Source organism: Hydra vulgaris, chromosome 13 (genome assembly GCF_038396675.1).
Source record: "Hydra vulgaris chromosome 13, alternate assembly HydraT2T_AEP".
NCBI lineage: Eukaryota > Metazoa > Cnidaria > Hydrozoa > Anthoathecata > Hydridae > Hydra > Hydra vulgaris.
This window is the reverse complement of record NC_088932.1, coordinates 17,688,828-17,833,006: the sequence shown is the minus strand read 5'-3', so window position 1 is coordinate 17,833,006 and position 144,179 is coordinate 17,688,828. Positions and strand designations below refer to the sequence as shown.

Here is a 144,179-nt window from a genome sequence, read left to right as displayed (position 1 = left end):
TTTTCATGGTCTCTGTTAAAAAAGAAAGTTAGATTATTAGTTGAGGCAATAATAAGAAATAATTTATGAATTTACAGATCCTTTTTTATGAATAATAAAGTTATATCTAAAAAATGAAACACTGCAAGTATACACTTTTTCAAGAATTGAGAACAGAAAAGTTGTAATTAAGAAACAAAAGATGTGATTAAGAACACAATTGTTGTAGTTAAGAAAAGTTTATAATATAGATACTCAGAACAACATTTTTTGTATTTCTGATTTTTTAGCTTTAATTTACTTTGTAATTTTAGCCTTAGCTGGATCCGTCTCTGGCAAAGTTGGCCAAATGGGTTGGTTTTCAATAAATAATTAAATATCAATAAAATTAAAAAATTCATAAAAAAACATTTTACAATGTGGCAGTAACTGGAAAAATCCCATCATTCAGGTTAATAATAAATAAATATAAATAATTTATTTACAAAAAAATATTAAATTTAAACAGTATTATTAAAAATCACTGCAATGTTCCTTTAAGCATTAACTTGGATGTCTTTCATATTTAGAACTGTTGCATAATATGTGGTCGTGTGTTGTACAGCACGTGCACAAGCAACTCCCAATATTGTTTTTTTTTGCCGTAGTTTTTCTAAATATTACAATTCTTTCTAAGTATTATATTTGTTGTTCTACAATTTCAGCATCTAATACAAGTGGAATATGAATCAATTTTTTAATATTATTTTTAATTTTGGGCCAGATTGTTTCCACTGGGTTTAACCATAGTCATAAAAAATTAGTCTGGAAACACAGACTGTTTTTAACAATTTTCATTGTTCAAGTTGAAAATTGAGTGGGAATATGGTGCAAAACAAACTTTATGATGGCTGAAAGTTGCTGAAATACAACATGCTTCAAATATACTACAAATAACAATTCCCTGTCAATTTTGTAACAAAAAATGTTTGAGCTCTAGGTGTCTCACTCATCATATTAATAGTAATAATTGCAATGATTTATCAAATCATTCTAACATTTTAAAAGATATTAGTAAAACTACCAGAAGAAATTTTTGATCTTAAAGACTATAAATATATTTAGAAAGAACGGTTGCAAAGCTTTCATCAGATGATTGTTTTAAGTCCATACAAAATCATTTTGAAGCTTACGTGATTAATTTCGATATAGGTAACACAGTATACCAGATTATAAAACTAGTTATATTTTTATTTCAAGGAAATGCCCATAAATTTTATCCAGATTTTTACAAATGTATCTTTGACAATATTTATTAAATTTCTATAGGATTAAATACACAGTGTTTAATGTTACATATTACTTGGATTTGAAGTATGTAACCATCTTTCTGTCACATCTTTCTGGTCAATCAGTTCTGAGCAATGCAATTTTATCTGGGAAGGCTCGTGTACTTTTAAATAGGGATCAATCTGTTACTGTCTATTTATGTGAGTATGTTTTTAGCACATATCGTCACATCAGGTTTTTAGATATTTTTAAGGAAGAATACTATCAACAATATATATCAATTTTACTTGCTGATCAATATCAAGAAAGCGATGATTTGCCTGACCACAAACTTTTTAACACGCGTAACAGATCAGGTTTGCAGAAAATCAAAATTGAGGCAATATGTATTTTTATTTCTGCTGAAACAACCTTTAAAAATATGGTTAGTAAGTTTATCAATAAAATTGACAGCAAAGATGTTCTACCCTCACTTTTTAGAGAGTTTTTTAGTGTTTTATCCAATTTTTTGAAGATTAGAAGTGAAACTGATACTTTTGTTAATAAAGCGGTTTATTTAAATGTTTTTGAACAAAAAACATTTAAACAAACCTCTTTATTAACTAAAGTATCAGTTTCACTTCTAATCTTTGAAAAATTTGATAAAGCATTTGTATAATAAAATGTTACACATAAAATAAATTCAAGATGTCTTCAAAGACATCTTAAATTTGTATGTGTAAGCAAGAGCATTTTTCTATGTCAAAGATAATCTACAGACTTACAAAGTTAAAGTTCAACAACTTAAGTTTAAGTCACTGCGAACTTCACTAAAGGAGAAGAGTACTTATTAATAAGTATAAGTTATATATAAGATCAACAATATCTTAATTTCACATTTGACAATTGGAAACATTTATCTGATATCAGAGTGTTAACTAGCCTGATGGCACCGCGTATAACGCGGAATTCCCAATTTTTTTAAATTTCCCAAAGTTCAAAAAATTATTAAAAAAACAACCTTTAATCCTGTTATTAACAGTCTTAGATTTTAAGTGTTACGCAAGAAATGTTGAAATACTTAGTAAATGAAGAAAATAATTTAGTTGAACGAAAACAATTACTTTCTTCACTAAAGAAAAAGCGAAGGAAGTCATTCAATTCAAAGTCATTCAAAAAACGCGGCAATTTCTTCAAAAATAAAATAAAAACTGTATTTTTTAATTGACGACGTCAGTTGTTCTTTGGATTTTTTATTTCGCTTGTTACTTTGTTTTTTTATTCGTGTTTTTATTTTAGACTTTATTTACAATACAAAAATTTTAAACTAACGAATGCTGTTTATCTTTAGTTAAGAGTATAACAAAGATTTTAGCACAGTAATTATTCAAAAAATGAATTTGGTGGATGTAAATGTCATTTCAAAATTTCATTAAATAAAAGAATAAAAAGCTTTTATTAAGGTAATTAAAAATTCTGTTAGTAAATTAAATTTGCTGGTAAAGCATTTTAGTGTAAGCATTTTATTATTAATTAAGTTAAATCATTTGTGTTTGTAAATGTTATAAATTATTTGGGTAAAACAAAAAAAAATACTACATTTACATAAGTTTTTACAATTTTTTTTTAAATTTACAAATCAAAAATTTCAATAAACATAAAGTTTAATTTACTAAAACAAAATTAACAAATACAAAAATCAATTTTTTTTTAAATTTACACATTTTACTCAAAAATACAACTTAGAGAAATTTGTCGCTATGATTTACTTGCGAATCTCTCCCGGCCGTAGTTGTTTATTGAATTTAATTGTAAAATACAGTGAAAGTTTTTCTTACAAACATTTTATTTGACCAAAAAATTTACTCATAAAATATAGACGTTTTATTTGACTAAAGTAACAAAACCTTTTTTAACAACGCAAATTTTTTTAACTTTTTATCCATTCTATTCGAACAAATTTCCATTCTATTGAAAAACGTTTCGCTTCAAAGACCTTGATATTCTTGAAATCTTTGACGTTCTATTAGTAATTTCGATTCAAGTCAATAAAATAAAAGCGACAACAAAAATGCCTTCAAATAATGGAAAATACTATTTTAAAAAAAAATACAACAAAATTCAATCAAAAAATATTGTAACGTTATTTGAGAAACATAAAGAAACAACAAGTGTGCAAAACTATAGTCAACAATGGAAATCAGTAGTAAGCAAAAGTCCTCATCAGCCTGCATCTATTGTTAGCGAACGTCCTCATCAGTCTACATCATCAGTAAGTGAAAGTCCTCATCAGTCTAAATCAGTAGTAAATGAAAGTCCTCTTCAGCCTACATCAGCAGTAAGTGAAAGTCCTCATCAGTCTACGTCATCAGTAAGTGAAAGTCCTCATCAGTCTAAATCAGTAGTAAATGAAAGTCCTCTTCAGCCTACATCAGCAGTAAGTGAAAGTCCTCATCAGTCTACGTCATCAGTAAGTGAAAGTCCTCATCAGTCTAAATCAGTAGTAAATGAAAGTCCTCTTCAGCCTACATCAGCAGTAAGTGAAAGTCCTCATCAGTCTATGTCATCAGTATGTGAAAGTCCTCATCAGTCTAAATCAGTAGTAAATGAAAGTCCTCTTCAGCCTACATCAGCAGTAAGTGAAAGTCCTCATCAGTCTACATCATCAGTAAGTGAAAGTCCTCATCAGTCTAAATCAGTAGTAAATGAAAGTCCTCTTCAGCCTACATCAGCAGTAAGTGAAAGTCCTCATCAGTCTACATCATCAGTAAGCGAAAGTCCACACCCGTCTAAATCAGTAGTAAATGAAAGTCCTCTTCAGCCTACATCAGCAATAAGTAAAAGTCCTCATCAGTCTACATTAGCTGAAAGCAAAAACGATGTATATGCAGTTCCTTTAACTTCAGTTCTTGGAAAAAGAAAAAAAAACAAAGTCACACCAGCACAAATACCAATCAAAAATGTAGATGACCTACGAAATAAAACAACAGAAAAGTATGAGATGTTTTTTCCTGATTTTTTTTATTCGTCATCAAAACAAGGTTGGTTTTATAAAGTTTGCATATCGTTTGCCCCTGGAAAAAAAAGTAATCGTGCATTTATTGAAAACCCTGGCAAATTTGCAGATCACCCCTCTCAGCGTGCGAAAGATCACTTAAATACACATAGGCATACTATAGCTTTAAAAAATAAACAAGCTTTTGATGAAATATCTAAGCAAGACTCGAGTATCTGGAAAATGCTGTGTGAAAATACTCTTGCAAAAGAAACATTAAAAACAAGTAACTCTTGCTTCGTTATTAAAACCTTCTTTAGAGTCACGCATTTGTTAATCAGGAAAAACTGGGCACATACTCATAATTCTTCAGACATTATTGAACTTATTGCTGCGTGTGGTTGTAAGGAAGTTAAGGTGCACGTTTTGTCTGGCCCAGCAAGCGCTACATATATGTCTCCAAAATATATTGCAAAGTATATAAACATTATCTTTGATTTTGTCAAAAATCCTTTACTCCAGTCACTTAAAAGAGGTGGGAGTTTTTCTTTTTATTCGGATGAAACTTCTGACATTACTTCGATTGAACAGTTAACTATACATGTCACTTTCGAACACAACGGCATCGTTAAAGAACATTTTATAGGGATAGTTGCTTTAAGTAAGCTCACCGGTTCTAGTCTATCAGCTCCAAATGTTTTTGATGTTATTCAAAAATTTTTTAGAGCTAACAATATCTCATTTAAAAATGCTCGCTTTGCTTGTATGGACACAAGAAGCGTCAATTCTGGTGTAAAAGGAGGTTTAAAAACTTACATTGAAGATGCTGTGCCACTGTGTGTTTGGATTGGGTGTACAAGTCACAAACATGCGTTATGTTTTAAACATATTTTGAAAGACTTTCCTACTATTATGGAGGTAGATATTTTTTTTCTTAACCTATGGAAGTTTTTTAAATACCGCACACTAGCCATGCATTTGTTGCAAGAATGCTCCGAAATCTATGGAGAACTAGAATCCATAGTTCTAGTGTGTCCAAGTGTAACTCGTTGGATTGCATACGATCGAGCTTGTTTAGTTGTGTTCAAAGGTTATAAACCAATTTTACAAGCTTTGTCAACATGTTACACCGAACGAAAAGAAGCAGAAGCATTCGGGCTATTTATACAAGCGAGTTCACAATCTAACATTGCAACAATATTAATGCTCTTAGATGTGTTTGAAGCGATGTGCCCACTTGTGCTAGCACTACAAAGTTCGCAAGTAGGAATTAGTCTCAGCGACATTCCAACTTATGTCAATCAAGAAAATCATAGTTTAAATGATTTAGTTTCGGGTACTTGACGAAAGTATTTCACGGAAAAAAATTTTATTGAAATGAAATCAGCGACTGATGAAATAATTTTTTCGTTACCAGCCACAAGCCGATTAAAAAAAAATAAAAACTTTGACCTAAGTGAGTTTGAGTTAAACATTTTTAGATCTTTTCTGAATCGTTTTAAAAGTGAACTAAAAAACACTTTCGCGCAAATGGAACTTTGGCAATCGCTTTCGATTTTTGACCCAAGACGATTGCCTAAAACACTCAGCCAACTTTCTAGTTATGGTGAAGAAAGCTTAGAGCAACTTATAGCTCACTATGGCAAACCAAAAAGCAGTAACAAATTTGGAGCATTACACGTTCAAGTTCCAGATATCTCAGAAACTGAGACAAAAACCGAATTTGAAAGTTTCAAAATTATGTTATTTAATAAACGCCGAGAATGGGAAAACAGTTTCGATATACGTATACCGAAAGAAAAAGATCAAGAGATAGTAAAAAATTTAATTAAGTCAAGAAACAATTTTACGCCTCAAGAGTTATGGAAAGTGATTAATAATGACCCTGTTTTGATAAGTGTTTATGCTAGTTGTATGTTTTTGACTAAGTTACTCCTTATATTTCCTTTGAGTGTAGCTTGCGTTGAAAGATTTTTTTCAAAATTAAAAATAATTAAAAACCGTCTTCGAAATCAGCTAAGCCAAAGCACATTAGAAAGCTTGATGATGATTGCAATAGAAGGTCCGAAGGAGTGTTTTGACGACGATTTGTTAGAGTACTTTGTCGACGAGTTAAAACATAAAAATCCAAATATGAGAATTATGTTGTAAATTGATAGTTTACAATGTAAATTTCATATTTTGATTTTTTTATTTGAGACTACAGACTATTGGTAAATATTTATTGTTTGTAATTTTTTTCACGAAATATTCACGGTGATTTATTTGTATTCCAACTGTGTTTTTACAATTTAAACTAATCCAAAAGTTCTGTTGTACAAATTTAAATTTTATACTTATAATAAAAAAAAGTAAAGGAATAAGAAAGAATTCTGTATTTACAGCCATACAAGGTTATTGTAATTAATCTAAGAAACTTTTGAAATAATGGAGCTTTTTTTTTTTTTTTTTACTCGCCAGCCGAGCCGACATCAGCCTAAATTCCCAATCTGATGGAAACGCGGTATAAATTTTATTCCTGAGTAACACTCTGGATATTATCTCAATTTTAAAAACATTTATCTGATATTATCTCAATTTTAAAAACATTTATCTGATACTATCTCAATTTTAAAAACATTCATCTGATATTATCTCAATTTTTAAAACAGTTGTTTACATAGCTACAAATGGCTAAAAACATTTTTGTGGTATCAGAGTATTAATACTAGTTTTCTATTAATTTGTTTTGTTTTCATTAGAAAAAGTTTTCCACAATCAATCTAATTTATCTTTTTTTATCCAATTTTGCTTTGCAAAAAACTTTAATTATTGAGAGTTGAAATTAAATGATATGGCCATATGAAATATGACCATATTTTTATTTTGCTCCAGACTGTATTTTATTTGAAATCTTTATAAAAAAAATGTTTGTTTCGCACCTTAAAGTAGGCTGGGTACTAACCAGAGTTGCAAAAAAAACCTTCTTTTTTTTGAAAAAAAAAACAACAAAAACCATGGTTTTTTTGGTTTAAACTGCTTTTTTTTTTTGAAAAAAAAGTCATGTTTAGTAAACTTTTTCAATTAAAAAAAAGCATGAATTATCTTACTTGAGTAAATTATATTTTCTATTAACATTACTGCTGTAATTCATCAACCAATACATCATTATTTATTGTTCTGTATTTATTGTTGACAAAAATGATAACATGTTTATCAGCTCTTTAAAAATTTGAACAGTGACACTTTATTTTTGTTTGATCTCTTTGCAACTTATCTAGAGCAACTCCAGTTGGTCTTAATATTTCCAACAAAAAATTATAGTTTGGTTTAAATTGATATTTTTTCGATGGTTTAAACTATAGTTTAAACCATTGGTTTAAACCTATCAACCCTGGTACTAACGCGGACAAAAACCTAACATCAATGCAAAAATTTTTTCCAAGAATTATTTCCAACTAATCATTCTTATGACTATGGTTTAATATTGTACTATAGAGTCCTAAACGTAACATTTTAGCTGGTTAATTTTCAACATGAAAACGCAATAGCGTTTTCATGTTCAAAAAATTTTTTTTTTTTGAGTAACCACTAATTTTACGAATTATAGAAAAATGTCTCTCCGCATCATACGTCACTGAGCGATGAATTTATTTACATTTTAATTAATATTATATTGAAAATCGTTTTTGATCGTTTTTACATGTATAGTATAATGTACTTATTATTACTTAATAGATATGTATTTAATTAAGCTTCAGTTATTGCTAGAAGTGATTTTAGTGTCAAAATTATAAATCAATTTTAGATTTTTATAATAGAATTTTGAGACCATCCTTTAACTAGAAATGCTAATGTTTTTTTCATATTTTTGAGATGGCTACCCGATAGTTTAGACATGCTTATTAAAATAATCAACCTTACTATTTATTCTTTAGTCCGTTCTCGAACATTACTTCACTTGAAAAAACAGAAAGATTATGAGGCATTTGAAAATGATGCTGTCTTACCTCATTCAGATATATACAACAGAACATATTTAACAAGTGATTTTAAAGTGTTCTCCGAAGAGATGCGTAATAAAATAGAACAACTTTTAACCGAAGACAGCGGGAGCAACCTGCTTAAGACGACTCTTGATGTTTACATGAACTCAATTAAACTTTCCCGTGATTGGGAGCTTAAAAAATTAGATCCCATCAACGTCTTAGAGTTTCACCAAGATGACGTGTCATACTAGTTCAAACATGATGATGATGTCAGATGACGTGTCATCATACTAGTTCAAACGTGTTTTGTTTTGTAATAAATAATACTTTTTTTTAAGTTTTTAGTTGATATATTTGATCGATTTGTAATAAAGGCACAAATACTTATATGCATTTACCTGTCAGTAATAATTATTTATTCAACATTTATTTTACTTTTGTTAATTAATTATGTAATATATACTATTTTTTTTTTAATAACAATATAATTAACAATTATCACAATGACGAGCACAATATATAACTTGACATAGCGATTTTTTTTTTTTTTTTTTTGCTTTTCTTTTTCGAAGTTTTTTGTTATGACTAGAGTGCAGTTAAGTTTCCTAGAATAAAATCCTGTTTGATAAAATAGCGATCAGTGTTAAATGTTTTAGTGTAAATTTAAATTATTATTACCTAGTGATGAATATTAGATACTTTGAACGCACTTGTTTTTTGTTTTTTTGTTATGATAAGTTAAGAATTGTGCTTGGAATGCTCATTATCAGAAAAGGTTTTTAAAATAATTTTAAAAAAATTATTAACGAATTACTGAGGAGAAAAAAATACTGCCTTTTCCCGTTCGTCTAAAAGGTATATACTATCTTAAGGAGCTCTTGAAGATCATACTGCTATCTAGATAGCAGTAAGTTGCGCAGAGAGCAAAATATTGTAGATCTCATCTCGCAGTAGAACTTGCTGGATAACAATGAGGAAGTCACAAATCAAAGAAAAAGTCACCAAATATTTTCAAACTTCTTCAGTTGGCTGCGCTGCAGCAATTATGTTCAAGTATGACTCTAAGTGCATTATCAAGGAAAGAACAAGGTAATAACCGTGGACCAGTAGTTTGAGCACTTGCTTTATGAGCAAGAGATCCGGAACTTAATGCGAGCTTTGAACATATTTCTCATTATCGGTAAGACACGAGGCGGTTTAAATGCGCTCCGCGTTGCTCAGCAACAAAACCGATATGAGTCCAATCAAAGACGTTTGTTGTAATTCACTCTACACTTAAAAATCATGATTTTATTAATCTATTTAATCTTACAGTAAAATCTATAGAGCAATACACAGTTATTATGGATCATAATAATACTAACTTAGTTGACTCACTTATAAGGAAAAATACCGTACAAAATGTACCCTGTGATGCAAAGTTTGAAATCGTTTATATTTGTTCGTAAAAAAAAAAATTAATTCCAATGTTCAAATTGATTGAAATTTTGACTTCAAAGTGCGTCAATTAAAATACCTGTAGAATAAGAACCGCTATAAATAATTTGATAAACTTTTGTGCAAATGTAGCCTATGACCATACTAAACTCTGGGTAAAATCTTAAACCGATTGGTTAACTGATAAAGGGTTGCGATTATTTTATTGAATTGTTTAATTAATACTTTATATTTAAATGCTATATTCTTAGATATAAGATAAAAAAAATAACAAGAAAGTTAAAAATTAAAAAGAAAGTATTTTCATAAAAACCAACATAAAAATTCAGAGCAAAAAGGTATTTCCTTTGAAAGTGCATCTAAATCAGACATGTTTAGTACAAGTACTAAAAAGTTACACAAAGAAATCGATTATATTTCAAATTGAAAACAGTTCAAATGAAAACGAAAATACATCTAAGGACTTCAATTTTTTTATATTCATGCAATTTGGCATTATGAAAGATTTAGTTAAGGAGTTCTTGCGTTGTTCTGACTGTAACTCAGCTGTTAAGCTTACACATGTTGGAAATAAACACTATGTGTTTTCACTAAAGTTATGTATAGAATGTAGCTTTTATTCAGCATTCAGGTTTTCTTATACCTCTCCTCAATTTATACCTCCTCAAAATAGTAGGCTATAAAAAAAGTTAGCTCACGAAACTGTTATGATGGTTATTCTGGTTAAATCCCTTAATCAACATGTTGTTAACCTTTGTGCAAAATTTTAGACTCAAATTCTGACTAGTTATTGAGAAATATTTGTTCAAAAATGTAGGTAAAAAGCATTTAGAGTAAATTATATTTAGTCTAAATGATTTTTTAATACAAATAGTTTTTTTATAAATATTGCATTAAAAATAATTATTTGACTGTTTAAATTTTTATGGGCTAGCACCACCTTAAGTAATTTTTGCATATATATCGAAATAAATTCTTGACTATTAAGAAATAAAGCGTGATAGATTTCAGGAAGTATATTTTTGACAAGTTTCTAATCTTTTTAAAAACGAACAATTTGAAAGTTTTACTCAAACTTTCTACACAAAGTTTATTCTAAACATAAAATAAAAATGTTTTGATTTCAATTCAAAGTAGTACCCTGTCACCATCAAGAGCTCCAAAATCAATCACTCAAGCCTTTGTTAATATAAAACTAAATACGGTTATTCAAACACCGGATAAAAGAAATTTGTCAGAACTGTAAACTAAACATTAAAGCAGCAAGATGGTGAAGCCATTTTTTTATATGAATTTTCTCAGAGCAGGTCAAAAGTTGAGTGATTTCTTCACCTTCAGTGACTTAAAAATTACTGACGGAAAAGGAGATTCTGGTACAGTTTTGGTTGTTGCTCACTGCTATGATTTATCAAGTCTTGTGAATTATGTTATTTATTTTTACAAAATTTCTAGTGGCTATTTTTTTAAGCTAAGGATTGATGATTGCAAAGGTTTTCTTAAATTTTGCATAGCATTGTTGATAATGCATTAATGAATGAAACCAGCTCACCACCACAAAAATAATTTCTCACTCAAAGAACTTGCAAAGAAGCTGGAGGCAAGAGACAAATTCTTGTTGCAGTATTGGTAGGCTTGGTCGCTGATTAATTGCAAATAGAGTTGCAAATTTAATTTTTTTTTTTTGGTTGGTGATTTAAAAGTTGCAAATATAATTTGTGGTCTTCAAACCTATCCAAGAATGCACCCTTGCATATGGTGCGACACCAAATTCAAGTGTCTTGCCAAATCTGGGAACTTGTGAACACTGAGCTCAATTAAATCAAGCCTCGAGTCTTTTCAACGACCTGGCGGGGTTGTTGCTAATACAAAGCTATTTGACAATATCATTCAAAAAGCAAAATCAGCGAGCTTGACAATATTCTGATTCTGAAAATTATCGCACTAATAAAATTTTATCACCTCTTAGGGCTTATTAATAATCAAAACTACTTGGATAGAAGGCGTAATGTGGTCAGCTGCCCTCCACAATTAATTGAGCCTATATTATGGTGACCAAATTGAGGGAAATAAATGTAGAAAACTTATTGTAAATTTGGAGAACTGCAACAAATTGCTAATTCCCAACAACGTTCACATAACATAATTGAAGCATTCAAAAGTTGTAACTTAGTTGTAAAGATTTACTTTGGATTCATCCTAAAGCCGGATTTCGCTGAAAAAAAGGGCCAAAAGGTGCTAAGTAATGATATCTGGTCTGGACGTAACACCCATAAGTAATACCCAGTCACACTCGTCGGACGTAATACCCATAAGTAATACCCAGTCACACTCTGGATGTAATACCTAGTCACACTCGTCACTCATCAAGAACTTCTTCATTCACAAAGAATCACACTTGGGTCCCTATAGTGAACAAAGTGTTAAAACTACCCATCAAGACTTTTAGCAACATTGGTCAAGGTATAAGCAAAACAATTGTAATCCAGAGTATAAAGAAAGGTTGTTGCGCTACATAATTGAACTAAACAGTACACATGTTTAAAAGCTGCTAGCATAATTTGATTTATTATAATAAATTTATATTATGAAAATGATAATATTATGAAAATGATTATTGTAAACCATAAGCTATGAATTTCTGCTGCCTAATCTCTATAGAGTTTACAATAATCATTTTCACCATCTTAATCCTTAAATGCTATTAGTTTAGAAACTATGAATTTTGGTATTAAATACCAGAGTTCACGCGTTTAGATATGTAATTCCGGAAATTTCTAGAACATTTAATGACGTTAGAGATTTAATAGCTTTAATAGTTTTTACCAATAATAATTGTAAATATGTTTTTGCGGTGATTTATGACGGTGTTTTGAAGGATATTTTAGGAAAAGCATAGAGTATATATATTGAGGAAAAATTTGTAAATAGCAGAGTTTTAGTTAGGAGAAAAGATTATCGATTATTGATTTGTTGATTGTTTATTTATTGATTTGTTGATTACGAGAAAAAACTACAAGCTAACCGGGCATGGAACCAAGTATGAGATTATTTGATATGTTTGAAACGTATGATGGCACTTCGGATGCTGCTGTTTAGATTCAACGAACGAAAGTGATTCCTGAAATTCAGAACTTAAAGCTTGAACTACTTTTTCTGATTCTTGCAGTTTCTGCTTATGCAGTGTACGATGCTTTAACCGCGGAAGATAAAAAAGATGTTGTGGAAGTCGAGCGTGTGTTATTAGCGGCGTTTTCTGTAGATGCCTATACTGCATATGAACTGTTTACAAAACGAAAATTATGTGACGGAGAAAAAACCGACGTGTTTTTGGCTGATTTAAGACGATTAGCCTATCTTGCTAAATTATCAGAGGAGTCTGTGCGTTTGGCGTTTGTTGTGGGTTTGCCAGAAGTTTTATCATCAAGATTTCGAGCCGTAATGGACCCTATTGATATAATGTTACCCAGAGTGAGAGCTGCTTTGAACTGTGCAAATGTGATTGATAGTGACGCTGTTGGCGCTGTATCTAGACGCCATGCTACAAAAACCGCGTTAGTGTGTTACAACTGCAAAGGTTTGAATCACATTGCAAAGAATTGTTTGCTTGCGAAGAACTTGTCACCGAAGACTGTTAGATGTTTTAAATGTGGTGAGGAAGGAATTGCATCGAAATGCTGGAAGCTGCAGGGAAACGATTGCTGGAGCGAGGAATCTGCGCTACCTCGCTCCTGAACAACGGTGGAATGAGCGCATTATCTGTTATTCGTTTAAAAGTTAACGGTATGGGTGCGACAGCTTTAGTGGACACAGGATGTTCGAAGACGATTTTGAATAAAAAATTCCTGCCCAAAAGTCAATGTAGGTACTCAAACTCTCAAAAGGTAGTAACGTTTGAAGGAAAAGTTCATCAGTGCACTGGGTCAGCGGTCGTGATTCTTGATGTTGATGGCATTAAAGCACGTGGTGAAGTTATTTTAGTGGACTTCCAACCGTTTGGAGTTGATATGATGCTCGGAATAAGTTCCATTAAATTACTAGGAGGAGTATCCATTTCTCCTTTGGGAAAAGCGAAGTTCGGATTGAGTTACTGTGGAGCATCGGCTTTGAACAAGGACAAAGTTAAGAAAATCGAAATAAAAAAGAAAGATCACGAAGCAGTTTTTAATGGTGTTGAATGGAGATTCAAATAGAAATGGAGAGATGAAGAAAGCCCCGACCGATTGCGCAATAAAGTGGCACAGTACGGAATTCCACAACACGCTAGAGCAGACTATGAAAACGAACTACAGGATTGGATTGATCGGAAGTGGCTGTTAGAGTATGACGAAAATGAATTGGGGCCGCCCAAAGGGCAGATTCCTTTAATGGCTGTCATTCAGAGAAACAAAGACCATAAAATCCGACCTGTTCTGGACTGGAGAGAAGCTAACGATTTCATTGAGACACACGAGAGATGCAGATGTGTGTCGAAAAGCTTAGAGAATGGAGAAGAATGGGTAACAAACCAGCAATTATTGATTTACGCAAGACTTATCTTCAACTAAAAACTGATAAATCTCTTTGGCCCTTCCAAACAGTGGTGTTTCGAAATAAAAGGTATTGTTTGACACGACTTGGTTTCGGATTGAACGTTGCGCCAATGATCATGAAATCCGTTGTGAGTGCCATCATTGATCAAGACGAATTAGTGAAAGTGGAACGTCCGCTTACGTTGACGACATTTTCGTAGACGAAAGTGTGGTGAGTCTTGATTATGTCAAGAGGCATTTTTTAAAATATGGTTTAGAAAGTAAAGAAGGTGAGCAGATTGGTAATGATGGAGTTCGTGTGTTAGGATTGTGTGTGCGCAAGGTTGGTAACAAACTGATGTGGTCCAGAGGGAATCGAGTTGATGCTATCTCGCAAAAGTTAACCAGGAGAGTTGTGTTTTCAATCTGTGGACAGTTGGTAGGACATTTACCCGTGTGTGGTTGGCTGCGAGTGATTTGTAGTCTCTTGAAGAGGAAAGCTGTCAGTCTGACAAAGGGTTGGGACGATGAAATTTGTGATGAGAACGTTAAGTGGATGCTTAAAGAAGTGTTTGCTGAGGTGGAACGTTGCGAGTCTGCTTGTGGTGATTGGGCTGTGTGTGGTGATGAGGGAAAGTGTGGGTTGATGCCAGTTCTTTAGCGATGGGTGCTCTTATTCAAATTGGGGAAACTACTGTGGAGGATGCAACATGGCTGCGAAAAGAAACGTCTGATATTCATATAAACATGGCAGAATTAGACGCTGTGATACGTGGAATGAATATGGCTCTGATGTGGAAGCTGAAGAAAGTGACTGTTTTTAACCGATTCCGTGACAGTATTCCACTGGGTTTCTGACGCCCTTACAGGAAAATTAAGGTTGAGATCAAAAGCGACGGGTGAAATGCTGATTCGAAGAAGACTGAGCGTGTTGCAACAGCTAATTGAAGAATACAATGTTAGCGTTGAGGTAAAACTCATTCCTTCTAAAGATAATTTGGCTGACGCATTAACAAGAGTTCGCAGCAGATGGCTCAACAAACTGACTGTGCCAGAGTGTCGGAATAGTTGTATGGGAATCGTAGCTACGAAGGCTGAATCTATTTCCGATATACACCAAAGAACTGGACATTTCGGAGTGAATCGAACGTTAAACTTTGTTCGTAAAGCAATTCCGACTGCTACTGAAAACGATGTTCGAAATGTGATAAAAAGTTGCGAACCATTCAGTCAATAGATCCAGCGCCAATACGGTGGGAAAAAGGGAAATTGGATGTTGAAGGAAACTGGGAGAGATTGGCCATGGACATCACGCATTATGGCACTGACAAGTTTTTGAGTCTAATTGATTGCGGACCTTCAAAATACGCGTTGTGGCGACAATTATCAAGCTCATACGGAAGTCTTGCCATAGTCCGAATACTCCGTCTTATTTTTTGTGAACGTGGAGCACCGTCTGAAATATTGACTGACAATGAGCCGACATTTAAAACTAAAGAGATAAGGAGTTTCCTTGATAGTTGGGGAGTACAAATTAGATTTAGAGCCGCTTATTATCCTGAATGAAATGGAATTGTAGAAAGAAACCACCGTACGATCAAGAGAATAGAGCAGAGCGATCGAAAATGTCGATACCGGAAGCACTATATTGGTACAATGTCTCAGCCGACAAAAATGGTGAAAGTCCGATGGACAAAATATACAGTTATACCATTGGTGTGAAAGGATTGGGAAAAGAGAATCTTCCTGCGCAAAATGTCACGAACAAGAGGTTTCGAATCGGCGATAAAGTCTAGCTGAAACTACCAAATGCGAGGTGCTATAGAAAGTGGCAACCAGCTACGATAACTCGGAATGCGTCGAAACAAATCGTAGAAGTGAACGACATTCGACAAATCGTAGAAGTGAACGACATGTGAAACACGTTAGACCTCGAAATGATACTCAGTCCTGCATTATCCCTGATGTGGAAATAGAGATGAATACTGAAACTGGTCTAGAAAACGCTAAAAATCAAGGAGAGCAAGTTAAAGATGAGACGAACGAGGAAAATGTCGAAGCTGAAGATAGACCCCAAGAAATCGACATGCTTTTGCGACGGAGTGGTCGGGAACGGCGCATGCCTTCGAAATACTTTGATTGCTATTTGGATGATCCGTAAGGATCAAGGAGGAGTGTAATTCCGGAAAGTTCTAGAACATTTAATGACGTTAGAGATTTAATAGCTTTAATAGTTTTTACCAATAATAATTGTAAATATGTTTTTGCGGTGATTTATGACGGTGTTTTGAAGGATATTTTAGGAAAAGCATAGAGTATATATATTGAGGAAAAATTTGTAAATAGCAGAGTTTTAGTTAGGAGAAAAGATTATCGTTTATTGATTTGTTGATTGTTTATTTATTGATTTGTTGATTACGAGAAAAAACTACAAGATATGATAGAGAAATTAATAGTAGTGGAGTTCGACATTCTTAGCAAATAGAGTTGCACCATTATGGAGTTCGTTGTCCGAGGAAACTGTCAACGCAAAATCTTTGAACGAGTTCAAAAACATTTATGATTTTATGTTTAAATTAAAAAATAATTTGCTCCAAAAAATATTCCATAATTACTTCCAACTTATTGATCATAAATACAAAACGAAAAATTCTAAACAGAACTACTATACTCCAAATATGTCTTTGAAACAATCCAAATTTTCAATATCTAGAAGAGGACCACAACGTTGGAACTAATTTCTCACAAATGAGATTAAAACGATAAACTCGATTCAACATTTTAAATGCGTTGTTAAGCAACAGTTAACCTCAACATTGAAGAAACAATCTCTTATTTTCAAAACTTTTACACGTCTCGAAATTTTTGTCTAATTACACAATAGCTGAAAATGTTTATGGTTATATTTATAAAAAAGCATTTAATAGTATTTATATTTATAAAGATACATTTACATGGCTATTTTAATTATACATAAAAATCTGAGCGAATTAAAACGTATTAAAAGAAACTTCAATTAAAACATGAAAAGTCGGTCAAAGTGTGGAATTCACACTTGCTGGTATTTCCATCAGCTATAATATTAAATTTTGATATAATAATAACAATAATAATTATAATAATATTTAAAAACAGTATTTTAGATTATATTGAGTTATTTATTACTATTATTAATAAAATTTTAAATTAAAACTATTTATTAATAAAATTTAATTATTAATAAAATCGCCGAAAATCTTCTAGTATCATTAATGTATTTATTACGTGGAGTAAACTTTTGTGAATGACTTCTAGTAAAATATTTTGAATTTAAAAAAGTAAAAAAATCTGAAAATGGTAAATCAACGAGGTTATGTACAATTTTATAAGTAATATAAAGATCAAGTTTAACTCTGCGATACTCAAGAGATTATAGTGCTAAAAGAATTTATTGAGTTATTTATTACTATTATTAATAAAATTTTAAATTAAAACTATTTATTAATAAAATTTTTGTAAAGATAATCAAAAAACATGTCTTAAACTGTAATCAAATGTCTTAAAATGTAATCAAATGATGTTAATACAATGTAAAAAAACAGGGTTTAAATAGTTATTTTTTCACTTAATTTTAAAACTGAAGTTGAAAGTAAGTTAGTTTTAAAGGTATATAAGAATGTTTCGAGTGTCAATAAAAAATTTGTTAACAGAAACGTTTTTGATCAACAAATTGAAAATTTTTTAACTGAAAATGGTAAATCAACGGGGTTATGTACAATTTTATAAGTCATATAAAGATCGCTCTTGTCACGGAGTACCGCGGAAGTGCATTTAACCAGGGAGTTCACGCCTCCTTCCTTACCGTGACGCGAAAATATGTCTAGAGCTCGTTTCGAACCTGATTTATGTCATTTATGTAGCATAAATAAAAACATTTGTTTTCACTTATGTAGCATAAATGAAAACATTTGTTTTCATTTATGTAGCATAAATGAAAACATTTTTTTCATTTATGTAGCATAAATGAAAACATTTTTTTCATTTATGTAGCATAAATGAAAACATTTGTTTTCATTTATGTAGCATAAATAAAAACATTTTTTTCATTTATGCTACGGAGTTGCCAATCATTGGACCATGCCAAGATTTTTTTTAAAGTGTTTACAAGATCAATGTTGTTGCAATCATTTCTCGATTGATACAATTTAATACCATCTGCAAACAGCTTAATACCACAATCTCCATCAGTACAATAAACTATGTCGTTAATAAATATCAAGAACAATATAGGTCCTAGTACAGTTCCTAGTGGTGTTCCACTCTTAACTGGAGTGTTTTCAGAATATGAGGTACCAACACACACACATTGAAGCCGATTAGTTACAAAATTTTTAATCCAATTAAATAGTTCGTAATTAATTCCGTAGTGTTGCAATTTGAACATTAGTTTAGGATGAGTTACCGAGTCGAAAGCTTTTTCAAAGTCGAAATAGATGATGTCAACTATTTTTTTGTTATTTACGGCAATGGTCCATTTGTTTAAAGTTGGCAGCATTTGTGAACATGTGGATCTGCGATTTATAAAACCGAATTGTTGTTGAGAAAAATAGTTATTTTCTAACAGATAGTTTTTATGGTTTTAGCAATGATTGATTCCATAACTTTGCAAACGATACAGGTCATTAAAATAGGTCTGTAGTTGGTTGGTAGAGAAAGTTGCCTTTCTTAAATATTGGACAAATTATTGCTGATTTCAAAATTTTAGGTATAGTATTAGTGATTATTTTGGCATTGTATAAATGTGAGCAATTCTTGTATTTGATAAAAGTATTTAAATTAAAAATTCTTTTCACTTTTCGGTACAAAATACGTTTTTTAGATGCCATACTTCGAAGTGCACGAGGTTGAATTCTGTATCTTTTTTATGAAGTGCTGGTACGTGCGACAAAATGCTTGAGTTCAAAATGTCACATATAGCGTGCCAGAATGATTCAACATTATGATGTTGCTCAGCTAATTTGTACCAGTTTGCATTAATTAAATCTTTGTTAATATTATTATAGTTGGCCTTATGAAAATTATATGAAATTGGAAATGATGGTTTTTTACTGCTAGTTAAGGTTCCCAAATTGCAATTAAAGAAAATGGTACAATGGTCGCAGGTACTGGTGAAAGGGGCGTTGTATATATTGATTTTTTCATTGATTAATATAAGATTCAAAATGTTGTTTAATCGGGTACTGTTTGATACCAGCTGGGTTAGGGTGTTCACCTTACAATTTTCTATGAACAAGTCGTGACAAGAATCGCCTAGGCTAATAGGTATTGACCAATCAATGAGTGGTAGATTTAATCATACTTTATAGTATCGCCTGATACTATAAAGTATGATTACAAGTTGATGAAATTTTACATAGCATCTTACATAAGGCTTTGGTTTTCAAAAAACATGAGGCTGCACACAGGGGATGGTAAATGCATGAAATGCGTAACTTTTCGAGACTAGAGGAGACACATACATCTACACGTAATTTCGGTATCTACAAGTTCTTCAGAATCATCAAAATTAACTTGTACAGAATGGATGTTACTTTGAACTAATTTGAGTGAGCCACCACCATTGCCATTACGATCACGTCGAAATATTTGGAAATCATTTCCATTTAACAGTAGCGAGTCTGGAGTTTTGTTGTTAAGCCGGGTTTCCGTGATGAGAATAACATTGAGATTGCCGTTTCGGAGAAGATTATGTAAATGATTTAATTTATTGTTAAGTGATCTTGCATTAAAGTATGTACAACTATGATAACTGTTCAACCTAGTTGATCAAAGAACATCACTAGGTTGACATTGTATCATTCTCTTTAATTGCAATTTGGGAACCTTAATTAGGAGTAAAAAACCATCATTTCCAGTTTCATATAACTTTGATAAGGCTCATTATAATAATATCAGCGAAGATTTAATTAATGTAAACTGGTACAAATTAGCTAAGCAACATCATAATGTTGAATCATTCTGGCGCCACTATATGATTTTATTTAGTCGTCTGTTTACATTTTCTTCCGTAGAATTATGTTTCGAAGTTTTAATAACGATTAAAACTTTGAAACATAATTCTACGAAAAGAAATTTCTGCGAGTTTTTTAAAATTATTTAGATTAAAACTTTATCCAGAGTTTGATGTGGTCAAAGGCTACATTTCTACCAGTTTTTTAATATTATGTATAATAATTCTTATTCTACAGGTGTTTTTGTCACCGCACTATAAAGTCGAAATTTCAGTCAACTTAAGTATTCAAAGTAAATTTTTTTACACGGTTAAAATTAAAAGATTTCAATATTTACATCACAGGGTACCTTGTTGTATTTTGTGATTGATATCTTTCTATATAAGTGATGTTCTTTGATCAACTAGGTTGACAATATCAGGATCCACGATAACCGTGTGAACTAACTTCGAGTTATATACATTGGATCAACGTTGCGTTTTGGTTGTAAAAACAAGCAATTATTGCAATGTTTTTACGTGCGTTGACATCGTAACTGCGCAGGCTGTTTTCAGTTGAGTCGGTAATACTCTTTTCATTGATATCATTGCTAAACACATGATATTGAAACTAAGTTGGGTTTGCATCAGAAAAAACAGGCGACGTTTGCGATATTTTTACATATGTGGGCCCAATGCATGTGTGCCAGCTCGGAAGGGATTGATCACCCAAACGGCTTTATAACTGCCTTGTTAACTTTAACAGCAAACATTTATAGAAAATTAAGACTTTTTTTATAATCTGTAAAAATGCCTAGATATTTAACAATGTATGTTGGATACAAACGTCTATTATTAATTTTGATTTTATTTATATGATTACTGTATAAAAGTTTTTGTCTTGGAAATAAAAAAAAATAAGTTCATCTTTTTTTAAGTTCAGAGAAATTAAGTTTGCATTTGGCCAATGAACTAAAACTTTTAGATTTAAGTTTTAAATTTGTACACAAGGAAAGATAAGACTTTTTAACATGCAAGATATGAGTATGATCAGCAAACAAATGGACTAATGAAAAGTGGGCAGAGTTACTTAGAACTTTAACATATACCAAAAACAATAGATGGCCAAGAACAGAGCCCTGGAAAACACCACAAACTATGTGTTTATTATTTGATTTGTAACCATTAATGCTAACAGCTGCTTCCGATTTGAGATTTCCGATAAGTTCGTAGCCAATTACAAGCAACTCCTTGGATTCCATAATGTTTAAGTTAAGAAATTAAAATGGTGCGATTAACGGTATCAAAAGCTTTTTGTAAGTCGATAAAAGCACCACCAACAAACTAACCACTACCCAGTGCTTTTTTAACTTTTTTGGTTATACTTATTAAAGCATGGCAAGTAGAATGTTTTGATCAAAGTCTAAACCGAAATTCATTAAAAAAATTAAAAGAACTCAAAAATAAGTATAATCTAGAATACATAAGTTGTTCAAGGAGCTTGCTTATGTTAGATATAATTGAAATTGGTCTATAGTTAGTAGAGTTTTGAGCCTTTTTATATATTGGAATGGCACAAGATAATTTCAAAATGTCAGGAAAAATTTCATTTAAGAAGGTGATATTAAATACCTCAGAAAAAATACGAAAAAATTCAAAATTAAAATCAATAAGGATGTTTGTGGGAAACAATTTTTAAGTTTGTTAGGACCTTTTGATTTTCTAGGTTTCAATTTAGATATAAGTAATCAGATTTTAGAACGGTTTGTTAGAGATATCAGTAAACTATAAAGATTTGTTAGAGATATCAGTAAACTATAAAGATTTGGATGCTTAAAATACTTTTTATAGCTAATATAAGCTGAGTGAATTTTAGAATTAAGTTTATGAGTAACATTTGTAAAAAAGTTGTTGAATTCTTTGCAGATTCAACTTGGTTTGCAGATAAGAGTTGAATTCTTTGCAGATAAGAGTTGATTCAGTTTTGTAAGTTTTGTTAACTTGTAAGCAATTTTTTAGACTTTTTATGCTTTTCCAAGTTTCACCAAAATTTTTACATTTTCTGAAAAGAATTTTTTTTTAATGTTTTTCTTGCTTAGTTTAATTAGATTAATCATGGTATATTTCAAATATACCATGATTAATCTAATTAAACGCTACAAATTTAATTTGTAGCGTTTAATTAGATTAATCATGGTATCGTTTTGTAGCGTTTAAAGATAGTTATATTTTTGTTGGATTTTTTATTCTTAAGATTTTCTTGAATAAGATTTCGAATTTGAAATGATTTTACTATTCCTTTAGTGATCCATGGCTTGAATTGACGGTTGTAGCTTTTAATACTATATTTTTGAGTGGCTCATGACAATCTAACAACGTTGTTGTTTGAGAAAAGTTTCAAAGCTGGAGTTAATATCGTTTTTATTAGTAACTTCATTCCAGCCAACTCATAATAACTTAGATTTAAATGATTCTTTATTATAGTTTTTAAAGTTCTTGCAGTATAAACGTTGACAGCGTGGTATAAATATTTTGTTGAAATAAGGACAATTAAGAAATTGAGGTAGGCGATCAGAAATAGAAGCTGTTAGATTTCCTGAAATAATTTGATTAATAGTTACATTTAAAAAGATATTGTCAATGATTGTTGCAGAATGGTCAGTAACTCTCATTGCTAGCGTAATGAATGGCAGAGTATTATAAGAAGTTAGTAAGTTTAAAAACTCAAAAGTTGCAAAGTTAGAGTTTGACTGTATAAGTTCCATGTTAAAATCACCAAGAAAGGCGGATTTATTTTCATTATATATTTTTTGGAGAAGGACAAACGATTTATTATTGAAGTCGTTTACATCCATGCCTAGGTGTCTATATATGCAACCAACAATAACGCTTAATTTTTAAAATTTAACTTTCAAAATTAAAAAAAATTATTTAAACAAAAGTAGATTTTAAATAGTTTAGTGCGTATATGAGCAAATCATCTCATCTTTTATAAATCAGTTTTTTTGATAGATGTAACATGGTTCCATCACAAGAATATTTGGTTGATGTGTGAATTAAATGTCTGGAAGGAGATTTTTTTTTAACCTTATTTCTGTAATTCCAATAATGCTAATTTCAAAACTAATTAATGATAATAATATGTTCAGATCCTCAAAGTGGTTTTGTAAAAAGGATATATTTAAATAGAAAAAGGACATAGAGTTTATTATGTCAAAGTTATGAGAACAAAATTTATTGTCATAATATTGGAATAGGGGGTGCATGCACCCCCCCTCCCATACCACCTGGATCCGTCACTGATACAATATTATAAATAGTAATTATAATAGCAAGAATTATAAAGTAAAAATAAAAGTAATGTTTGCCGTAAATTAAACAGTATTAATGAACAAAATAATATAAAATAATAGTTGAAAGTAATAAAACAACTAAATAATATATAATAATATATCGCAAGTAACTAAAACTAAGAATATTTAACTAATAGTTATAACTTAAATAAAAGAATTAAAATTTAAAAAGAAAATTGTATTAAAATTATATCTAATATTATAAATATATTATAAACGAAAACAAAAATAAAAAAAAATAACAATATATAATAATAATAATAATAATAATGTATACTAGTAATAAATTAAAATAGTTAAATAAAATAAGATACTGCAAAATCGAATTAAATAAAAATATAGAGATAATCAAATTCTTCTTATTCTTTTTTAAGTAGATAATTTTTACTTCTCTTTTTCTTTTTTTTCTTAATGATTTTTATTGTTTATTTTGAATGGTTTAAATATTTTTCGAATTCGATTTTCTTTTGTTAACGTTTTTCCAAAACTTTGATTATCTTTATCGAACGTTGTGTTTAATTAAGTAGTTATTTTTCCTCTTTTTTTTTTTGATTTAAAGTCAGAATTTAATTTAAATTCTTTTTTTAATAAAATTCTTCAATTTAATTTAAATTCAGATCACCTTTATTTCAGATCGATCATTTAAAGTCAGATCAATCATTTAATTTAAAGTCAGTTCTCGGTTAGAACTTATCTCAAATATAATACAGATAATAATTAATCGCTTGTTCTAAGAAGTTTTATTGCGTTAATATCCGACGCAAATGGCATAAAAAGCTTTTTTAACGTTTTTGAGTTATAAACAAACTGTGTTAAAATTTAACACAGTTGTCAAAAACTTAATATTGTAAAAATATGAATACTACACAGCGGTTCTTAATGATAAGACCTTCTGGTCTTCTGCGAGTTTCCTACAATTTTTTTGTAATTATAACGCTGTTATTTTATGAAATCTTGCAATATTTAACTTTTTTAAGTTAAATTTATTTTTGCTTACTTGTATTTATAATTTGTTTATTTTTGAATATAGGGCGTTAAAGTTATATATGTTTTTTAAACTAGAAGTATAAAAGACTTATATACAATTTTACAATTCTTTTACCATTCAAGTTCGTAGTAATTAAGAACTTGAATTGTAAAAGAACGAAAATAATTGTAAATAAAAAAAAGGTCATCGTTGGCTAACAATTGCCGACTGCTAAAGTACAAATCCGATTTCGCCAACTTCAATGTCCAAATTTGCCGACTAATTAATTTCTAGGAGTAATAGACATCTCTACGCCTCCCCTTCCTTTTTGGGACGGCCCTTTGCTTAGCATTGTTTTTTCAAATGCCTGATTGCTCAAAAATGCTCTGTGAATAGCCAATAGTGAGTTATGTTTGTTCACAGCAATTATACTATTTTTTGCAAAATATCCTAAATTTACTTAAGCATGAAATTTACAGAATATTGAACTTTTTTCTTCGTTTTAACTATTAATTAATTGATATTTCATCAATATTTTTATCATTAAAATATATTCTGTATAATATTTCTATAAACACAGTATTTAACTAGTTGCTTCGTTAAACTTGTTTAGTTACCATTTTAAGATTCACAATATTTATCTGAATACTTTTCTGTCTTTTTACTCATCGGTGCTTAGGTTTAAATCAATCGTTTTAAAAGTGTCAGAAGTTCAGTTAATTTGTGCATCTACAAAAGTCATACCCGGATACAGAGTTTTTGTTGTTTCACATCAAAAAGAACTTTTTAAGTTGATCGTAAAACGCCTCATGTATCTTAATACAATTCAACATAATTTATATACAAACTAATTTTTTGATATTTACAATTATATCTTTAAATTATATACAAATACGTCTATATACATGTGCAACTATTTACAAGTAACGCAAATCAATCGTTAGCTTTAAAACAATCATTAAATAAAATTACATTTTACAGGTTTTAATATAGGCAACGGATTACCTCCTTTTTTTTTTAACTGAATAATTAAAAGAATAGATTTTTTTTTGAATGAAAAATTAAAAACACGAACATGTTTATGTGTTCTATACAGCTTTATTTTGCATCCTAACATAAAATCTATAGCAAAGCCAACTCATTTAACTTGTTACAGCAAATTAAACAATCCCACAGACCCCCTCCTTCGGGAAGGGAAATACCGTACCAAAAATCTATTCAGTATATCTTCTACGATTACCAAATACCACTGAATCTTGGATACGCACATGACAAAAACTTTTAAAACTTTTTTGTCTTTAAACAATGTTAAAACCTGCTTATTCACGAATAAATATACTTTGAAAATAACTTAAATATCTTTTAATTTGATGGATCTTAACCGTTAAAAAAGATTCCACCTAGAAAACCTTTCTAAAGTCTATTTTTATTATGTTCAGCGTGCAATTTGTTACAGAAAAAAAATCGGATCGCTGAACAAGATCTAAACAAATTAAAACAAGCATTCTAACATAATGGTTAAAATAGAAACTGTAAGAAAATAAGATAGTTATGTCCTTGTTAGGTTTCGCTATAAACGCGGGGCTATTTTAATATTTTGTTGATTTTTTGCCTAATATAAGTCACGTGACTGAAATTTTTATGCCATATAAAGCAAACATAAACCACAATGCTTTGCAATTAAACCGACCACAATTTACAAAAAAATTAAAAAAAAAAAAATCAGGCGGCTGTTTAGGTATACGACACGTTGAATTCGTTTTCAAATTATTTGAGGTTACCCCCTGAAGGGTGTTAAAGGTATTACTTTTTTTTCTGATGGATGGCCTGTTATTTTTTTAAAAATAGTAATATTAAAAAATTTAAAACACTAAATTTGATTAATAGTTCATATTTTATCAAACTGTTAAATTAACACTTTAAACTTGAATACTTATGGTAATATGAAATGTAAATTTACCGGGGGTAAATCAAGAGATATTTAGTTGAAAATTTTATGTTAACAGCCTTTCCGAGATAAAAAGCGCTAGAAGCGGACGGTGCTTAGTCTCTGAGCTTTTCATTTTTTAAGAAGTCGTTGTTTATGACTAATTTTTACAGAAATTATCAAATATTTCTAAATGTATTGTTTTAAACCTTTTGTCTACTTTGTTGGTAGTATTTCTGTGAAGAGAAAAAGGAAACGCTGGGTCCGTTTAAAGACTACCAAGCAGAAATTGTCGAAACATGGTAATTATTTTTATATTGATTTTTATGAAACGTCTTATTTTGATCGGACAAATATGGAACGAAACTTTTTAAATTATGTGCAAATATAGTTCAAATTAAAGTAACTAACAAATAAATGATTGCCTATGAAACAATGTTTAATATTGCCTAAATAAGTTGTGTTCTTTACAACTTTACTAATTAATATTCTATAAGTATATATGTTTAACAATATCAATAAACCTTAAATTTATTTTTTTTGATAAATATTAAATACTATATTTATATATAGCTAATTTAGTAAAGAAATCTACACTATAGTGTAGATTTCTTAAACTACAAATCATTTTGAATACACGCATTCCTAAATGTGTATACATATTTATCCCTAAATATGTATACATATTTATTTATATATGTGTGCATTCAAATTGATTTAAATTTTTACTCTTAGAATATCTATTGTGATTTTGTGTACTTAAAGCTTAACTAACTTACCTTATATTTTATAGTAACTAAGCATAACTGCTCTTGATTTGTAAAGGTCTCTAAGAAATTTTGCTATATCTGTTTAGCAATGTTTAGTGGTTTTTGTTTTATCTTTATTCATTTTGAATCATTTATTTTTGAACCAGAAACAAAGCTGATAATCTAAAGAAATTGCTTAACTTCTGTTTTTATTATAGTTTGCATACAACTCTCTACATACTTAATTATATATACATATATATATATATATATATATATATATATATATATATATATATATATATATATATATATATATATATATACATCAGTGGTCTTATCTTAGATTTTGTCCAGTTGCCCAAATGGTAACTTGCTAATTTATGACTTAATTTTTAAATGATTTCCAAAATTACCTTGGATTTTTTTTTTTAGATTATTTACTTGTTTTTATTTTTGTTGTTGTTGTTTACCTCCCCAAGGGCCACTACAGTCAAGGAAGTTACTTAGTGGTTGCAATAAAATAGCCTCCTCCACTACCTTAAGGAACAAGGTTGCTACACAGTCGCAAGTCAAGCACTAATAGTGGTGTAGTGGGGATCAAATTCTTAACTTCTTATGAAGCGAGTGCTTTACCAGCACAACTACTGCATTATAAAAATAGTGTGTATTTTATTTAACTGTTAAACTAAAACTATTAACTTGACTACTTATAATAATATGAAACTATTATGATAAGTAAAACTTCAAACTATTACTAATATAAACTATTATGATTTACTGAAGGTAAATCATAGTTCTCAAATTAAGTGTTTGTTCTCAAGATTTGAGAGGTTTGTAATGACAGTTTAAGAGAATAATTACCTTCGTATTAAATAACTTAATTGATCAAAACTTTAATTTTGGATTTTGATCCACTTCCCAGAAACATTTTTAGCATTAAAAATATTTGTGCTTTCAATATAAATATTTAAATTAACTTTTTATTTAACAAAAATGATCTTTTATAAAATTTCTTTAAATGAATAAATAGATAGATCCAAAACTCCAGCAGTAGGTCATAATATGCGAGTCCCACCTTCCCTGATAACGCTCTTCCATTGTCCAAGTATCCTGACAATCATTCTTATATAAATCACTAAAATTTTGTGAAAATTGTTCTAAATGTGAGCGCAGGTTGTAGATTTTTATGCTTGTGCTGCATTCTAGCTCATGTAAGTTCAAAAGCATGCTTTAAACTAGCCTAATGTTAAACTTAAGGAAGCTCTTAACCAAAATAAATCAGTTCCAATTTTCGGAATAAAGTCTTTTCAGTCATTGATTAGACAAAATTTTATGAATGTAAAAAAAAATAATTTTTTTATAAATAATAAGTTAAAAAATTAGGTGGTGGTGATGATTTTTTGTTCAATTTTTTAGATTACTTTTTAGAAACTTTTATAATGTTTTGACAGGTAAGAGAATTTGACTTGATCATAAATAGAGAATGGCACCCTAACTGCCCCAGTATTGCAAATAACCAAAAAGCATTATGAAGGGCTCCCTATTCATAAACTTTTCACAAGGTGACTTATCTGGTCCATCTAAAATACTGGCTTTTTTTGTACTCAATCTTGGAACCTATTTTGAAAGAAAACTGTTTCATTGTGTCAAGTTTAATATGAAGTATGATGTGGTCTCGGCTTATTAAAGGCACATTAATTACATTTTTTGCTCCAAATTTAAGCTCTTCCCGCACTGGCCAAACTTTTTGATCAATAGTGTTGCTTGTCACAGCTATCAGCTAGATACAAATGAAACATGGAAACTTTGAATACCCCCATTGTTAACCTTAAAGAAAGTATGCACATTTTTAAAGTATATTTTCAAACCAACACAAATAATCCAGTTAAGGTCTTAATACCTAATTTATTCCATAACTTTAGAAATGTGCGTATTCTTCTTTCATAGTCTGATGTGCAATAGGTTTAGTAGTTGTTACCGTTATGAAGCAAAACATACTTAAAACTTTGGCTGCTATCTATAAAAAAGAGACCAATCAATTACAAAAGTAGTTTTATCCTTCACGTGACAAAAATACTATAACAAATTCTTTTCTTGTGTACTATAATAGTACTCAGGAGAATAATATAAATAGTACCCTTAGTTTCCTAAGTAAGCAATTTTGTTTCTTTTAACCAAGATGCTAAACTTTTTGAAGCTTCTTTTGGTAAGTTCAAATCTTTTAATGAGTCAATTGGTTTTTTCTGATCAAATAGTTGAGGTTCAGAAACTACATCTATTCCGAACTACATTTGTAGTTCTGATCAGATTCTTCACTTAAATTTATTTTCACAACCCACAAGTTGCAGTCATCATGGTCTTGAGGTTCTCATCAAATCATGGGTGTTACAAATCATATTAAATCTTTACTGGATCTGTAGGCATTGAACACATTTCTGGCATGCAATATGAGTCCTGATTAAATTTTTTTCTTTAAAGTACTGATGATAGGCCAATTTTTAAAAATATAGGTTTTGAATATTTTTAAAATATATATTTGCCACATATAGCAAAATCAATCTGGTACACAGCATCTTATTAATAAAAACTAACAAATTATATTTAGTCTCACACAAACCCTAAATATCTAAGTAAAATTTGTCATTGAGGGTAGTTACCTATAATTCAAAAAACAAAAGCTGTTAGAGAAAAATTGTTCCTGTGTTTGAAAAATACTTGTTAAATTTAGATATAAATAAAAAAATATAGGAAAAAAACAGCTTTTTTTACTATATCTACTTTCAAAAGGCTCATCAAAATTTTCATTTGTGTGAAAAATTTGAAGCAATGTGCAGCTCAAGGCAGCATTGTAAAAACAATAAAACAATTGTTTCATAGATTTTGTATTGTTATTTCCAATTCTAGATGAATATATGGAAGGATAAAAATTACAGAAACATAAAATATTATGCCACTCAATCTGCTTAGGTGTGGTGTGCATTAGGGTACATCGAGAATTTTTTTTCCTTCTAAAGCTTAAGAAAAAGTGTATTCTTATGTAAAATCAAATTTTAAGTAGGGTTTCCTTAAAAATATTTTTGATCAGAAAAAGTTTTGATACCCAAATTTGCACTTTTAGAAACTGCAAAATTTAGTAAAATCTTATTTGTCACACTTGTTCGTTATTATGTTTTACATGTCCTTTTTCATTGCGATGAAATATTAAATGCAAATATTTTTAGATAAGTTGCAAGTTTTTTTGATACTTGTTTCAAAGTCATTATTTTGCATGGATCCTACCATCAATGCAGATTCTGGACATTTTAGGGGAGGGGGTCTTCAATTTTCAACGAGGTTTTAATGATTAACAAATTTGCTTATAACAGTTGTTTTTTTATTGTTTCATTAGAAATAAAGGTGGTGCCAGTGATGTAGTTCCCCAAAAAACAGGAGGTTTATCTCATCTTACCCAAATAATATTTTGATAACACTACTATAACACTATTAAAAAAACAATAAATAAAATAAGATATCTTTCAAATCTATTGACATTGAAAATTTATTAAAATTTCTTTCTTTGTTTTAAAAGCAGGTAGCAACTCTCTATGTTGAGCTCTAGCTCTAATATATCCATCTCTTGCATCTGGTCCAGCCGGTGTTTCCACCTTTCCAGCCGGTGTTAATTGAAGTACTATCAGCTCCAAGTACTAAACATGATCAGTAAGATTATGTTGTTGCAGCAAATTCTAAACACCCTCAGCAATCTTTTCAGCTGGCTTATCTGAATGAGTATGTGCATTTAGAGTAAAATGACCAAGATATTGATCACCAGGTTCTATAGTCACAGTAATGTGTTGCTCTTTGATAATAATAGGATGTAGCTGTCAATTTCAATCATCATCGCTCTTGTTGAATCTTTTCTTCCATCAAAGTAAATGCCAATATTATCTGCTTTTGGAAGATTGAAATTGTCATTATTCTTTGCTACTACCATGACTTTTTTTCTCGCTCTCGTTAGAACTTAGAAGGATCACAAGCAAGGTAAGAGTATTCAAGGGTGAGAAATCCTGCTTCAATTAAATTTTGCAGATAACTTGTAGCAGTTGCGGCAGGTGAAAAATTTTTTTAGAAAAAATACAGGTGCAATTTATATGTGCTTTACTCTTACAATTTTGGGGGGAAGAACACCCAGACAGATCATGTTCACACAGAAGTATCTTATGAGGAAATGTTATGAGGTCCATTAGCTTATCTAACTTCAATAGAAGTTCTTCTTTTACTTTTGCCTTAGTTCTTCCCCATGTAACGTTTTCTACTTTCTCCCAAAGGCTTTTAATTCTATAATAAAGCAATTTCTCACTAATAATAACTGTTTGTTAAAACTTAACATTTGCTTTACTCCATTGAGCAAGAACAAACGGAATCAGATCACTAGCAAGATCTTTGTTAGAATATTTATTATGGTGTAGATTCTATGTTATGCTTTTTTTGTTCTTTTAGTAAAATTCCTTTTTGAGTAGCTGTTCTGTTTGTAGGCAGCTCACTAGGAATAAAATCTTTTCTAGATCCAATAAAATTCGAAATTGCAGTGTCGGATGATCTAATCTTAACTTTTGACATTTAAAAATATCTCGATTAAATAACTAATAACAATTAAAATAGTAACACTATCTTGTATAAAGCTTTTATACAGCGGAGAGCCAAGTGTAAATATCTTTTAAAATTAATTCGGTGCTGCGCTTATTAGGAGAGTTTATTACATAAAAACGGGTTTTGTTTATTTTATAATAATTTAAGTTTTTTTCATTTTAATAATGTGTAAATATGAAAATTTAATAATCAAGACATTTTCTGATCAAAAAGTGGTCCATAACAAACCTACCTCAAAATTTAATTTTACATAAGAATACACCTTTTCTTAAGCTTGAATTTTATTTTTTTTGAAAACATTTAAATCTCACTGTACCCTTGTGTGCTCAGTTTGACATTTAGCATGCTCAATTTAGTTTTAGCGCACACATTAGGATAAAGTGTACACAAGGACAATCAAAGTTTCTGACCCTTTCCCATATGTACATAAGTATCATTTATTGCAAAATTGAGACCACCCTGTAAAAATTCGCAAGAAAAACAGTAGAAATCTCAGCTTTTAACTTATGTTTTTTGTGGTAAGAGCAGATGTTATCAGAAAGAAGGAAAATGATTTCTTCAAAGGATTCTTGTTACTCATATTTATCCCTATATTTCCACAAATATTCATGTTACTAAATTGTAAAAGCCATTTCATTTCAGTTTAGCCTTGCGCATTATCTTTATCACTTTCCTCTCTCCATTTAAATTTTTCTTTTTTTAATGCGCTTTCTTTTGTTATTTCAGTTGTGCATTATTGCAATAGGGTAGGGTTTTGCATATCACTATAGGTTATAGCTAGTACCTAGACTATGACGGAGATAAACAAGTCAAATGATATAGCAGTAAAATATGGGATTTTTACCTTATTTCTGATAAATTTATTTCTGGTTCTAAACTGTTTAGAAATCCAAAGGAATGCAGTGTGATGAGCTTGAATGATGGCTGGAATGTCATAATCTAAAAAAAAAGTGTGAAAGAAAAACTTGTTAATAAGAGTTCAGAAGGTTATCAATTTAAATCTGCCTGTTGATTTTTAAAAGGACAGGGTAAAAGGGTAAAATATTAAAACTGCATCTAAATTAAATTAACTCCAGGAATCAAGAAATGCATCTATTTCTTTTACTGTTAAAGATTAGAAACAGTTTCCTTCCAGAAATTTACCTTAAAACTTTAATTATGGACATGTTTATCATTTTGTTCATGTGTCTCTAATATTTATATTTCTCCCTCTTCAGCATGTAATAACTTTATATGCTTAATTATATTTATAAATTTATTTAAAAAAAAAAGTCAAAGATTTTAAGTTCTTTTACCTGGCGATTTTCATTAAACTAAAGCGCTATTTTGATTTTTTATTTAACTCAAAGCTCTGCGAGAGAAAATTTTTTGATCTTTTAATTTTTTTTTTCTAAATTACTTATTTATGAAGTCTCAGTTGTAAATGCAGCTGAAAAGGGAAGTTCTACACACTTTTTCACGCATTTTTACTGCAATGAGTTAGTATTGTATTAAAACAAAATAAAGAGAAAATGATTTACTAACTTTTATTTTTAACAACTTGTCAGATATGCAGATTTTTTTTGAAATCCGATGAGAAATGTTTGTGTTACTTAAAACTGTTGGAAGAAATGGGGGTTTGTTATGTTTTTGATTGTTACAAATAATTCTTTTTAATACATAGTGGCTAAGATTTAGCAAAAAAAAGTTTCGTGGACACGTAATTTTGACATATATTAAAATGTAGGATGGATTCAAAAAAAGGCCACATTTAGCAGGGGCACATTTGATTGGTTACTAATATAAGGTAATAGTTATCTGACCTTTGTCAAAAATGGCTATCAATTTAGTTAATATAGATCGAAAAGTATAATTAATAATTTTTTAAATGTTATTTAGACTGGATTTACATCTGAATCAAGTTATAGTAGCAATGAAGAAAAGCAAGATGATAAAAACTCATGGGAAGAGGATTCAATGTAAGATTCTAATATAACTTGTTGGTAATTGTTTTGTAAATAAATGCACAACTTATGTTTAGAATAGTACCATCTTTTATGTTTAGAATAATACCATTGTTTGTTTTGTCTTAACCTTTCTCTACCTTACGTGATTTTACTTCATATATAATATGTGCTAATTTTTTTTATAGTTCTGTGAAAATCATCATCAGTTTTGTAAATAAATGCACAAAGATCTTTTATATTTAGAATAATACCATCGATTTTGTCTTAATCTCACTCTAGCTAATGTGATACCTTTTACTTCATAAATAATATGCGCAAACTTTTTTTATAATTCTATGAAAATCATCTATATTTTTAAAATAGTTTATAGATCAGTAAATCATTTCAAATATGGTATAGTTATAAGAATTGCTTTTAGGAAAACTATAGAAGAGAGGTATGAATTGACTCAAAAAATTGCAAAAACACAACTTAATAGATTTAATAAAGAATTTTTTTGTTATTAATTTTGTAAATTTTTTAATTTTTCTTTAATGTTTGGTGCTGTTTTTTATTATTTTACTTAATTGAATTCTTTTCAATTGAGTTTTGGTTGATACAACCATCTGAAAAAAGTAAATAATTCGTTGTTAACAACTTAATTACCAATTATCTCAAATTGTTGCTCAGAGCTAATATAACAGAGTGCTGCATTTACAGGTTTATTGCCGAGAGGATTTCCAGCAGCTTGTGCTTCAGCCAAAATATTAATCCATGATGAGAGGATGCAGTTAAGATTAATAATTAGCTGTTGACTTAAAATAATTTTGTAATCGATAGTTAGCTAAGTTGAATGAAATAAACGTCTTCGTCGACAACTTAGAGAATTTTGTACCAAAGGGTAAAGAAGTACAGTAGTTTCAAACGATTTCAACAACTATCAAGGGCTTAGCACTTTATCAAGGACTTGATTTAGCATGTCAGCGGTAAAGTCAAGATCCTCTAATCCCCAATGGTAATGACCGTAAAGTATGCTGCTTCCCTAATTTCCCTTAAAAGAGCGCACTGCGCCAATGATGCACACATGTGTGAACTCATTCTGTGATAACCATAAGAGGTAATGGGTCTGCATCCGAATTCCTTCTGTATGGCGACAAGCTACGTTTTCCAGATGAATTAGTTTTGTTATGATTTGAAATCATTTTCAGAGCTCCAAGAAAATAGTCGTTCACTTGTTCTCCTAAAGCAGATGTTTGACCTGTTGCAATAGTAATACAAGAAACAGTAAAAAAAAAAAAAAAAAAATGCCATTTTGATACTATAAAAAATATTTTCTAAATAAAAAATAAACGCCATTTTTTGTGGTAATAGAAACAATGTTTCTATTATCACAAAAAATGGCGCAATTATTGAACACGGCGCAATATCTCACGCCACCGTGCTACCTCAGGCCCTAAAGCTTGATTGATTGCCAAATCAATCTTACTATCATTGGTAACAGTTGTGAACACAGAGTCTTCCAGGTGATGTAACGGTATTGATAGGGCTGACAGGCTTTTATTCGATTACTAATTTTCCTCCAGTCGTCTTTGATTCCACTATTATAGCGGAGATGGCGACCTCCGGCTAATCCATGACTTTTGTGTCCCAATAATTTTCACTTTCACTTTTCAGTAGAAAATCGATAGTATTCAGTATAGCGTTCGTCAAATTATTTGACAAATAATCGCTTACTGCGCTTCCAACTAAACATTACTTAGGAATTATCTAATATTATATGAATAAACCTTTTTCAAGAAACTGCGGTGTTTAAATCCTGCTCGATTATTTATAGATATCTAATTCACCCACAAGAGATTTATGGTTCTTAAATAAAGTTTCCCTTGTTGCTGAAGCTGCGAAAGTTCTTCATTACTATTTCTCTCATATTTGACAACCCTAATTTTAATTTATTTTAACTAACCCTAATTTTAGTAATACATCATTCAGCATCATTCCAAAAAAGATCGATATATCAAAGAGTGTTTTATCAAACTTTTATCAAATTCAATGGTTAAGAAAACCAATTCATTGCAGTTGTCATTGTGAAGAGTTGCACCTTAATGCTATTGATAAAAACATTTGATCTCAGACATAGCGTATTTAATTATACATTGAATAATATGCCGTCTGTTTTTTTCCTTATAAGTTGTGCTTGCACTTATTTACTCTTTAAATTGGTATAAAACTAAAATCAATATCATTATCATCCCCAAATAATTATATTTATGAGTCTGATGGCAAGTTAAAGGTAAAGTCATGTTTCAGTATATTTTTCAACGTTTTGTTTTCTAAGTAGACAATCAATATAATCAAACCATAATAATATACTTTATAAAATGTTATTTTGAAATTGTACAAATTATAGAAAAATGTAATTTAAAAACTTTTAAACATTAAGAGACACTGTTGCCATATGAAAACATATAAGATATACCATTTTATTTGTTGTGATATGGCAACTTTTTGCTATTTAATAATTTATTTTTAACATTGTAATAAGATAAATGTACCACTTACCTGTCAAATGTTGTATTAAGAATAAATAGAAATAAAAAAAGATGCTGTGACTGTTTTTCAGTTTTATGAGGAAGACCTCATAAAACTGAAAAACAGTCACAGCTTTCTAATTTCATTTATGTAACATTCACTAGTGTAAAAAGCTTCATCATTTTATTGAATTTAGAAGATATTGTTTTCAAGCATTTCAAAATTATAATAAAATATCATGTAAAAGTCGTGGAGTATACCAAGTTTTCAAAATAAATTTTTAGTATACGGTAACGCTACAAATTTTTCTTCGTCTTCTGACGCCCGTGTTCTAATAATTTGTTTCTTCTGGCAACGATGCTTATTAAAAAATTTAATACTAATATAGAGTATAGAAACTAGAAGACACACAAAATATATATTTGTTTAATATATGAGCCGTTGATTTTAAGAGCGGCTTAAGTCATTTTTTCAAAAAATCAAGTTATTGATAGCAATGATAACAATGTAACGGTATCTCTTCATTTGTGAAATAATTTTAACCAATTGTGTTAAAAATTATTGAGATATTTTGGAAAGAAATTTTGCTAGTTAACGGTATAACAAACATGTTAAAAACACAAACCCAGAGTTGTTACGACATAATATGTCTGGCAGATCTGTCGACATATTTTCTGCCGACATAAAATATGTCCCACATATTTTCGATTAACATATTTTGACATAATTTTATGTCTGAATTATTTTCTGCTGACATAAAATGTCAGACATATTTTCTGTCGACATATTTTGACATAATTTTATGTCTGAATTATTTTCTGCTGACATAAAATATGTCAGACATATTTTCTGTCGACATATTTTGACATAATTTTATGTCTGAATTATTTTCTGCTGACATAAAATATGTCAGACATATTTTCTGTCGACATATTTTGACATAATTTTGTGTCTGAATTATTTTCTGCTGACAAAAAAATATGTCAGACATATTTTAAAATCTCTATGAAAATACGCTTTTTTTGAGACTCAGGTTGACATACTTTTGAACAACTTTTTTTTCGACAATATTAGGGACTTTTCCCCAAACTCTAAAGATTTGAACCCAAATATCTTTACAACTTGACGTGATGGTAAAAAATGAGTTGCATATTTGAAATCAAAATAAGAAATCCTACATAAAAAACAAATTGTTTTTTTGGCACCAGGAAAAATTTTTGTTTTTGTTGACCTGTGTTATGCTTCATAAAACTTTTATTTTAAATCCTATGAGCAAATGTCTTTTGTTTCATAATGGTCTTTTTCTGCCCTTTTTAGCGATGTATCATTTGAAAGTATTGAGTCAATACTATCAAATGATACATCGCTAAAAATACTTTGTCAATACTATTGACAAAGTATTTTTAGCGATGTATCATTTGGGAAAATCGACTAGTATTGATGCAGCATTTGATAGTATTTGATAGTATTGATTAGTATGGATTAGTATTGGCGATTTCCCTTATTAGAATGTAAAAACCATCTCAAGCTGAGTTTTTATTACTGAAAATGGTTTTTATTAATATGACTAAACTTAAAATTATTCCCTTGATTAAAATAATATTTAAAAAAAAACATTTTTAGTTATTTTTAACTAATAGTTGATTTATTCAATAAATTATTCTCCATTTTTGACTTTAAATCGTAAGGAAAACGAAAAAAATAATTATTCCAATATATACACTCAAAAATCCAATATATACACTCAAAAAATTTTTATGCAAGTTTATGGCAGTTAATTATGCTGTTATAATGCAATTGTCAATTATTTTATTGTTAAATAAATCATAACTATTATAACTAAAAGTATATTATTCGTAATTAGTTATAAATTAGCTGAATATAACTTTTGTGAAATATTTCAAATTCTTCAGCTTAAATGAATTTAATTTGGCACGAATTTTTTGAAATTCTGTGAACTGTTTTTTCATATAATCTTTTGAATTCAATTTTTCATAATGAGATCTTTTTTAGGATCAACTAGTAATTAAAAATAACTGAAAAAGTTTTTTTTTTTATTATTTTAATCAAAGAAATAATTTTAAGTTTTGTCATACTAATGAAAACCACTTTCAGTATTAAAAACTCAGCTTGAGATGGTTTTTACATTCTAATTAGGGAAAGTGCCAATACTAATCAATACTAATCAATACTATCAAATACTATCAAATGATGCCTCAATACTAGTCAATATTAGTCAATACTATCAAATGTCAATATTAGTCAATACTATCAATGTCAATATTAGCCATAATCAATAAATAAGTCATAATCAATAAATAAGTCAATAAATGCCAATATTAGTCAATACTATCAAATGATACATCGCTAAAAAGGGCAGAAAAAGACTTTTATGAAACAACTGATGTTTGCTTATAGGGTTTAAAGTAAAAGTTTTATGAAGCATAATTGATTGCAAAAACGCAACAAATTTGTTAAACTATTTTCACTTAACTCTGTAAATTAAGTTGAAATGCGCAATAAATTTGTTAGATTGATTTTTTCTTCAAGAATATCAAACAGCAAATAATTCAGATATAAAATTATGTCAAAATATGTCGATAGAAAATATGTCTGACATATTTTATGTCAGCAGAAAATAATTCAGACATAAAATTATGTCAAAATATGTCGACAGAAAATATGTCTGACATATTTTATGTCAGCAGAAAATAATTTAGACATAAAATTATGTCAAAATATGTCGACAGAAAATATGTCTGACATATTTTATGTCAGCAGAAAATAATTCAGACATAAAATTATGTCAAAATATGTCGAGTTAATTTAATGTCGGCAGAAAATATGCCTCAGACATATTTGACAGATAACAACCATGCACAAACCTTTGAAAATCTCTGTTTAAAAACAAAGCCACTTTCAAAATAAACGGCTCTTACGGTAGTGCTTTGAAAAAAATTTTCTCAGTCTTACGGCGCCCCTAACATCTTGGCGCCCGGATCGCGTTTGCTCTATTTGCGCCCTCTCTCGGCGGCCTTGGTTCAATATGAAATTATTTTACACAAGTAAAAAATGAAGTGCGGGGGTCATTGCAAGAAATGTTCAAAAGAAGTTGAAACTTCAGGCAGAAATACAAATGGTATGTTTAAATACTACACAAATACAACCTTTTAATGTAAAATAAAGCAGATGAACCAAATAAAAATACAACTACAACAACATCAATAAATTGGAATAAATTCATCAACAATTTTAAAATACTTCATAAAATCAGTTAATGATTCATTTCGTGCAGTTGTTGTGCGACAAAAAACCTTGGTTTACTATTTGTTACGTTTTGATTATCTTATGATTTAAGAATACTTAAAATAAATTTCCAGTTTTATAATAAAATTCCAAATTTCCAAATTTAAAATACAATTCCAGAGTCTCCAAATACAATTCGAAAAATCGTGAATAAAATACGTCAAAAAATCTTAGCTGAACTAATGGGTATGTAAAATTTTTTAATTGTTTAAACTACATTATTATATATCATCGTAAAGTGCTTAAAATTTGTTATTACAAAAGTGAAAATCTTATAAATTGGAATCTTCTACAAAATGCTATGTGCATTTTAGTAACGAAAGTTGACTTACTAATTTTGAAATATTCGGTAAACGGCATTTTGGCGGTAATCGGCATTTTGGCGGTAATCATTGATTGTACCACATAAAAACCGATACTAGATAATCGGTATCGTGTATCTCGATACCGATTAGGATGATCTCGTATCGTGCAGTATTGCTTATATTTGGGTCGTCCATAAAGTACGTACGCTTTTTTTCGTCACCCCCTCCCCCGCATTTTCCAATACGCTTTTTTGAGTACCCTCCACCTCCCTAAAAGTAATTACGCTTTTAACCTATTTATCTAACATTTTATATTTTTTTAATTTAGTTTCTCCTTTCTTTTGTAATTGACCCACTGTCCTCCCATCTCATATACACCATTTGCAGACCCCCTTCACTTCCGAGCGTACGTACTTTATGGACGATCTCATACTAATGTGGATGAATTATAGACTAAACCAGGCGAGAATTACGATACCACGCGAGATTTAATTAAAACATGGAAGTCCAAAACAGATGGAAGTTCAACCGCATTGAAATGCTTCCGGACTATGCTTGTAACCTTTTGTTTCAAAAATTATAAGAAGACGGCATCAAGACTGTTTGTTATAGTACAGTATAGTAGCGTTATAGCTTAATTTTTATACGATGACGCAAATAGGTACGTTAATAATAATTTAACAATAGAGTGTTTTGACGATTTGCCTATAATATTTAAGTATAAACATTAAAAATGGCACAACGAAACGGCAAACAACTTTTTAAAAACTTCATATTAAATGAATGGTGTATTACAAGAATGAATGGAATTATGATATACAGCTAATGAAACTTTAAGCTTTAGTAATTTAGAAAACGTTTTTTATTTAAAAAAAAATGTTTTGCTCTTTAATTAAATGTCGTGTTATGATTTGAAGCCAGAAAAAAAGCTTAAAATGCTTTTAAAATAGAGCTGTTCTATTTAATTACCGAGTTTTAATTAACCTTTTGTTGAATAATTACAATTACTAATGGTTTAAACATGTAGCATATGCTTAGAATAACTTTTTTTTTTAACGTTTTAATAAAAGTCATTTCAGTGAATTTTGTTGTTTTTTGTCCAGTGAAAGTTGTTTTTTTTTATTGTCGGTTACAAGCATACTCCCAAGACGACTGTATACTGATGTATACATCTGTATACATCAGTATACAGATGTATACTTCTATTCTATTGTACTAAATGATATACATCTCATTATATAAATTTAGTATTTCAAATTACTAATCATTTGTAAAAATAAAATACAATTTTTCGTAAAGACCTGAGCTGCGATACCGATCGCTAACTATTGTTAATAAACGATGCCAACATAACCAATACTTTCGATTTTAAATGATAACAGAAATATGGATAAAAACAAGCCGACGATTTTATACCTATTTTGTGAGGGAAAATGGAATGTCTGTGACAAATACTTTCTAAATTTCAAATGAAAGTTGGAAAGTATTTAGAAAATACATATAAAATAAATATATTAATAAAGATATATTAAGAAGAGTGTCGATTAAAAAAATATTCATAACTTTCAATATAATACGCGATATCAGTAAACTAAGTTTTCTGAACATAAACTATAAGAAAACTCAAAATGCTGAACAAAATTAAAAATAGTAAAGTTTAATCATTATAATTCTTAAAAAATATCTATGCTAATAAAAATTTTCAATAATAAGACGATACACTTCCTAACTAGACGAAAGTAAAGTTTAAAAATTAAGGCGTGCAATCCGAATAAAGAATTCGGTTCCGGACGTACCTAGAACTAAAAACGCAAACTAAATATGGTAAAAGGTTACACATATCACACAAGATAAGTAGACACCTGCAAAAAATTGTCGTTATAGCAATGTAAACGAAAAAAGTGGGATAGTTAATTAGTGTAAATCATCAAATCATATATATTTATATACGTATGCAGTGGCGGATCCAGCAATTTTTGATCTTTGAGATAGCAAACTTCCAGACATGAAGCTAACTCCAAACATTTATATGTATATACTTATATCAAATAATGAGGGTTTGCAAAAAATTGTGATGGTTGGAGGCTGGGAACAAAAAAGCCCCAAATTTTTTTGCAACACCTGCCCCAAACGTGAGAGCAATAAGTTGGTGAAATATTTTTTGTACTATTCTCAACTAGACTTATATTCATCGATAACTTTTAAGTTTCATAGTATTATCTCTCAGCGTTCAAAAATTATTACCATATAAAAATTACAACCCCCTCAAATTGAGGGGGGTTTAAACTTCATATGGTCATAATTTTTGAACGCTGAGAGATAATACTATGAAACTTAAAAGTTATCGATGAATATAAGTCTAGTTGAGAATAGTACAAAAAATATTTCACCAACTTATTGCTCTCACGTTTGGGGCAGGTGTTGCAAAAAATTTGGGGCTTTTTTGTTCCCAGCCTCCAATCATTGCAATTTTTGCAAACCCCCATTATTTGATATAAGTATAAATATATAAATGTTTGGAGTTAGCTCCATGTCTGGAAGTTAGCTATCTCAAAGATCAAAAAATGCTGGATCCGCCACTGGTATGGATAGGCACTTCAACATTAAAAAAAAAAGTAAAATGAAAACAAGAAAAACTCCATTAGTTAGAGCCTAACCCTAACAGTAAAAAAATAACAAACTTATCGTTATGTTATTATTAGTCGAAAACTTATGCAACTTTTAAACCACAAAATTTAAGATTTTTATTTTGTATGACTTTAAGCGATTTATAGGTTTTTAGCGATATAACATTTTTAATAATCGCATCAACGTTTCCGTTCTTTTACAAAAGTAAAAATAAACAAGACCGTTATTAATCAAAACTTAGAATATAATACCAATAAAAACTATAGTAAATGGAATTTTAATGACTAGGAAACAACCCACCTTTGAAATAATAAATCTGTGGCAGTACTTTTTTTAATGTACTAAAAGTTTTTTTTTTTAAAGTTAACTTTTTGGTGGGAAGCATATTTTTTGTGTGATCAACGCTTACTATTCAAAAATATGCACACTATTAGGGTAATATAATGCTATAATTGATTTTGTTATTAAATCAAAAAAACATTAGTTACTTTCAAAAATATTTGGGTTATAAAATGATAAGTTTTTGAATCACATTATCTCTAAAAATAAAAATCTCAAAAAAATATTTTTGGTACTGTTGTTAAGCTGTGGTTCTACTTTTTGAAATAACTAAAAAGTAATTGTATTTTAAGACATCGGCTGAACCATGGATGAACATATACCTCAAATTATTTTGTCGGGATAAAACCTCAGATCTTTTTTCTTCAGCCGTGTTTTATCGACTATTGATATTACGCGCTCAAATGTTGAAGTGCCTAGTATGGATATGTATAACATATATATATATATATATATATATATATATATATATATATATTATATATATATATATATATATATATATATATATATATATATATATATAAATTTCTTAAATTTGATAATAATAGTAATTGTAAATATGTTTAAATCCGTAGTTATTCAGTTAATTTGAAATTAATGATTTATTTAATTTTTTTCATTGTTAATCTTGGGATTTGAAGCACAAAAATTATAAGGACTTCGTTGTTTATTTTCTAAATAGCGTTAGCATTTCATTAGAAATTTATTTTAATCCAATAGTTTTGTTTATTACGTTTACCGCGTTTGATAAATTATACTTCTTAACTATGATAACGATTGGTTACTGAAAAATTATTTTATTCATATAATCATATAATAAATAATCACATGATTTGTTTTAACGTTTTTAATTAGTTGAAATATTTTTTATATCATTGAAATATTTTTTTACATCACACGTGAACAAAATAAAAAATATATATTAAAAGGTTTTTTTGAGTTCTTATTACTACTTACTATTTTATCTATTTATTTTTTTTTTACTATTTGTATAGATTTTAAACTTTTATCATTTTCTTGATAAATTTGTTCTTAATATAAATAATCTAAATAAATTTGTTCTCCTAATAAATACATTCATAAGTTATGTGTTATTTAAAACTTCTAATGGAATAGGTTGAATAAACATTTTATTAGAAAAGATTTTTATATAAGTTTTTACTTAAATAAAAAACTTTCAATTTTTAATTTGTTTGAAAGCAGAGGCGTAGAAAGAATTTTTTGGTGTTCGAGATAGGTAACTTCCAGACATGGAGCAAACTCCAAACATTTATATGTTTATACTTATGTCAAATAATGAGGGTTTGCAAAAAATTGCGATGATTGGAGGCTGGGAAAAAAAAAGCCCAAAAATTTTTGCCGCCCCCTGCCCCAAACGCGAGAGCAACAAGTTGATGAAGTATTTTTTGTACCATTCTTAACTAGACTTATATTCATCGATAAATTTTAGATTTCATTTTAAAATATTTTGGCGTTCAAAAATTATGACCATATAAAGTTTAAACCCCCCTCAATTTGAGGGGGTTGCAAATTTTATAAGGTAATAATTTTTAAATGCTAATAGATAATACTATGAAACTTAAAATTTATCGATGAATATAAGTCTAGTTAATAATAGTACAAAAAATACTTCATTACCTATCTCGAACACCAAAAAATTCTTTCTACGCCTCTGTTTGAAAGGGTTTAAAGTACTCAAAACTTTTTAAACACAATTAATGAATTAAATATCTCTCCTCAAACACAGTTAAATATAATCTTAAACCTAAAAAAGTAAACAAATTGTTTTATTTTTTTGCGCATTTTATAACAAGTTTTAATTTTTGTGCACACATGCATTTTTACACATTCATGTGCCCTTTTTTCCCTCTGCCTGTGTAATTAACAATAGTGTGGCTAAGGGGGACTTCTGCCCAAACTATTTCCTAGAGTATTTTCTAATTATCAAATTAGAAGAGACTGCCTTATCCACTTTAATTATTGAAGGTGATGAGGTGCTAAAAGAAGAAATTCTAAAGCAAAATAAATTTACTGTCTGTGAGAATAATTGATACATGGGTACATTAAAAAATATTTTTATGGTAATGTAACATGTTTCATTTTTGCGCTTTTAATAGACCTAATAGACTTAATAGAAATCTTGTATAGAAAATTATAAAAGTATAGAGAATTCAATTTTAGACTGTTTTATAGAACTTTTAAAACAGTCTAAAATTGAATTTTCAAGAAAATGTCAATAATTTTTTTATTAGTTTTTTTAAATTTTGAAAAATTCAAATAGGCAATTTGTTTCTAAATTCATTTATATACTTGATTATGTTAATTGCTGTCATGATGGTCATGGGATTAAATTGAAGACCCTTAAATAAAGACTAACAGACATATGGGGCTGTTTAACATTTGATAACCTTACCTCCTTAAAAACTAAATTAAGATGGAAAAAAACTATTTAAAATAGACTAGTTTACAGCTAAAACAAAAAAGAATTAAAATTAAAATTTTTAGAAAAATAAATTTATTCAAATTTTAATTTAAGAATATATTTCAAATGTAAATTTAAGATTTAAAATTTAATTTAAAATTACAAATGCTTGCTCTGAACAATAGATGAATAAAAATAAAAGTTATAGTAAAAAAAATTTAATAAACTTTTAACTTATCACATTTCCAGTTTATAACTTCAAAGACTTACTGAACAAAAAAATGATAAAAAGGTTCACAAAAATGTACACAACTAACACGTTTTAATTATAAACATATTTTAATTTAACACTTCAAAGACTATATTTTAATATTTACAATGACTTGTTCTAATTTTAAGCAGAAGCAAGATTAAAAAGTTAAAAAACTATAAATACTTTTTAAATTTATTAACATGATTTTTAAAAAACAAATCTAAACTTTATATCTTAACCTCTACATCTTTTCATAAAGCTGCTAAAAGTTTGTTATTATTGGCATAGGTTTTTATTGAATAATTTCTTGTAGAATTGAGACACCAGACAAGGAAATATTTTTGTCATCTAGCAAATCTACACTTAGCATCTTCCCTAGAACAATAATTGCCATAAGCTCTCTCTGTCATTTGGCAGCCACTCACATTGAACTTATTCTTAGCTGTTGGGATGCATGTAGTATTTGTCTGGGCCCAGGCATACATTGTTTGTGCTGTTGAATGTGCTTCTTCATCTATCAATGTGTTTTGAGTGTAAATCATTTTGTGTTTGAATTAATATTACTGATACAGTTGTTACATGGCGTTTGCCATCTAATGTTAAGCTTTGTTTTGGCAAGAGCAGAGTATAAACAGCATCTCTACTTATTTAAAAACCTTGTATCTTGACTTGTTATGTGAATTCATTGAAATTGTTCTGTGAATTCATTGAGATTTCAACAATGGTTTTTAAAAGTAGCAGCTGATCTTCTTTATTTTTTGGTGACCAACTTTCTTTAACAAAGCTAAGCAATCAACTGTAACTGTTTCTACTAAATTTAAATTTTTTTTCTCTACCAGGTGTTGTGGAAAAGTTAGGAAAAACCTAGTGTTGTGGAGGATTCAGAGAAAAGCCATAAATTATTTACTGGTGCAATTTCAATCTAATCAATTTGTTTTGTTTCAATGGAAAAGATTGGCTAATAGAACTAACTCAAACTAAATTATATATATTGTATTTGATAACTCATTCTCGACTAAGCCATAAAGAAACTATTTAAAAAAAACTTGTATTAAGATAACATCTAATAGTTCTAAACTTTTAAAAAGTTTAACAAATTTCAATTTAAATATTTTAAAGATTCAAAGGTAAAACGCATTTGATTAAATATGTTGAAAATACTAAATATTGTGTAGTTGAAAGAACTAGATAATAGATTAATAGGAAGCGCGCATGTTCTGCAATGCAGTAATGTTCTGCATGCAGTAAGTTCATTACTTGTCGTTTTTAAAGCAAATTTTTCTAGTTACTTAATTTTTTTTTGGAATCTAGCTCTTATCTATTAGTAATAGCTCTTAGCTATTGGTAATTATCAATAGCTCTTTAACTCTTTACACTTACTAATATTTTTTCAATTTCAAATGTTGGAAATTTATTTTTAAAAAGTTATGTTTTTAAAAATTTAGCTTTGTTTCGATGTATAGTATGCTGTTTTCAAAGAATTTTAGTAAAAACTGATGTAGCAAAAGAGTTCAGTCGTTGTTTTAACCTTTTTAAAATCTTTGATATATTTATTTAATCAATATAATTTATAAAATAAAATATCAATACCTGTAAAATTGAGCTTTGATAAAGTGAATCATTGATTTCAAAGTGGCTAAAACAACAGCTGATTGTAAATGCATATTTTATTAATAATCCATAATTGTTAATTTGAAATCCAACATACATATATTTAATTTAATAATTTGTAAAAAATATTGTAACTTCGACATGCTACATAGACTTTTATACTTTCTTTTTTACTTTTATTATACTTTTTTTTTACTTTTATAAGTGGCAGTAAAAGGAAACATGAACAAAATGTTTTAGCTAAGAGTTTTGTTCTCATAAATTATTTAAAAAACATTTAAAATGTTTAAAATATTTTAAAAAATGTAACCTAAAACAAAAATGTAAAAATATTTTATGAAGTTAGAATTGTACTATAATTTAGAAATTTTAAGCAAATTTAGCAATTCATCCATCCAAAAATTGGTGGTCCAATTTTTTATATATCTATCTTATACCCTAATTTCTCAAGAAAAAAAATCCAGATGTGTATCTAAATAATTTTAAGTGACCTCGTGAAACCTAATGCTTATTAAGGCAACAATAGCTTGCTAACCAATTCTCTGTAACTTTTTCCTTTATGGTTGTCACCCAGCAATTTTTCTATAGCATTTAAAAAGAATTTTAAAATTAATTTTTATGTTAAATTTTTACTTTTTTTTTTTTTAATTTTGAATGGTAGAAAAAATACTATACATTTGTTTGTCTAGTCATTAGGGGTGCACATGCGGTAGTGGTGTTGTAGTAAAGCGCTCGCTTCATAAGCGAGATGTTCCGAGTTCGATCCCCACCACGTCCCTGGCAGTACCGCGCTCAACTTGTTTCTCCGCGCAGCGGCCTTGTTCGTCAAGGTTCGTGTTTCGGAGTTATAGGGTTGAGAGAGGGTTATAACCACTATTAAATAGCCTCCTCATCTGTAGTGGCCTTCTTGGCCTTGAGGAGGTGAATAACAAAAAAAAACAAAAAAACATGAAGGCTGTATTTTTTTTATGATAGTGGTTTGTTTTACATTTACATAAAAAGCAGAAGAATTTAGCATAACCCAGCTGAAATGTGACATTGCTGTATTTATGTAGTAGTGGTGTAGTGGTAAAGGGCTTGCTTTATGAGCAAGAAATTTCAAGTTTGATCGCATCCACGTCCCTGGTAGTGCCATGCTTAACTTGTTTCTCTGTGCAGCAACCTTTTTATTAAAAAAGATTTAAATATCAATAAAAATTTGATAAAACCTTTTACTAATCGTAAGGTCAAGCTAAATTCAATTGCACATTTTTTGAGTTATAAAAAAAATATTCTTGTTTTAATCTTACTCAAAAAAATGTTACAATGTAAAAAAAATAATTTTTTAATGATTTTGTTTTAAAAAAAATTTAATATACTTTAAAATATATGTAAAATAACATGACAAATATCATATTAAAAAAAATTTAATATTTTTTGTCATGTTATTTTACATATATTTTAATATGTTTTACTAAATATATTACATATTTTCACAAAATTTCTGTTAAAAATCAATAAAAATATTTTTCAAAAACAAAAAAACTAAAATTTCTAAAAAGTTTTATAACACAAAATAATTCAATTTTTGATATTTTATATAATATTATTTTTAATAAAATTAGTTACATTCAAATGAATTTGTTTTTACTCTTTTACTCTCTTCATGCCTATAATTAAATAATTGCACAAATTACTGTGCAATTATTTAATTATAATTAAATAATTGCACAAATTACTGTGCAATTATTTAATTATAATTAAATAATTGCACAAATTACTGTGCAATTATTTAATTATAATTAAATAATTGCACAAATTACTGTGCAATTATTTAATTATAGGTATGAAGAGAGTAAAAGAGTAAAAACAAATTCATTTGAATGTAATTGATTTTATTAAAAATAATGTCATATAAAATATCAAAAATTGAATTATTTAACAGTTTAACGATAATATTATTAACTGTAAGTAAAGAATTGTAGAAGGAAGAAGAAAAAGAAGTTTCAAAGTTTTGTTTTTGTCATTAATATATTGTTTAATTTTTTTAAATTTTGGATTTGATAGTGACTCTAGTGTTGCTGATCACGACGAACAAGAAGTTGAAATAGAAGATTCTGATAATGAAGAAGTAGGAGAGAAAAATAAAGATGCCATTAATTGTAAACTACTTTGATTTAGTTTAAATTATATATATGTTGTATATATTTTTTTGTATTGTTTTATTTTTATTACATGGTAAAACTTCGTTAGAACATGTGCAATTTATTATGATAACTCTAAACAAATCCAACTTTTTTTAATATATTGGATCTAAAATTTTGAACATTTGTCATGCTTTATAACATTATAACTTTAAATATTTAAAGTTTAAACCACATACCAGCTGTCATAATTTTTTTTTTTTTTTCAAGTTGTTTAAGCCAGTAAAACATACTAGAAATTTAGAAAAGTTTCTAATTTTATTAAATAATTTATAGATATTAAGTCAAAGTTTAATGTTACACAAACTTTAGAACTCTGAAATTTTAAAAGGATTTTTAAGTTTGAGATAACTTTCAGGTAGATTGTACTCTGAACCTAAGTCTGTTTATACTGCTACTTAAGAGGGTGTCTTCCAAAAAATTATTTTTGTTAGATGGAAATTAGTGTAATTACCCAAAATGTGATTGGATTTTTTTTTAAAATCCAGTTATAAGCAGAAGTTGTGATAACATTTCAAACAATCGTAATTATAGGTATATAAAATATAATAGTTATAAATAGTATGGAAATAATCAGTGGAAATGTCAACTGTCAAATTAGATCTGCATGTTATGTCCCTAATTGGAACCATCAATTTATTGATCTATTGATTTTAGTAAATCGTTAGTTGAGAACCAAAAGGCCGTTTGTCCACATTTTGTGTTTTTTCTGTTTATTATCAATAAACATTCAACAATCAATTTGGTATGTGTCCATTAAATCTGGTTACAAGAATGATATAACTTTTGAAAAAAAATAAAAAAATTAGTCTGACATTCTTTACAAATTAAATTTTAAAACTTGATGTTCTTGGAAACACAAAAAATGGACAAACCTTGGTTATTGGTTCTTGGCTGACAAAATGATAATTAAAATTTAACTTTTAATAATTAAATTTTTAGCTGATAGTAGTTCTTCCAGAAGTTCTTCTGAAAGCAGTAATGAAGATGAAGTGAAACGACCAGTAAAAAAAGATAACCGGGTAAATCATCATAATCAATTGGTTATTGACATCAATTATTACAATCGATTTAAACATTTTTATAATTATTAAGGTGTGGGAAGAAAATCCAGATATATATGGGATACGGCGATCAAGTAGACAAAAAAAAGAACCACAGCGTCTAAATGTAATGGTTAGTATTTTTTTTTAAAAAAATCAATTTTTCTAAATATGCTTGAGTTTATTCATGTTAAAATTTTTACAGTCTGATGACAGTGGATCTGATTCTGATAAGAAGAAAAAGAAAAAGAAATCAGACAAGTAATCATTCTTTATGTTATTATGAATTTTAATTATAGCACAAAAATATTGCAGTTATTATTGTAACTATTATTTTATCATTAATATTTTTAAGACCTTTTACTTTGTGTATACATATTTACATTTAATTGATTATAAAAATTTTTTTTCTCATATCTTTACCTCTTATCTGAGATAAAATTTATTCATTAAATAATTCTATATTTTGTAGATTCATATTGTGATGCGTGTGCTTATTTTTTTATATTTACATGAAAATAAAAGGATAACAATGTTGATTAATCATGACATGGCTTGTTACTGATTGATTCCTAGGTTAAACCTAACTTACTTAAATTAAATCAAGCTCAACAACTTTTGGTAAAAAAGTCTTTGTTTACATTTTTATCTTTAGGTCATGTGACAACTCACTCTATAGGCATGTAGCAACCTATTTTCTAGATGCCTATAGGGTGTCTATATGCATTGTTTCTAGTTCTATTAGGCCAAGGGTGTGTGTTTGTGTGTGTGTGTATTCATATATATCGTCTATACTCTCAAAACTATTCAACAAGTGCTTATCGGAGTCTTGTTTTCCAGCCTGCTGAAAAGCGGCATCTGTTATCCCTATCTTCAAAAATTCTGGAGAGCGATCTGATTCGTCTGACTACTGTCCCATTAGTCTTCTTCCTATCATAAGCAAGGTTTTTGAATCTTTAATTAACAAAGACTTAATTTCTCATCTTGAATCTAATAACTTACTTTCTGACCATCAATATGGATTTTGATCTTCTCGTTCTACAGCTGATTTGTTAACAGTAATAACCGATAGGTTTTATCTTGCATTAGATAAAGGTGGAGAGGTTAAGGCCATCGTTCTTGACATTTCAAAAGCTTTTGATAAAGTTTGGCATGCTGGTCTTCTCCATAAGCTTTCTTCTTATGGTGTATCTGGCAACATCTTTAAGATTATTGAATCCTTCCTTTCCAATCGTAGTATAAAAGTTGTCCTCGATGGACAGCACTCTTCTTCTTATACTGTAACTTCAGGGGTTCCTCAAGGTTCTATCCTTGGCCCTATACTCTTTTTAATTTACATTAACGATCTTCCAGATATTCTCACATCTAAGGTGGCATTGTTTGCTGATGATACTACCATTTATTCTTGTCGTGATAAGAAACCAACACTCTGATTGCTTGGAGGGGGCATTTGAGCTTGAAAAGGATCTCACTTCTGCTACGACATGGGGCTCGCAGTGGCTGGTGAACTTCAATACAGATAAAACTCAATTTTTTTCAGCCAATTGTTATCGCAATAATTTAGATCTTTCTATATTTATGAAAGGTGATGTACTTGATGAGTCATTTACTCGTCATCTTCTAGGATTAACTCTTACTTCCAATCTTTCTTGGAAACCATATATCAAATCAGTTGCAAAATTAGCATCTGCTAAGGTTGCATCTCTTTATCGAGCTTGACACTTTCTTACTTCAGATTCTATTCTCTATCTCTATAAATCTTAAATCCGGTCTTGTTTGGAATACTGTTGCCATATCTGGGGCGGATCTTCTAATGATGCCCTTTCTCTTTTAGACAAGGTGCAAAAACGCATTGTAAACATAGTTGGACCTGCTCTTGCAGCCAACCTCTAACCATTATCACATCGTCGTAATGTTGCTTCTTTTTCTCTTTTCTACAAATACTATAATGAGCACTGCTCTAAAGAGCTAACGTCTTTAGTGCTATCTACGAAAATTCATTCTCGTGTTACTCGTTATTCAATTAAGTCTCATCCTTTTTCTGTGACTGTTCCTAAGTGCTCCAAAAACGCTTATTTGTCTAGTTTTTTTCCTCGAACATCAGTCCTTTGAAATTCACTTCCTTCATCTTGCTTTCCTGATTCATATAATTTGCAATCCTTCAATTCGTCCGTCAATCGTTATCTCGCTCTACAATCTTCATCTTTTCTCTTCCAGTAACTTCCAACTTTAATTAGTGGTTGTTTGCAGCCTTGTTGGAAGCGAAGATGTTTAAAAAAATTTGAATTTGAAAATTTTAAATTGATTAAAAGCTAATTTTGTCGGTGTTTTCTTTATTATTAAATTTTTAAAGTTTAATAAAAACCTATTAAGTCTATTACAAACCTTTTTTTTTAATAAAAAAAACTTTCTAATAGCTAATAGGAATGTTAGAATTAGTTTTAGTTTGAATTATTTACAGGTGCAAAATTTATAAGGTTTTTTGAAACATGTTTCATAGATTATAGATTTATCACGATTTGTTATTTATATAAAGAGTATATAGCTGTTGTTTCTTTTATACAGCTGGGTCCCAACTCTAAGTGGTAGTGAAAGTGTTGAGTCAGATTCAAGTTATGAGATTCCTCAAAGAACTATGCACAAAAAAAGAAATATTGCTCAGATGAAACAGAAGTGTAAGCGTGTTCAATATGATGATTCTGATTCTGATGATTTTGGGAGAAAAAAAGTTAAAAATAAACGAGAATTTAAAAAAACAAATGCACGGTTGTCATCAAATAAAGTGAGGTATGCATAGTTTTTGTATTATTTATTAATTATCAGATTTTAAATTTGAGATGAATATTTTGCATTGTTTATTATAATATAATCCAAAAATTGTTAATGTATATATGTTTGTATATATATTAGCTTGGGCAGGCAATCGCATGCTGTAACTGATCATTCTTATAATTTTTTTCTTTTCTTTATTTGACCACGGCTGCTTTGATGTTTTAAACATTTAAATGCAATAAAAAAGTCCTCGTGTTATGAATAACTTTTAATTGTTGATCTTTTTTAAACTTTTTATTTTATGCAAAGGCTTTAAATTAATTATAAAATTGATTATAATGATCATTTAGAATTAACGCATTTTGTGTAAATAAAATATTGTATTTGAAAATGTTTGAAACTATTTTTAATGTCTTTCTAAAAATCTTTATAAATATTATATTTTTAAGTTACTTTAAATCATGAATAAGTTAAATTAAATCTTCCCATTGCAATGAAATGGCTTAATTGTTTAATTTTATTAAACAGTTAAACCATTTTTTTATATTTTTAAAAAGAATTGTTTTAAAGCTTTTTTTAAAATAACTTGACTGAGCATGAAATCATTAAAAATTACTATTTAAAAAGACTACGTTTTTTTTTTTTCCAGCTTTTTGAAAAAAATCTTTCACAATTTAAATATATTATATATTTTTCTTTTCAATAAATTAATTTAATTTTTTAAATTATTTAAATAAAATTTGTTTATTTATTAAACAGTAATTATTAGTAATTTGTAAAAGCGTTTTGCGTAATTTTAGTAAAACCTTTCAAAAGTTAAGTTTTAAAGTAATTTGTTTCAACCCAATCAAAAACGCAACAAAGTAATTTTAGCATCAAGTTTGAGTTTTTTGAGTATTAATTTGTATTTTCTTTTTCTTAAGCAGTTGTTTTCTTTTTCTTTAGTTTTTTAACTTTATTTTCCTAGTTTAATGGGATCCCAAACCTCCGAGACTGATAAAAAGGTAGGCCAAAAAGTCAGCATAGTAAAGGCCGCAATCTACAGACTTGATAATTTATTCAAGCACGTTTTATTCCTAAGAGTTTAATACATGATGTCATTCATTTTTTTGTTTGTTTACATAATCAATTATTTAAGTAAAAAAAAAATGACGTTATATACTGAAACTTTTAGGAACTAAACGCGCTTGAATAAATTATCAAGTCTGTAGATTGTAGCATATATTGTGCTGACTTATTGGCCTACAACAAAACGGAGAAGATGAGCTTCAATTAAAAATAAAAAAAGTTAGTTTTTCTTGGTATGTCTTTATTCTTTTATTTTATTCAAAAATATTTAGCATAAGCATTTTTTTTTTATCATTCTCTTTAATATGAACACAATATGTCTCAGAGGTTTTGGATCCCTTTAAGTTTCGCTTAGCGTTTCTTTTTTCAGCTCATTTCTGAAATGTTCAAATCATCAAAACATCAAAACAGTTGTGGTCAAGTTGTCAACAAAAAAATCTTTAGTGTGGTCAGCAATAGCATTTGATCATTCCTGTCTAAGCCTTATACATATATATATATATATAAATATATATATATATATATATATATATATATATATATATATATATATATATATATATATATATATATATATATATATAAATATATATATATATATATATATATATATATTTATATATATATATATATATATATATATATATATATATATATATATATATATACACACACACACACACACACACACACCAGTTTGAAATTTAATACCGGTGCATGAAAAAGCGCTGGCAGGATGGTCATTTTTAAGTTGGCCTGCACAACTAAAAATTTTTTTTTTTCCTGCTATTTAAATTAAAATAAAAATAGCGAAAGTAATGCTTGGAATAAATACTAGATAAAAAAAAAACTGTTTAAAAAATGCCTTTTTTCATAAAAGTTGAACAAACAAACAAAAAAGTTTTGTTGCAATTTAAAATAAAATGCTTTTATTTTTTTTGGCAAGCGCTTTTTTATATGCTTGCCAAAGTTTTTCAGGCGTGTGGGCAAGCAAGAAGACTTATGTGTGTATATATATATTATGTGTGTATATATATATTATGTGTGTGTGTATATATATATATATATATATATATATATATATATATATATATATATATATATATATATATATATATATATATATATATATATTTATATATTATATTATATATATATATTATATTTATATAATAATATATAGTGTATAATAATATAATAATTAATATAAAATAATAAATAATAATTTAATAATTATATATACTATATAATATTATATTATAATATATATTATATAACATATATTAAAAAAGTATAATGTAATTAGGAGTTAACAAGGTATTTGAAATATTGGAAATAAAAATGGATAATTGCATAAATTAAAAAAATTCAATTTATTATTAAAGAAATCTTAATAAAAATTAATAAAATTTTTTTAATAAATTAAAAAAATTAATAAATCTTCAATTTATTTCATTACTATAATGAAGGTGAGGTATCGTTTTTAATTTAAAAAAATAATTTTTTTTTTTTGCTTTAAGAAGTCATGTGATCATGTGATAAATTATAAATCTAGTGTCAATCGTTATATTATTTGTATTTCTCATAAGCATCATCAAACAGTTCCCAAATAAATTGTCCATTTTTTTCTATAATGGTTCCAGTATCAGCAATAATAAGTTTGTTTTGAGCATTTAGAATTAAACATTGTGGTTGACCATCATATACTGAACGGTAGCTTTCATAGAAATTATAAAAGTCAGGTGTGATAGACTCTAGAAAAACGCAATGCTGTCCTTCATCTGGTGTGGTGTAAATTTGGCCAGTTTGTGCATTTACAGCAAGGTACAAGCATGCTTTTGTTCCCCAAAATGCAAGCATATCTGAGCCAATTGATAATACTTGAAGGTCAGCGTATGGATTTTTTGGATCTTTTGTTCCATGAACGCCATTTTTGTCTATTGCTAAGTACATACCTTAAAAAAAAGAAATGTAAATTATTAATTGTTAATTTTTTTATGCATGTAAATTTAAAATGTATTTATTTACCATTTTTACATAAAATTCTCCGCCTTCTTGCAAATCGAAGTAGTTGAAATTTTATCAATTTTGTAGACTTTTCTTTTTTTTCTTTGTTCAGTATTTCCATATGTTTAACTATACACGAAGAGAGAAAATTATAGATTAATGCATTATAATGTTTTTTAAACTAATTTGTTTTAGACTTTAGAATTCTTTACTTTTTATTTCATTAATAATTCCATTTTTAATTCATTTTGCTGAAAGAATAAATCTAATTAAATTATCTATCAAGAATATTTAAAAAAATCTTATCCAATAAAGTTATGCATAAAGTTCTCTAATGTTGTTTTCATTTGAAATTTCAACAATTATCTGCTTTAAATCAATGTTTTAGTTACCGGAAGATTCTAATTAAATTCATGTCAACCATAAATTGATTATTCAATAAATAAACCTTTAGCTTAAAATTATTAAAGGGATTAAAAACTTAAAAGTTTATTAAAGCTACAAAAACAAGCTAGTTTAATTTTCTAGAGGTTATGAATTAATTACGTGTGGTTTCCGTAACAATTAAATAGGATGCTTTTCCTATTTTTTTTAGTTGTAAAATATAATTAATTAACTCATAGTTTTATTTGTTAACATATTTTTAATATTACAAAAGTTCTTAAAAGTTTTATTTAAATAAAAATTTAAAGATCTTGTTGATATTCTTTTAAATACAATATCTTTCGCATACATTCTTCTATAGAAAAATATTTTTATAAATGATTTATTTCCTGCTATTTTTTATGAATTTTCAACTTATTTTATTGATTATAAATATAAATTATATTGATATATTTTTTATATTGATGCATTGTAATCTTGCATAAGAGCCTGAAGGTATAATATCATATATTATCATATGCAATTTCATAAAAAATCTTCTATGACATAAAATATATTGCTACATGTAATTTTACATAATAACTTAGATTTAAGGTATAAATTATATTGCTACATGTACCATAAGAAGATAAACACATTGTTAATTGTATGACAAGAAAAGTGTTTAAAATTTAGTTCCATACGTCATCCTGTTTTCATTATACAATATCATTGTTTAATATTTTATTGAAAAAATTATTTGATAAAATTAATATTTTCATAAAAATTTTAATTTTATCAAATAAATTTTAAGACTATGACTAAAACTTTCATTTAACTAAAAATAAAACCACCACAGAGTTCTTTAACTTTTACACAGACTTTTTTAACTTACTATAGACATTCTATTGTCTTTTAAAGATCTATAAATGCTTTACATTGTGCAAGCTTTTACTTAATAAAATTGTTTTAAACTATTTTTTAATCTTCTTCCTGTGTATATAAATATATATTTTTTACATGCTACTTGAAATTAATTTTGTTTTTTATTTTATTTAAGTTATCTAAGTTTAAGTTAAAGTAATTGTTGTCAATATAATAGTTTCTTAATTATCAAAGTTTTATTTTATTGATAAAATATTTTTTTATAAAAATATTTATTGTAAAACTTTAATTTAACAATAACTTTAATTTATCTATATATTGCTTCTTTTATATGAATATTTTTTTATTTACTTAATTTTTTTTTATGTAGTAGTAATACAATTTATTGTTATTATTAAGATAATAATATTAGTATTATATTGTTATTAAGATAATAGTATCAAATTATTATTAAAGTAGTAATAATCATTCATTAAATTTTTTATTTAAAACAATTGTTTTTAAATATTAACAAATTTTAAGTACATGCAAAGTTGCATATACTCTAATTTTCATGAAAAAAATAATCTGTATAATTCCTCTTAATTAACAAATCAACTGTATTAAGCTTCTGAAAGAATGCAACACATTAAAACACAAAGCACAAATCTGTCATTCAAACTTGTTTAAAATATGAATACTCTTATTTAAATTCTTCTTTTGTACTTTTGTTCAAAATCAAATTTTTTGTTTATATATATATAAATAAAGTTTATATATATATATATATATATATATATATATATATATATATATATATATATATATATATATATATATAAAATTTTGTAATAGTATTTTTAATTTTTATTTATAAAACTATATCATTTTAAAGTTATAAGGAGGATAGTGAAAATGAAACTGACCCTGATGACTTGATTGAAATTGAAGAAACTTCTAACCCAACACCAAATGATGTCGAAACCATTGAAAAAGTCACAAGACACAGAATTGGTGTTCCAGGAGGTACTGTTTTAATTTGTTAATGAAGTAACCATTATTTAAAAGAATATTAGTGCTTTAAATAAATTATGCATTTTCCTAAGAAATGACTTTCTTCTTGAATTTTTTCTTTTTGAAGCTATTATTTTATTCAAACTTTTAAGTCTCAAGCAAATAATGTTTGAATTAAATTATATATAAATATATATATATATATATATATATATATATATATATATATATATATATATATATATATATATATATGTATATATATATATATATATATGTAAATGTATTTATTTATTTATATACATATATACAACCCTCTAAATTAGGGTCGGCATTCGGCAATGTCGACCTAAAAGTGTTTGAGGTCAGCAACAAACTGCTGACCTCGTTTCTATATTTTATGGTAAGACCTTTGTATCAAATTTTTTTGCCGACCTGCTGCCGACCTCTTGAATATTGAGGTTGGCAAATTATTGCCGACCTCATTTTTCTTAATTCCGAGGGTTGTATATATAATACACATAGCTTTTTTTCTAAATGTTATATAACATATGAACATAATAATTAAAATTAATTTTGTTTCCAATTGTAATGCAGTAACACTAAATAAATTTCTATTTTGCATTTATAGCTACAGGATCGAATACTACTATTTATGCTCAACAAGAAGAATCTAAGGATCAAATACAGAAAGTTACTGGGGAAACAGAAGTTCAGTATTGCATTAAATGGAAAGGTTGGTCCCACCTTCATAATACCTGGGAATCAAAAGAAACCCTTTTTCAGCAAAAATGTGCTGGAATGAAGAAATTAGAGAATTATATTAAAAGAATGGATGATATAGAAAAGTGGAAAAAGATTTCTTCACCTGAGGACATTGAGTATTTTGAATGTCAACTAGAAATGAATGAAGAAATTCACAGACAATATCAGCAAGTTGAAAGAATCATAGGTCACATATTTATCTTAATAATATATAAACATATATTCGTATTTACATATGTATATATATTAGCTACCAGCATTTTTTGGTATTAAGTTAAGCTGGAATAGATATTTTATATAAAAATACGAGTTAAAAAAAAACAAACACCATCAGTAATTATGTGCTCACTCATATAGAAAAAAATAAAAGCTTCTGCTGTGGCAATCCAACTGTTTTGGCAAGCCATTTGCTATGGCAAATGTTTTTACACTTTGCTTTAGAAAGATTTATGTCAATATGGTTTGTAGATAAACGTTATACCAACTTATAACAAAGCATTGCATCTGTCAACATTGTAACTTAAAAAAATAAAGTTAACTAGTATTAATCTTATTTGAAAAATCAACATAAATAAACTGCTTTAAAGATGCCATTCTTTTTTGTAGAATTAAAAAGAAACGTGTCATTAAAAATAAGTAAATGTAGAAAAAACTAAAAATTTCAGAACTTAACAGGCTTTTTTTTTCTTTCTTTTTCTGCATAAAGTTAAAGTTTTCATGCTAAAAAAATGTTTTTTTGTTTAATTTTATAAAGAAAAATAAATTTTTTTGTTAATAACAACATTTGAAACCATGTTTTTTAATAAATATTTTATTTACATAAATTGATCTAATTATATGGCTTTTATATAAAACTACTCATTTTTACAGGACCCTAACATGTTTAAAAAATTATAAAAATTAAAAATTAATATATTTATGTTTTATTATTTATAAAAATGTTTTTAAAACTCGTTTTAAAAAATTTAATAGTTATTACTGTTTGTGTTTCATAATAAATTACATGTTAAAAAAATTAAATTAAAATAAGATAGACTAGAAGAATTGCAAATTTCAAATTTTGCACATTAAAGTTTTATGGTCTAATAAGGTTCTCTCGCTTGAAGCAACTGAATTTTTTTTAAAAAGTTGAAAATTGGTAGTGTCTAGTATATATTTTTTGAAAGATAATATCTTGTATAAGAGTATATTATATACAGGGATGTGGAGTCCCAAAAAGGACTCCACATCCTGATTTGAAAGTCTCAAAAGGGTTACTCCTTCCTAGTTTTTAGTATCCAGGAGCTCTTAAAATATAAAAAATGCTTATGGTTGCCTAATAGGAATAATCTTAAAGAGGATATTATTTTGAAAAAAACAAGAACATTAAAGGTAGAAAACAAAAAGTTTGAAAGAAAAATTAGGGAGGCCCTAGAAGAACCAAAGTAATGTGCTCTGCACAAATACATGCCAAAACTGTTTTTAATGCTATTTTTGAAACTTAAAAACAGAAGAAGCCATTTAACTGCTAATGTCAATAGTAAAGATTTTATATAAACTATAACAGTTGAAACTGTTGTAATATTAAATAGTTATTGTTAATAATTTGGTAATGCAGGTATCTATAACCAATCAAAATTTTCTGGAATAATAAATTTAATAGTTTTGAGCGAACATGTATTGATGTTTTTAAAATATTGTTTCAAAATCTTAAATCAAAATGAAAGAATAAAGAGTTGCTTATATAACTGGTGTATATGTAAGGCATGCGGTATATGTTGACAATAGTATAATTTAGAAATATTATTTTTTTAATTATTCTAATAACTCAAATAAAATTACCACATTAAATGTTTTTAAAAACTTCAATAAATGGTGTTTATTTTTTTCCCATTATTTTAGCTCATCAATTTAATTCAGAATCGTCATCAACATACCCAGATTATCTTTGTAAATGGCAAGGTCTACCTTATTCTGATTGCTCCTGGGAAGATGGTAGTCTAACTGCACGTTTTTTTCAAACACAAATTGATGAATATTTAGATAGAGAAAGATCAGAAACTACTCCTAACAGAAACACCAAGTGTTTGCGTACGCGACCAAAGTTTGTAGCTTTTAAATCACAACCAGCATTCCTTGGTAATCAAACTCTTCAATTGCGTGATTATCAACTTGATGGCATAAATTGGTTAGTTCATGCATGGTGTCGCGAAGTTTCTTGCATATTATCTGATGAAATGGGGCTGGGTAAGTTAGGAATATTTAATAATATATAAATTAAAAAAAAAAAATTTTAATAAAATATTTAAATACAAACACTCACACACACACAAACACACACATTTTTACTTAAAATAAAAAAAATAGTCTGAAAATTAAAAATATTTTATCACATTTTAAATCATCTGATTTTTTTTTAAATATATTTTTAACACTTGTTAATTTACCAAACTAGCATGTTAAATTACCGAACAATAACTGTGATTTTGTTATTATTTTTATATATTATTTATTTAAGCTCTATTAAGGGCAATTATTTTGCATCAACTAACCTCAAACTTTAGAAGATTTAAACCTCAAACTTTAGAAGATTTTAGATGGTTTAAACAAAATAATGAAGCCTAATTTTTTCAACAGAAGTATTTTTACTGTTGCAATTGTAAGACATTTTTTCATGATGATGTTTTTAACATTGGTTTTCTTCTATGTCATCTATTACATATTTTCTCCATGTTGTCTTTAGTTTTATCTCTTCTAACTACTATTAACATGGATGCAAAAAAATAAAAAGCTACCAAAACATTATGCTCACACAATTCCACAACATTATATATATTATCATAAAACAATGTTTTCTTGCTTGTGAAACATTGCAAATTTTATACATAAAAATTTAAAATAGAGATATGCAATAACAGTATTGATTTTTCTAATAATTGTTGTTTTGAGGTTTTTGTATGATCATTTTAGCAGTCATTTTGCAAGATATAGCATTATTTATCATTTATAAATAATAAAAATATAATTAATATAATAAAAATATAATTAATATAAACAATAATAATAAAGTTAAACATACAACAACTGGTATAAAAATAAAAATGGTAGCATCAAAAATGTAATTTTCAGCATTTTATTTAAAAAATGGGTAACTTATTTTTTCCTTTTCTTATCAATTGGAAATAGTTAAAACAGTAAAATAAATTTCCAAAGATATGATATGGTTTGATTTTTACTATACGATTTTTGCACTTTTATTTTATTACAGGTAAAACAATTCAAACAATTTCATTTCTCTCTTATTTATTCCATACTTATTCCCTATATGGGCCATTTCTGATTGTTGTACCACTTTCAACAATGGATGCTTGGGCCAGAGAATTTCGTTTATGGGCTCCTGAAATGAATGTAATTGTTTATATTGGTGATGCAAATTCAAGGCAGAATATTCAAGAGTATGAATGGTGCAACAAGAAAACAAAGAGACTAAAGTTCAATGTTTTGTTAACAACATATGAGATGCTGCTTAAAGATAAGGTATTGTTATTGATATAAATTCAATTATTCACATAGTATAAAAAATTTAAAAGTGTTATTTAATAATAGGATTTTTGTTTTTTTTTAATTTCGAAAAAATTATGAGTTTTTTAAAAAAAACAAATATATATTTTTCCATTAAGATTTTTATGGAAAAAAATAAATCAAAAAACATTTTGGTTATAAAAGCTTAAAAGATAAGTATATAAACAAGAATAAAGGATTTAAATAAATAAAAATAAAAGCAAGAAAAAAAAACTTAAAGTTAAAAGAAAAAATAAAAGCAAGAAAAAAAAACTTAAAGTTAAAAGAAAAAAGGAAAGTAATAAAAAAAAACTAAAATTACCACCAATATTTTATGGAAAGAAAAGAAAATGAACAATTTTAATTAATTTTGTACATTGTTTCGTGAATTTATGTATATAAAAAATGTTGAATGTATTTATTTTTTCGCATTTTTCTCTGTCAATTTAATTGTTGCTTTTTCTATATCTTGGTATTTACTTTTGTTTAACTTATCTACGTAATGGGTAAATTAGGATTTAATATTGTATGTATATATTTTTTTAAATTTAAGTTTGCCTTTATTTTGCTTTTTTATATTTTTCTGTGAATTTTTTCTCTCACTCTATCCTTCTGACCTCATGTGATTAAAATATTAGTTTTCTCTTACATTTTTTCTCACTCATCTTATCTCATCTGTTCATTCTCTCTCTTTTTTTTTCATTTTTCTGAGCCTCACTCCTTTATATTTTTGTTCTGATTCCAACTTTTTTATTATTAATGTTCCTATTACTTCTTTTTTTATTACTTGTATTAATGTAGTTTACTTAATTATTTCCTTGTTTTAATACTTTTTAATTTTATTTGTTAATTTTATTAAGGCGTCACTCCATTGATTAGTTTTTAATTATATGAGTTACACCGAACCTAACTTTGTAAATTATAATTAAATTTGTAATTTTTGATTTTAAGGTTAAATAAATGGATAAAAGTTCATTTTTCTTCTCCTAGTTTCAATATCAGCTTAACTAATGACCTGAAAAAGCTCATGTTAACGGGTACCCTGAAGGTTAACTAGGACCTTATGTTGTATCCCATGAAATTTTTTTTTGAATTTGAAAGTAGTCTACTTTCTCTATAACTGTAAAAATTTAAATCATTTGCTGGTACCTATATGAAAAAACCTAGAAGCTAACTATGTTTAGGTACTAAAATAATATTTTTCTGTTATACATTATAGTTGTTCATTTTTTGTAATAGCAACAATGCAATTGGTGATTGCAATATTTAGTGGTTTCTTGATTGGCTGATAATTGTTGTCTATAGGACATTGCTTAAAAAGCTTTAATATAATAACAATGGCTATAACAATAAAATAACAATGTTTTGATTCAAACTTCATACTTTTTATCTTTAGTTGTAGTTCTGTTAGAACTAGTTCTAAATAAGAAAAATACCATACTTTGCTAAAAATTATGAGTTTTATAAAAAATATATATATCTACTATTTATGTAACAAATTGTTACCATATTTTTATTGCATTAATTAAATTTTCAGAAAAAGATTGATTTTTTCGAATTGAATCTTAAATCACTTTTCTGATTCGATTAGAAATTTTGATGATTTGCAGGGCCCCTAGTATGTATATATGAAATTATCTATGTATTAACCCGTTCTATTTCTGCAAAGTTTTGTAAATTTACTAATACATATAGAAAAGTACAACAATTTTTTAGAAATTTATTTTACTATCTTCGCTTGTTCTATAAATTTTCAGAATTTTCTTGAAATTTCCTTGTTTTTTACATAATGCTTATTTTCAAAGCAAAAATTTGTAAAAGCTAGCAGACACACGCATACTCACACACACACATACACACAGTGTGTTTATGTATATTAGTTTGAGTGGCCAGCCAATAGCTAATTCAAAATTCCAGAACTTATTAAGGAAAATTATATTTTCTCAAAATGTTCATTTAAAAAAATAATTTTAGATGTAAAAATGTCATAGTCACGTAATACAATGAATTTTCGATCCAACAATGACTCAGACCGTTGACCTTGCTCTTGCTTGTTGCGTAGAAGGAATAGAAGGTGCAATATCTCTTTATTTTTGCATGACGAATACATTTCCTTCATTACTTTGATTGCGCACTCTGTGCATTGTTTACTTCTGGGGATCTGTAGTATGGATGGCTCTCGCTTTCTGTGATTTTTCAAAGAGCTTAAAGCCTTTTTGTATGGATTCAGTACTTCAGCCAAGTTATTAAAGTTGTTTTCCTTGTACAATTGGTCTGTAAACCAATGGTCTGCCCAGCCATACAATATAAATCGAATTAAAATAAAGGCCAGGATCGCTAGTATAGCTCTGGAATTCCACCTCGCATTGCTGATGGTGTGTAATTTCTGAAACCTGATTGATAGATAATGTCACTTTTCATCAAAAAATTGGAACACTCGAGTGAGATAAAATTAAAATTTCACTATCTCTCCAGCCTGATGTATCAAAAATTATTTCTATTCCGTTATCAAACTGTGTTTTCAGTTGTTCGTACTCCTTCAACAGTTGAGATACTAATAGATATTCAATGTTCAGCGATTGTGTTTTACTTTCAAGTTCTTCATCCATCACCAAATGGAGGATTATATCTAATAAATGGTGTTGACAACTGATAAACTGAGGTTTGTTGATGCGTTTCTCTGTGAGCATTTGTTGCAATATTACAACAACACCATTCTTTTTTTCAGTGCTATCGCTTGTGGTATCTGCAGCAATCATCTGTAATAAATTCAATAGGTGAAATTCATTATGGACTTTAGAAATTCCTTGAGCAATAGTTTTTCCCCTGCCATCTACCAAGCCCAGGATATCCAATTTGGTTTCTCTTTTTTCATTTTTAAGGACGACCACTTGATAATTAATTCCATTTATGTGCTTGCCGTCAAAGTGTAAGGAACAACTTATGCATACTCCATCCATATGCAACTTTTCAATCATTTCTTTTTTCAGCATGTCTTTTTGATTGTTGACTTGTAAATAGCTGATTGACATGGAGTTAGGATGTCAATGCCTCCACGAGGCAATTGCTTGCATATGTTAGCAGCTTTGTTTGTTGATACTCTTGTGTAGGTCGCCAAGTTGACTGCAATTTTGCTGTTATGATGTTTTCTGCTTAGTGTAGGAGTAGTCTCATCTTCATCTATTTCATATTCACTGTTGTCAACTTCAGAGTCAGAATCACTAAAACCAGGGTAGTAAGATGATGAGTTGGTTGACCTATTAGAAAGTTTTTGTCTTTTAGAGGGATGGATTGTTTTGTTACTGGCCGCTTAGCTTCCCTGCTTGACACATTCATCATAACATTTCAGTATTTTATCAAGCTTTGCTCATATAACTTGATCAGATACATGAGAAAAGTTCAGTTTATTCTTTCAAAATTTGGTGACTTCTTTAGAAATTTCCGCTATTCGCTTCTTTCTTCCTTTGATTTTTGGTCCAAGGAAATGGTAGCATCCGATAATTTGCTTTTGGAGAGGCATTTTGCACTTATCTTCCAGTGAATATTCTTCCTAAGGGACCATTCTACTTTTATGAGTGTCTTCAAATTTTACCAGATTATTGATCCAGACATCCTTGGTCTTCTAAATGCTATTATCGCTAGGCTTGTACGTCGCCATGTGTTGCCTAATAATAACTATAAAATTATATAAGCAGCTATATATACACATTCTAAATTGTTCTAGAATGTTCTAAATTGTTTTAGAATATTCTAAATTGTTCTAGAATATTCTTAATTGTTCCAGAATGTTTTAAATTGTTTCAGAATGTTCTAAAGTTGTCTAAAATATTCTGGAATTTTCCAAAATGTTTTAAAGTTCTAAACACTTCTAATATATACAAGTTTTAAATGATTTTCAGCAAAGCCACACACATTAGTAGTAGCAGTAACAAGAATAAATAAATGGCGATTCGTAATTTTAATTGTGGGGTGACCTTTTGACCTAGATGAATTGAACATGCTTTCAATGTTTTCTAACAAAAGTTCATCGATTTATGACACAGGAAATTTTTTTTTTAAAGTCAAAAAGTTGTAACCCTAGTACATACATTTATACACATATATGTGCGTATTGGATTTTTTGTTTAAAAACTTCTTTGATCAAGTTATTTAAATAAGAATATTAAGTTTTTTTTTTTGCTAAAAAGATAAACTTGGTTCAATTTTTGTATATATAAGTTTTAATTTTTTTTTAAAGGAAAAGCTTGGATCTATTTATTGGGCATGCTTAATGATTGATGAAGCACACAGATTAAAAAACGATGACTCTCTATTATATCGAATGTTGATAGATTTTCGAACCAACTATCGCTTGCTTATAACTGGAACTCCTCTTCAAAATTCCCTCCGAGAATTGTGGGCATTAATGCATTTTATCATGCCAAATCAGTGAAGTGACTGTTTTATATGTTTTATGTTTTAACATTCCTAAAAATGTATAAATATACTTATGAAAGTATATTTAACTTTATTATTAACTAAAACTGTTCAAAAAGTTTATTATATAAAAATGTTTCCATAAAAGGGCTAGACTAAGCCCTCAAGCTCAAGTAAAATAAAGAAAAAAACTGTACATACAGTGACAGCATTTATCATACAGAGTACATTAAATTAGCACCATTGAATAAAATGTTTATTCAATGGTGTAATCATAAGTTATAAATAATTTTTTTTTGGCTGATTTTATATTTGGTTAGGGAATTTTAAAAATATTTTATTTTTGTTTTTGAATTATTTGATTTAGAAATTAGAAACACTTGCACACAATTGTTCAAAAAAGCATTATAGGCATATATATGTTTTATAGAAAATCATTATAAGCGTTAGCCAATTTAGCATAAGGCATGTTTAAGATGTCTAGAAAATGTATTATAATATATAGAAAAGCATTTTTGTTTAAGCATTCTTATTACCTAAGAAAAAAAATTCTAAGAAAAAAAGCTTGTTTCTTAAAATAATTAACAAAACCATATTTTATTAATATACTAGAGTATATTTAGTTAGTCCTTATTTTTCTTAAATTACATTTAGCAGGCATTTTGGCATTGATTCTATGAGATATTTGATTTGATCATTGTCAAGGTTAAGTAAACCATAAAGTTAAAGACCCTGATTGAACAATATCTTGCTTTAAAACTTTTCTTTTTTTTCATCAATTATATTTTTATTTATTTTTTATTTAGTTTTTTTTTCTATCAAGTTTAAAATACTTTATTGAATTCTAATTACAGATCTATGCAGGCTAAAAACATTTTTGTTTCATTTCATTAAAAAAGTTGTTAGTTATTATAGGAGTGTTTTGGATCATTATTTTGTTGAAACAAAATATTGTTTCCTATTTAAGTTTTTTTATCAGAAGCTTTTAAATTTTGGTCTAATATTCTTATGCAAATTAGCATTCATAGGATCAACTGTAAGTTCTAATTTACTAATGCCATTTAAAACTCTTAAAGCTATACAATCTGAGAACATTGTATTTTAGCCACCATTCTTAGCTGTTTCTCTTTTGCAGCTCAAATAAAAATCATCATCGTATATTTTATGTTTTCTTAGTTGAACTCAACATCACTGCTACTTTTATGAACCAGTATCATCTTTGTTATGTTTTTTAAGAAAGACATATTTTAATAGCTTTATATATATATATATATATATATATATATATATATATATATATATATATATATATATATATATATATATATATATATATCTTTGTGTATGTGTGTGTGTGTATAAAGCTATTAAAATATATCAACCATTTTTAGTATCCTAACATTTACTATAATTTTAACTTATAATAATTTTTCTGACCATTTAATCTATCCAACAACACTTCAGGTTATATAAACACATATTTTTACATAAATGTAAAAATATTTTTTAAAAAAACATGATATTTTTCAATCTTGAAATGTTTTGTTTAATTCCTCCATTTTCAAAAGGTAAAATTACAATTGAAACTCTAGAATATAAAATCAAAATTTGAAGATATTACAGAGAAATATTAATAAACAAATAGAATTGTTACAAACCAATAAAAGTAATACAAATTATGATACCTGTAAATAGCATAAAAATAATAAGTAAATCAAATAAACTAAATTGATAAATTTATATTATAATGAGCAGTTTGTTTATTTAAAGATGGATTTTCCCATTTAATATGTAGTGCTTTTTTAATTTTCAATTTGTTTTTGTTTAGAGCAGTATCCAAAATTGTAAAACAATTATAGTTAGTAAGAATTTATGCTTTTATTTAGTTTTACTTTAATTAAAGATGCACAAACGCAGTAAAGATTTTTTTCTACCACCTTTTAGACCAATTATTTCAACAATTGGGACATATAACTATAAACTTGCCAAACATCTTTCTGATTTACTGTCTCCTTATATACCAAAATCTTATTCCACCTGTGACTCTTTTTCTTTCGTTGATGAACTAAAAAAAGTTTATATAACTAACAAATATATAGATGACATTAAAAGCTTATTTACTAATATTTCACTTAAAGAAACTATAAGTATAACTACTGATTTATACTTAGAGAAGAAACGTGTTTTATCTTTAATATGAAAATGTTTTTCTAAAACCAGTTCAAAAAATTACTTCAAATCTCAACATCCCATTCTAATTTCTTATTTAACTTGAAATATTATACTAACTTGTATGGTGTTGCCATAGGTTCTCCTTTAGCGCCAGTCTCAGCTAATATTTTTATTGGGTTTTATGAACAAAAATGGGTTAGTTACTATTTTTTCTCCATACTGATTTTCTATAAAAATTATGTGGATGATTTTATCGCTATTTTTAATTCAGAGTTTGAAGGTCAGGAATTTTTTAAACATCTTAATAAACAACATGAAAATTTAAAATTTACAATGGAAAAAGAACAAGATTATCAAATTGCATTTTTAGATGTTCTTATCAATAATTCTGTTAGGTTTTCCAGTTTATCATTAAAAAACATACGGGTCTTTTACAAAAATTTTTCAATTTTGTTCTCTTTTGTTATGAAATTAGTTTTATACATTGTTTTATTGACAGAACATATAAAATCAACAACACATGGCTTGGATTTGATAAGGACATAACAAATCTATCTATTGATTTTAAAAATAACCAATGTCAACCAGAAACTTGACATTGAAATTAAATTATTTGTTGATAAAAAATTAAACCCATCTGTTATAAATAGTATTGATAATCCTAATACAAGTTGATATAAACTTTCATTTATAAGATTTTACTCAAATTTTACTAAATCAATAAAGTTAATAAAATCATTTAAAATTTTGTAAAAATGTCATAATTAAATTTTCATAACCAACAAATTACAAAATAGTTTTTGTATATAAAAGATCCACTTCCTCGGCTGCTCAAATTTAATACTGACTACAAATTTTCTTGTGCTGGCTGTAATGCCAGTTATATTGGACAAACCTCCAGACATTGAACAACAAGGATTTATGAGCACCTTACAAGTGATAAACAACCTAATGGTTACAAGCATTTAATCATCATCAATTAATTGTAAAAATCTAACCAACTATAATTGCTTTTAAATTTTGGATCCTGCTCTTAACAAAAACAAATTGAAAACTAAAAAAGCACTCCATATTAAATAGGAATATCCATCTTTAAATAAACAAACTGCTCATTATAATATAAGTTTATCAATCTAGTTTATTTTATCTATTTTTTATTTTTATGCTGTTTACAGTGTCATAATTTTTATTATAATTTTTATTGGTCTGTAACAATTCTATTAATCTATTTATTTATTATTTTATTATATTAATTGTAATTATTTTTTTTTAAATGTAGTATGTAAACTACAAAGCATGTCATGATTGAAAAATATTGTGTTTTTTTTAATATAATTTCGCATATATATTTAATTAACTTAATCTCTATGTATATTATATATACATAGAGATTAGGTTTTAACTTCTTTTCTTTTAGCGCATGTTTTGTAACATTGCCTAAGAAGTATTAGTTTAGCAATTTTATTGCATGCCAGCTACTGATGTATATACCTATACTTTTTTAATAGACTTTACCATAGTGCCTTCAATAAAATAATAAAACTAATAAAGGCTTAAATGCTTGGTCTATTCTTTTTATATAAATATATTTGCATTTATTTGTCTATTTTATTACTAACTGTAAATTTACTCAAAATTGTTAAAAAAATAATTGTTGATATTTTTTAATAGGTTTAATTCTTGGGAAGATTTTGATAGTAAATATTCTGTATCTGATAAAGATGGTCTGCAAAAACTTCATAGAGATTTGGAACCTTACTTATTACGAAGAGTTAAGAAAGATGTAGAAAAATCATTACCTGCAAAAGTAAGTTATTGTTTTGATATTTGATTTATAATAAATATTATAAAACTATTTTATAAAAAGTAGTTCTTAACAATAATAGTTACAGGAATTTTTTCTCAATATGCAGTTAATACAAATTTTAATTTTTTTATTATTTTTGTAGAAGTTGCAACAAGAGGTTTTTTTTTTGTTTTCTTTAGGTAGAGCAAATTCTTCGTGTTGAAATGTCACAGATCCAAAAACAGTACTATAAGTGAGAAATCAGAATCTGAAATTGTTTTAGATTATTTTGTTGTTTGTAATTTTTTGTTTTAATTAATTTCATTTTTTTTTTTCTAAAAAGTTTCATTTAACAAATCAGGTTGATTCTCACACGAAATGTCCATGAATTATGCAAAGAATTAAAGGGAAAATTTACTGGCTTGCTAAACATAATAGTTGAACTTAAAAAATGTTGTAATCATTCTAATTTAATCAAACCGTCAGAACTGTGTTTAAATGATCCTTCTTTGTTACAGGTATATACAGGTATTGTTAGAAATCTAAAAATAAAAATTTCAGTTTTAATGAAATAATATTTAAATGTATTTATTTACATTATTTAAATCAAACTTTTTAACTAATAACTTTTTAACCCAATGTTCTTTTTAATTTGTTTTCTTTTTAATATGTTTCTTTTTAAGTACAAAATAAAAATTCTTAGCAAAGTCATCCCATGCCAAATGAACTAAAATTTTAAGGTTTTATCATTGTCCACCTCGCTTATGATGAAATATGGATGTTAGTTTATAATGAGAAAAGCAAATCTTGAAAGTTCAGAACCTTTTATAATTTATCTTATGAATTACATAAGGTTTTGCTTTTCTCATTAATATTAACCAACTCTCCAAGTCAGTTCATTTAGCACCAAATGACCCAATATACAAATATTCAACTTGGTGAATAGTAAAAAAGTAAATGGGTTTTTAAGTTGGTAATACAGGAAGATTAAGCTGTATAAAGAGAAGAAAAAAAGAAATCAATTTGTTATTATTTTTATAATATAAGTAGTTTTACTATAAACAATTATACTTATAATATAAGAAATTTTACTATAAACAATTGTGCTTATAATATAAGTAGTTTTACTTTGCGCAAATAATAATTAATGCCAAAAAGGTCAACAATCAGTAATAAAAATTTACAGTAAGTTTTAATTTTGGTTAATTTTGATTTTTATGTTTAACATTCTGCCTTAGCCATAAAAGTAATATTGTTTAGGAAGGCGCAAGAACTACTTTGTTAAATGCTTTTACACTGTGCTCTGTGACAGACTGCTCTGTTAGGTAATTTTGAAGCACATTAATGACTAGAAGAAGAGAAAAAAAGTTACATTATAATTAATACTAATAAGTTATAATATGTTAAGTAATAAATGATTAAAAATACTGATAATTAATTTAAGGTAATGGTAAATTTACCATTTTAAAAATTTGATATATGTTTGTTTGAAAAGAATTTTCATATGTTTTTAAAATTTTTCGTTTTTATAATTTGAGTTATTTTAGAAAATAAGTACAAGCAATAGCTGGCTTTCACATTTTTTGGGTTTTATTTTTATTTATTTTTTTATAATGGTAAAAGGTTTTAAGGTAGAAGTTATAGGATTATGATCTGAAAACCAAAAATGAAAACATTTTTTAAAAGTAATATATCAATCTTTCCTGTTTATTTAAACTCTTTGTTTATCCTTTTTAGACAATAATCAGAGGAAGTGGTAAAATGATTTTGCTTGATAAGCTTTTATGTCGTTTGAAAGAGACAGGTCACCGGGTTTTAATTTTCTCTCAAATGGTACGCATGCTTGATATCATTGCAGATTACCTTTGTATTAAAAGATTTCAGTTTCAGGTAATTATGTTTTATGCTCTGGTTGCTATTGTAACTAAGTTTGATATTAAAACAGTATAGTGCTTCTTTTTTTAATTTTTTTTTTAATTTACAGCTTCTGTTGTAGAAATTGTAAGTAAATAAAGTAAAATAATAAACATAGTTTTATTATAAAATAAGTAATGCTATAGTAGTTAAATGTATAATTAATTATAAATTAGTAATAATATAAAATAATTATGAAAAATGTATGTATTTATGTGTGTGTTTGTGTTGATGCGTTTGTGTGTGTGTATTAACACTAATAATGTGTATTTGTGTGTGTGTGTGTGTTTATATGTGTGTATTTAAAATAATATAAGTTTTCATTGAACCTTTGCATAGAGGCTAGATGGTTCTATACGTGGAGATAAACGCAAGCAAGCTTTAGATCATTTCAATGCTGAAGGATCTCAAGTAAGTGTATTTAAAATAGTTTGAAAGATTTTTAAGTTAACACACGTTCATATATATATATATATATATATATATATATATATATATATATATATATATATATATATATATATATATATATATATATATATATATATATATATATATATATATATATATATATATATATATATATAAAGAAATTATTAAATTAATAGAAGTACATATGCTCAGAAGGGGGAGGGAGGGTCTTCAAATAGCATACAAATGCGTATAAGGGAGGGTTTAGTATAAAAGAATGTACCCACTAATTATAAAAAATATTCCTTGGTAATGTTCGTTTTTCTAATTTAATACAATTAACAAGTACCTGTTAATAACTAAATGTTTTTGAATAAAAAACAATATTGTCTCATTGTTAAAAAAGGTTTCATATCTAGATGATACCTACCCAAATTTATGATGTCATCAATAATGTTTATGATAACGTAAATATGCAAAGATATTGTTATACACACATACACACACACACACACACACACACACACACACACACACACACACACACAGATTCAAGATTCAAATGCTCATTTAAGTATAGAGTTTTTTTAGGTAAAGAAAAAATAATTGAAAATTTTTGGTATAAAAATTAATAAAAATTTTTAATGTCCTATTACCTGCCCATCCTACTGGCAGAAAAAAAGTTTTTTATTATAAAATAAAAAACATATTACCTGTCCAAACTCAGTTTCTCAGTCTTCAAATCCGAGTTGATGCATGTACTGAAATTATTACAGAAAATTTTATTAAAAGTTTTACATTTTAAAGCTTTTACATAAGTATTTCATTACGATATAATTAGTGGTATTTTGAGTTCAACCATATCTTCATTTATTGCACTCTCAAAAATAGTGTAGTCTTTTTATCTACAAAATGTAGCAATTTTGCGTACACTAAATGTAGATGTTTCACTCACGTACATTTATGTAGATAAAAAGTCTACATTAATTGTAGACGCGGAAAAATCTACATTAATGTAGCATTATAACTACAAATAGTGTTGCCTTTTTATCTACAATTGTGTAGTTTTTTATTTATCTACATTGAATGTTGATGTTTCACTCGCGTACAATATGTAGACAAAAACCCTTCATTTCCTGTAGTGTCTTATAATAAATCTACATTTATTGTAGCTTTTTGGAGTTTTTGCCGATTCATTTAGATTTAATATTAATTTTATCATAAACACTTTAACATATATATTAGCACATATATATATATATATAGTAGCATGCAAGTTCCTATTAGAAACTTGCATGCTAGCTTTACATGCATTGCATGCTAGTTAAACTAAAAAAACTCTCTAAAACTACTTATTATACTTTTCAATAAAATTTTTATTTTTTTATAACCAAACTATAGAAAATTTATCAGGAATTAAAGAACGCCAAAAGTCAAATAAACCTAGAAAATACCATAGAAAATAAATATTGTTGTCAAAAAGCTTAACAAATCTTATCTTGGTTAAATATAAGTTTACTCAAGGTTCAGTAGTCTAAAAAAGTCATTTGCAATTGAACTATGTATTGTTGCTGGGATGCCACAAATCTTTTCAAGTAACGAAAATAGCACTCGCAACTCATCCGGATACTTCAGGTCAAAAACGTAAAACGTTGCCAAAAGAAGTAATACCACCTCGGGAAAAGAATCGGCATCTTCAACCAATATAGCATTCAAATCAACTTTGATATACGTTGCTGATCCTAGTATAAAAATTAACGGCTGCTTGCACCCATCTAGATTTAATACTTCAACAGCATCATCAATCTTGTGGAACTTTTAACTTAATTCATATATGAATTAAGTTAAAAGTTCCACAAGGTTTCCAAATTTTCGTTTAGTTTTTGGAAAAATGACACTATTTTACAGTTTTTTTTACAAAACTTGGCTAGGTTGGATAAATTATTATTTTTAAATCTAGTAATGAAAAAATATAAGAAATCATCAGAAATAAAAGCTGTAGAAAAGAAACAAAAAACTAAATACTAACCTCAAGTTCAACAATAAAACGCATCGATGTTGCTTTTCCAGATTTTCTAGGTTCCTTTTTTCCTCTCTTTGGCGGAGATGGCAATAAATACGGTAGTGCTTTAAAAGATACAATCGTTTTTTTTGCTAATAAAAAAAAGCTTTTTATAACATGTATACATTCCATTACCTTTAATATAAAAAAAATTTCAATTTCTAAAAAAAGCTTCAATTAATGATTTAATTAATACCTTCATCAAATTCATTTTCAACAGCACTAATACAAAATAACTCTTCTTTCAAATCTTCATCTTTTTCCGAAGCAGTAACTGCAAGTTGTAAAATTGTATCTCTACATAATGACCATTGATTTCAAATATCTTTAAATTCTCTAACTAAAAAAAAAAACTCTTGCCGTATCTAAACAAGAACATAATACAAATTAAAACACACCTTGGATATAACTTCAAAAAGCACATGCAAATATAAGCGCAGCATAGATTTAAATAGATTAATTTAAATTTGAAACCAATTTATAAGATTTATAAGAATTTTAGTAAAAAACTTGCAGTTTCATTCATATCCAAAAACCTCGGATATCTTTTCAGGATAAGAGTAGCATTTGGTTTTGTGTTTAAGATCTAATCTCTTCGAAAGATTCGTGACTCAGCCATCATGTGCAGCAGCTCTTCTTGGTTAAGAGCTGTTGGACGACGTTCTCGGATCAAACGTTCAACTTCGCAATTTTCTTCACCGACGAGTTCTCGACAATGTGGTCTAATAATGAATAAAAAAAATTGACATGATCACTCATGCTAAAAATGTATTAAATACTATGTACATACTAAATTTATTAAAAACCTACATTCCTTTCCTATGATTACATTTTGTGATTATTTATTTAGATCTTGAGCGCTGTTGTCTAACATAAATCTCAATATGGCCAGTGTGAGATTTTCCACAATAAAAATGCTCCTTAATGAATAAAACACAATTTATTTTATAGAAAATCCAAAAGTTTGTAAATGCATAGAATAATTCACATTTTAATGAAACAGCATAATAAATCCTAAAACACTTACATGACCAGATTCCGTAAGTTTACTTTTTAGACAAGGGAAACCTGCCACTATCGAAACAGCCATAGCTAATTTTTCCTCCTTTGAGGGCATATCCTTTCTAAATAAAGTAACATTTAATATGAAACTAGTATAATAAACATATTAACAAATACAAAAAAGATAAAATATTAATACAAATATACTTACACTTTTGCAACCTCCATAAGATATCAACCTAAAATTCGCACTAAAAAGTGTCTTTCTTGTGTTGAATATATTTCACCGCTTAATAACTTTGACACAAGTGTTGGGCCGTGAACACTTGTGGAACTGTTGTCATTCTTAAAGAGTACCTCTTTCACAGGATATAACTATTTAATTTAAAAACATATGATAGATCCTATACTAATGATTCTCTCTTTAACAAATATTTTAAATAAAAAAGTTTATACATTACTAGAGGGTGTGAATGGGATATTTCTCTGAATTGGTGCAGCTATTAAGTTTAGCACTGGTGATAATTCATGTAATGTTTCAGCTTGAGGCTGTAAGAAATCAATTATAGGTACAACTGCACATGACTGCAACCACTGTATTATAAGTTTTCTCTGTCCCATTTTAAAACCTAATTCAACCAAATCATTTTCATTTACTAATACAAAGGAATTGAGATCCATTGCTTCTTCTAAAATAAATTTTAGAATATAAATATTACATTTCTTTAAATTGATTACAAAAACTAAAATTATAAAAACATATCAAAGTATTATAATTTACATTACTGCGACCAGAATTTTAGAGTTATAAGATTTTTTATTAAAATAATTTAAGAAAAAATTCTAAAAACTAAAATTAAAATCAACATTGAAGAAGTGGCGTGGAATAAAGCTGCTTCCTTAAAGACAGAAGTCAATTGATATTCGTCTTAATTTTTTACATTTTTATTAAGATAAAAAAACTTTTTTTAATAAACAATAAAATTTATATATAAATACCTAATAGTGTGATTACTAATTCTTGTGGCAATCTATCTACTTTTAGTACTTCACATAGCTTCTCTTTTAATGAATTCATTTTTCTTTTAAATAAATTTATTGCGTTACTAATTGAAACTAGTTACAAAAATAACAAAATCAAACATTAATTAGTATGTGATAAAACTGTTATGTTATTTTTTAAATGGTTAAAGTTAATTAAATTAAAACACATTTTTTGAACAAAAAAAAGACAACAGAAAATATTTGATAAAAATCGCACGCAGCAATTTAATAAATAGGTCTAAAACAATTTATAAAGCATACAAATAAATGTCTTATTTAAAATTTTGTTTGAACTTGTGCATCTAACAACATATTCAGGAAGTGGATGTTCGTCAAGCAAAGTATTGAAACTTAAGATTTCAAAAAGCACATCACTGTAAGATTTAACTTCATAAGAAAAAATATGGTCAACAAATCCTACATTAAAGAAACAACAACAAGCCATATAAGTGAATTTTCTACATTAACAAAAGCCTCGACTTTTCCAAAAATCAAAAAACCATCTTTATTTATAGAAATAACAAGATAATTATCTTTTCCAATATTATGCTACCAATATGAATTTTGTAAGAAACAAAGACATGGTCATCTGATTTTAAATTGTATTTAAAACACAGCACATTCTTAAATGGCAATAAATTAACACAAATAAGATTAGACTTTGATACTAAAGGTATTCCTCTATTGTGTTGCTTAGTCAATTTAGAAAGTAAAGAATTATATTGATGCCTGTAAGCAAGTGTATAGCAAATATTTGTAAAATTACAAACAATATGAGCCGATCGTTTGAAAAATGAATTCTTAAGCTCATACCGTAAGCAACTTATTCCTATCAAAGGGCCACTTTGAAAAATAATGGTTGGATAATGAACCAAAAAATGTTGCTTTGGTCACAGTTTTAAATCTGAAAAGAGTTCCTTGAAAGATTGTAAATGTTCTTCAATGAGATCACGAAGCAAAGTTATCATAACATATGTAAACTTAGGAGCTAATAAAATATCAACTAAATTGCAAAGTTGAATGAAAAAAATCCATTGTTTGTCATCTTTGTTTATCAAATCGCCAACAGCTAGTGGCAAAAACCGAAAAAATGCCCACATTTGCATTGCTTTCATTGAAGGATGTATTTTATTTTCTTCAATTTTGAATATTGCAGGAGGTTTATTTCGTTTGTCAGTACTTATCATACTAAAGATATATGACATTCTCTTATTTAATATGTCAATAGTAAAAATCTTTTTTTCTTTACAAATTTTTGTAAGAATGGCTGCAAGGTGAATAGGAATTAGTCCTTCTAGAATTGTATGCATAGGATCAATTGCAAAGTTATTAGTAATATGAAAGTCTGGAATTTTATTTAAAACAGAATCTTTCTTAACTCCTCTTACATGGTTAACTACAGCATTTTCCATTTGCATTAAATTTTGAACATCCTGTTGATGTGACTCAACAGTTCTTAAAGTAAATTTATCTTCAGTAAAAAAATTCTGAATGTCACTTTGTTTTGCATAGCACATAGAGCAAAAATAAAATTTTGTTGAAAAACATTTAATCAACCCAAAAATACCATTTAAAGCCAAATTGTCACAGGCAACTTGACATAAACCAACATAAATTGTTTGCTCACCTAAAATATTATAAGAATAATATAGTATAGGCCTAATATAAAACTATACAAAAAAGTTACACTACAAAAAAATGTATTCTATAAAATAGAGAGCTCAGTGTTCTTAAAAGAACAGAGCAATAACAAATAATATATATATATATATATATATATATATATATATATATATATATATATATATATATATATATATATATATATATATATATATTTATCTCAATTCAGTGTTGTATTTATGTGAGAAAAATAGAATAATATAAACATACACAGTTTGCCTACCTAATAATGGAAATACACAATTGAAATCAATATTTTGAAGTTTTGTTATCTCAGCTTTAAATTTATTTAAAACAGTAGCACAAAGCCAGCAAATGAACATTAGAAAAACATGAATTTAAATTGTTTGGTAAGTTTTTAAAAGTATAATAGAACACTCCTATATTACATAAAGTAGATCCACGTAATGTCCACGTAATGGATTTGTTGTTCCCATGCCATCATAAAATAACTGAATCATAACAGACTTTTTATTCTTATCAGCAAATAATGAATGGGATGCATACAAATTAGCATCATAAAACTCAGCTAAATCAAAATTTTGTGTATGAGCTTTAAAAAGGAGTGAACAAAAATCATTATCTAACAACAATGATCGTAAGGTTGCTTCAATAGAAACATATTGAAAGGAATCATACACCAATCTATCTTTACCATTATTGCACTCAAACCTTTGCCCAAATATAACAGATTCAGGTTTTACGTTACGTTTTTCAAAAAAAGAATCTTGCTGATATCTTGTTTTAATGAATTCTAAGGGAAACCTAGCATTATCTAATATTGGCATCAATTTATTGAGAAGTGCTTGTTTGCTTGTTTCTGAAATGCCTTTTATTTCCTGAACTGTTAAACATATTTTATTTGATAAATCTGAAAGAGAACAGTTTGTCATGACATTAAATGAAGAAATAATATCAGGCACAACACAGAATGGTATGCTACTATTAGCTCTGAGTTCTGCAATCATTGCAACACCAACTGCATAGTTTTCTTCATTACTTGCTTGTTGAGTGTACAATTTATCGATATTATTATTAGTATTATTAAAATTATTTTCAATATCAATAGTTTTATCCAAATTGTTTTCATCGCTAATTGTATTATCCAAATCAAAGTTATAATTACCTTTTTTACAATTTTCACCACAACAACTTCCATTGCTTTCAAAAGTACGAGTACTTTCTGTAAATCTTTCAACAAGACAACTTACATTGCTTTTAAAAGTATTAAGGTGATATGATTTCAAATGTCTGCATAAATTATATAGTGTTGAAAATGTGCTACTGCATTGCATTTGCATACAACGAAACGGGAGTTTCAATGAACCAGTAATTTCATGTCCTTTTATATGCTTAATAAATTGATTTATATCGTTTATTACCAATCTACATACGAAGCAAATATACATGATGTACCTAACTACCTAATAGTATTATGACCAATGATAATTTATTTAAAAAGTAGCAATTTTGTTTTAACAAATTACTTAAGAAGGTACAACAAATTCAAACCCCTAAGGTTTAAGGGTGAAATCAGCCATGTGCCATTACTTGACTGCTATAACTTTACCGAAGTAATGGCAGTCAACGCAAATAAAGTAGCCAAATTTATCTACAATTTATGTAGACGCGGATATATCTTCCGTTTTGTATCATTTAGTTTTGATTTTTAAAGCATAATATAAGACTTTACTAAACGCATCACTAAACTAATGCTACAAAACTGTAGATTTATCCGTGTCTACATAATTTGTATATAAATTTGTCTACATTATTTTTGAGAGTGTGGCATCACATTTGTTCAATAAGTATAGTCATTTTTTAAACATTCGATAATATATAAACATATAGATAAATAAATGTATACAACACTTTTTTATATAACAAAGTAAACTCAATTATGTATAAAAGTGAAAAAAAGTAGAAGTTTATTTATCAAAAATTTATTAAAAAAAGAATAAAATAATATTATATCTTCTTTTTTATTAGGATTTTTGTTTCTTGCTGTCAACTCGTGCAGGTGGTCTAGGTATAAATTTAGCCTCTGCTGATACTGTTATTATATTTGATTCTGATTGGAATCCACAAAACGATTTACAGGCTATGGCACGAGCTCACAGAATAGGTCAAAAAAATCAAGTAAACATTTACAGGTGAAAAAATTGTATTGCTGTTTTTAAGTAATTTTTTTTTTATTCCATTTTATTTAAATAAAATAAAAATAATTTGTAGAAGATGCTCCTAAACCTTAGGTAGGAGAATGAGATATAGGTTGGAGAAACTTCTGAACCTTAAATGGTAATTCTTCTTAAATAGTAATTCTTCTTGGCGATTGTATCACACATCTAGTATTTAAACATGGATGTGGGGATATTGAAATCTATGTCGGCCATTGACATTAAACTTAAATATGTGTGTGTTATATATATATATATATATATATATATATATATATATATATATATATATATATATATATATATAGATAGATAGATAGATAGATAGATAGATAGATAGATAGATAGATAGATAGATAGAGTTGGTATACAGGGTATCTGCCAGATCAGGGAAAAGTCAGGGATTGGCAAAAAAATCAGGGGATTATCAGGGAAATTAGGTTAAATTAAAAAAAAATCAGGGAAAATGGCTCTTCATCAAACTTTCATAACTTAAATAAGTTGTACATGGTACACGTAATATAAAAGTATATTTGGCAAATAACTTTAAATTAAATCAGGGAAACCAGGTAGAAAATCAGGGAAAAGTCAGGGAAATCCACCTTAAAATATTGGCAGACACCCTGCTATACTAATTAGTACATATTAGTTAAAAGTTAAAAAAAAAGATTAAAAATAATTTTAATATATATTTTTTAGATGAAGCAATATGTAATGATATTATTATTATTAGTATGTTTTAATTTGGCTAATGATAATATTATCTTACAGATTTGTCACAAAAAATACTGTTGAGGAAGATATTATCGAGCGTGCAAAAAAAAAGATGGTTCTTGATCATTTGATTATTCAACGAATGGATACTACTGGAAGAAGAATTCTTTCAAAATCCAATAATGCCCTTTCTTCAGCGTAAGGTTTATTTTCAAAATATATAGAAAAATAGGTTACTAAATAAAAATTAAAAAGTTAAAAAGTAATTTTTATTAATTTATTATAGAGCCTTCTATTAATTTAATAAAATAAAGTTTTAAATGTTTTTTAAGAACATTGAGTTCTATATATATGCACATAAAATAAAAACTTAAGAAAATATTAATCTTACTTTTTATTTGTTTTATTTATGCAAAATATTTTTGTTAAACAAGTTTTGCATCTTGAAATAACATACTAAAAAAACTATATAAAAACTGTATAAAAACTAGTATTGCAAAAATTGTTTATGCCAAAAAAAGAAAAATTGCATTTTTATATTATGCCTTATATCATTGTTGACTGTCAAAGTTTAAAGCTTTGTTTGAAAAATAATTCTTCTCAATTCTAATGTACTTCATTTTCCCTCAGGTGTGTACTGCTTATGTGTGACCATTCCGTAAATTTATATGCCAAAGTCTTTTTTTTTTCAAGACTAAATTTAAATTTTTTTTTTTTTTTTCAGTTGCTCTACTTCTGCATATACTTTTCTCTTTAATCTTCACACACTGGTAACCGAAGAAAAAAAAAAAAGTTTAAAAAAGTCATAGATACCTAGATCAAAGTTTGTTGTCATAGATACCTAGATCGAATTTTGCTAACCAATCAAAAAAAAAAAGAGTTTAAATAAAATATAGCAACAATGACAAAAACAGTAAACGAAACCACCACAACAAAAATGTCAAAAACTATGTAGGGCAAGAAAAAATATATATATAAATGACAACCAAAAAGTAACATACGTACACACATATACATTCATACACACATATACATCCATTTATATATACAGTAATATGGATACTAATATTGGCAGTAATTTTTCTGGTAAGTTTTAAAAAGTTACGGCCTGGTAAATTTTGTAATTTTCTATTAAAATCATTTTAATAGAAAATAACAAGTATTTTAATTTTCTATTAAAAGATATTGTTAATTGTTGAATAATATTATAACATTAAAAATGTATTAAAAGCTTTATTTTATCACATATAAATGTAATATAGGCAAGCCTTCCCAGGAAACGCGTGCAATTTTTCATCTTGTATGACCTTGCATAAGTATTTTATTTTAGACAACTTGGTCACAGCTGTTTGCAAGTTGTATTATATTAGGTATTCTGGAAAAAAAGTTTCTAAAACAAAGAAAACAAAATAGCAAATTAAAATAAACTTAAATAATTAAAAAAAAAAAAAATTAAATAATTTGTGTACTGTTTTTATTTTTATTTCTTTAGAGTGGTTGTTATTTTTAGCTATCAAACTCGATAAGTCAAAACAAAAAAAATGGTTTTAAGTTGACATTAAAAGGAGTGATTTTCCTATATTTTATTTGTTGTTTTTTTAAAAAGGAAAACGAAAATATAAATTGCCATTTGTTTATAAAATATATTTGTATAATTTTAATGTAATAAGTAGATAATGTCCCTATAAAAAAACGTCTATGCGATGCATGCGTATACTTTTATGTGTAACTTTTTGTATTATATAATTATATTTATTTTAAACTGAGTATACATACGCTTTGGCTTATTTGGATAAGGCGCTAACTTCATAAACAGAATATCCTAGGTTCAATTCCTATGACTGTCCAATTTTTTTTTTTTTTCTTTAAATACTGCTGGTCATGTGTTTGGTTTGTAACCATTTATCTTTTCTTATTTGTATATAAAAAATCTTTTTTTGTATTTTTTTGAATGATACACATCTCATTACATTCAGATTTCTTATACCATTTAACCCTTCCATTATATTTTCTAAGTAAGGCGCACACACATATAAACATAGTTTTTAAGCTTTAATTAGGCCATGCTGTCTACACATTTTTCACATAGCTTTAATTGTTTCATATTACCTTTCTTTCCCTGTACGTTTTTTACCCCCAATCTTTTTTTTATTGGCTTTTTTAAGTGTGCATTTAAAAAAATCTTTTTTTTTTTATTATTATTACAAATTGGTAGTAAGACCCTATTAACTAGGACTATCACTCATTTTTTGATCCCTGGTAAATACAACAATATCTCATTTGCTTAACTTGCAAATAATAATAAAAAAAAAAATAAGAAAAGGTGGGTTTCGAACCACGGAAATCCTAATTATGAAGATATCACTTTATACAAATAAGCTAAATATGCGTATTTATACATTTAAATAAATATAATTATATAATACATAAAGTTATACATAAATACGCATGCATTACATAGACGTTTTCATATAGGAACAACATATACTTGTTACATTAAAATTATACAAATATATTTTATAAACAGATGGCAGTTTATATTTTCGCTTTCCTCTTTAAAAAAAAAATATATATATACCTGTAAATCGAGCCGAACGAGCCAAGCTTGCCAGAGCTCGGCTCGGCTCATTTACATATTAAGAGTGTTCAGGCTCAGCTCGAGCTCGTTTCGAACATGAGATTCTTTGTTCAAGCTCGGCTCATTAAGGATTAGTATTGTTTGGGCTTGGCTCGTTTTACATGTTGCTGGAGCTCGACTGGTTTAAAACTTGAAATAATTTTTGTAACCTGTTAGTTTAAAAAAAAATTGTTCATTAAAGGCTCGTCTGTAATAATAATCCAAGTCCAAATCAACAAACAATATAAACAATCGTACAGTCTATTAAACATGCAAATAAACAACATAATGAAATAAGATCCCACAAATCTAATAGTTCAAAATAAAAGTTAAAACTAATAGTTCAAAGTTCAAACATAATGTAAACTCTCACAAACATAATAATTCTTATTAAACACTGCACTCTAATAGTTCAAATTACATTTTCACAAATATAAGTCTTGCTCTCATTGCATTGGATAAATAAATATATATATATTCAAGCTTTAATCGAGCCTATATGAACGAGCCTATGATGTTCAAGCTCGGCTCGTTTAATAAACAAGCCTAATTTTTTGTTCAAGCCCGGCTCATTTACCATTCGAGCCGAACATGAATGAGCTCTTGTCGAGTCGATCACCGAGCCGTTCACGAACACGAGCCAGGATTTTTAATTTGTTTTTTTGCTTTGCCTTGTCTAATTTTGTTTCTAAAAATAACAACCACTCTATAGAAACAAAAATAAAAACAGTACACAAATTATTTAAATTATTAATTTCTTTTTATTTGTTTCTATTTAAATTTATTTTAATTTCCTATTTTGTTAGTTTTGCTTCCTTTAATTATTAATTAATAAAACTTATATATATATTAATATTATAAAACTTGCAAACGGCCGTGACCAAGTTGCCCAAAATAAAATACTCACGTGTGGTCATACAAGACTGCTAGCATTTCCTGGGAAGGCTTGTATAGGTGTTAAAATATTTAAAATGTATTAAAAACTTTATTTTATCATATGTAATATAGATGTTAAAATATATACTTTGTGATATGTACTTTTGTTTAATCTGCTGACTATTCCTTTATACAAATCTATTTTAAAGTGTTAATGACACCATATTATTGCATATAATACATAGAATAAACATTTAAAACTAAAACCTTTTCAAAAATTGCGAAATGAAAAAAGAGTTGGTTTTTAGAGAGGTATAAAATAATATTGGTACAAAATGGCAGGACTTTAGGCTAGACAGGTGCAGCCGATGCACCCGTCTGGTGTCATTAAGTGTAAATTGTAAAAAATGTGTACATTTAAAAACAATCTTTTTTATTATTATTAATTTACAAATTGGTAGTAAGACCCTATTAATTAGGACTATCACTCATTTTTTGATCTCTGGTGAATACAACAACATCTCATTTGCTTAACTTGCATCAGGGCTTCTGCATTTTTACTTAATGTCCTCCAATGAGGGAAATTTTTTTTTTCAGACATCCGCACTAAAAAATATATTATATTTTTTTAAATTTTTTGTTTTCAGTAAAATGTTGAGTGGCAATTTTAATATGATGAATGGAAGTTAAAGTAAAAGATTGTCCATAAAATACGCAATGCTAGATTTATTTTAAAAAAAGAAGTAGGAGAACTTTAGCTCTTTTATGTGGAAATTTTCATTACATTTAATGAGCCGTTTTTATTTTTTATTTAACTTAAGGCTATGCGAGGGAAAACTTTTGATCTTTTTTGTTTGATTTATTAGTGTAATTTAGCATTGCGTAACCTAAGGTTTAAAAATTCTGGTTAATTGAATACTTGTATTGTTAACTTGTAAAGTTAACAATACAAGCAAAACAAAAATAAACATTGAAACTAGTATTTAAAATATTCCTATCATGCTTTTTTACATGCATACATATATGCATACATATATAAACACATGCAATATATAGAGTATATAGTATGAGTATAAGATCAAAAGTAAACATCTAAATTAGTTTTTAAAGTATCCTTATCATGCTTTTTTACATGCATACACTTTTTTGCGCCGATTTCTTTTTTGGATCTTGACTAATTTTTGGTCCATTAAAGCCAAAATAGCTTTGATTGGATTAAAATCTGCTGATCGAGCTGGCCCGGGCAATAATTTTCTTTCATCCATGCTTTACATTAATGAAATATGGTGCCTGTGTGGGTAGGCACCATATTTTGTTGAAACTGCCATCATTCGTTTTGATCAATTAGCATGACTACTGATCAAACCATGCAATTTTCTAGCATCTCTATAAAGTTTAAAAGTTGCTCTAAACTTTTGTGTTAAATATTTTTTGTGTTGATTGTTGCACTTTAGAAATTTTTTAAAAAGGTTTTAATTATTAAAATAAATAATTTATTGTATATAATGACTTATTATAGAAGTGTTCCATTTAAAAAAGAAGAACTTTCCAGCATTTTAAAATTTGGCGCTGAAGAGTTGTTCAAGGATCATGATCATGAATCTGACCAAAAGTTACATGTATGGTTTTAAATTTTATTTATATTAATGTATGGCTTACATAATTAACATGTTTTTTTTTCAATTTATTATAAAAATAATTGTTTAATGTTTTGACTTTTTATTATTTTGTTTTAAATAATTTTTAATGAACTATTCCATCTTTTTACAATAAAATTTGATTTACTGATTAAAAAGTTAATATGTCAAATGTTTTAAACATTTTTCTAGGCAATGGACATTGATGAGATTCTACAACGTGCTGAAACACAGGATACAGTTGATTCTATAAATAGTGTTAGTTAATAACTGTTATCTCAGTTATATGTGTGTTTTTTAAACTTAAAAATATTATATGCAGAAATATATATATATATATATATATATATATATATATATATATATATATATATATATATATATATATATATATATATATATATATATATATATATATACATATATATATATATATATATATATATATATATATATACATATATATATATATATATACATATATATATATATATATATATATATATATACATATATGTATATATATATATATATATATATATATATATATATATATATATATATATATATATATATATATATATATATATATATGCAGCAATATAATATATATATACTATATATATAATCTTTTTTGTTGATTGTTTTTGTTACCAATAGGTAGTGAACTATGCTGCATTTAATGAAGAAGATATTAAAGCAGAGTTGACAACACCAATCCAAAAGCTTTGGAATGAAATTATTCCTGAAGAAGACAGAAAACAAGTTGAAAATGAGCTTGAAGAAGGAAAAAATAGTACATTAAAACCTAGAAGTCGTAAAACAGTAGTAAAGGTTTGTATTTATTTATTTTTTAAATTATTTATAATTGATTTTTTAAATAAATTTATTGATTTTTTTTTTTAAATTAATGTTTTATGGTTATTAGGCTCATCACTTTTTGTATTTGTGATAAGCAGAATTAATTTTCTGGTCCTGAGTGATATTTATATTTTTATATTATATTAAATAATTTGCCAAATAGATGCATGTTGGTGTTGAATCCAAAAAAGTTAAATCTAAAGAGATTGTTGATACTGACACATCAACTGATTCTGACTCTGGTAATGAAGATGCTAAAGTTTTAAAAAAGCCAAGTAGAAAATCAAAAGTTTTATCTAAAGATGAAATCAAAGGTTTTTCAGATGCTGAGATCAGAAGGTAAAATAAAGTCCACATAAAAAAAAGTAAAAGCATAAGAATAGCTTGTGCTAATCAAAAAAATTTTTTTTTAGATTTATTAAAAGTTTCAAAAAATTCTCAAGACCAATGACAAGGTATTTACAAATTTTTCTGTTTAAGTTTTTTATTTCACCAAAATAAGCAAAAGTACTTTTAATAATTTTAAAAATTTATTTAATTTTTTGAAAAAATTATTTTGCTTTTATATAACACTAATGACTTAGTATACGACAAAAATAGACTGGATTCTATTGCTGAAGATGCTGAACTAACTGAGAAGCGGTTAAGCGAACTCCAGAATCTTGGTACTTTACTAAAATTGTCATGTGAGCAAGCTGTTAAAGAATACCAAGAGAAGTTGCATCAGGATGAAAATTTTGATGGTACACTATTTCTCAGTTAAAAAATAGATTTTCTTTTTATTTGTTTTATTTTTTATTTTTTATTTGATATTTTTTTAAAGGAAGAAAAAAAGGTGCTACATTAAAGATTGGAGGTGTCACAATTAATGCACCATCAGTTTTAAAAGCAGAAATTGATCTTGAACCATTATCACTTTGTTTACCTAATGATCATAAAAATCAAAAAAGGTATATTTAAAAGCATAACCAAAGAAAGACCTTTTCTTTGCATGACTAGACACTTAATTGGTTTGACATTAAGTTTTTAACATAAATTTTGATATAATTATATCAATCATCTTTTTAGCTATAGATTAACTACCCCCACACGTAGTGTTCATTGGGGCATACCTTGGGGTGTTGTTGAAGATTCAATGCTGCTTGTTGGAATTTTAGTTCATGGTCTTGGAAACTGGGATGCCATAAAAAATGATCATTCTCTTATGTTAAATGGAAAAGTAGGAATTATTTGATTTGTTAAAGTTTTTTTTTAATATGTATTTTTATAATAAATAGTTATATTTATTATTTTATTATATTTAATATATTATATTTTTAATTTATTATATTATTAATTATTATATTTAAAAATAATATTTTTAACTCTTTAAAGCAAACATAAGACGATAATGCTGTGTGTATTTTATAATTAATGTTTTAAGAAATAAATAATAATAAGTTTTTTTTTTCTTTTTTATAGTATATATTTTTTCTATAGTTAGCTTTTTTTTTTAATTATTATTGTATTTTAGAGCATTTCAAATTAAAAAAAAAAATTAATGTTAAATTTAATAAAATAAGTTCAAATTTATTATTATTTAAGTAATAAATTTAGTTTAAATATAATAAAATAAATTTAAATTAAAAATTTTTTAAAACAGAATGTAGAACAAAATTTAACTGTTTTATTGTTTTATCTAAAATTAAATTAGTTCACAATTGCAGTGAAAATGTTTTTTACATAAATTTATAAGTATAATTTAATATTTTCTGCATAAACTATTTTAAAAGACTCTTTAAATAATCTAATTGAAAAATGATATATATATATATATGTATGTATATAAGGGTTTCACTACCACATATTGTGTAATGTTGCAGTAGTTAGAGAAGTTAAAAATAAGATTACTCAAAAAATTTGAGAGATTTTTGATAAAGAATTGTTGTGGATTTGATTTTAAAGATTTCAGAGATTATGCGAAAAACACCTTGAAAAGTGCTATATGCAGAAGTTTTCTTTTTAAGATAATATTTACCAAATAAAGAAAAATAATATTTAGACCGCTGAATGATTTTAATTTAAATAACATTTTTTTTACATTTATAATAATCAAACTTATAGTTGATAATTAGTTTGGTAACTCTTTAAAGATTTTAAAGCAAAACTTTTATGCTTAAATACATTTACATACAAATATTAAAATAGTATTTATTTCACAATTTAAAACATTCTGATTAGGGATATATTTTTAAGTAAAACTTTATGACAAAAATTTAATATAAAAACACACACAACTAGGCCAAGATGCTTCAGCATCTTAATCCAGTTGTGTCACCATCAAGTTTTTTAAAAAGCTCATTATAGAAGTTTGTTCTGATGTAGTGCACACCTAATTCGCTGTAGTGTAGAAAAGAATCAATATATAACCCAAAGTGCCTAACTAAAGAAATGAAGGTTAAAAGGCAAAAAATTAACAACTTAATGCTATATATACTATATAACAGCTTTTCATTGAAAATATTTATGAGGGCCCTGTATATGGTTCATCCTAGGGCTTCTGAGAGTGTAAATCCTGTATACAGGATTTATTTATATTTAGGAAATCCTGTATACAGAATAGCACAACCAGCAAGATACCCTAATGGCTGTATTGTCGTAGTGGAGTACATTAAAAGAAGTTGTGGTCATTTTTTAACTCTAGATTATATACTCATTTATACTTTAAAAACAACTACAGAACAACTATTTTTGTTCTATGCATGAAAAGAAATAATTATTATGGTGTGTTCGCTTATAAAACTTGTCTGAATGTAACTGAATCATATTCGTTTTTTAAATGTAAATAATTAGATTGCATTACAGAAATATTTAACACATTTAAGATTATATTTACTCCTAATAACTTGAGAAATAGTATTTATTGATTATAACAAAAACATTATTAATAATAACATATTATTATTTATGTTTTTGAAAATTCTTGACTTGACTCATTGTGTTAGGTTTCAGGTTTTGGTTTGGGGTTTTGTGCCTCTTTTGTAGTGGCTGTGAAACTCTTTTTGTCATCCTCTAATGAGGATCTAAAATGAGCTTAAAAACTCTAATACTCAGCTTTAATACTTGTTTGCTTTTGAGTTTGGCTGATAGTAAAGGTTCCTAAACTCAATGGAAGCTCTCAGAAAGGCTTATTCCATCAACAGCTGTAAAGTATCAGAGTATAAGCAGTGCCGTGTTAGCATGGAAGGTGTCTCTGTTAGTGCTTTTGATGTGCATTATTGAGGTCACATAAGGTTATTAGGTTGATTAGTAGAGACAATTGCATGCTTACTTATATAAACTTATTGCTTAAAGTGTTACAATTTAAGTGGATTTTTTTTTGTTTTATATTTTTGTTTGCTAAAAGTAATGATTAAAAAAAATACATAAAAATATTACCACCAAATCTTTCAATTTATTCTTACAAATATTTCTGGAGTTTTAAGTAAGTTTTTAAGTTAAACTATCTGCAAAATACACCTGTCCAATTTGCTTTTTGTGAGACAAATTTAAATTTTACTACTTCATCTTCCAATTATAATTTTAAAGTTTATTGGTATGGGCATGTACATACACAACAATTCGTCTATTTGTTGTAAAATCAGGATTTTTATAATGAATTCTCTGACTATTTTTTTATGTGCTTTTGTTTAGTACCGCTTCACTCAATCACCTTTCTTAATCAGATTTCTCTTTGTTCTTTTTTGTTTCTCCTTCGCTCTCCTTCATCTCAAGACTGCACACTTTTTGATGTTATTTCTGATTAATATGACCAAGACTTTTCATTATTGTTTCAGATCATATTAAATGAGCCATTTCTCTTTATCTCTAAACAAATATTGTTAAAGTAGTGGCATAACACTATATGGCTTGTTTTAAGTACCACTGATCCTGCTGGCTCTAAACCTCAAAGTTGTTGCTTTTCTCAATATCTTATTTGAATAGTTAATTTTGTTACATGTTTTCCAGACTAACCTAAACACTTAACTTTGCTTCTTGTTTTGTATCTTGTCTCTATGGTGACTCTAGTTTGTGCTTAGTTTCTCCTTGTTCTCCTTTTAGTGGTTCCTTCTATGGTCTCATTAAAACTTTTGTCTTGTACTATCAAAAAATTAAAGTTTTTTTTATGTGACTATTTCTTCATGTTCAAAAAACTATTATTCATTTAGTTTATTTTTCGCAAACTTGGTGCTTTGGAATTCTCTCTTGTCTTTATCTATTACTGACTCGCATAATTTACAGTCTTTTGTCAACCTTGCTCAGTAACTTTTCTCTTATTTTTCTTTTAACTCCTATTTTATTCAGTTTATTAGCTTGTAGCTAAGCTGAGAGTGTGTTCGTTTTAAAATTTTTTGTCTTTTTTTAAATTAGTTTATAATTATAAAATATAACTACTAAAATTAACTAAGTTTATTATTTTTTTAATTTTAATTTAGATTTTACCTAATAATAATGGTAAACCACAAGATAAGCATCTGCAATCGAGAGCAGAGTACCTTTTAAAACTTCTCAAAGAACAAAATAACCAACTAGATGAAAAATCTAAAAAGGTATCTAAATTTTTTTATGTTTGTTATGACATTTTTATTAACTTTTATCAAGTTGAAGTTTTGTAAAAATTTGTACAGAAAAAGAAAATTCATTCAAAACCTTCTGTTGTTAAACAAGAGACAGACTTGCAGGTGGATATAGAGGAGAAGAACTTAAAAAACAAGAAAGATATAACAAAGAATACACGGAACTCTGTACCTCGCAAAAAACAAGTACTTTTTATTATTTTAAAGTTTTTTGATTTTTTTTTTTTTTTTTTAACATATAGCTATCACTATAAATCGCTATATATCGCTATATTTTTTTAACATATAGCCATAGCTATAAATTTATATATATATATACACACACACACATATATGTTAGGGATGTTCACTTAAACACAGAAAGAAAATTTTTTTTATTTGAATGCATAGTTTTTTTTTTGGCTATTGAAATTTACTGTGCTAAAAATAATTAAAATAAAATAATAGTGGTTGCCCAATGGCTTTTTAGTTATACAAAAATAGCATAACGTGAAAAAATTTGTCAGTTTTATCCCATTTTCGGATTTTTAGAAAATATTAAACAAATTTTATGCACCATTGTCCTTTATGAGCTACCTTATTTAGTAAAATAACTTCCTTGGTTATGAGACAGGCAGCCATTTTGTTTCCAGAATTGTAATGATTTACCAGTCCCATATTGTATCAAAAGTGAAAGCATCTGTTGATGATAATTTGATTAAAAAGAATAAAGGAAGAGCCAGTGAGTTACAGGTTTCTACAAGAAAGATTTTTAGTAGTTTAGTAATTAAATTAGAATTTCTGGTTGACATTTCACACAAGAATGAAAACATTCTAATTAAAATAGATAAAGATAAGAAATTCTGGCACGATATGAAAGAAAGGCGCACAGCATGCTAGTATCATAAAGATGGCTGTAGAAGATGTAAAATTATGATGTAAAGTACCTGGCTGTGAATATAAAAAGTACTGAATAGCAAACAGTCATATTATCGCTGTTCATGAACTGTTATGTCCTATTCAATATTCATTTTATTATAAAAGCAACAACAATTTTTGCAAGGCCTCAATATGTGACTGATAAGTTGATGCTACACTAATCAATTTAATAAACAAAAGATTATTAATCAATTATTTATAGTAACTAATTAATAATAATAATTATGTAATATGTGCATAAATAAATTACTATTTAGAAAAATTTTAATTTTTCAAAATTAACTGCTGATGGCAAGATGGCTGCTGTTTACCAATTGCACAAAGAACTAGAACAATTATTTGTGTGGTGTCCTAGAAGGGCAGAAAAACATAACTAAAAATTATATATAAATACTAAACTGTGGTTTCTGCTAAAATGTCATAAAATTAGGTACTTGCACAATATGTTGAAATCCTATTGACCTCTAAAATTGCTCAAATTGGTCTAATTTTTTTGTTTGGTTAATCCTTATATATAGTAGAACAAAGTTAGGTTTATGGAGAGTGGTTAAGAACACTTTGAATTTTTCCTATGTAATTCTGGACCACCCTAATATATATATATATATATATATATATATATATATATATATATATATATATATATATATATATATATATATATATATATAGAGAGAGAGAGAGAGAGAGAGTGAGAGAGAGAGAGAGAGAGAGAGAGAGAGAGAGAGAGAGAAATATACATGTGTGCGTGTGTGTGTGTGTGTGTATATATATATATATATATATATATATATATGAACAATATTTATCATAGTCATTACATGCAACATCAACATCTGAAGCGGTTCCCATAGAAACAGGGTCATCAATAGTAATAAAAGAAATCAATGACATGAGTGATAGTATTTTCAAAAAGGTATTTTGTTTATTTCATTTTTTTTTTTAATGTGAATGTGTCATTATCTATTTTTATCATACTTACATTAAAGTGTAAAGAAAAAATGCGACCAGAGCGTAAATCACTTCAACTTCTTCACACTCCTGATGAAAGTATGCCTCAAGAAGATCAAGTTAATACTACCAAACGATGCTTGCTAAAAATTGGTGATCATATTGAGAAGTCTCTTGATGAATACCACATTAATACGCTGGAGCAAGATACCTGGAGAAGGTAAAGAAATGTTTTAAACATTTACATAGCTTTTTAAATTGGCTTTTTTTTTTTAACTTTATTTTTATTTTTGAAATACTTTTATTTAAAACTAAAAATAAAATCTAGGTAAAATATTTTAACTTTTGAAAGTGCATATTTAATTTCAAAACATTCTACGCATTTTGTACTTAAATGTTAAATCTATATTCTGAAACATTTTGTTTATTGTATTCTGCCTTGTTTTATAGTTAATCTCCCACATTCATTCCAATATATTATCTGGAGAATCATCTATTTTTGAAACTTTTTAATTATCAAATTTTTTGCAAAAGAAATTGTTTTTGAATCTCAAATTATTATTATTTTTTTAATAAAAATATTATTCACCTCCCCAAGGCAGAGAGGATTACTACAGTTGAGGAGGCTACTTTAGTTGTGGTTGCAACCAGGTTACTACCAGGGATGTGGTAGGGATCAAACTCTGAACCTCTCGCTTATGAAGTAAGCCCTTTACAACTATGCCACTACCACATTTGAATTTAATAAATAATAAATTTAGTTTAATAATTATAATGAGTTAAATTATTTTTTTTATTTTTTATTATTAGAATTATGAACTTAATTTTTTATATATACAAAACAGAAAATAAACTTGAACACGCAGTTACTTTAATAAAATACATTATTTTTTTGAGCTAATTAATTTTTTAAAGATGGTCAAGCTTTTAGTTTTTTTGAATTTAGCAACCCGGTTTTTATCATTTATATTAAAACGCTTCAAATAATTATTTGTAGTTCAAATTTATATTTTAAATTCATATTTAATTATTTGTCCGATGGTTTTTATAAATTTTGAAGAAATATTTTAGCTTTAAAATTTTAAAAAAATTTAATGTACTAGTTTTATTAATGTTTTTAGAAACCAGTACTTTTTGTAGCATTAATTAGTTTTGACTTTTATTTAAGGTTTGTTTTCGCGCTAAAGTTTTTTCGATTGAAAGTGTTTATAATTAATCATAGAAAAAGTTTAAAAAGATTTATCATAAAATATAACTATATAAATGAAATTACGTATATTATTCTTTGATAGTTTTAATGAAATGGGTTTGTTGTGAACATTCATTAGAAGTAATTAGTTCCTTTAATTAACAAAATAATAAGTAAACATAATTTGTCATTAACATATTTATAATGTATATAATTTACAAAGCATTTTGCATAGTATAAAAGGGTTTTATAAAAATTTTTAAAAAAATGCAATATAAAATATTTTGCTTTTTAAATTTTAGTTTTTTAAGTTTAGTTTTTTTTTCTCTTCCTTTATATTTTCTTATTTTAGATAACTTATCTTTTAAATTTTCTTTTAATTTTTAAATTTTTAAAATGCCTTAAGTTGTCAAAACACGCTGTAAAAACAAATTGTTTTATGCATGGTCAGGAATGGCGTGTGATTGCACTTCTTTCCTTTAAATTTTTTTGGTTTGGTTTTGTTGGACATATCTGTCAAACCTAAGTATTTATCAGACAAATTGTCCAGAACAAAAAAGTTTGTTATGTCAAGCCCTGGTTATATATACATTTCACAAAACAAATTCTTTTAGTACTCAGTTTGAATTATTTTAATATTTTACAAAAACTGTTTTGATATTTAAAAAAAAAAATTCAAAATTAAAGTACTTGGATGGTATCAAACTTCCTTCTTTAATTAAATGTAAATTTGTGTGCGCATGAAACTTATTTAACTATTTTTACATTAGCTGATAATTTAAACATTAGTTATTTGCATTTCCATCTAAAAATGCATTTATTTTGTTTAAAATTATTGTTTTAAAAGGTATACAAATTTATTAATTTTCAAGCATTCAGTTATTTTTGTTCAACAAAATTCAGACAATAACTATTACTAAGATGAAAGTTTAAACAGTAAAAAAAAAAAAAAAAAATTTTTTTAAATTTCAATTCACCTCCCCAAGGCTACATTTAGTTGTGATTACAACCATCACTCAACTTTATAACTCTGAATCACGAACCTTGACAAACAAAGTCGCTGCTCAGAGAAACAAATTGACCATCAGCTCCATAAGTTAGCCAGTTGAATTGACTGCTCGACTTCAATTTCTTATTTTCCACGCTATAAGTAGCTTCCAGTAAATTTCAGCTCTTTAAGTCAAATCTAATGTGTCTTTATAAATCCTATAAAATAAAATTTTTTAATTTTACAAAAAAAAATTATCATATTTTATTTTTAATTTGATAAGGTTTTATATTGTGGTTTTACAAAAATCAATTGAATTTAATCTGCTTACATAATTAGTGTGGTGGTTCATTTGCAACTAAAGAAAGCACTTTATTTATTTAAGAAAGCTATATATGTACTGTATAAAAGTTTCAAATAATAAGTTTTATTTTCATTAAATAAGTTTTTGTTTTTATTGTTAAAAACATTAACTAATTCGTTTATCAAATAAATAATTATGATAAAAAACATAATATTATTTATGTTTAAACTTAGCAGTGCATCTTAACATTAATTGAAAAATCAAAAAATTAACAACTGTACTACTTTACTCTTCATTTTCATTCAATGGCTTCAATGAAAATGCCAGCTAAAGGTATAAAGCTAAGGAATCAGAAGGTAAAAAATAAGAAGAAAGTTGAAGAAATTGAAGTCAAAGAGTTTGAAATATCTTTGTACATAGACAGCGATGACACTTTTATTTCTTCCATTAAGACCAGGAAATTTTAAAGAGAAGTTTTCAGTATTAGTAAAGTGAAGTTAAAAGTGAAGTTAGTAAATTTAGTATTCAACTGAGTATAGGAAAATATCTACACAACTGGATCCCTATTATGACAAGAGTATTGAGAGTAGTATTGGTGTAAATCAGGGACCTGTTTGTTTACCACACTTTATAAAAGAGTGGTAAACAAACAGGATGCTGACATAAAAAACAACATCTTCAACCAGTTGCTTTTCTCAATTTTTGTCGTTCTGGACAAGAAAGATATGAAAAGCTAGAATCCAGACAGCTTTTCTTTTTCTTTTTTTTTTTCTTCCAAATGTCATATCTTGATGTTTTAAATTTAAAAAGTTTTTTTTTTCTTCCTAAAATCAGCAGGGAAAATCTTATTGGAAAGTGAAATGCGTAATTGTTTGCAAGAGTAAGCCCTCAATTCATTAATGCGAACTGTCTACTTGTGCTAGAGAGTTTGCATTTGGTAATGATTAGGCTGAACCTACATAAAGTTTATCTATGACTTTATTGGAAGAATGCATGAAGAGGAAAGACTTCAGAACATTCTTTAGGTACATTACTATACAAAAATATGTCAGTAAAACTTTTTAAAGTATTTTTTATATATCATTTTAAAAACTAAACTTATCTTTAAACCAAATCTTGAATTTTTAGAGTTTGAATTCTTGAACTCTCCTTCTCTTGCTTCTTTTGATTAATTTATTTTTTATTCTATGTTGTCCAAAAAAATAGACAACAAATATCCAAGAAAGTCACTAAGAAGCAAAAATACTTTTTTGTTGTTTTTAATTCAAACTAGAGCATAAATGTCTAAAATCTAAAAAAGTGCTTTGTTTTCTATTTCCAGATATCTGTATACAAATGTTAAAAACGAAAAAATTTTCTTATAAAGGAATTTCCTAAAAACACCTTCTTTACCTTATCTTAAATTAGGGAGCTGAGATTTTTGCTGAAATCTACTTGCACATGATAAAGTTAAATGCATTTTGAATTTAAAAAATAATTTTTTTTCTAGATACCCTGTTTAATATATTTATGTGTGTGTGTGTGTGTGTGTGTATATGTGTGTGTGTGTATGTATGTATATGTATATATATATATATATATATATATATATATATATATATATATATATATATATATATATATATATATATATATATATATATATATATACATATATAAATATATACATATATAAATACATATATATATATATATATATATATATATATATATATATATATATATATATATATATATATATATATATATATATATATATATACATATACATACATACACACACACACATATACACACACACACATATATATATATATATATATATATATATATATATATATATATATATATATATTTATATATGTATATATTTATATATGTATATATATATATATGTATATATATATATATATATGTGTGTGTGTGTGTGTGTGTGTGTGTGTGTGTGTATGTGCATATATATATGTGTGTATATATATGTGTATATGTATGTGTCTATATATATATATGTGTGTGTGTGTGTGTGTATGTATGTATATATATATATATTTATATATATATATATATTTATATATCAGACGTGGACAGGAAAGGCGTGCGATCGCACTCTATTCCTGACCACGCTCGGTATTTTTTTTTTTTTTTTAAAGCATGGGTTTTTAGTTATTTATTACCATGGGTTTTTTATTTATTTTATTATTATTACCATGGGTTTTTAGTTTCTTTGAAAACGCGCTGAAAAATCCTGACAAAAGAAAGAAAATTATAAACAAGCTAAACTGTAAAAAACGAAAGAAATCTTAAAAAGAAATTTGAAAATAAAAATACTCAACTAATCTAACCCGAAGAAAACTAAAACTCTATTAGAAAGTTATCTTTAATTATGTTTATATTTACGTTAAGGTTGAATAACTTTAAACTTTAATCTTTTTTAATGTTTTTTACATCTGTTAATTAAAAGCAAACTTTAGTACAAGTTATAGACCTAAACTAAGCAAATTGTAAAGCGATAAAATTTTAAGTATTTTAATTTACACAATTAAGACTTATCTAAGATGATATTTAATTGTATTCAAACAGTAATAAAATACACAAACTTTTAAATAAAGTATAATTTTTTAATAATATTCTTTGTTAATTAATGTATAATGCTTTTTAGTAATAACAATCGTTATAATTTGTAAATTTTATAAGAAGTGCTTAGGGTAGTAAAAAAACATTTAGTTAGAAAGTTTAAAAAACAGCAAAAAAAAAAGACTTTAGAATGTTTTCAATGATATTAACTTAATGCTTTTTTTTATAAAAGTTTATTGAAACACATTAATAGTTATCGTTGTTTATAAATTTAGATTACAAATTGTTTTAAAAAAAATTCGTTGTTGTTGTTTATAAAATTAAGAATACAAATTGTTTTAGAAATATTACATTCATCGTTGAAACACAAATACTCTTGAAATAAATAAAAGTTTTATTTAATATTCTTTGATGATTTATTTAATAGCATTTTAAAACTTTATTTAAAAGTGTTTAGCATTGTGTAAAAATATTTCTGAAAAGAAAGTTTTCTCACCAATGAAATGTTTTTACACAACGCATAACAACAACAAAAAAATAACTTTGCAATGTTTTCGACTATTAATTTTATGGTTTCATCAAAAAGTTTATTGAAACAATCATCTCGTTGTTGTTTATAAAAATAACCATACAAGTTGTTTTAAAAACATTTACATTGTAAAAAATGCACTTGTTGACTATATAGTATCTTTCAATAATTTAAATAAAAAAATTTTTTATAGTATACAATCGTTAAAAGCAATTTCTTGCTTTATTACCTTATACTTTATTTTGTGAGTTTTTCAAACGTTTTCAGAAATCTAAAAAGCCGTGGTTAGGTTGTCGCAAAAAAGAAATAAATGCGTGGTCAGGAATAGAGTGTGATCGTATGCCTTTCCTGTCCATGTGTGATATATATATATATATATATATATATATATATATATATATATATATATATATATATATACAGTATCGGACAAAACGAGTGCAACCAAATAATGCTAATTTAGTTTCTTTATATAAAAGTGCTGGATTTTATCAATTTAGAGAAATAACTATGTAACTGTTTAGAGACAAAGTTCTTCAAGTTTTATTCATAACAAAGTTCATTATTTGTACACGAAAATTAATAAATCAATCAAAAGTATTAAAAAAAGTTGATTTCCTTCTAGACAAAACAAGTACAACACGACAAAACAGTGACCAAGCTGTATTTTGCTATCAATATTTCGTGGCGAATCCTTTGTTGTCAATCACAGCCTTGAATCTTCGAGGCATAGATTGGATCAGGTGATCAATGAAACTTTGTGGAATCGCTGCCCAGGCCTTTTGGATTTGTTCAAACAGTTGCTCTAATTGCTTTTGTATCTTGACAGATGATATTCAGGGATCCTTCTTGACGGATCTGACAATCATAGAATCCTCTCTAGAAGTGGTGGAACGCGGTCTTCCACCTTTGTTATCTGCTGCCAACTTCCCAGTAGAACGATATTTGGAACATAGTCTTGATACGGTCCATTTTTTCACACTATATTTATCACAAATACTTTTTTGTGACATTCCACTTACGTAATCACCAATAATTTTCTTTCTTAGTTCCAATCCAAGACTGTCGGGAGCCATTTTTGCACTTGAAGTCATAAAAATAATAAAAATAAATAATCACGCTTCTCAAGGCTTACCCTGTTACATTTACCTTGTGATTGTGTGATACAATAATACTTTGTGGAACACAACGTCTTGGTTGGATGTGGACTGTATTGATGTAATGAAACACTTGTTGTATTTCACTTCTTGTATTGATGTTCTTTGATAAAACTCACTTCGATAAACTGTCTTGATAATACTGACTGATTGACTTCCATATACTGACTGAATTACATGTCGATTTACATGTCTCTTATATAGTAAAATGAACCTGTGTGAACCTGTTCCGGAAGATTCTAGATGCTTCTTTTCGATGCTTCTGGAAGCTTCTGGATGCTTCTGGATATTTCTGGATGCTACTGGATGCTTCCAGATACTTCTTCTGGAAACTTCTGGAAGCTTCTGCATGCTTCTAGAAACTTCTGGATACTTCCTTTAATTATTAAAAAACTTCCGTGACGTTAACACGGACCAGACAGAAAAGGAAGCAAACCAAAATAGTTGCACTTGTTTTGTCTGCTGCAAAATGGCACTTGTCAACGAAACTCTGCCTGTGTGCTGTCACCTGTCAGCTGATTGTTCATGTCATGACATGCTATGACTCCAGACTCCTGAACTATTTTCTGTGGTTGTATAGTTCGTTTCGTTTTTAAGACATGTAAAATTAGGAACACTTTTTAGCATTGTTCGATGTTGGTTGCAAATGTTTTGTCCAATACTGTGTGTATATATATATATATATATATATACATACACACATACACACACACACAGTAGTGGCCAAAAATTAAGGTACTTCATAAAAAGTAACTCAAATTTTGCAGTGTTAATTTTTTATTGAATAAACACAATAGAAAATGTAAAATAAATGAAAAAAGATAGATAAAAATTATCAAATATTGTTAATATTCAATAAAATAATAGTTATAGCACCAAATTATAGCAAAAGTACAGTTTAAATGACTTGAATGTTATAGTTCAATACTTTGTTGGATGTCCCTTATTATCAAGCACGGCTTGTATTGGATGTCCCTTATTATCAAGCACGGCTTGTATTGGATGTCCCTTATTATCAATTATTATTATTGGATGTCCCTTATTATCAAGCAGGGCTTGTACTAATGTTTTACAAAATTCTTGAGTGATTTCATTAGTCCACACTTCTTTAAGAACTTTTTGAAGATATTCTTCAAATTTTGGCTGATGTGCTGCAACTTTCTGCTTCATTATATTCCAGCAGTTCTCGGTAACATTAAGATCGGGTGAACTTGAGGGGCAATTAGATAATAATTCAATTTTATTATCAGTAAACCACTTCTTAACTTTTTTAGCTGTATGACAAGTGCTGAATCTTGCTGGAAAATGCTGGTTTTAGTAATTTCCATGTGCAGTTTCACTTTGTCCTTCAATACACTTAGATACTTTTGTGCATTGACTTTTTCACCTTTTTTAAAGATGTGCAACCCACATCGGCCTTGCGCTGTGATTGCTCCTCATACCATGACTGAAGGAGGATGTTTTACTGTTTTTATGATATACTTTGGATTCAGGCGTTCTCCCACAGGTCTTTTAACGTAATTATAGCCCGTGCTTCTAAGTTGTTGAAAGGTACTTTCGTCTGTAAACATTACGCGTTCCCACTATTCCGGTGTCTTGTCTTTTAAACTCTTACAAAATTTAATCCTAGCTTGTAATTGAGATGGAGGTAATAAAGGTTTTTTAGCTGGTCTTTTTGCAACTAGACCAAAGTCATAACACAACCTTCTTCTAATTGTTCTCGAACTATTAGTAAGTCCCCTTTCCATAGCAAATTGTGATAACCTTGCAGATGTTGTGTGGGGCTCACTATTAACAACATTCTTTAAAAAACGGTCTTCTTGTGATGTACTCTCACACTTTCTACCACAATTTTTGCGATTTGAATAGTCTTGCACACATAAAGCATTTTGCACAGCACATCTTGATATTTTTAATTGTTTTACTATACTACTTTGAGAATAGCCCTCCGAAAATAGTGCATTTATTTTACCTTTAACAAAGTTATTAATATCACACTTTTTACCCATAATATCACAACTATGGCAACCTGATGGTGTAAAGTAAATCAAAATATCTTCAAAAATCAAAATATAATAAAAAAATTATTTGTAATAACGCCATAAATAAACAATAAGTTAAAAAAGTTTAAAAAACGTAGCCTGCCTTAATTTTTTGGCCACTATTATATATATATATATATATATATATATATATATATATATATATATATATATATATATATATATATATATATATATATATATATATACATACATACACATACACACACACACACACACACACACACACACACACACACACACACACACACACACACACACACACACACACACACACACACACACACACACACACACACAGAGGGTGTTCCGAAATGGTTGACTCTATTCTAAATACCCATATCTCAAAAAATACTTGATAGATCTTAATGAAACTAAATACACTTTATGTTGAAGGTCATAAGTTTTATTGATAAAGTTTACAAAGAAAAGTACTAATATTTGTTGGTTCTATGATAGATATTCATAAATGTTCAATATGAGTGCCGCATGTGACTCTGCAAATGTTGAGTCTGTATTCGAGCTCATGCCAAACTCGATGTAGCGTGTCTTCAGTTACAGTTTCCAGTGCAGCTGTAATTCTGTTTCAATTCTTCAATGTTAGCTGGAAAAATAGGTACGAAGACTAGTCCTTTCACATAATCCTAGAGGAAAAAATCACACAGAAAAAGGTTGGGTTATCATGGGGGCCAATTCAGAAGCAAATCGTCTTCTTCAGTACCTTGACCAATCCATCTCTCTGGCAGAACCTTATTGAGGTAGGCTTATACAGTGAGCTTCCAGTGAGTTGGAGCCCCATCCTGCTTAAAAATAAAACTTTCGTCTTCATTTTCTATGAGTTGATCAATTAGCCAATTTTAGCAAAAAAGCATTTGAAGGTAAACATCTCCGTTTACATTTCCTTTGAAGAAAAATGGTCCATAAACTTTTTTCTTGGGTATTGCACAAAACACATTAACTTTTGGTGAGTCCAAATTTTTGACTCACCAAAAGTTTGCAAATTTTGTGAAGATTTTGTGAAGCTGCACTGTCTTCGGTGACTGAGTTCAAGCATACTCTAACATGCAAAATGCCTTTTCTTTCGAAGTGAGCAGCATTTCTTAACCTGAAAAGATAGAAATGCCAAACGTTACACACATAAATTTGAAATGTTTCTACACAAGCCGTAAAAATTTCAGGTTATTCCAACAAAATTTGCCAAAATTATTGGGCTACAAAATGGGGTCAACCATTTTGGAACACCCTTTATGTGTGTGTGTATGTGTATGTGTATATATAAATATATATATATATATATATATATATATATATATATATATATATATATATATATATATATATATATATATATATATACATATATTCTTGCATGGTAGTCAAAAAGTTTCTTCCATAAAACGTATTTTAAATCAAACGCTAATAAATCAGACCAGAAAAAGTTTAAAAACTTATAAATTTTTTTTTTTTTTGATAGATTGTTTGCCCAAACCAAACCCTTTTATAGCAGCAGGCTAGAAGATAGTCAATGTAGCAGTAGGCTATTAGGTGGTCAATGTAGCAGCACTCCCTTCTAGCAGTAGGCTATAAGATAGTTGATGTAGCAACATTTTGTACATGTTTTACAATAAAAAAGCAACACTCCTCACATATTTTACATATTTGTCAGTCAATGTAGCAACTCCTTGCATGTTTTAAAAATATTGTAAAATGATAAAAATGGAAAACACTATTAATTAATAAAACTTTCTAGTCATTATTATTGCAGTTTTTAAAAAAATGATAAAACTTAATGTACTTCCGCATTATTTCAATTGTTTTAGCTTTTAGACAACATTAAAATGTCGCTTAGTTGTTGATGTCACTCAAATGTTAAAAAAAATCGTTAAAAAAGACTTCTTTTTTTTAACCATATAAGTCTCTTTTAATTATTAATATATATATAGCGGTAGTGGTGTAGTGGTAGAGCGCTCGCTTCATAAGCGAGAGGTTCCGAGTTCGATTCCCACCACGTCCCTGGTAGTACCGCGCTCAACTTGTTTCTCCACGCAGCAGCCCTGTTCGTCAAGGTTCGTGTTTCGGAGTTAGAGTGTTGAGAGAGGGTGATAACCACAAGTAGCCTCCTCATCTGTAGTGGCCTTCTCGGCTTTGGGGAGGTGAATTTAAAAAAATATATATATATAATTATTATTCTTATTATATATTAGAATTTTAAATAAAATTTTCTTTTTTATACTTATAGTAACTTGTGGTCATTTGTTGCAAAGTTTACAGAACTCAGTCCTGCTAAATTACACAAACTTTATCGAACAGCATGTCGCAAGCGAGATACACAAAAGGATGAAGACAAAAAGGAGGCTGAGAAAATAAAAATAAATCAAGCACGAGAAGTAGTTAAAAATGTACCCCCTGATCGATTACAACTTGAAGCTGCTAGAAAAAAAACTTTAGGTAATGTTTTATAATTTCAAGTAACATTCTTTTGTTTAATATTTAATTTTGTTTAATTTAATCACATGGTAGTTTCAAATTAATTAACTAACATTTTATTCCTCTCCGATTTCATTTACCTTATTTACAAATAATTATCAAATGATTATGTATTAGATATGGAAGCAATGACATTACAAATAGTTATGTGATAATATAAATTTTAATGTCATGATTTTTTTTAATTTTTATGGCTTCAGTTATATTTTTTAAGCAATGATTCTGTAGATTTTACATTTATTATTTTCTAACCTTCTGATCATAATGAGTTTTATCCACAAAAAAAAAAAATTTCAGATAAAACTCATTTTTTTGAGAAAGTATTAGGCATAGGTAGGTACTTTTATGATACTTGTAAAGTATCACCATATATTTAACTTTATGCAGTTTTCATATTTGTAATATCAATCAGATCAAAAAATCGTTGTTAAATTTAAAAAAATAATAAGTTAAAGAATTTCTTATAAAAAATTATCATTAAAATCAGCAACAATATTGTTGATTGTAATATATTTTTTATTGTTTTATAAAATAAAAAGTTGTAAAATCAAAAATAAAGTATGGTTAACAAGATTTATGTGGTTAGTTGTTATTCAAATTATTCTAGAATTCGGTGCCAGTCTTCATATTTAGTTAATGAAGTCATACGAACAAAATACATGAAGTTTGTAAATAGGAAAAACTGGGTAGACTTAATCATCTGTTGCTCTAAACATTTCCTATTACTTAAAACAAAGCAAAAGAATTTAAAAAATATTTTTCAAAGCTACAAAATACACAAAATAAAGCATTTATGCAGTATTAGGCGTTTTTGTTGTTGAAAAGTATAAATACTAAATATTTTCGAGTTTTTCAACTGTTTTAAAGTTTCCTAATTAAAATAATTATAAAAGTTTTAATTTCTAATAATTACTTTATAACACATTTTACCCCCGTTCTGACATTTAAATTTAGTTAGTCTGATTTGACAATATGTCACAAACACTTGTTGATCTATTTGCATTAACCAGTGCAGTTATGATAAAGTTAATGTGCTGTTTTAATTGCATTAAACAGCCAATAATTGCTGTTTTAATTGCATTAATCAGTGCACTGTTGGTCCTCAACTGTTGGTGCACGGTCCTCAACTTTTCTGAATATAAAGTAACTAAAATAAAACAATAGTTTCTTTTTTTTTTTTTGGGAAAGTATTTACAAAACTCAGATAATAGTAATATTATTAGTTATGTGGTTCTTTCTGTTATATTTAATTTATATTTAATTTCATCATTTAGGTCTTAATTCTAATCCCAACAAAACACTGAAAAGCGAAAGGATACCACAAAAAAAACCAAATGAGCTGCAAAAAACATCTTCTGCTAAAACTGACTCAAATATCATTGAGTAAGTGTTTACGGTACGGTAAATTATAAGTAATCTTTTTCATATCGTTGATATAATTTGTTAAAATTTATTCATTTTAGAGAAAAGTTGACGAAGCGAGATGTTTTAAATCGTTCTCAACAATTTTCGAGTTCATCGAATGACAACATTAATAATCGAAATCGTTTTAGAACTAACGAATATAACAATACGTCAATCCGAGATGAAAAGTGTCGAATTACACAAGTTCAAACAACTTATCGTGAATGGAAAGAGGCTCAAAATAATAAAAATATTCCTTTGGATGAAAAACCATGTAAAGATAAACTCTATAATTCAAGACCTGACCATTATGAAAATATAGATAAAAAACCATATGACGGTAATAAAAACTCTGAACGCCCTCATTTTCCTATTTACGATCCACGATCTCGTCCTCGTCAATATGGAGAATTAAGTTCGGAACACGCGGACCATATTTATACTTCTCCTTCTGATTCTCAGTCTCCCTTATATTACGGAGATTCTCGTAAACGAACTCGTACCTCAAGTAACAATAGTGACATTTCTAATTTTTCTAATTCAAAGAAGTTTTATGCAGGAGTTTATCATAATTCTAGAGACGATTCTTAAACTATAATCTTTCAAATTTTGGTATAATTTTTATATATAGCAATTCATGTTTCTTAATGGAAGATATATCGTTAAATTAAAAGTCGCGTTGTTTATACAAGAAATTAAATGTAAAAATAGTTCTAAAATTTTATAATTTTATCTAAGGTAGTTAATAAAACTGTTGATAATGATTATTATCCCGTAGTTAACTACGGTATAATATTATATTACTTTTATTAATGTTTACTGTTGTTTTTGCATTTGAGTTGAATCTATTAACTTATAAGTTTAAATCAAATAGAAGAGTGTTTTTCTAAAAAGAGCCAAGTCAAATTTTTATTGTTTTGAGAAAAATAAAAAAAGAGAAAGAAAAGAGAAAAAAGAGAAAGTTTTTTTTTTGTATCTCGATAATTTTGTAGTTGTAAATAAATATTTTTTTTAATCATAAAAACAGTTAGATTTGTACCTTAAATTATGCAAACAACATCCAAATGTTGAAAAATCTCAATTAAAAAATTTGAATTGAAAAATTACCATAGCTCCTTTTTGAAAAAAGCTCTTCAATTGGTTTATGGATAAAATGAAAATGTGATCAGATGTTCTAAATTTTTCTTAAACTACCATAATGTCATTTTTTTTATTTACACTTTAAGGTCATTTTACAATTCTAAAATTACTATAATAGAATAATATACTAAATAAACGTTTAGCCCAGTATAATATACTAAAAAACGTTTAAGACTGTAAGAGTTAAACTTGATTATTGTGTTCGCAAGTTGGTTTGTTTATTTAAAAGTTTGAAAGTTGATCAAATGATTTTATTTCAAAGAATAAACATGTAAAAATAAAGTATAAAAGATTTTTAATGCATGTCAGTATGCAGTATGTCACGTATGCGTACTGGGGTGCGAAGAAAATTACGTTTTTATAAAATTTCTCCTGTTACACCTTGTTTATTATATGGAATTACAGGTTTATTCTACATAATCAAATTACACTGGATTTAAAAAATGTATGGATAAAAAATATTTTTAGCGGTCCTAACTGTCTCTTGAATATTTAACGAGTCACTAATTATATCCAAAAAAAAATTAGTAAAAAAGTATGTCAACCTGATGTACCCAAAAAATAGTAATCATTTTATATTAATATTATTAATTTAGATTGTATTGCATAACAACAAACGTTTTATTTCTAAATATAATATTGCTATTTATATGTTACCAAATGTAAATCAAATTCACAAATGAAATAATATTTTTTAAGTATGAATTTTTTATTTTAAAAGTAATAACAAATCTTTATTAAAAGTAAATTGTATAAAAAATTTACTTTTAATAAATTTAACTTACATTTGGTTACCTTTTATATCATTTGTAAAGTAAATTAAAAGTATTTTAAATAAACTAATTTTTGGAATATAACGATTCGTTATTACCAAAACTCATCATTAAAAGATCAAATTTTAAGCCACTTTTTGTTAAAACACTATTACTATGTTTTCTGCAACAACAGCAAAAAAATTAATTCGTTATTTTTTCAATTTTATCACCTTAGACGTTTGAACTATAAAAATTCAAAATTTTTTGAATTTAAATAACAGAAAAATATTAAATTTTCTTACCATGTTTTGTTTTTATTCAAAAATCAATTAAAACTACCGCTATTTTAGGACTTTAAACTAGGTAATTTCAATGAAAAACACTGGGTAATCTGAGCATGCTCATATTATACAAAAATCGCATCTTTAAATAAAGTCAAAACTAAATGTGTATCAATTTTTTTTCAAACAAAAGTGGATTGGATTTTTAGCTAACATATTTTTCTTTATGAAAAAATTAATTTCATTATTTTAGTACCAAAATTTCGCGCAAGAGATTCATTCATGTGCGATGATGTTATTTTTACAACGCAAAAAGTTTAACAGCGTTTTAGTTAGATGATAGCCGCTAATTACTATATATAAATTTACGCTAATTGTACTGATTGCTGTTATCACCACATAAAATCAATTCAAAAAATAAAAAGCAACTTTAACTTCACTGCTTACATCTAAGAAATCTTAAAGTATGCTCATATTACCAAGGTGCGTATATTACACTAATCTACCCTAATTCTAATCGGTTTGGTAATAAAAGGAATCACCGCATTTTCAAATTATAAAACCTTTTTACATTGCTTTTGATGTGGCATCCCAGACGGCACATCTGGTTTTAATCTCGGAATTAAAACCCGTATAAACACGTGTTTGTTACGATCCAGGCGTAAACCAAAAACACGTGGATTTCACGGGAAGTTTAACTGGAGTTTTACACGTGTTTTCTAAGGTTTCAAACACGAGTTTTTTGATGTTTTAAATACGTGTTTTTGAGGTTTTAAACTCGTGTTTTAAGAGGTTTTAAATTCGTGTTTTTTATAGTTTAAAACGGACTTATGGCATTAAATAAAGTTTCCAAACGGAAACTTTATTTAATGCCTTAAGTTAGTTCAGGCATAAGTTTTCCAAACTTATGCCTGAACTAACAGCTGTTCAGCACGGTTAAATGATAAACCAAAAATACGTAGGTTTTGTTAGACGCGTTTATAGCTTTATACATGTAAACCTTTTTTTATATATACTACATTATATTTACGACAATTTTGTTGTTTAATTTTTTTTTTAAGGTAAATTATTTTACAATAATACTACGAAGAAAAAATAAACAAAGAAATAAAAAACCAAATCATTAAAAATAAGCTAATAAAAGACGGCACATGGTTACCATACATAATATTCAATTTCGATTGATCGCCTCTTCCGTCATTATAAAATCTAAAATCGTATAACAATACGCTTTCGCATTTTTACAAACAATTCCAGTAGCATCGAATGTTCTTTTTAATTTTTCTTAAAAGTCGGGTCTCGAACTTTACTAATTCCTCAATTGAGGTAACCTGTTCAAATTTAATTTCATTTAAATCTTTATCTAAAAACTATTGCAGTAGCCCAAATTTCTTTTTATGTAATGGTGTGACACAATCATTTTACGCTAAAACATGGCATCATCCATGGGAGAGGTTTCGTTTGTCTGATTTTTTGGTCGATCTGTATTGTTAATGGTTTTTGATGATTCGCCTTAATCTATTTTAAAAAAAAACAAGTTTTATAATAAATAACAAAATAAATGATTATCTTAGTCTATTGTTTTGTATTGTACCTAAGTAAATGCACTATAAAAAATGCTGTTTGAAAAAACCGGGTCTCGAACTTTACTAATTCCTCAATTGAGGTAACCTGTTCAAATTTAATTTCATTTAAATCTTTATCTAAAAACTATTGCAGTAGCCCAAATTTCTTTTTATGTAATGGTGTGACACAATCATTTTACGCTAAAACATGGCATCATCCATGGGAGAGGTTTCGTTTGTCTGATTTTTTGGTCGATCTGTATTGTTAATGGTTTTTGATGATTCGCCTTAATCTATTTTAAAAAAAAACAAGTTTTATAATAAATAACAAAATAAATGATTATCTTAGTCTATTGTTTTGTATTGTACCTAAGTAAATGCACTATAAAAAATGCTGTTTGAAAAAACCAGAGTGATGATTTGATGGAAGAGTAAAATTGCTTTTTTCCTTATTAATCACGTTTGTTTGTGTATGTACATTTAAACGGAATCGACCCTTCATTCTTCTTTTCAAATTGTTTTTTAGAGCCACCTACTTCAACCTAAATAAGAGACGCCCTTAAAGAATTTATGAAACCCATTAAGAAACATAATTCATTAAATATACTATTGTACTTTTTAAATATTATAAACTTTTAAATTAAATGCAAATAATTTATTACTTTGGAAAGACCCAGAAGCCCGAGTATTCACAAGTATTTTAATTAGCATTTGTACCAGGATGTAAATCCTCTTTTAATTGATTTTTGCTTATAAATATAGAAATCTTTAAAGGTTGATTTGAAACCATCTCATTTAGGTTTTGTTGCTTGTTAAAGTGCAAATATCCTGTTTTAAGATAAATTAGACTAATATACACTCAAATATAGGTAATAAATATAAATATAAGTTATACATAATATTTAAAAAAAACAAATTCACACATGCCCCCTGTTCATTAATAGTCACCTACCTTAATCAACATTAATATTATTATCTTCATTAAGTTTCTGAAGTCTTCTATAAATATATTGTCTTCATCTAGATTATGTGATAACAGTAAAACTCCTAAAAGATAAAATTTGCAAAAACAAAATTTACCAGAAATATTAGTGTCATTTTAAATTTTTTGAAGTTAAAGATAAATAACTAGAGTTTCAATACAAGTATTTTCATTAACAGTTGTACCACCATTAATATTTTTTCTCATTCTCTTTTTTGTTGAACATGTGAAAAACTTAGTAGTTGACTTTTAGTAGAATTAGTAAGATTATTTTAGTAAACTATAAGTAAGTAGAAGACTTATAGTAGAATCTTTTCAATTTATGTTTTGTTGCTTATTAAAACCCACATATTCTGGTTTAAAAATGTTATATATATATATATATATATATATATATATATATATATATATATATATATATATATATATATATATATATATATATACATACACACAAACAAAACAAAAAAAGTTCAATATGTGCTAATGCATATCACTAGCCATAGTCTGCTTGATAATAGACCCTTACCTTTATCAGCAAAAAAAATATCATTTCTGCAATCAGATAGACTATGCAAGAAATTTTCTTGCTGGCTTCGGCTCATGCCATATTTTTTATACTGCTGACTCATTTTTGTATCTTCTAAAACAATTAAAAATTAATTTAACATTTACATAATAATTTTCAAATATAAACAATTGATTTACAGATAAGTAAAGTTACTTACGGACAGTATTTTGCAACAAAGTATTACTAGATTTTGCTGTCAATATTGGTAGAGAAAGTTTATTCGATGAAGCATAGGTAGTATATTGGTGCAGCCTCGCAGCTCGAAGACAAATTTAAACATTCAGGAAATAAATTTCTAGCTAAGGCTGATCGATATTTTTTCATATATTCTTTCTACTATGCTGAACTTGTTCTTTTCATTTTTGTTAAATAATTATTATTATTAGGATATCCTATAGCATTTAGTACACACACATTTATATAAGAACAACACTAGTATTTTTCAAACATATAACAATAATAACAATAGTAATAGTTATAACAATAATACTGTTAACACAAAAAATGTATTTTATGTATATATATATATATATATATATATATATATATATATATATATATATATATATATATATATATATATATATATGTATGTATATATATATTCATCGCAGAAATAAACACACATATACAGATACAAATACACACAAATATACATACGCCGAAATAAACACACAAATGTGTGTATATGTGTATATATTACGTATACATAACATATACATTTATTTATAAGTGTGTATGTATGTATATATGTATATACATATATATATATATATATATATATATATATATATATATATATATATATATATATATATATATATATATATATATATATATATATATAGTCAATATATTATGTATGTATGTAACATACATACATAATATATAGACTTATACATACACACATATATACATATGAATACATAAATAAACACATACATATTTTATATATGTATTATACATACATATATAAAATATACACTGTATAAAATATATAGATACACAAGTGTGTATGTATATAGATACACGTGTGTATCTATGTGTTTATATATATATATATATATATATATATATATATATATATATATATATATATATATATATATATATATATATATATATATATAATATGTGTGTGTGCATATATATATATATTTATATGTATATATATATTTAAATATTTATATACATATATATATATATATATATATATATATATATATATATATATATATATATATATATATATATATATATATATATATATATATATATATATATATATATATATATATATATATATATATATATATATATATATATATACATGCTAATACTTAACAAAAACTGAATTTATTTAACAAATAAATTTTCTCGACAAATGTTATACTGAATGTTATTGTTACACACTCTAAAACCATCCGAATAATAAAAATGCAATAAATTTGAAAAATCCCGTGCTTAAAGTAATGGTTTCATATTCGTTGCGAAAACTTATAATAATTTAATACTCCATTTTTGTAACTGAAAAACCATCACTAAAAACTTGATATCCAAACTGGTTTTTTGGTAAAATATAATAGTTAATTTCACGGAATTAAAACCTTATTCTTGACACGTGTTATTCTTAGTGTTTTCGGGAGTTTTAAACACGCAACAGAAACCACGCGTAACTTTTAAACGAGTTGTGCCGTCTGGGATAATACCACGCAATACTGGTCTTTAAATCAATTAAAAGTTAAATCTTATATTTTGTTTAATTTATATTTTCATGGATAATTTTTTTTTAAACCATTTTATTAATATGTTGAAAAAATAAAATTATTCAAAAATTCTGTTATTTATGCAATATTTCTTTTGTTATAGTATATTATTTTGAAAAAGGTTTCTCTTTTTTTAAATAACATACTAAAACAGGAGAATTTGGTAATTCAGCTACATATATATTATTTTTTTAGGTATATTCCCCAAAAATACAACTCTATAATTGTCAACTAAAATAAACTTTTTAAAGCGTGTACACAAAATAAATGTGAAAGTAGAAAAACAACTAAAAAAAGTACTTCTCAATTTTTATTTCGAACCAAGTAATAATTTTAATACAATAATATAGGAAGATCAAACATTAAAAAAAAAATTAACTATTCCTGTGGGAATCTAATAAAATTTCAAGCTTTTGCTTTAGTGGTACCCATAAGCTGCGCACAGAATAAGAATCAAAATTACTTGTGCTTTTATAAATAATATTTTAATATCTTTAATGTTCCTGCAAAGCTTTTTTTTATTTTTATTTTTATTTTAATAATAGCCAAGTACTTTTCAATAACTCTCAATTCTGGGCAGTTTGGAGGATTTTCTGTTTTAGGCACAAATTTCACATTTTTCTTTTTATACCATTCCATAGCTAGTTTACAATAATGAAGTAAAGCTAAATCAGGCCAGAACACAGGTCTGTGTGATTTAATGAGAGGTAAAAGGCGTTTTTGTAAACATTCTTTAACATATATTTGACCAGAAAGTGTGGACTGAGAAATATAAGGTGCTGATTTTTTGCCACAACTGCAAGTAGCTTGCCAAATCAAAGCTTTTTTTAGCAAACTTGTCATGTTTTGTGTATTTAAATTTCTAATTTGCTTTTCCTCTATATTTTGCAATATAATAAACAGCATCAGGAATTTGTTTATGATCGTACTTGATTTAAGTTTCGTCGTCTTCAATAATACAGAAATTTTTAGAAATAAAATTGTCATCAACTTTCTGCCGCGGGTTCTTGCACTTTTTTGTTGAGTTTTAGAACGGTTGGCACTTTTTGTGCTTTGAAAGAATGAAAACCATGTTTGTTTCTAACTTTTGCAACAAAACTATGGAAAATGCATTTATTTTTGCGCGTTCCCTTAGTGAAAGGCTTGGATTATTCTTAAAACTGTTAACCAGTTTTCTAACTAGTTTTATATCTTTAAAACCTTTCTTTCTTCCACCACCAGATTTACGTTTGATCAATTTTGTTTAAGGAAAACGTTGAATAACACAACTAATGGTGTGTGGATGTATTTGCAACAATTTTGCTATCGAATTGTAGCTACTATTAGGATTTTGTAAATATTTGTGCATAATTTTCTCTCTTGCGTCTTCTTCTTATGTCATTTTTAAAACTAATTTCAAGTTAAATCCAAAAACTAACATATTTTTTTGAAACCACAACACGTTGTAAACAAAATACAAAACAATTAAAAAGATTTTAATACATCCACTGAAAAAATGACGAGCTTATTTTTTCACATTTATTTTGTGTACACGCTTAAACTCAAACTTCAGAAAAAACATGATCATCAATTTTTAATGACAAGTTATTAATGACTTCATTAAATACGGATATTTAGGGGCTTGCCAATAAAACTATTATTGTCTTATTCTTGCCCCCGCCATTCGTATATTATACAAAAGAAAAGTAATAATTTGTAACGGCAAATTTAGAAAAATTACAAATCAGCCATTGCATTAAATAGTATCTTTATGTAATTAAAAAAACAATAATCAATGACGAAATTAAATTTGAAAAAAAAAATTAATTTGATAATTATCAAATTAATGATGATAAAAATAAGAATAATTTTAACAATATTATTATATTGTTTAAAAAATACAAATAATCTTGTAAACTAAAGTTATAAAATACTTATAAAAACTTATACACTTATAAAAACTTAATTTTCTTCGTTATTCTTCGACAAATTTCAACGATGAAGTCCGCGTCATTTATTCACGAAAAAAGAGTTAAATTACGCTCTGAACTTTTGAATGAAGAACAGAATTTAATTATCAGTGATGCAATTAATGCTGTTAAAAAAAGGTATGGTTGTGTACAAAGCGAGCAAGACGTTTGGAATTCCTTATCAGACGCTTCGTGATAAAATGTCTGGAAGAACTTCTTTGAAAATACAATACAACACTGCGGGTATAAATCAGTTCTTCGTGAACAAATTTAAAACAAGTTAGTCAAATGGTTACTAACATACACCAGAATGGGATTTGCCATGTACAGCTATTAGATACTGTGCAAAAATATTGGAATTCCAACAATATAAAAACACAATTTACTAACAACGGTCACGCAAAATGTTGGTTTTATGCATTTCTTCGCCGTCACAAAAATCTCAAAAACGAGGTGAATACTTAAACTGAGCTAGAGGAGGAGTAACTGAAAAAACCATAAGAGATTGGTTTATTGAAATTCCGAAGCTTTTAGGAGAAAACGCTCAAATTTTTAAATGATTCGATGCGCGTTTTCAATATGGATGAGAGTGGTTTTTGGTTGTCACCAAAAACTAATTTATTAATTGGTGAACGAGGAAAAAATACATATGAAGAAAGTGCTCGAAGTAATAAAAAAAGTATCACCGCTTTATTAGCAGTAAATGCCAGCGGAACTTTTGCTCTATCATTAACAATTTTTAGATATGTTCGTCTTCCAAATAGAATTATAAATGCTGCTCCATCAGGATGGGGTATTGGAAGAAGTGAAAATGGTTGGATGATCGCAGAATGTTTTTTTGAGTATATAACAAACGCTTTTTGTCCATTTTTATTAAAAGAAGAAATTCCTTTACCAGTTTTTTTTTTTGATGGTCATGCGTCACATTTTTCTATCGAAATTAGTGAGTTTTGCTCTAAAAATGGAATAATTCTTGTTGCTTTGTTCCCTAATGCAACACATATTTTCCAGCCACTCGATGTGGCAGATTTTGGGCCAATGAAAGCAAAGTGGAAATCGTTTTGCCGACGATGGCGCATTGACCATGAAGGACAAGAAATAAACAATGAAAATGTACCAGAAGCATTAAATTATTTTATAATCGATCCTTCTATGGCAAATAGTATTAAAAGTGGTTTTAAAAATACCGGAATATTTCCATTTGATGCTAATAGTGTTGACTACAAAAAAATTGTTTAAAAATTAGTCAACTGTTGCTTTGGCTCTTTATTTAGAAGAGAACCATTCAAGTGTGACTTTATCAGCTTACTCTCCCATAACCTTTATTGAAAAGTGCATTGATTTTGGTATTTTAGAGCAGTTTAAATTGGCTGACGAACATTTTGGTTGGAAAGGTGATCTTGAATACCTCCAATTGTATCCGTTTTGGAAAAGACCCTTTTCTGAAACGTATAAGACCATAATTTTACCTGATGAAATACAACAAGATAATAAAAATCGGTCAACAACTTGTAATTTAGAAAATGTGCAAGGTTATAACCGATATGGAAATGCCTGATTGCAATAATGCAGCTGTGATAGAACCAAAACCAGCTTGTTTCAGTTTTAAAATAGCAGCAGAAATAATAAATCCAATCGAAAGTGTTTTAATATGGCCAAAACAACCAGTCCAATTGTCCAAGCACAAAGTAGAACGTTTACCATCGGTTGTATTATCTGAAACGTGGCAGCTTATTCAGAAGACAAAAGTGCAAGAAAAGTCAAAAATAAAGGATAAAGATTAAAAAAGAAACAAAATTAGCTGAAGATAAAAAGCAAAAAGTAGTAGAAGAAAGATTAAGAAAGAAACAATTGGCTTTGGAGAAAAAGTTATTAAATAAAAAAACTAAAAAAGAAAGGGAAAACATGAAAATTAAAAAAAAAAAAAGTTGCAAGAGTCAGAAAACGAGTTCCATTTAAATGTTGATAATAATTATAAAATAAGACTTAGATAGTTATGATGAAACTCTATCCTTTCCAGTTTAAGAACTTAAAGGATAAAGATACAAAACTAATGGAAATGCTTTAAAATCTTTAATTTTAATTCATAATAATGTTTTTATTATTATATAATAAGTGTTTATTTGATAATAAACATTAAATTTATTTAATAGTCTTATTTTTTAATTTTAACTTAGAAATGTTTTATAAAATGTTACTAATGCATTAAATTTTCATTCGAAACCGCGAGCGCATTTTAAACCAGACACTAAAGCAGATTTTAAGATACACGATAAGTGTCGACAATATATACGATAAGTGTGAAACACTTACGATAAGTATGGAAAACTGCGTTTTAAAAGATTGATCAAAGTAAGTACATTATTGATTTAAATTTCAGAGTGAGAGTAATTTTAAACTAATCCTTATCGTATTACATTGACGGCTGGAAAAATTCATTTCTAATGCATTTCTACTTTTTGAGTAATCTAATATATTATAATAACTTTTGTTAAACTCACGGTAAGTGTGGAAACGACCCTATATAAATGTTATAAACTCTTTGCTCTTACACAAATGACATGAAAAATAAGTTAACAATTTAGGGGTTTATTGTTAAGGTGGATAACCACAAAAAAAACCAAATTTCATAACTGTAATTAAATTTTGAAAACCACTATTTGATTTTTTCCCACAAATACTTTGCTTTCTTCGCTCTCTTAAACGATTTCCCACACGCTTTTGTATATGCCGAACACATTCAAGTTTTTGCACTTCAACTCCATATTTACTATATGGTTTGCTATTAACAACATCATTGAATGATGAAGAATCACCATCACCCAAATAGTACTTATAAATTACCCCATAGTTATTTACGGATCTAGAAAATATTTCTACTACACCAGTACCTTCCATAGCTCCTGAAGATTTGGGATGATTTAGGTGACATTTGTGATTAGCCTTCCAAGAGTTATACAAAGCAATGATTCACTTTGTTTTTCCATATTTGACATTCTCTGCAATATTTACTAAGTACTGCAAAGTCAATGCAACTCCCTTCACTTATAGCTGTTACTACTCCATTTAAACAACTGTGACCTCGTTTTTGCCACGTCCCATCAATAGAAACTTTAATCAAAGCTTCTCCAGTAGTTGTTTTATTTGGTGAAATATTTTTTACTTTATTAGCAGCATTTTTTATAGACTGTAATGCAGCTGAATGGTAAGCCTTTGATAACGTTTTCATTGAATTATTAAACGCATTTTTTTGCATACATGACATACTCATTATACGAGAGAAATCTTTTATAGCTTCATGCCCTTTACCTATTTCACGAAAAGCTATTATTGTTTTTAAATTCACGTCAAATAAATTTCTTCCTTGCTTTGAATTACTTTTATAAATTTGATTTGAAGTGTATCTATTGAACTCATATTTACATTCATTGCAACTTATAATTAATTTGTGTGAAAACCCCATTCTAAGTACTGAATCATCATTAATTACCATGTTACTTTCACAATTTGAACATATAAAAAATTTCTCAATAATATCTTTAAGAATTTGAAAGTTGAAAAGAATGTAGTAGTTGTTTTCAGTGTCCGTATTATTGTTAAACCTGAGCTTTTTAAAACTCACACTATTGACACTTTTTCTTTTTCGTTCATTATTTTTTTTATTACCCATTACTATAAAATGTATATATATATAAATACTATCTTTGGTTGAAATGTAAATAAAATTTGTTGTCCGAATCGCTATAAATGCAAACAAAGCTCTTTGCACTAATTGTTAAACTATAAATATTTTAGTATGAGGACTTACAGTAATCAATTGCAAACCAAGCTGGCATAATAAACCATATAGTGTTTAAATATTTAGGCAGTTAATCAAAAAGAGAAGCATTTATAAGGTTGTTGAAAATGACTTAACAAAAAAAAATGCAGTTGCTATGGACGTTGCTAATAACGCTTTTTTATACTTACCTACAAACTATCCAAAATACAATAATTTTTAGAATGAGTTAGATAAAACTAAGTTTATCATAATTAAAATGGATCATCGAAGCATTATATCACTTAAATATCAAAAAGTTGATTTTTTCGTAAAAAAAATTATTTTTTTTGTGGTTATCCACCTTAACAGACTCCGATTATCGCAATACTTTTACAAAGCTTTAGGTAAACATGAATATATAAATGTTTGGAGTTTGCTCAATGTTGTTACATAAAGTTTAATTCTCAAACAAAAACAAAAAGCTTGCTATTTTAAATATGCGATTGGAATCTAGCTCTTTAAATATTGTGACTTGCACTTTTGTTAACTTTTTTACTTTAAATTTTTGAAAATTTAAAGTAAAAAAAGTAACAAATATTTACTGATAAAAAAAGAACTTGATGTTACTTCATTTGTATGATAAAATAACATCAAGACACTTTTCTTCACAACCGACCATATAGTTTAAAATTGTGCTTTTATTAGGGAGCCCACAACCTATAGAAGAAGATTGAACAGCTTTCCTTACCATCTTTTTTCAAATAGATTTTACTTGATAAAACGCAATAAAAAATTATCTGATAAAACTCCTTTAATCATATAAATTATGTCAGATAGTTTAAATGACTTATAATTTTTTGAAAACTGTTTTAGCAGTCGATGTCTTTGCGGATACCAAAAATGTTATATTGCGTCATATTACCATAACAAAATACTTGATTGAAATGGCAAATACAAAGAAAAAAAACTGGAGAAAAAGTGCGCTCTAACAACCAGTGGCTTAGTAAAGGTTTGCACATGCATGAATTGCCCATAGCTTAGAAATTATGCCCCTCCCCTTTCCCCGCCAAAGTTTCATTATGGCCTCTAACCTAATTCTGCTCAACAAAAAAAGAAATAAAAAATCAATGATTATTTAGCCCCTAATAGCACTCATAAGGCAGGGAGCCCATCTCAACACTACTGGTGTACCCGCATGTTGACTATATTTGCCCCTAATTATAATAAAACTACCCTCTATGATATACGTGGAAAAAAAATCCCTTTACCCCTGCCCCACCACAAACACTGCCCGCATTCTTCAGAGTATTACCTGAAGTATTACCAAGTAGTGCCCTTAAACAGGCAATGAATGTGAATACGCTACCTATCTCAAAATTTATGTTAAATCAACATGAAATGACTGCTCTTTGAGAAAGCAAATAATATAACTTACATTTTACTTACTTACAGAGTAAAGCATAAAATTTCAAAGAAAAAATTTACTTTTATTTGTAATTGTAAATAATAATAAATTTTTTCAAATTTTTTTGCTTATTAGTTACTTTTACACGTAACAGTAATTTGTTGTTATGATGTAGTTTTATTTAGTGATCAACCGGAACTAATATTATGCCGGAACCGGACTGAAAATCAATTTTTATTATTCATCACCCCATCCGGAACAGAAAATAAACTTAAACCGGAACAGGAACCGAAACCGGAACCGAAAATCAATAATATATGTTTTTTTAAAGTTAGTTTTAATTTAAACAAAATATTAAATCAATAAAAATAACTAAAATATTAAATTTTAATAAATAAAAAGAAGTTTTTCCAAATTCTCTAGATTTTCTAGATGGATACTGTTTCTTTCGTTTGAGAGAATATCTCCAGCTGTATAAAACAGTCTTTCAACATCTGCAGATGTTGAAGGTGGTATGAGGTATTTTTTTGCCACTTTAGTCAACGCTAGCTTGATTTTGGAATTTATATTTTTTCTATAGCTTTTTCAAAACTCAAGGCATTGAGAAGGCATTCGACTATCCAAAAAATTATTCAACGCTTCTTTTATCATTTTGGTAGATGAACGTGCATTTGGTCCTGTTTGAGTTTGAGATTGCGCAATAATTTTTGGCATTATATGAACAAGCGATGCGTTTTTTTCATTATTGCCAGAATTTGAGTTGCAGGAGCCAATTCATCTAGAGGTTCAAAATTGTCCATTTGGGACATGACAACGTGTTTAGCATTTGGCAAAGCACCTTGAGATCTGAAAAAATACCATTTGTACCATTGATATTGCTAGAGGTTAATTTTTAAAGAAATTTCCCACTCCTCTGCTATTGTTTCAATCTTGTTGAAAATATTTTTTGTGGTCTGCCATCAAATTGAGAACAAGAGATGCAGAATTTGAAACGGTTCCAATTTTTGGAAATAAAGTGAACCGTCATCCCCAGGTAGCCATGATGAAATGACGACCATACATCAAGACAGGCTGACAAACTTTCAGTTTCTGATTGAACCAACTTTTCCTTAAGAGCAAATTTTATTTTTTCATAAGTTGGATCCAGTAAACTTCTGTAGTATTTTTCGCTAACATTTCGTAATTTCGTTATTAGGAGCAACAAGAGCATGGTGCTTCAAAAACCCAGCATCATTGACAATAGAACACGGTTGGAGGTCAGGAACCATCTTTTTAAATATTGACTTGTGAAATTTTTGACCTTTTTCAGAACAAAAGTCAATTTTTGAAGAAAGTTTGGAATATAGATTTTAACATGTCAATTCTTTGTTTTTTTGATCGTGTATTGAAGATTGGAACTGTCTTTCTCTTGTTTAATTTCAATTCAGCACCTTTGTAGGCTTTTAGATTTCCTGAACTTTCTGGCGTAAATTTGATGTAAGGATAATGATTCTTCAGGTGTGACGTTAGTCTATATAATCCTTGTTTTTTGGGGTCCTCTGATCCTCTTGAAACTTTGCCGTTGCATATTTTGCACAGAACTATTCTTAGATTGTTTGCTTCAATTATGAAGTATTTCCACGCTAAACTAGTTTTTCTTTTTGAATTCATTTTGTTAGAATGAATTATAAAATGGTTTTTCAATGCTGCTGGTTTGTGTTAAATACAAATGTTAAAAATATAATTGACAAGTTTTTTGTATTTCCAATATTTATTGTAATGATTGCTACACAAAAATTCCTTTTGGACAATAATTAACGATATGCTCTCTTTGGACAAATATTAACGGTTTCAACACTACAATTCCCTTAAGGTATTTATAGTGTTGAAATTTTTGTCCAATTGAAGTACCGTAACACGGGGTTAGTTGATACCTTGCGGTCCTACTTGAATCCACTTACAGAAAATTTGAGTTTCATGCCTCTCCTGTTCAAACGTTTAAAAAGTGGTGCGTTTTTTTTAATTTTTTAATTTATATATGACTAATTCTGTTATGATTTCATTCTCAATTGAAGTAAAAAAAAATAAGTTGTTTTTTCAGATAAGCAAGCTTATTTCTAAATTTAAATTGTTTTTCCGATGATCCTGTACATTTTTAAGCAACAAAAGCAAGAAGTTTTTATATCACATTGTTAGTGTAAATACCTCTAAAACCTGCTCATAGATACCATTTTTTAATTGACATTGTTTTGGTATCAACATCCCCTCCCCATTGTCAATTATTGTTAAACTTTTCAGCTCACACTGCCCCTCTATCTACTGGCATCATTTATGGATGACCCGATAGCCTAAATATTAAATATATATATATATATATATATATATATATATATATATATATATATATATATATATATATATATACATATATATATATATATGCATATATATATATGCATATATATATATATGTATATATATGTATATATATGTATGTATATATATATATATATATATATATATATATATATATATATATATATATATATATATATATATATATATATATATACACCTTTTGATATACAACAAAACCTTACAAAGCTTACAATAATTCAGTTAAGATTCGATCTGAGTTATTGAAGCATAATAAATTCAACAGCAATAGAAAAGTAAAGCTGTCGTCATTTAATATGTAAAGGGTGTTGCCAAAATATGTTGAAAATAAAATTAAGTTACTAATAAAATCACGTTCAACAATGATAAACATTCTTACTGTAGTAAGAATTAGTACTAGTTAACAAATTTGAACAAATGAATATAAAATAGTGAAGAAACAATGAACAAATTTTAACTTGAACTTTAACTAAATCTTGAATTTAAATTAATTGGTACTAATTTGTTCAAGCATAACCTTAAAAAATAAGTTTATATAATAAATTTTATGTATAACTAGTTATACATATAGTTAACTATCACTATCAAGGAGTTATATGTATAACTAAATGCATTTTAAAGCCTATTATTTTATTTATATATGACTTTAGATCATATTACTTTGAAAATTGGACCCAGAGGCTTTATTCCCAATAACACTGTGGTACTTCAGATTAAAAATTGATCCTGTTTTTGTTCCTCAATGTAGTTCGTAAGTCCCTTAAGTCTTAAGAAACTAATTATGTCTAAAGTAAAAAGTTTTGGAGCCTAAAAAAAGTTACAGAAACCCATCTCCTCCCAATTTTTTTCTTTTTTAATTAAGAAAATTGGGAATTCTTTGACTTTCAAACCTGCATTTCTTTGTGGGACACTGCAGTGTCCCATGCATACATGCTTGGTTTTTGACAACATTTGAACTTGCATCAGTTAGTTGTTTGCAAATAATATATTCAAGAACTATATTCAAATATCAAATGAACATTCTCTAACATGTTCATATCATATTTGAACATCACAAATTTAATAATAGTGTTGTGATATGTTATATAATAATAGATTATGATATGAAAATAAGATAGGATATAAAGACAATGATCAAAGATTAAATTTACTTATAGAAATTTAGATGTTTGTTTATTAGTTTCAAAATATTATATTATATGTGTGACGAAAAAGTAAAGATACTTTTGCACCCAGTGTCTATTGCACCCAATGTCAGTATTGTAAAGTAGGTTTTTACATTTTTGTTTTTGTTTTTTTGTTTAACGACTTATCCTAATTCATCACTTTTTTTCAGGATTCTCTTCATGGGTTCAAGCTCATTAACCATAATACGTGTTCAATTACCCATAATACGTTAGTCATTGTATGTAATAAATTAGGAAATAATTATTTGTGAAATAATTATTATGTTATTTATTTTATAGTAAATTAGGAAATAATTTTTAATATAATTATTTCCTAATTTATTATAAAATAATAAATTAGGAAATAATTATTTGTGAAATATAATTAAAATTGCACGAATAATAAGAAACCTTATTATTCGTGCAATTTTAATTATGGCTAATAATTTAAATTGCACGAATAATAAGGTTCCTTGTTAAAATTGCTCTCTCTCTTTCTCTCTCTCTCTATGTGTGTATACATATATATATATATATATATATATATATATATATATATATATATATATATATATATATATATATATATATATATATATATATATATATATATATATATATATATATATATATATATTGTATTTATATATATATATTTTTTTTTAGAAAATGTTTGAAGAAAGTTAGAAAATACTAAAAACCTCGGTATTATGCAAGCCGAAGCGATTTACTTCATTCGATCGACAAAAGACGGCGTGAAAATCGCAAAAGAAAAAATAATATTTTCAATTTTTATTTTGTATGTATTCATTAATAGCATTTAATTTAAAATAAATTCATTTTGTAACACGTTTTTTAATTTTATAAAATTTCGTTATAATAGTTTATGGTAAATCCCACATAGGTTAAAGGTGGAAAACATCACACGTAAAAGATCAAAAATGCTACACATTTTGAATCCCAAATGGGATGAAGTAGCAAATACCAGATTAAGTTAAGCCTCTCTGAAAGCTTCGATGATTAATTTTAAACTACTATTTAAGTAATTTTTAAATTAAAGGTTTTTTAAAAATTATCATAGCAGCATTCGGACTTTCATTTGTCTGACTACTTTTATGTCATTTGGATTAAAATATATGTGGCATTTAAGATCTATAACATGTAGTATTTTCCACCAATGTAGGATTTACCACATAAAACCCATGTGGGATTTACGATATGAAACCCACGTGAGACAAGATAATAATCCCAATATGGTTCACATATGGTAAAAACCCACGCGTATCCCATATGGGATTTACCATATGGAATCCATGTGGGATTTTTTTTTTTTTTAAACATCTTCGCTTCCAACAAGGCTGCAAGCAGCCTCTAATTAAAGTTGGAAATTACTGTAAGAGAAAAGATGAAGATTGTAGAGCAAGATAGACGGATGACTTAAAAGATTGCAAATTATATGAATTAGGAAAGCAAGATGAAGGAAGCGAATTCCAAAGAACTGATGTTCGAGGAAAAAAACTAAACGAATAAGCGTTTTTGGAGCACTTAGGAACAGTCACAGAAAAAAGATGAGACTTAATTGAATGACGAGTAACACGAGAATGAAATTTAGTAGATGGCACAAGAGACGCTAGCTTTTTATAGCAGTGCCCATTATAGTATTTGTAGAAAAGAGAAAGAGAAGCAACATTACGACGATGTGATAATGGTTGGAGATTGGCTGCAAGAGCAGGTCCAACTATGTTAACAATGCGTTTTTGCACCTTGTCTAAAAGAGAAAGGGCATCATTAGAAGATCCGCCCCAGATATGGCAACAGTATTCCATACGAGATCCGAAGTAAGAAAGTGACGAGCTCGATAAAGAGATGCAACCTTAGCAGATGCTAATTTTGCAACTGATTTGATATATGGTTTTCAAGAAAGATCTGAAGTAAGAGTTAATCCTAGAAGATGAAGAGTAGGTAACTCATCGAGTACATCACCGTTCATAAATATAGGAAGATCTAAATTATTGCGATAACGATTGGCTGAAAAAAATTGAGTTTTATCTAAATTAAAGTTCACCAGCCACTGTGAGCCCCATGCTGTAGCAGAAGTGAGATCCTTTTCAAGCTCAAATGCCCCCTCCAAACAATCAGAGGGTGTTGGTTTCTTATCACGACAAGAATAATTTTGTGCGGCCGTGGCGCAGTGGTTAGAGCGCTTGCTTTATAAGCAGGAGATCCAGGTTCGAAACGAGCTCTGGACAAATTTTCGCGTCACGGTAAGGAAGGAGGCGTGAACTTCCTGGTTAAATGCAATTCCGCGGTGCTCTGTGACAAGACCGTTAGGACTTCTTGGGGCACCTAAAATAAATATTGAAAAAAAAATAAATAAATAAATGGTAGCATCATCAGCAAACAATGCCACCTTAGATGTGAGAATATCTGGAAGATCGTTAATGTAAATTAAAAAGAGTATAGGGCTAAGGATAGAACCTTGAGGAACCCCTGAAGTTACAGAGTAAGAAAAAGAGTGTTGTCTATCGAGGATAACTTTTATGCTACGATTGGAAAGGAAGGATTCAATGATCTTAAAGATGTTGCCTTATACACCATAAGAAGAAAGCTTATGGAGAAGACCAGCATGCCAAACTTTATCAAAAGCTTTTGAAATGTCAAGAGCGATGGCCTTAACCTCTCCACCTTCATCTAATGCTTGATGAAACCTGTCAGTTATTACTGTTAGCAAATCAGCTGTAGAACGAGAAGATCAAAATCCATATTGATGGTCAGAAAGTAAGTTATTAGATTCAAGATGAGAAATTAAGTGTTTGTTAATTAAAGATTCAAAAACCTTGCTTATGATAGGAAGAAGACTTATGGGATGGTAATTAGACGAATCAGATCGCTCTCCAGAATTTTTGAAGATAGGGATAACAGATGCCGCTTTCCAGCAGGCTGGAAAACAAGACTCTGATAAGCACTTGTTGAATAGTTTTGAGAGTATAGACGACAGCTCCGGAGAACACTTCCGCAAGACAATAACAGGTATGTTGTCCGGGCCACAAGCTTTAGAAGAGTCTAGGCAGGAAATCACTTTAGTTACAGATGCTGGAGTGATATGAATGTCAAGCAATGGATCAACCTGTTTGTTGGCAATATCAGGTACAACGCAACTAGTGGAATCAAGAGATGATATTGATGAAAAGTTTTTAGCAAACAATTCGGCTTTGTCTTTAGGTGAGGTGACAAAGTCTGAACCATACAAGAGAAGTAGAATTATAGATTTGCCCTTATTATTGATATTATTAAAGATTCTCCAGAAGTCACGAGAGCCTAATTTTTGAGATGAGATCCGAGATATCATGACCTGAGAATAGCGGGTTTTGACGTTCGACAAAACCTTTTTACAATTGTTTCTAGCAGTAATAAACAGACGTCTGTTTTCTGGAGAATTGTTTTGCTGATAAATATGGAAGTAACGGTTTTGATTGGCAATCGCAGCAGCACAGTGTGAGGAAAACCATGGAGGAGAGTGAGGCTAGACCTGGAATCGTCGAGAGGGAATAAAAGATTCCATGCCAGCCTGAATCCACGAAGTTATGTAAGAAGCACATTTGTCGACAGGAAGACGAAAAATTTCTACCCAAGGCCATCACCAAGAAAATCACGGAAAGAATCCCAGTCAGCTTTACTGTAGTTGTAAGAGGTTCGATAATAGGGGTATTTAGGTGATGAAGAAGAATGAGATATTAGTTTTAGAGAGATCAAACTGTGATCAGAAGAACCTAAGGGTGTATGTGGAGAAACTGAGCACTGACTAGGATCAGAAACAAGACATAAGTCGAGTAGAGAAGGTAGATGATTCGGGTTGTCAGGAAAGCGAGTGGGAAAGTTAGGGATTGAGAAAGGCAAAAGTTGTGGGCTTTAATGCCTGCAGAGTCACACACACTAGAGCCAAGCCATTCAGAGTGGTGAGCATTAAAGTCACCGACAACAACTATATTAGCTGATGGATAAAGAGAGAGGGCTTGGTCAATATGATCAGAAATAACGTCAAAAAGAGTGCAGTATTGAGATAAAGGAGAGCGATATAGAACAAAGAGAAAGGCAATAGAGTAAAGTGGTGCTAAACGAAAGCACGTGAAAGAATAGTCTGTGGATTCAAACCTAGTTTCACGACAAATGGGTGAATTCTTACGAATGTAAATGCCCAGGCCAAGCATGTGACTTTTTTATTGGAGTCTTTACGAATTAAAGGAAGATAACCATCAACATTAAGATCACAAGTTGAGACAGCCAAACTCAAATTAGTCCCACAAAGAGCAAATAGGTCTGGTGAACTCTCCAAGAGATAAGACTCAACAGAAGAAAAATTACTTCGAAGACCACGAATATTAGTGAATGATAGGTTTAGAGAACTTGGTGACGATGATGGTTTTTTGTGTTTTATAGTTTTTGGTACTTTATTCATTTTTAAATTAGATTGAAGAAGTTGACTCAAAGCATAGATAGTACTCAGAACACCGCCTAATAGCCCAAGCAATTTACCATATGAAACCCACATGGGACAAAATAATAATCCCCACATGGGTTACATATGGAAAAAATCCACGCGTATCCCATGTGCGCTTTTTCACTGGGATAGAGAAAGAGAGAAAACTGAATTAAAAGAAACAGAAAAAGTACGAAGTAATATTTGTCGCCAACAATCAACAGAGCAAGAATTGAAAAAAAAAAGGAGCTTGCTAAATTACGACAGTGTAAACACAGAGAACTTCAAAAAGTTCAATATATTATTGATATTCCTTGTTCTTCTTCTAGTCAAATGGAAGAAGTCGTCTATCATTCAAGTTTGTCAGAAGATCGTGCTGTGAACCGCGTTAAGTTGGCTTTACCAAAGTCGAAAAACCAAATTATGTCATCAAACAGTTAGCGATAGAAATGAATATCTCTTTAACTGATATACCGTTGCTTGTTACTTAAATTAAGAGAATTTTATGCCCTGTACGCAGAAGAATTTGTAGCGAGATAAAATTTTCCAAGTTTTGTGCACTTCGTCCAGCTCAAATACTCACATATTTAAAGACGCCTCTTGAAACCTGCTGTTGTCTAGTGCATGAAAATTTTATTAATGCATGCAACGCTTTATCCTCAAAACTTAATTTTAAACCTAACACAAACTGTGAAACAAATGGATTCTTTGCAACCCTCTCACTCCAGATTGCTTCTTACTATCATGTAGTTTTTGTGTTAACTGTTCTAACAACCAAATGCTAACACAATCCAAAGAGCAAAACGAAGAATTCAAGTCAGTTTCATAAATTGTTACAAAGACAACGTTACAAATTGTCTACAACAGGGATTGATCAAATAGTCTTTGTATGCAACATGTACAGAGTTTTTGAAAATGCGCCCTCAATTTTGGATTCACCATTTAATGAAACGTCACCAAGCGTCTGTTTATTGCCACCAAATAGATAATATTATGGATGGTGAATTGTCAATACACTTTGATTTTAGCCAAAACCAAAGCTGTATTTATCAAGAAGAAGTTTAAAGTGCTTATTGGAGACAATCTCAAATAACAATCTTCACTGTTGCTGTTTATGGTAAAGATTTGAAAAATATGATTGCTTGTTTAACAGATAAAAATGATCACAGCAAAACATTCGTCAGTGTTTTCCTTGAATTAACTTTAAAGGTAATTTTCTTAAACAGTTCAATTTTTGTGCCTTTTTTATTTTTATCTTTGAGGGATGCAAAACACTTGTAATATACAATTTAAAAGCTTACGCAACCAATTCAATTATACACAATGTAACATTTTGGAGTAATGATCCCAATTTAAAAACCGCTTAATGGTAAAATTCCTAAGGTATTGTCAAGTGATTTATAACATTCCAACTTTCGAGTAGAATTTTTTTGCTACAGCCTACAGAAAAGGAGCCATGATGGAGTAGGAGGAACTTTAAAAAGAATAGTATAACAAAACGTTAAAGCAAGACAATTTATTAATCAAAATGCGTGGCAGTTTTATGAAGCTTTATGCGAAGATTTGACGGTAAATTTAATATTTGACTGAAGATGAAATTGATCAACATTATAGTCAGCTAAGCGATACTACTTTACTACTAGCAGAAAAGGTTGAAGTTATGAATGAAATTTTTAACATGAAAAAAATATCACCACTATCAGACGAATAACACAGCAAACAAAAAATCATTATTTAGTATATTGAATTGCTTAGTTTATTTAAATGTCTTTAGAAGAAATGTCACGACCGCGACTATATGGAATGACCCTTGAGTAATTAAGTTTTACATGTTATATAATTTATGTAAAAAAAAAACGAATTACTTTTAAATGTAAGTAAATTATATATTTTTATATGATTTATGTAAAGTAATTTACGCTTAAAAGTAATTTTTACATCAAAATAAGTAAAAGTGTCATCCCTAATAAACACAGTGTAATTTTATTTGCAGTAATCAATTATGCAAGGATTTCTAGAAGTTTAGGAATATTGTGGTGCAAAAAGAGTTGCTATCCAGTTTTGGGCAACAAGCTAGCTGTTTTTTCATCAAAACTGTTACCTGCCTCTGAGAATGGTCTCATTTTGAATGTTACTTAAATATTAAAAAATTAAAAAGTATAGGATGCCTAATACAGTAAATATTTCAGTTTTACCCTAAATGGAAAAATAAAAAACAAAGAAATAATTTTAAGTATAAGTATTATGTGAAATTTATAATTTTATTTATCAATATTGTTTTGCAATCAGAAAGCGATACATCGAAACGATATCAACGATGTTTTGAGTTTTTTGAGCGGCTCCAATATTAAGTAAAAGATAGGTAATTTTTTCTTATTGATAGTTTTCATATATAAATTGATTTTTATTCCTTTTTTATATTTTTTCCTTATTAATTTTAACGTGACTAACTTAATTGAAAAAAATCTAAAGCCGGTCAAATAAAGCTTCTTGTAAAATTAATTTTAAGAAATAAATATTACTTAAAATTTTTTTTTTTACATGTTATATTAGAAAAAAAAATCTTTATCTATTGAAAAAATCCCATGAACAAACATGCTTGCAATCAATATGAAATTAAACTTAGTAAATGCTGACTGTAATTTGGCTAACCCAGTCAGCAGTTTGATATCATAATCAATTGATATCATAATGATTAAATCATAACATACTACAAGACCTATGATATCATAAATTGATACATTTATGAGATCAGTATGATATCAAAATGAAATTACACAATTAAGCAACTTGAGCTTTAATTAATATATCAACTTGTGATATCAAAAACTGATCTCATCCAGTATTCATGTGATATTATACTCTGAGAAGTTCATGATCATGTCATATTGAAATCACAAATTGATGTGAATTTTGCAAATACGAATTTGATATCACTCGGTGACATCCTAATGACAAATATATCGTTTTTATTTTCATCATGCAATATCTAAAATCAAGTTAAACCTAGATTAAATATAACATATATTTAGTGGAACTATATTTACAAAATTACATTACCTACAATAAAAATATTTATTTAAATATAATAAATTCATTATAAGTACAAAAGAACATACTATGAAATTAGTAGTGCTTTTGTTATCATTGTTATCACTTTTGTTATATTTATTATTATTATTGTTATTATTGTATTATTATTGTAAGTACTGATTACCAAAAAAAAATAACTAAATCTCATTTAAGGTTTACTTTTTAAGTATAATTAAGTTTAAAAAACTTAAAAAAACTTAAAATTTAGAAACTTTTAAATTGGTAAGTTATAGTTCTTTAAAATTTAAGCAGAAAAAAATTATTTTACTCTAAAAAAGTTGTCATCAAATAAAAATGTTTTTTACAAGTTCTGATAAAGGTAGCTCTATTCTATAATGATCTGTTTTTACATTATAATATTATTTAACGTTATAATATTTCTTAAAGTAATTGCGTTTCTTTTTTAAATTTAAACGATCTTATCGTACAACTATTTACCAATAAATGTTTAAGAAAAGAAAAAATGTATATTCTGGTTAAATGCCGCTATACCTAAAATAAAAAATAGCTGAAATCCGAGGAAGGATACTAAGATCTTGTCACTGAAAACAGTTTAACAATACAAAATGTAACCAAGTATTTCAAATATAAAATACCGTTTAACAATGAAATAAAAATATAACCAAATATTTTAAGTATTACATTAAGGACACTTAAAGAGAATCGAGATAAAAAAAACTCGGATATATTATCTATAAGAGAATAACTTTTTTCAATTTATTTTTGAAAGTGGGCAACGTCCAATATTGCTAAAAATCAAAATTTTTTAAAACAAAGTTCTAAAGAAAAGCTTCACAACATGATATAGGAGATTTTTTAAACTTTATGCAAACATTGTTGATGAATTAGTTTACTGTTTTTTAAATTATATTTGTTTTAGGGCTTCATTGCATATAAATTTTAAAAAGATATAGGGGTTAAGTTTATTTTACATGTAAACATAAAGAAAAGAAAATTAAAAACATTTAATTGATGTATATTAAAAACGAGGATTTCCATGAATATTACGATCTACAAAGATTATCAGACGTGTTAGATGTTTCTGTTGCCGATACAGAGGATTTAGTTGACTTTTTTTGTACTACATAAAAAAACTTACAAAAGTAATATTCTTGGGTGCTTAATACAAGAGGTTGGGGTTGGTAGGAATAAACGTGGTATATATATATATATATATATATATATATATATATATATATATATATATATATATATATATATATATATATATATATATATATATATATATATATGTATATACATATATGTATATGTATATATATACATATATGTATATATATACATATATGTATATATATATATATATATTTATATAAATGTATATATATATATATATATATGTACATATACATATATATATATATATATATATATATATATATATATATATATATATTATATATATATATATATATATATATATGTATGTATACATATGTATATATATATACATATCTGATATACATGACGACGTGTAAGTTGACAACTGTCTAATGATCTAGTATTTTGTTTTAAAGTTCGGACTTCTAGAAGTTCAAATAAATATGCAGGAGATTTAGATAATAAAATTTTATATGTGATAACTGATATCTTATAGATTATTCTTTGATTTATTGGTAACCAATGAAGAGATTTCAGTAATATTTCTAAATTTAAATGAATAGGAGAAAGGAAAACGATTCGAGATAAGATATTTTGAATTCGTTGGAGTTTTTTAATACTTTTTTGATAAGCACCAGATAATAGACTGTTACAATAGTCAAGCTGAGAGTTAACAATGCCACATGCTATTGTATTTGCAGCTTCTTTAGTCAGACATGGACGAATGTGGCAAAGTGCACGAATATGGTAATTGCAGGATTTAATAGTGTTGTTTATGTGCTTGTCCATAGAGAGCGATGAATCTAGGGTGACACCAAGGATTTTTACTGAATTTATCGTAGTTAGTGTGGTTCCAGAAAAAACAATTTTTGAATCACTTTTATGCTTGCTAATTTGTTTTCTAAATCCAAATAAAACAACCAAATTTATTTGGGTTGAGCAGAAGTCCATTTTCTAGAAACCACTTTGCTACTGCATTAGCACACACATTGATTTCATTAATGCTATCTATGCCTGGGTTGATGACAGTATAAAGTTGGGTATCATCAGCATATTGATGATGATTGGTACCAAGTTTAGCTATAATACGATATATAGATGAAACAAACATGGAAAATAGAAATGGGCCTAATACACTACCCTGTGGTGCTCCTGTTGAACTTGTTATTGGTCTAGATTTTGTTGATCCAATAGAAACGAAAGATTTTCGAGAGTGCAAGTATGATTTCAGCCATTTTAGTGCAATATCTGTGACACCACATTCATCTTTAATACGGGAAATCAGCAGGCTGTGATCAATTGTATCAAATGCTGAAGATATGTCCAAAGATAAGAGAATAGTGTTCAAAGCATGATCAATGTTTAGCAGGATGTCATTGCATATCTTTAATAGTGCTGTTTCGGTTGAGTAATTCGATCTAAAACCAGATTGTAAAGGATTGAAGTGAATAGATGAAGTTACGTGTGGAAGAAGACGAGATAATGCAAGCTTTTCAAGATTTTTGGAAATTGTATTGAGATTTGATATTGGGCGTAGATTTGATAAGTCAAATTCTGCAAGTCCTGATTTTTTGGGAATTGATGTTATTTGAGCAACTTTATATGAGGCTGGAAAAATTCCAGATTTGAATGAGAGGTCAGCAAGGTGAGCTATTATTGGACTGAAAAGTTCTGAACAAGATTTAAGGATGCATGTTGGAATAATATCAAGTAGCGATGTCTTAGGTTTGAGAGCTTTGATTATTTTTGACACATCTGTAGGTGTAACTGTACCAAATGTTGTTAAAATATTTACCGGGGAATGTAACTCTGAGATGAATTTAGATTTTGGGTTTTTTGCAAGCCTTTCCTGGATAATATTTTTTATACTTTCAAGTTTGTGTATGAAATATTGACTTATTATATTGCATTTTGCTTCTGCTATTGTGTTTTTAGTTTTAGAACTACTTGAATGTAGTAATTTCTTGGCAATATTCCATGTTTCTTTCTGATTACCATATGCTGAATTTAGTTTTGCCTTATAGTATATATAACATCTGGATTTATGAGTTGCTGCTGATGACTCGCGGCATATAGTTTTTTATCTGATAAGTTTTCAGTTTTTGTATAACAACGCTTCAGTTTGCGATATATATATATATATATATATATATATATATATATATATATATATATATATATATATATATATATATATATATATACGATATATATATATATATTTTATATATATATATATTTATATATATTACATATATATATATATATATTTATATATATTACATATATATATATATATATATAAAATGTATATCAGATATGTATGTATGTATCTATATATATATATATATATATATATATATATATATATATATATATATATATATATATATATATATATATATATATATATATATATATATATATATATATATATATGTAAAAACATATTATATATATATATATATATATATATTATATATATGTAAAAACATATTACATATTATATATATATATACATATATATATATATATATATATATATATATATATATATATATATATATATATATATATATATATATATATATATATATATATATATATATATATATGTAAAAACATATTATATATATATATTATATATATGTAAAAACATATTACATATTATATATATATATATATATATATATATATATATGTAAAAACATATTATATATATATATTATATATATGTAAAAACATATTACATATTATATATATATATATATATATATATATATATATATATATATATATATATATATATATATATATATATATATATATATAATATGTAAAAACTATTGAAGAATCATTTAACAACATTATTTTATTTAAATAACATGTTTAACACTTTTTTGTATAACAGTCTAATGAATGCTTTCGAGTTTATTCCATACGCGCACATTCCGAAACGCTCCTTCCCACAGTGGGCCAGTAGGTGGACAAAATGGGAAAAATTTTAGTTGTCTAATCTTGAAAACCTATTTAATTTTAGTATCTACATATATTAGGAGAAATCTATTGATAATTTATTTATATTAAATCCCTTAGTTACCAGGACTCTAAGCATTTGAATATTGAGATAAAATAAAAATAAAAAAAAAATTATAAATAAGTAATTAACGGTGACATCAACGTTGTGTTATATTTCAATTACATCTACGTTTTTGAAACAAAAAATTAGTACATGTTATTCTAGAGTATTTAGAGATAAGAAAAACCAATGTGTGAAATAAATTTGTCATAGCATGTTATCTCAGTTATACTTTGAAAATCACAGATTAAAAAAAAAAATTTCTTAAGAAACTTATTTTTTGCCGCACAATAACTAATAATTTCCACAATTTGCCATGTGTTGTCTTATATTTATTTGAGCTATATGATGTTTCAATCGAGTTTTAATTGATTGCTCGTCCCCTTAAATCCCCGTTCAGATTTTATGTATGTTTTAACTTGGTTGCTATGGTACTAAATTTTGCATAGCAACAACTCATTTTTACATTAACGTTGTTTTAACAGTATTTTACTTGCGCTAAATACACAATATTGGGGGTATGTATTAAAATGAGATTCAGAATTCTTATGAGGTTAACTTTTTTTGGTTACTATGGATACCTTACTTTGCATAACATAGCAACAACATATTTTCGGTAATTGTTAGTAATTTAATTACTAACACTGACAGTAATTTAATTACTTTTAATTTTAATTACTAACACTTGTAGTAACTTAATAACTAACAAGTATTAGTAGTCCAGGCGGCATATATATTATAACATTTTACTTTTAAATACAAAATACTTGTTACAATAATTATTTAGATATGGTTTTGTTAAACTTAGACATTCATAATTTTCTCCAAAAAAACAATCTTAGTATTTCAAAACAAAATATTACTGAAGATATATTAAAATTTATTCGGCCAAAATTTGCTGATTTTAAAGACGTTGATTTTAGACATGCTGTTCAACGATTTGTTTACTTGTATAAAAAAAAGTGGAAATCTGCAAACTATACTGTGAAAAATTTTGAAAAGAAGTTTGTGAACTGGCTTAATGAATATTTAATTGTCAGAAAAAAAGACAATGAACCAACTGCAAGTAGACGTGGTCGAAAACCAGTTGCATTTGATAATAGTTCTAATAAAACTAAAAAACGGCGTGTATCTTGTTTAATTGAATCTCATTCACCCAATGAATTATTTTTTGCTGCTAATAAAAAATTTAGAGATGAATCTGTTGTTATTGCTGCCAAGAATGTTTTAAATATATCAAATACAGATAAAGCAACTAAATATTCAGCAGACGAAGCACTGGCTTTAATAATTGATGCAAGTCTGACAAAAGCTTCCTATCAATTGATTAGAAGCGGAGCCTTGGAGAAAGAATATAACATCTACCCCGCTTACAATGATGTCAGAGATGCAAAATTGAAATGTTATCCTGCAAACATAACAGTGGAGGACTATTCAGCTTCAGTTCCTTTAAAAGATTTAATGACTCATACTTTGCAAAGAATCTGTGCAGTTCAGGAACCTGTGCTAAGGCACTTGATATTGAACGACAAAGCAATAAAAACAATGACACTAACGTGTAAGGCTGGTTTTGATGGTGCTACTGGCCAAAGCATTTATAAACAAGTTTTATCAGAACCCGACATTAACAGAGATTTAAAGCGTGAAGAATCATTATTTATTACTTGTCTTGTCCCATTGGATTTGACTGGATTTAACAACAGCAACGAAAAGGTGCCTATTTGGAGAAATCAAAAGTCGTCCTCCACAGCCTATTGTAGACCCATAAGATTTGCATACAAAATGGAATCCAAGGAATCTGTGATTGAAGAAGATCAGTACATTAAAAGTGAGATAGAAAGCTTGGGTATGATTTTATTAGAGGTTTGCGGATCTTCTATTGAAGTGAATTGTATTATTGAACTTACAATAATTGATGGGAAGGTTCAAACAATATTATCTGAAAAAAATAACTCATACCAATGCTGTTCAGTGTGTGGTGTCTCTCCAAAAAATATGAATATTCTTGATATCCTTAATATAGATTATACTAACAGAGAGTTCAAATATGGTCTTTCCAGTCTTTATGCATGGATTCGATTTTTTGAGATGTTATAGCACATTGCATATAAAAAAGAAACAAGAAAGTGGCAAGCAAGATCTAAAGAACACAAAGAAAAGGCATCTGTAGCTAAACAAAAGATTCAGACTGATTTTATGAACAAAATGGGACTTGTTGTTGATTTCCCTAAAAGTGGTGGTTCTGGAACAAGTAATGATGGCAATACCTCAAGGCGTGCTTTTGCAGCATATGAACAAACAGCTGAAATTCTGGGTATTGACCAAAACCTTATATTCAGATTTTACATTATCTTGGTAACGCTCTATTCAGGATATGAAATAGACTGCTTACAGTTCAAGGATTATTGTTTTGACACTTTTAGACTATATGTGCCCCTTTATCCATGGTATTACATGGCTCAATCAGTTCACAAAGTATTGATACATGGACATGACATAATTAAAAGCCTTACATTACCCATCGGACTTATGTCAGAGGAAGCTCAAGAGGCTAGAAATAAAGACTTTAAATCTTATCGCGAAAATTTCAGCCGAAAAACATCCAGAAAAGCAACAAATACTGATCTTATCAATAGACTCCTAGTTTCCAGTGATCCTGTTATTTCATCATTGCGTAAATCAACATCACACCAAACAAATCATAAAGCATTTCCTTCAGATGTTTTACAATTACTTAAACAATCTTCAAACGATATTATTGTTTTATAATTTTTTGATGTAATTTAAAATTGATAACGTTTTCTTGCACTATTTTTTGCTTTTATTTTTCCTAAAACATTATTTACCTAAATACTCAATTTTTATTCAATATAGGTGGGTCAAAAATCCGATAAGATATTCAAATATCAATTTACCACTTTGTAACTAAGGAAAGTATCCGGTAACTAAGCAATATAAGTATCCATAACAACTAAATTTAAAAAATTATCACTTTTGTAAGAAGTGTGATCTCATATTGGTACTCATGCCAAATTTAGTGAATATAGCACTTATAAAATATCTGCAGATAACAAAAGTAGGTTGTTTTTTTTTGCTAAGCAAAATAAAGGTATCCATAGCAACGAAATAAAAAAATATTACCTTCATAAAAAGCGCAGACATCATGTTAGTACTCATACTAATTTTAGTGAATATAGCTCTAATATTAAATTAGTTATGAATTTTGTCCAGTAAAAGTGCATTCTGGCCCACTGTGCTTCCGTAAGGAACTGTTTCGCAAGTATTCTTTCGAAATGATTTGCTTCGCAAGTTTCTTTTCGTAAATGGTTTTTACGGAATTATTATTATTTATTTTTTTCGTATAATGCATTACGGAAGGTGAATTTACGCAGGTACAACTTCCGCAATAGCAACTTGAAATATGGAAGATAAAAATGCGAAAATTTCGTAAGTCGCACATTTATATCGTGTTTCATCACGTTTTATTTTAGAGCAGGCTCAACATGGTTTTGTTGGGAATTTTTTCTTTTCGTTCGGTGGTATTGAAGACAAGTAGTGGAAGCTATTATTGGTGATTCGAGGCTCAATTTCATTCAAACGTTCACCCAATAAATCCGTAACATTTAATTCTCTAAACTTAAGCAAGGAAATTGTTTTATCTAGTCCATATTTGCGGTTTAGACAGTAAGCATTAAACAAAAAAGTATCAAAGAGATTAAGTGCTACTTTTTTATACCATCTAACTGTCTTTCTTAGGCAATTATAATATGATACCATTTGTTCCACCCTATCTACTCCTGACATACATTGTTTGTAATCTTTAATAATATTGGGTTTCATTTTCTTCTCTCCTCTTCTGTTTGTCACTTCAATCATTTGCAAGTTGCTAATCATTAGCACGTCTCTTTTGTCTTTCCATTTAGCAACCACTACACCCTCTCTGCTTCTGCTTATAACGTCTTCCTGTTTCAGTTTTGCTTTTGTACATTTGTTTGGATTTGACTTTCGGTCAGTTCTTAAAGTACCACAAATGTATGTTTTTTGATTTACCATGTGCTTTGTTAACTCAAAGGAATTGTAAAAGTTATTGGTGTACAGGTGATAACCATTTCCCAAAAGTTTTTCCATTAAGTCTAAAACAAAAGCTCCCGTTTGACCCAACAAATGTTTACCGAGAGTTGTCTCGCCAGAATAGATTTTTACTTTTAGTACAATACCATCTGATTCGCAAAGCTCATAGAACTTGATACCATACTTATGTCTTTTATTTTTCACATACTGCCTGAATACAAGACGTCCCTTCCAAAGCATCATTGACTCATCGATTGATATATTTTTCTTAGGACAGTAGATGTTATCCATTGTTTTATTTAAGTGGTCGAGAAGTTCATAAGTTTTACACAAGCGTCCACTAACTGAATCTTCATTGTTAATGAAATGCCAAAAACCGTAACATTAGTTGAAATTTATTTCGTGGCATTATTCTAGAAAATAAGGGAACTCTATAGAGACTGTTCTTAGACTAATAGTGTTCTAATAATGGCATTTTGACACACCCCATATGAAGAAGAACTCCAAGAAACTGCCGCTTATCTTCTGAATTTATTGATTTCCAATCTTTAAAACGTGAGCTTCTTCTGAGGGGACGCTGCTTATTTATTTCTTGCATTGCGTAGCAATTAGTTTCAACTACCAAAGTATTTATAAGCTCTTCTGTAACAAAAAGCCTAAAGAAATCTAATGGTTTCTTGCTCTCCGTGTTTATCTTCAAACCAGGATCGGCAGTAAATTGAATTTGCTTTACAATATTCGGCTCATCTTTCCATTGGTTTGAATTTCTAGATGGATTTGTTTCAGAAGTTATTTTGTCAGGCAAAATATCACTTATAAGATCTACCTGTTGAGCTTTGTTTTGATTTTGTCTATAAGCAAGATCACCCGTTGTTCTAGCTCTTTTCGGCGGCATTAAAAAATCTTCTGCATTAGCTGCTAGATGAATCTATGTAAACTGATTGCTATCACTTTCTTCAGTGTTATTATCTTCAGATCCTGATTCTGATACAGTTAAGCTCAAAGACGTAGTAGTATAAGCGAAAAATGAATCCGATTCTTCAATATCATCATCTTCACTATCCTCACAATCTTACATAATCATATGTGCTGATTTAATTGTGGAATATCTGTGTTGAGCTAATATGAGATAGATAGATTTATAAATTATCTATTTATAAAAAAGAAATTACTTATCTATAAAACACATTAATTAGTATACTGTGTACGTGCACACTAAAACGTTTTTTAATATATTAAAAAACATTTTGTAAACGTCGTGTAAATCAAATTTTTTTCAAAATTTTAATTACATGCGGTATAATGTAGTTATCAAATATATTTTAGCTTCTAGTCTAAAAAACACAACAATTTAGAAGTAAGAAAACAAAATATAAATTACCTTTTTTACTCATGATAACTCCCAATGTGCATGTGCATGTGAAAAAAAATTGAAACGCTATTTATAATAATATTGCATCAAATAAGCTGCATTACCATACCTTTTCAAGATGTATTTCAGAACTTGAAAGTTGTAATTAAGAAAAGTAAGATGCAGTTGAGAAATACAACATGTAATTTAGAAGTCACAATATGTAATTAAGAAACTCAAAATGTAATTAAGAAATTTTATAATGTAATTAATAAACCCAACATGTAAATAAGAAATCGCAATACAACACAATAAGTTGAAAGAAAACATTATGAAAGAAAATATTAAACAAATACATACAACCAAATAAGTTGAAAGAAAACATTATGTTTTATCTTCATCGAATGAGTTATTGAATGTGCTGAGCGAAATGATGAACCAATCGTCATTTTGCAACTCTGGCGCAAACTTTAGGCGCCAAATATAAGACAGCATACAATTTGGTCCTTAGCGGAAATTTAAATTTCCTTGGAAGATATGGAGTGACCGCCAACCTCAAATCCCTTTTTCATCACTTTTTTATTTTATTGATAATATATTGTTATTTATTGAAAACCAACCCATATGACCACCTTGGCCAAATTAGGATCAAACCTAATATTACAGCAACAAAATTAAAAATACAAATAACTTCTTTCTGATTTATATCTATATTATAAACATTTCTCAATTACAACTTTTATCTTCTCAATTACATCTTTAGCCGCCGCCAACTCGCCAACATCTTTGGCAACGCCGCCAACATATGCGGTAGTGGTGTAGTGGTAAGAGCGCTCGCTTGTAAGCGAGAGGTTCGGAGTTCGACTCCCACCACGTCCCTGAAGTACCGCGCTCAACTTAGTTTCTCCGCGCAGCGGCCTTGCTCGGCAAGGTTCGTGTTTCGGAGTTAAAGAGTTGAGAGAGGGTTGCACCACGAATAACAACTAAAAAAAAAAACACAAAAAAATAAATAATAAAAAAACACAAAAAAGAAATGAGTAGCCTCCTCGACTGTAGAGGCCCCCCTCGGCCTTGGGGAGGCGAATAATCTAAAAAAAAAATAATAATATATAAACACTATTATTATAATTGATTAATATCGTTATTTTTTTTTATCAAACTTAAAACTTATTTATAATACAGAAGACTCAACTTTCATGTTGATGAATTCAATAATATGTTACTCAACTATACCTGTATCTTCAAAGGAATCGTAGCCCCTAGATTTCTATAGCTCGTAGAAAACTGCTCTATTCTTTAACATAAGTTGAGCATAATGATTTTACAAAACAGCCATGGACTATTTTTTCAAAATCTCTAAATACCCTTATGTATTTGGCAACGGGATTTCCAAGACTGGAATAATGAGAATATTTATCGTCAACAGATATCGGTTGACAAACTTGTAACCCACACTCCTTGTATTCAAGCAAATTTTTTTCAATCTTTTCTAAACATTTTTATGTTTAGAAAAGATTGAAAAATATATGTTATATTAACATGCACCACTATTTTTTCATTTTTGTCCCCTGGTAATTAACGGGGTTGATCAACATTAGTGTACATTTTTGCATTTTTTTAATTTTGCACCTTTAGATATTCATTGGTTATATAACTTGTACAAAGATTCTAAAGAATAATGATCAGCTTTTTTAAAGTTAGGATATGAGGTCATGGAAAACGGACAAAGGTGCTTTGTTGTTGCAGTTGTATGATTGAGTTTCGCTTTAACACTTTAGTATAATATCCATATACAGATGTAGAAAGAGTCATTGAAATTTTTTCAAAGTCAGGTGAAGGTGAAGTTTACACTTTTATTTATTAGTATACTAGCTTTTATTTTACATTTTTCTTATTTTTAATTTAATTTATATGTATATACATATATACATATGTATATATATATATATATATATATATATATATATATATATATATATATGTATATATATATATATATATATATATATATATATATATATATATATATATATATATATATATATATATATATATATATATTTATATA

The 144,179-nt window shown here is 27.6% G+C and overlaps 5 protein-coding genes and 1 long non-coding RNA gene across 9 annotated transcripts in view; 3 read left to right on the top strand and 3 right to left on the bottom strand.

Annotated features, from left to right (window-relative positions):
• Window positions 1-8,899, top strand: part of LOC100213735 (cyclic AMP-responsive element-binding protein 3-like protein 3) — a 23,307-nt gene extending 14,408 nt beyond the window's left edge. For all 3 annotated transcript variants that reach the window (XM_065816470.1, XM_065816471.1, XM_065816472.1), the window contains exon 9: window positions 8,140-8,899. In XM_065816470.1, coding sequence (XP_065672542.1) covers window positions 8,140-8,441 — 302 coding nt within the window. In that variant the 3' untranslated portion in view covers window positions 8,442-8,899. The remainder of the gene's footprint in view (window positions 1-8,139) is intronic.
• A 17,208-nt stretch (window positions 8,900-26,107) lies between these two features.
• On the top strand, window positions 26,108-107,875 carry LOC100206141 (chromodomain-helicase-DNA-binding protein 1). Its single transcript, XM_065816467.1, is given in 35 exon segments — window positions 26,108-26,223; window positions 26,582-26,652; window positions 33,610-33,689; window positions 49,099-49,193; window positions 50,178-50,257; window positions 50,331-50,411; window positions 50,484-50,539; window positions 52,844-53,065; window positions 58,248-58,378; window positions 58,998-59,318; window positions 61,013-61,357; window positions 62,379-62,647; window positions 66,909-67,099; window positions 70,931-71,066; window positions 71,246-71,298; window positions 71,407-71,563; window positions 72,783-72,935; window positions 73,299-73,370; window positions 81,151-81,314; window positions 82,110-82,250; window positions 87,065-87,164; window positions 87,375-87,470; window positions 87,843-88,016; window positions 88,207-88,382; window positions 88,457-88,498; window positions 88,644-88,786; window positions 88,867-88,993; window positions 89,112-89,262; window positions 92,498-92,611; window positions 92,690-92,824; window positions 94,371-94,472; window positions 94,546-94,727; window positions 105,551-105,759; window positions 107,073-107,181; window positions 107,262-107,875. Coding segments are annotated over 34 exon segments (5,142 nt in total). The 5' UTR covers window positions 26,108-26,223; window positions 26,582-26,649; the 3' UTR covers window positions 107,794-107,875.
• Window positions 55,550-56,458, bottom strand: LOC124815312 (fibroblast growth factor 6). The gene is made up of 3 exons (XM_065816469.1): window positions 56,338-56,458; window positions 56,147-56,254; window positions 55,550-56,073 (listed from the first exon to the last, which is right to left on the bottom strand). Exons 2-3 carry the CDS (start codon window positions 56,244-56,246, stop codon window positions 55,688-55,690), a joined length of 486 nt encoding a protein of 161 aa, XP_065672541.1. The 5' UTR covers window positions 56,247-56,254; window positions 56,338-56,458; the 3' UTR covers window positions 55,550-55,687.
• Window positions 76,243-77,158, bottom strand: LOC136089269 (uncharacterized). Of its 2 annotated transcripts, none has more exons than XR_010642909.1 (4): window positions 76,891-77,158; window positions 76,646-76,809; window positions 76,460-76,556; window positions 76,243-76,352 (listed from the first exon to the last, which is right to left on the bottom strand). It is a non-coding gene; the product is annotated as an uncharacterized LOC136089269 (long non-coding RNA). The 2 variants fall into 2 exon arrangements; XR_010642910.1 differs by having other exon boundaries at window positions 76,896-77,158.
• Window positions 107,876-116,790: 8,915 nt separating the features above from the next.
• Window positions 116,791-117,450, top strand: LOC136089700 (uncharacterized). Its single transcript, XM_065815759.1, has one exon. It carries the CDS (start codon window positions 116,791-116,793, stop codon window positions 117,448-117,450), a length of 660 nt encoding a protein of 219 aa, XP_065671831.1.
• Window positions 117,451-140,187: 22,737 nt separating this feature from the next.
• LOC136089699 (piggyBac transposable element-derived protein 4-like) lies at window positions 140,188-141,051 on the bottom strand. The gene has a single exon (XM_065815758.1). It carries the CDS (start codon window positions 141,049-141,051, stop codon window positions 140,188-140,190), a length of 864 nt encoding a protein of 287 aa, XP_065671830.1.
• Window positions 141,052-144,179: the final 3,128 nt, after the last annotated feature.

Bases quoted from the DNA above. Each gene is read 5' to 3' on its own strand.
- LOC124815312 (XM_065816469.1), bottom strand. From the start codon at position 56,246: ATGGAAATACTGAACAAAGAAAAAAAAGAAAAGTCTACAAAATTGATA. The intron at 56,074-56,146 runs GTAAATAAATAC...CTTTTTTTTAAG, and splicing joins GAGAATTTTATGTAAAAATG to GTATGTACTTAGCAATAGAC.
- LOC136089700 (XM_065815759.1), top strand. From the start codon at position 116,791: ATGGATGAGAGTGGTTTTTGGTTGTCACCAAAAACTAATTTATTAATT.
- LOC136089699 (XM_065815758.1), bottom strand. From the start codon at position 141,051: ATGGATAACATCTACTGTCCTAAGAAAAATATATCAATCGATGAGTCA.